The following is a 144,179-nucleotide window of genomic DNA, read 5'->3' on the forward strand; positions in this document are numbered from 1 at the left end:
GCATCTCTGTGTGACTTAATTTACATTTGGTTCCGCTTTGTGCAGTGATTTGTTGCTGTTTGCTCAAGCTTTGTCAATACATGGGGGTTGACATTTGATGAGGTTTTCTAGCTGTATTAAAAGAAGAACTATAATTAGAAATATTGTGGAATGAATGAAAATATATGGCTTTATACATACATTTTCTATTCTTAAATTCTGATTAATCATGGAAATGGGATATAGCTGCTCTAGATTTAGCAGATATGCAGTACTGAACTGATATTTGCAAAGTTATATCAATTTCCTTTCTTTGGTAGCCTTCTAGCTAGAGAGACTACCATGTACATATACATAACTGGAAGGTGTCAAGTGTGATGCTCTGTGACCTAGATGAAAACACTGAACTTCTACCTGCTCCAGGTATCCAAATTAGGGTTTTTTTTTGCACTAGGGAAACACAACATTCTGTTATCAGTAGACTTCTGTGCTGGCCTTGTATAGACCTGCAGACCCAGATAATGACCATTAGATACATACAGTACTGCTCCCCAAGAAAGACATTTTCCAATGCTCCACATTATTGGCCACAATCCATCTTGCTGTACTACATGGTTGTATAAGTCCTGTACAGTGTATAAAGTGAAGCGTGTTCTGAGTTTAAGTTTAGCACTGTCTTATTATTCAAGGCTTCCTGCTTCTTGCCACGGAAGTTGCTTTTCACATCATTGGCAGACTTGCCGCATTGCTACAGACCTGCTAAGTGGAAACATTACTGCGTCTGGGCAAGCGCTGAGTGTGGATGTAGATGCAAGTGTGGTGCTAATGGTGCACAGCATCCACAGATGGAAGGATACAGGGGGAAGAGGCAGAGAAAGAGGAGCTTGACCAACACCGGTTACATAAAGTAATTGGAAGGTTATATAACTGTTCAAGTTTTGATGTTAGATTTTTTTTTATTACCATCCTTTGGCAGAGCGCCAATTATTCTGTCAATTTAGAGCATTTATCGATAATGGGTTCTGGCTCGTCTCTATATGACCCATTAAATACCAGCTTGCCACTGTCAAAAAGCACACACATCTGCATGCATACGTGAGCACACACACACACACACACACACACAGACACACACACACACGCACACACACAGAATCAGAATTTAATGACAAATGAATTAGAGGCTAGAGTGAAATGTTTTTTCAGTTTAGGAAACATAAATTAATGACCAGAAGAGGTGCATTAGCAACTGTAAACTAACTTGAGGACTTGAGGAGGAAGTCTTGCCACGTGAAAGTTGTGTATTGCTGAAACATTAAGCACACGACGGGTCAAGGGAAGTCATTTAGAATCTGAATCTCCTAAATGTCAAGTGCACCTGCTAAGACAGTGTCTCGTGATATTTCAGTTTGCAAGGGAAAGTGTGGAACTGCTGTTAATGACAGAAAGGGAGGCTCAATCAAACCTCTGTCTCGGAGGAAATAATTAAGACGTTGGCATTTCAGGAGTCACACTTCATGTCTCAGGTGTTAAAGAAATCAGAACTATTCATTACCATTACAGAGTACACATTTTGTAGGCAACAGAAACTGCAAATCTTAAGATTCAGTGCTATAGGATACCATACATGTTCACAAGAATACATTAGATTGGATATTCCACGCATGAACACAGAGTCAGGAAAGACAGCTTTCACCTTTTACGCTCCTCATAGATGGAATAGGCTTCAAGACTCACTCAAATTGGACCGACTTGTCTCCCTAGAGGAGTTTAGGTGACTGCTGACTGATGTATCATATAGGGATTGCTCTTGCTTTACTTAGTAGACTTTCTTATTATTTGTTTGCATGTGGAATGTCTTGAATATTTTGTCTTGAATTTGTTTTATGCTCTGTAATTCTTTTTTTTTTTGTACACAGGTCTCTCTTGAAAATGAGATCTTGATCTCAATGAGACTTACCTAATCTGGCTTTACTTTGTGCACTATATTTTGTCATTTCCAAATTTTCTAATTAAAAGAAGTGTGTTTGAACTCTGTACTCGTCCATTTAGAATTGCATGGGAAAGATCACATCTAACAACGTTTGGTTTTCCAAAACATTTTAAATGAGCTACTTTTTACTTTTACTGAAGTAGATTTTTACACCAGTACTTTTGGTAACACTTTATTTTGCAGCCCGCTAATTACGGTTTAGCTAGTTTGTAATTATGGGGTACTAATAAAATAACAATGCTGTAGTTACAGGGTAACAAAACAAGAAGTCCGGGAATTAAGGGGTAACAACTTTGTAGCTATGAGAGATTTCTAAGGTAGTTATGGTGTAACTGTTTTTGTAATTACTGCATACTTAAAAAATAATTACAGGGTACAGTAACGTAATTAGGAGGGACTAAACAAATGTTATCGGTGCTTGTTCCTTGTAGTTATGGAGTAAGTATTTAGACCCTAAATTGTTTTATAAAAGGATTATGAAGGTTTTTATTTTACATTTTATATTATAAAATTGACATATTTGATATTTCATCTCAACATACTGTATATTACATTCAATAACGCTTGCTCAATTAAGTCTCTCACTGTGTGTTGAAGTTCCATATTTTTGTGTATGCTATATTGTTACAGAAATGTCATCACACAGCTGGTCTAGGGTCTGCTCTCCTAACATCGATTACCAGATGGAAGTATGTGACTTTCTGCTAAACTGTATTTAGTGGGTTTTTTTTTTTACAGAAAACAAGTGCTATATTAAAAGCAAAATGGACTCTCAGTGAAAAAACAGACACATTTAGAATAAGTATTGATTATATTGTTAGTAATAGAGGTATAGAAAATGTTAATGGCCAACATATATTTACTAATTCCATTACACTTTCACTGCTTTAGGCTACAGGTTACCCATAACTGCAGGAATAAAGGTGTGTTTTGAAGAAATGTGCAAAGACACTGTAACAGTAGTGTGCAAATAAATGTATTCAAATAAAATTATTCAGTTGTTCAACTGTGTAAAGTCGATAGGAAGATGACAGGAGTTCAGAAGTGGACTGCAGGTGAGAGGGCAGTCAAGCAGGACTTTGGCTCATCTCCTTCTGTTGGAGCGGTGTCTCTGCTGTTGCTGCCATGTTGTCAGTAGATTTCTTGTTCTTCCTCCTGAATATGCGGGATAGCCAAGAAAAGAAGCCACACTTCTTCTTTGGTTTTGTTGACAGGCTGTCTTTGGCACTGGAACTCTGAGGTCCTGCAGGTTTGACCAGTTGGACGGATGAAAGTGTGTTTTCCAGGGTCAGACAGGACAGATCCTTGGTGTCCTTTACAGCTTTGACCTCAACCTGGATGGCTGGAGCCTGGGACTCCTGAAGCAGGTTGGTTGATCCTTCCTTCAGCAGGTGAATCAGGGTGTCTTCAGCAAGAGAGACGGGGAGAGCCTCCTCTGAGGTGGAGATATTGTCAGGTCCAGCAGAGAGGACAGTGACTTTTGTTCCCTCACAACATTCAGGTTGATGCAGGACGGGGACAGAGCTTTCAGCAGCGGCCTCAGTCTGTGCACAAGAGCTGAACGTTTCTGTCTTGATGATAAAAGGACATTGTTCTTCCTCCTTCTCCAAGTCCCGGAGGAACAGCATCAGTTTAGAATCAGCTTTGAAGATTGGCTCCCATTCATCAAGATGATCTTGAGTAGGGGCATGGTGTGCAGCGCAGGCAGCCATAAATGTAGAACTCACTGATGAAGCATTCATGTGCTTTTCACCAAGTTCCTCCTCCTCCAGGAGGACTGAGAGGAACTGCATCAGGTGAGAATCAGTGCTGACTAATGGTTCCCATTTATCAAGCTGATCCAGAGTTGGCCCATGCTGTTGGGAGCAGTCAACTGCAAATCTAGAGAGATGTGATGAAGCGTAGAGGAGCTTCTCACCAAGTCCCTTCTTCTCCAGGTCAAAGTGGGATTTGACCAGTGGCTCCCACTCATCCAGGCAGCCCAGAGTGGATCCACAGGGTGAGCAGCAGTCAGCCACAAATCCAGATGTGTCACCTGGGGGAGCATAGAGGTATCTCTTCCCAACTGCCTCCAGGTAGTAGTCATCATCAAAACCATTGGGGGAGCGCTGAAGCTGCCACAGTCTCTCAATGATTTTGAAGTCATCAGTCATTTGAGTCTCAACAAGGCGGAGCAGGTTGGACTGAGCCTCAACATGCTGAGCTGGGTGGATGGATGCTCCAGCATTACCTAACGCTGTGTCTTCGGTCATGAGAGGAGACTCTTTCTCTGTGGGAGGAAGGTCTCCTTTGTCCATATCCAAGAGAAGTTTGCATGCTGATGAAGCTGTGCTGACTATTGGTTCCCATATATTGAGGCTCTCAAATCCACAAGCAGGTTTGGAGCCGAGACCAACAGCAGACTGAGGTGAAAGGTCACAGTCGAGCTCAGCATAAAGATATTGCTCCTTATTCAGGACTTTCGCAAACATGCAGTTGATGTTTTCATGGCGATCGTCATTAAGGGCATTGAGTCGAGCGACCATTTGCAACATCTTAATAATTTGCAACATCTTAATAATCAAATAAAAATAAGGCCACCTGATGTAGCTTCATTCAAGGTCAACATGCTTCATCATAGCTTCATCTTATGCCTTTCATCATAGTTTTGTTTCAACAACAAATCTAACTGTGAATTTACAATGTAAATCAAACTAAGGAAGAACTGAACACAAATGCAAATCCTTCAACACAAACAACTAGTCTGTCCTGACTGTCTGTCTCTTGTTTGTCTGTTCAGCAAAATCCTCTGTCCTAATCCTGTTAAATAATAAAATTATAAATGCATGTGGCTTACCAAGATGGAAATCACTCTCCATGGTTTCCTTTCTGAAAGGTAGATGTTGTTGATGTTTCTCCAAATTAATGCAATGTGCAGGTGAACAGCGATCAGAGATGAAACTGTGAGTCTGAGTCTGGTTTCAGGTCAGTCTGTCTTTATGACACTGACATTCTAAACTCTATGAACTCTGCTGCATTCTGTCCAGCTGCATTATGATTCATCAGATGAAGCTCAGGCCCCAAACTCTGATGACAGAGATGTCTCACTTCATACATGGTTTATAAACTACACATGATTAAAAAACACATACTGAATATTTGGAATTTGTATTAAGATACCGTTTTTTTTTTTAAAATGGAAAACATCTATTTATTGCAAATTCCTATTGCACTTTAACTGTTTTAAGCCACAAGTTGGCTCACTCTAATCTTACTACTACCTACTGCTATTACTACTATATATTACTATTACCTATTACTACTACCTACTATCATATCTGAGGGGATACTTTAGGAAAATAAAAAGAAAAGTTATTCATCTTCAATTCAGCTTTTCAGGTGTAGAATTTCTTTTTTCCAGAACAACCTGTGCATCAACCCATGTAGTTACTGTAATAGAAACACTATAGCACTTTACAATGGCCTTTTTCCAGTGCATGAACCTTTAAGCACCAATAACATTTTAGTGCCTCCTAATTACGTTATTGTACCCTGTAATTATTTTTTAAGTATGCAGTAATTACGGAAACAGTTACACCATAACTACCTTATAAATCTCTCATAATTACAAAATTGTTACCCATGAATTCCCGGACTTCTTGTTTTGTTACCCTGTAACTACAGCATTGTTATTCTATTAGTACCCCATAATTACAAACTAGTTACACCGTAATTAGCAGGCTGTAAAATAAAGCGTTACCGTACTTTTACTTCTACTCAAGTAAAATATCAGCAAAGTAACAGTACTACTTGAGTAGGACATTCTAGTACTCCTTCCACCACTGTCAGTATGTTTCATATTCAGGAAACAGTTGCTTACAGCTGATTAATGAAGGAAATACAGCACAATTGCAGGATAGATACAGAATGGGGAACTTCTATATTGGCTATCACTGTCCATCCATATATACGCCCACATTCCTCTGTCTGCTCTATCTCTCCACCTCATGGCTCATTTGGTCAGTTCATGGTTAGCTACACATCACAGTCAGGTTCTTGCATGCTGGAGATGATATGATCAGTTAGCAAGAAGATCTCAGGCTGGTTTCCTAGAACTACTGTGTGTAATGAGAGAATAAATGGAGGGAAGGATGACAGCTCAATGGAAGGATGGAGAGAAGGGGACTATTCTCAGAATCCAATTTCCTCTCACGTGAGATTGGTTTATAAGGGGAGTAGGAAGAGCTTTGAACTCATGTCTGGGTTCATCCGGATCTGGTCCAGTATTCACTATCATATCATCTAATCCTACTACTTTAGTAGTCAGGACGCTTTGTGCTTCATTGTGAGATGAACTTTACGTGAGAGAACATTAGATTAATTGCAAACAGATTCAATCAGTCTTCACATTGCCACATACTGTAGATGATCTAAATGTAAAGATGGAAGAATGGCTGGCTAACAGGTAATGCAGCAAACAGTACTATCTGATTAGGAATAATTGGGAGTTGTATAAAAAAAAAACTGAAATCCTGAAAAAAAATACAGTCCTGAAAAATCCCATCCAGGAAACAGGGGTTGACTACACATGTTGTCTTTCCAACCTCAGTCTGACTTTTCCAGTTTTAATGTTTGGACTGTGGTGGTCTAGAACACACAGCAACTGGATCTTGAGGATTTAGGAGGCTATTGATGATAGTTAGTGATAAGTAAACTCTCACCATTGCAATGCACTGCAGTGTGAGTCTGTATTGCTTAATACAAGAAAATACAGTGCCACACATTGGACTTAAAACCTTGGGCAAAAGCCATAAATAAAATTGTTAAAATTAGAAACTTCCCTTTTAAAAAACTGACTTCCACAAGTAAAGGATAAGATTTGGCACACAATGGTTTGTACTGTATGTGCAGAATGCAGGATTGGCGTCATTGTGCCACTCAAGCTCTGCATGGATGCCCACATGTGTGTTTCACATGGCCGAGCTGTCAGACATGCAGACAGTGAAACTAACCTGGGTGAAGTCTACCTCCTGCCAACAGTTCCGTACAGGGGTGTGTGTGTGTGTGTGTGTGTGTGTGCGTGTGTGTGTGTTTAAATATGACAAAGTTTGAATTGTACTGCTGTAGATTGTGTTGCTCTGCTCTCCTTTGAACAAAAATGTGTGAGGCTGATGTGTGAGAGTTTACAGCCAGGTGAGATTTGTCTGTACCACCAGCGTAATGAAATAAAAATTGAAAGGTGAGAAGGAATAGGCTGCTAAAGAAAGTATTGAGGAAGGTATTCGAGTAGCAGAACAAGACATTTTCATAAAAGCAATTTATAGGGAAATTAGGTGAGACGCTTGTCTTTCTGTTGGACTGCTGTGTTTTGATCGGCTCTATACCAGTTCCATGAAGGTCTCTGCATGAAACCACTATTTTTTCACCAGTCACTCAGGGAACCGTCCGTTTGAATTTGGATATGTGACTGAAAATGAAAGCAAATGCAACGGATCAGATTCATAATAGCAGCTGTATCAGTTTGTCCTTTCTGTTCGAGGAGGAATCGGATTGCTCCTCTAAGCAGAATGCTTTTCAAAATCATGCATATCTTATCTGTGGTCTTTTAGAGAGACTCTTTCATTCATCTGCACAAAAAGAAGAAAAACAACAAATTAGAGAAAATCCAATCTATTGTCTTTACACAAGGCATCCGCTTCAGCTCACCATGGCAACAGGCATCCCATACCGCAGTGTTGTGATCTAGAGGGGGCAGAGCATCACCACAGTCCTGTTCTTCTCGCAGACCAAATGGTTGAAGTATATCAAAGCCTGGAAATAACCTGGGAATGCATTCCATATCAAATGGAAATAAGGTAGATGTGGGTCCGCACTTGGCTGCAGTGTCATAATCTTTGGTGTTCATCCAGAGGAACATGACTGTTTGCCTCTAAGTGTCTGAATGTATCTGTAGACTGTGGGCACATTGAGACATAAATGCATCTTTAAGTGTTTCCAAATAGATAGCAAACAATGTTCTGTATGCTATGTACATTGTCAGTGTTTTACTAATAACATTGATGGATATATGATATATATATCTTGCACTGAACTGCATATTTGAATTTTTCTGCCACATAAGAAAAATAAATAAATAAATAAATAAATATATATATATATATATATATATATATATATATATATATATATATATATATATATATATTTCTAACCACTTAATAATTATATAAATGTGGATAAGATAAACATGGATGAATAATTGCTCTTCCTTTGAAAGAGAAAATATTCAATTTAGTGAATGTAAATATTACTTCTCAGTTGATGTGGATATTTATTATTTATTATTATTTGGGGGTGATAATAAATACTGTTTAACATTCCTCTGAACCTTATGCATAAATGATGTGCCTCCCTGCATGTATACTGTAACTTCATAGTGTGGGTGCTACTCACAGATATTACTGTGAGTGAAAGAGATTCTTGACAACATGTGCAGTTGTTCTCCAGCTCCTCAGACAGTGGCTGAAGCTCATTGTGACCGCTTATTGATTAACCCATCGCAGCGACCTGTAACCTTTAACACCAGTGACAGCTTTACAACAAACACATACCCCCTATTCAGTAAATATGCAGACACACACACACATACGCACACACACACACACACACACACACACACACACATGCCCTTACACTGCCCTTACACTCATGTTCACTGATCAGATCCATAGTCTGCTTGCTTGTCTCTATTGATCTCCAATGTGTCTAATTTCCTTGCGGCTCTACTGGAGCAAATGAGTGCAGTCTTTTCTCTCCTCCAAGGTAACTGATCTCTTGTGCCTCTGCTCTCTGCAGACTCTCCTCGGACCGCGTTATCTGGCCTCTTAACTGGCTGTTTTGCTGCAGTAGTTTGGTTTTCCAACCCCAACGCCCCAGGGACGGGCCGCTTTTATCTGCCTAATATTGTGGAAGCAGCAGAAGAGGAGAAACATGAAGTTAGGGAAGCACTATTTGCTCCCACACCTTCAAACCAAACAGGGTGTCATCAGCGACAACATATACCGTAACATCCACACATTTAATTTAAAGTAGGTGAAGAATTGCTCGTATTTCCAATTAAAAATGGTTGTCTTGTGATTCCAGCCAAACGATTCCCTTTAATGGCTTTTCCTCACTGTGTAGCCAACATTAGCATGATGGAAGCCACCTGTGGGAACATAATTATGCAGCACATTTTCTTGCTTGGTTTACCATCTACTGACAAGCATGCCAATTTTCTCTCAGTGGGGACTAATAGGTAAAGCTTTCTTTGTAGAAGGGGCTTACATAACATCTTCTGAAACAGCTTACAATGTATACAGCATTCATAATTCATTTATAAAACATTTATGGAGCATGATTACATAACAGACTTTAAAAGAAAAAACTCCTTAGACAAATGTAATGTTAACTTTATTATGTATCTAGATTGACAAGATTTGCATTATCATCAGACGCATTTCCATTTGTAATGTCCACTTATGACTGTGTCATTCAACATGTCATGAGCCTGATGTGAACGGAAAGTTCACATCAGGCTCATGGCTCATTTTGTTCCAAAATAAGATATCCAAAAATGACACCCACTCTCCCATTTTTGAAAAACATTTGTCTATCATTTTAAGACTAACAAAGGAATCAATTGAAAAAAAAAGAAGATGCTGAGAATAAATGAGTGTATTTAATGGTGTGTGAGTGTTGTGGAGAAGTTTTTCTATGTTTTGTTTCATTGCCCCGCTGGTTACTGGTTGGTCATTTGTTCAAATCATGTCTACACAACACATTCTGCAGATTTGGGATTGAGTGCTGGCTACTGTTGGGGAAATTTCCTCTCCATCAGAGTGTTCGTATTCGCAATTTCTGGAAATAATGCTAATCTATATCGAGGAAAATCTAATAGGCTACATGAACAGCGGCTATGGGGTGAAGAGGGTTAACAGGTGTAGCCCATTCTCTCATGCTCCTTTACAGCATATGGAATTTATAGGAGGTGATAGTAGTGAAAGACTCGCCCCTCTGCTGTAGAGATGAATACTCTAGGATGGGAACACTGCCTCCTTGTGGCTAACAGGAGGAACTGGAGGCACATCTGACTTTGAACAACTCACAAGTTACAGTGTGTATTCAGTCACCAGCGCATGAAAATATGAAAATATGAAATCTAAATATAACAATACTGAATGAACAAAATGGCAATTTCAGTTTTTCTGTTTTTAAAGCATTACATTCCAGAAATGTATATTCAAAGTGATAAATTACAGTATATGTGACAGTATCAGTCTCTCTTTATTCTCATTAGTTCTGGATGATAACGCTGGAATAGTGCAGTGCTTGTCTCTGGAACAGACATGCTGCCTTTCTCCGAGTGAAGCACATAAGCTGTCAGACTGTATCTTTTATTAGATAAGTGCTGTGCTGCCATCAAGTGGGGAAGTTTGATTCCAAAGATGGAACTAGGCCTCTACCAGGGCTCTGAAACCATGTGCCATGAGGGGCTGAGAGTCTGCAGGTTTTCATCCCAACCAAACACTACACCAGATTTCACTGATGAGTTCCTCCTCTCTGGTTGAAGTCGTGCTAATCAGTGAAATCAGCTGCTGCAGTCTCAGCCTTCCATGGGCACACGGTTGCTTATTCTTGTTATAGGGCTTTGCTTCTTTTCAAAAGAATTACAGCGCATCTTTAAAATCAAACTTCCCCACTTGATGGCAGTATTGTACAACAATTACAAGTAGTAGTTGACATTTCAATGGATGGAAACAAAAGTTCCACTACACCGAACCCAAATAATTCTGTGTTTCATTGGTTCATTTTAATTTCTCATATGTCATATTTGAACTTTTCTTCATGCCTGGTGCCTGGGTGGTATGTGCAGTTCCTTTTACATGATGAATTTCGCCATGAGGGTTCCCACCATGATACAGATCCACTGCAGTTTGACGCTGCTTCCTGATGACGTGTTGCGTGCTGCTGGCTTCGTCACATCTAGCTTCTGACTGGAGAGATACTTCATGCTAGCAGGTATCCACAGGGAGCAGTTGTAAGGCTGGCTCATATTTCCAGGCTGGATCTTTAGGGTGCTCTTCACATTGTACAGTCCATGTTGGTCCTGCTCTGTCTGTGTGGTGGATGAGTCTGTTAGGTTGGAGCTTCCCTGCAGCCAGTGGACCGTCCCGTCGGGGTAAACTCCATGGAACTGACACTCAACGTGAGACTGATTGTTGGAGAAGTCAAAACTTCCAAGGCATTCTGTGAAGATCAGGGACTGTTTTAGAAAGATGATACAAGACAATGAAGACTGTCTAGAAAAATGCTATCAGACATTTTCACTGGTTTTATATTCACTGGTGTTTTACATGTTCAGTCTTTCCAGATTCTGTATTTTAGGTGTGAGTTCACTGAAAAAATCATGAAATCATATTTCCTTTTCCCTCCAAAGTATGTGGAAAAAATCTGCCAACTGCCCCAGTGGCATATTTTTTCGTCCCATCTGATATGAAAATAAAACTTGGGTGACTCAACTCACCTTCTAGTGTCACAACAGTTCTGTTGTTCTTTACTCCGAGACTGGAGTACAGTTTGCAGATGTACTCTCCCTGGTTGGCTGGCATCATGTTGGTGAGCGTCAGAGTGAGCCTGTGCCTGAGCCAGTGCTTGTTGAGACGCTCTGCTTTGCTTTCACACAAAACTTCGCGGTCAAATTTGCCATCGTCAAGTTGACACAGGTGTTTTGATTCCGCAGTCATCCAGGCAAATTTCTTGATATCGAATTCGCTTGATGAGCTGACATCACATTCCAGAGTCACGTTCTTACCACACTGTGCCACTACCTGAGGGCTGGTCTGCAGCTCCAGTTCTCTGGTTGACTGACGAATGAATGAATTGTTGGAGAGATGGATGACTGGATTGGGAGAGAGAGAGGCCATAATGAATCAATCCTGCAAATCATTTCTTTAGTTTGTTTCTTAGAGCATCATTCAACACACACCCATCTTCTCATGAATCTGTTTTCATGTCTGCTCTAATGAAGGTCTACTGTTTGCATATTTCTTCTCTTACAGAGGGCAAGACACAACTTGAGTTTTTTTCCCCTCCTGAATAACTTTTTTTAAATCCACATTGTGATGCGCTTCATCCTTTCTTAAAGAATATCAACACACAAAAAGTCATCCTTGCATAAAACGAAGAAGAATTTCTGACAATTTTTTTGAGCACACCAAACATTTCTTTTCATACCACTGAAGAAAAACACTCACCGTCGCTGCTGCCGACTACTGAAGTGAACCAGACGATGGAAACCCAGCCAAGAACGAACTCTGTCCTCGCACGCAATGTGAAGCTCAATTCCTTAAACTTGAAATCAATATTTTTCAGATTAGATGAACCAAATCAAAGCCAACTAGATGAACACAACATGAAGCATAACAAGTTTGTTTATACTTACCATGATGTTCCTCTGAATACACTGCTAATAAATGTGCTTATTTCATCCAGTCAAGGCCTTCTCCAATAGAATAAACACATATCAGTGAAAGGTTAGCTCCGTTTAAGTTTACTTAATTCAACGTGCGTGAGTCAAAGAGAGGCTTTGTGTGTGACAGAGAGTCCGCTGACTCTTCCTCAGCACTTCAGGTCATGTAGCATCAAGTTTACACTTGAACGTGTGTAGACAAGCCATTAGCCCGCTCAGGAATGAGTGGTGAACAATGATAAAGATTGAGAGTCAGAGTGGAGCTTCAGTTACCTGATATCAATCCTGTCTTGCTTACAGAGGTGGAAAGTAACTAAGTACATTTACTCGAATACTGTACTTAAGTACAATTTTGAGGTACTTGTACTTTACTTGAGTATTACCATTGTATGCTACTTCTACTCCACTACATTTCAGAGGGAAATATTGTACTTTTTACTCCACTACCTTTATTTGATAACTTAAGTTACTAGTTACTTTGCAGATTCAGATTATTAATACAAAATATAATCAACTAATAAATTGTGATGTATTATTATAGATTACTGTAAGCTACCCAGCAGTATATAAAGTAGTGGAAATCAGCCCCACCTTTTCCAGCTGCAACATTAAAGTGATGCTTACACATTAATGCATCAATAATTATAATTCAATAATATAATATATACTGTATTATTCTGAAATGGGCCATTCTGCATAATGAGTACTTTTACTTTTGTTGCTTTAAGTACATTTTGATGCTAATACTTTTGTACTTTTACTTAAGTAACATTTTGAATGCAGGACTTTTACTTGTAACAGAGTATTTTTATACTGTGGTATTAATACTTTTATTTAAGTAAAAGATCTGAGTACTTCTTCCACCACTGCTTGTTTATAAAACCCTGAACTTGTTTAGATCGTCTAAGGGAAAATATTTTGATGCTCATAGTCTAATCCTTTCATATTCTTTTTACAGGTTATCTCGGCTAGTAAATATATCATAGAAACTGTTTTCTTTTCTCAAGCTTTTAGCTTATATTTTATTCTGGGTAAGCATACTGTTAGAGTTATTTTTATCTCTAAAATACAGACAATATGTGTGCAATTAATAATTTCTAAATACGTATGTATATTGTTCATAGTTCATCAGTATTCCAGATTGAACCGGTTTTGTTCAAATCTCTACCAAGACAAGAATCTCCATCAGCCCCATGGCCAAGCACACATCCTCATGCCTCTTTTACTGCCAAGAGCAATCTTTCCACTAGTTTTGTTGCAATGTAAACACAGTAAACAATTCTGTCTCTCCCTGCATTTAAAATAAGACAAGTCCCAGAGGTTAGACATAAACATCTTAACAGTTTTGAAGGTCAGTGTTGCTGATTCCATTTGATTTTCTCTGTTTACAATTTCCTCTGAAAGCAATGAGCAATCCTCCTTGCGACACCCACACATTACAGTTGGATTGAGTTTGTGCTGCTCTGGGTAGATTAAACAATTGCCATTGTTGCTGCAGTTATTGTTGAGGCACGCAGAGAGAAAAACACAGAAGGTGGGCGTTCATCTGGCAGCAGGCCGATTGATCAAAATTACTGCACTGTATTTCCTTCAGAATGAGTGAATTTGGTTAAACAAAACAAAAGGAAAGCCTGTCCAACGAGACAGCCATATAGCCGAGTCACAGATTAGCAGCAACACCAAACAAGTTTCCCACTAAACTTGGGGTTGAGAATAATCATTCATATTTTCCCTAGTGTCAGTAGCAGGTCTCAGACTAAATGCACTGACTGCATCAATGTTAGATTTCTCATTGAACTCCCGCACTCCTCTATTGACTTGTTTTTTGAACGTTCAGCTCTGTCCATAATTTGGACTCCTATTGTAAAAGCTTCTTTTTAATCACCCAGCGGTAATAAGAGCTTCTGTGGGTCTTGCCAGAAAATGCATCGAAAAGAGAGATTGGCTTTGAGCAGTAATTACAGTCCACATCTAATCACAGCAGCATTAAAACTGACCAGCTGTATGAAAGACAGCATATCAGCCTCTACTCAGGGGGGGCATTCAAATCTCTATCCTCACTGATAAAACTAATGACAGCATTACCCTTCAAATAGGATGGGCCAGAACCATCATAATGGCTTTTACTAAATGAACTCCAAAGTAATCACTTTCTTCATCCGTTTTTCAGGCTGTGGTTGATAAGAAGTCCTCCGGCATGACGAACAGGCTGATATTTTTCTACTGCTAATTCATCATGTTATTCATTAAAGGTCACATGTTGGGTTTCAAAAGATGTGTGCTGGCACTCTTATGGACCTATGATGTCCTCATGAGGGACAATTAGCACACACACACACACACACACACACGATGATAATTACTCATGTAATGACTACTACGCTACTGTAAAGACTGTTGTTTTCTATAATACACTCATCTTGATGCCACTAAGATTGATTGCAAAATGCCACTCCTGTTTTTTCTCCTTTCTTCTCCTTTATACTCCTGTCCCTGATGGCATCAGGTTCATCTGAATCATAACGGAAACAGCCTGTTGTGCTTTTAACCATGTGTGGTTATGGCATGGAGGAGATTCTGATCTCCCAGTGTTGTGCAATCCTTCTCACCCTGACTCATTCAACATGCTAAACCTCTGGGAGGTGATGACATCATGTTTTTAAGGTGGGACTTGAGTTTGGGGCGTTGGTGTGAAGACTGAGTTACATTTTTACAAGAACTTTACAACAACTTTATACCAGCTTGGCAAAGTAAAGAAGACATGACATTTTGGATTGTATAGTTTTTGTGTTGAACAACACAGCAAAATCCTTTCTATTACCTGGTCATTAGCGGTTGAACATTGTGTTCATCAGGAAGGAGTTTTTTTTGCTGGGTAGTGTCTTTTTGGAGCAAACAATGACAGCAACAAGTGTTTACATAACAGATTTTGTAATGTAGCAATTAGTTGAATTTGGTTGAGCTGTCATAGCTTGCCCAAGAATATTCTGCTGTTATGCCAAATAAACAAACTGTACTGGCTGTAATTAAATTTATGTAAGATAACAGACATGAATGCTGGGCCAATTTCCCAGATCCCGATTCCAAGCTAAAAGCCGCAGGCATATTCCTTGGTTCAAGAAGCACTTCAACTCCTGTTCACCGTAAATCATGTTTTTTCTGTTAATCACCTGTCATTAATATAAATAGATTTATCTGTCATTTTGTGAATCACAGTGTAACATTGGCCCTCAGGATATGTTGGATTTGCAATTTATTATTGCACATTTCAAAACCACAGAAAAGTTCCTTCCATTTCTCCTACAGCATGCAGTTTTAGAGCAAACAGCATATTTTATTTGCCTTTGATTACGGTCTTGTGGAACAGAGTTTTACTGTCAGCGCAGTGAAGCAGGCCCTTAATTCAGAGATATAAAAAGCAAGCAATCTGTTGCCATCAGCTTGATACTGGCGGGAAATGTAACAGAAATTACATTCCTCAAGGTGAGATGACCAGAGGCCAACATCTCCAAACGCCGTTGTGATCGAGTGTGAAAAGCTAGTCAGGCATTCCCCCCTTTCCTTCCTGCCATTACACCACAGAAATGACAAGTCACTCCTCCCAGGGGTAAACGAGGACAAGATGAAATATGGTTGAAATGAGTGAGGAAGTTGTTGAATTGTAACACTCCTCTTACTAGGCTGACAGACAGAGGCGAGAGGGGGCACGAACGTGTAAAACAAAGTTCCTCTCCTCAAGAAACAAAAACAAACGAGAAAATGTATGAGACTATTTTTTCCAGATATGCGTCAAGAGTTCAAAGCAGTCCTGCTCAGGTTTGTCAGTGTTCAGTGTGGGGTTATCGCCTAGCCCGTTCCTCTCAGGTGAAAGACAGACAGGAGGGGGAGAAGCCAAAGATTACAGAAGGAGGAGGAGAGTGAAAGGACTGCTGAGCTCTGCACTTCCAGAAAAGTTTGTCTTTGATCTGTCAGAATCATATTTTCACTTAAGAACCAAACATCCTCTGTTCCTGTCAGCCTTGGTCTACAGCATGACTGATGAAAAATAAGTTGTTAATGTCATTTGTATTTCCATTGCACTGTTAGATGCAGGTTGAAAAAGCACAGGTGCAGTCTTACACATCTTCACAGTGTGTTTTCCACTTTTAGTTTGGTTAAAAAGTTCAGAGTTAGCTACAGTATTTACCTGTCAAGCCTTGCAAACCTGCAAACATTTGTACAGAGCCTACTGCTGTTTTGCACTATCATGAGCTATATTGTATGAATCGTATTACAGTACAGTCAGCAGTGGTATCTATTCCTGTTTTGGCCAGAACAATATTTTCTCATCTCATCGTTGGGATCAAACACTAAATGATGGCAAGTAAACACAGTTCAAAGAGTCCAAGCCATTCCAGTGTGCAGATATTCTCACTGAAGCTTTTCCGCAGGACTTCTCCCTCACCCAGCAGTCTGGGAAAGATGCTGTTTGCCTCGAGGTCGAGCCTTCCATCCTAACTAGTGGAACCGCTTCTCTCATCTCTCTTTGCCTTGGGTGACAATAACCTGCAAACAGCGCGGCACTACAGAGAGAGATGCCCATCGCTTCTCACACACCTGTCAGGAGGCTAGAAGAGGGCTGCTGATGATAGAAGAGGAAATCAGCACCTAAGACTTTCTTTACTGCTCCTCAAAAGCCTGTGAACGGCTCCTTCTTTTGCTCAGAAGGTGAATAAGGCATTTAGGTGTTTTTCCATGCACTGCACAATAGTACCGCAAAGCATGGAGGAGGCCGAGCCCCACCAGAGATGGTGTTTGTCTTGATAAAATATAAAGGAGCCGGTTGTCTTTGAAGAATGTGTGTGTGTGTGTGTCTGAGAGTGTGTATGTATTTTTTGGTCGGTCGATTAGTCAGCCAGTCTGCCCTCATCCATGACTTGCAGTGACGCCAGTGTTTTGTTCATGCCGTCCTATTGACTCCCAAAGCCGCATTCAGTTATAACCACAGACTATACAACAGGCAACCATGAAACGTCTCACCCGGCTTCAGAAGAAAATGAAAGATATTTGAAAAAAAGACTGAAGTCCTTGGAGGATGTGACCCCTAGTCTGCTCTCTACCACCAACATCGCTGACACGGCTAAAGTCCGCAGATTAACTCCCCACTCTGTTGTTTCATGATATATAGAGTTATAGGCCTACATCTTATTCACAACCATTCTCAATATTCCGGTGAAAGTCTTGAAGCGTACAAAAGTACCAATGCATTTTGGTATTTCACTTCAGAGTGGGTGAAAAGTATCTACTTCATCTTCAAGAGAAAAAGTTGTTCCTGATTAGGGTAAGATAAGATTAAGTTTCCAAATTGCTATGTCATATTTCTCTGTATCAGTGGGCAAATAAATTTCACCCCCTCCATCTCAACTTGATTTTTTACAACCGACGGCACATTTGACATTTCAATGGCATTTTAATTGGTTGGCTACTTGGAAAGTAGAGTGTGTTATTTAAAGACCCAATAAAATGACACCTTTACTTCCTTGATTTGATGTATTCCTGTTGAAACAGGATGTTGGGGCGGGACATAACGTAGTGAGAGATCATTCAAAAGTCTAAACCAATGGAAGATGAGATTTTATTTGACGGGAGGGGTGGAGGGGTGGACTGTTCAAAAATCTGTGGTTTTATTGTTTGGAGTTTATATTTACGCCTAATGGTACAGCATGCGGTCACCATTAAAGATATACTGTTTTCCAGTTAGTAAAATAATGGGAATTCATTTCATGGGGATTTTAATAAAATGGTCGGAACTTTCTCTCAAATGTGGGAGTCAATATGGCGGCATCAACAGGGCAGTGATGTGACTGCAAGTCATGAAGCATTCTGATCCATCTGGCCACCACGTAATTCCAGTGCAACTGCCTCTGACTTGTCATTGGCTGTTCCAATAAGGCAAGAAAAAACAAACAAAATCAAGGGAAAATAACAAAAAAATAAAAAACAAAACAAAACAAGACGATAATGGATAGCCTTAATCAATTGCAAAGTAAAGGCAGAATCAGTACAGGGTCTGCACAGATCATTTCATATCGGCAAGACATTTTAACTAGCTATAGCTTTCCAAATATGGGGAACGAAATGTCTGAATGATTGCTAGCATACACAACACCATACTGCTTTTGTTGCTTAGCAATGTCAGGGATTTGTTTACGCAGCTGTTGATTTACTTAGCGTTACCTAGCCTAGCTAGCTAGCTAGCAAGATTGGTAACTAAGTCTGAGGCAAACATGACTATAAAATAACGTTACTTCCCTAAACTTTGACTACAATTGCTATTTTCTGTTGCACTAATCAGATAACACTGTATCATTTTAAAGCGTGTGGAAGGCAAACTGTAATGGGTATCATAAAATAGCTTATATTGACACATACAGTCATATTTTCCATGTGTTCATGTACTGTAGGTTGAAGGATCACCGGCGGGCCTATTTAACGAGGTCTTCTAGCTTGTCAGTGGTCTTCCAACTGGCTGTCGGGAATGGTTGCTATGATATTTAAAAGGCTTCTGCTAAAGGTCTATTCTTCAGGTTCTGAGTGGATGGCAAAGAGGAAGATTCACCCTAACCTGTGCTATCCCCCTTAGAAATGTATAGTTCCTCTCTGCCAGCCCCTGTCGTGCATCGCATGAAGAATGTCGGCTACACACATCTTTTAGTTGCTATGACATGCACAGCCACTTAGGTTTTAATGGAACTGAGACTTGATGGAACCCTATAAATGAACATAATAAGTTTCCTACACCCATATTAGGGCATCGCGAGTGCTGTGCCATTACTCTCAGTTACATTAATGGATGTTATGGACATTCATGGCAGTGCAATACAGGTGATCTATCTGTGAGCTTTCAGCTATCTGCTGAGAGCCCTTCTGTCAGGAATATCTGATCATGTGTACCCGGCTAGTGCTGCAGCACCGGCAGGATGGAGAGGAGGAAATGAAGACTTCAAATAAAATCTTCCCTTCTTTCGAGCCTCCATGATTGGAGTCAGAGTCAATGTCAAAAATCAATGTGGCTCACCATGGGATTGACAGTTAATTACAGATGATAAAAGCATGGCACAAGCTAGTCTCCCCCACTTGAAACATGTTGAATTACTATAATTAGACAGCTGCTAATGGGAATAAAAGCCATAGTCAAAGCAACGCTATGTATAGAAGCAGGCAACAGTCAGGGGTTGTTAGCTATATTGCCAATTTGTGTTTTCATTGTGTAGTAATGAGTTTAACTAGATGTTGATGTAACAAATGATCCCTGTTGAATGTAATAACTTTTGAAATGCAATTGAATCACCTTGTGGCCCCAGGCTCAAGTGTCTCTGTCTGTGAAAATGAAATCAGCAAGCATCCAGTTGAATATAGCTTTGTGATTGAATTTACTATGAGATTACTCACTGTGACTGCACCATTTACTCTCATGTTGCTGAATAAACAGGCACCGGAGCATTTGATATCACCTTCTGCCTCCACTGAAACAGCAGACTGCTTTTGCTTTGCATTTTTGTCTGTTTAGCCATATTAATCACAGTATAAATGATCCATTAGCCTATAGCTAGTAGATCAATAATGTTTGAGTCAGGCACCAAGAAGATACTGTTGGGCTGTCTGTCTGTCTGCAGGCAAATCTCTAGTGGCCTCACCAGATCCTACACCATCCAACCAGATCGGAACACCAAGGGGGGCCAAGCAACATCCAAGCAACATCAGCTAAACATGAGTCATTCAGATAAGAGTTTCTGCAAAGGTGATATTGATATTTTCATCTGTTCTCACTTTTACTATAGCTTTTAGGTTTTAGTCATATCCCAGTTTCATGACGCAGACTTGACTGTGCAGAAACCAACCATTTACGCTGTGCAAAAGTTCGAACAGGCAAAGTTGTAGGTACATCTAGCACTGACATAATGTGAGTGTCAGTAGAATTACTCCTGAAATGCACACGCCGTGTTTCCCCACCGCTGTCAGTTAAATTAGCTCCTTCCGTCCCTTGGAGTCTTGTTTATATCTTATGCAAATGTGGGAAAGGCTGTTCTGTTGTCTTTACCGTGAAAAATCATAATTCCCTGCCATGTTCCACTGCTCTCTGGCTCTCCCACTGAGAACATTTAATTGTCTGAGACATCATGTCAGTGTGTATAATTTGGCTTAAAAAGAATAAAATCACAAAGGAGTCGAGCTCAATCCAGACAAGGACACTGGAGACTGATGATGTTTATGAAATGCTTCAGCGGTTTGTCATTCGACTGGTTCGAGTGAAGGTTGGCGAAGACAGAGAGTTACGGAGCCCTGATGTACTGAGTCTACAGAGCAATAAACCACTTCAGGAGAACTCTGCTCCTCTAACTCCAACTCACACTGAGATTGAATTTGTTTCTCTAAGTATTTAACAGTGGTTCTTCACGGGCCTCGTTCCTACGATGGAGCCGGGGATCCAAAAGTGAATTCTCTGATTTTCTCCCAGATGCCTGGCAGACAAACAGCAGTAAAAACACTGGCTGGAGGCCAAAGGCTCGATATGTAGGATCCTCACTGCTTGACTGTTTTATTTCTACTCTGATCACAGCTACAAAGCCTCGGTGCAATTGAATTCTCATCCATTTTGCAATGAAGCCAGGGTGAAACTGAGCAGTTTTATCACACATAAGCCTGCGTTTTCCACTTCTCCATTTCCCCAGGTGTATCTTTTCTAGTTAAATAAATACATTGTTCAGTGCAATGTAATCACTTGTAAGAGTTCCTTGGCCTTCCCAAAGGGTCTGTTTCGGTTTCAAAGAGAGAGAGAGCGGGAAAGAGGAATTGCATTGGAAGCAAGGACTTAGGAGGCAAGTAGTCAAGTTTAGACAGGGAGAGAGAACAAGAGACAGAGAGAGAGAGAGAGAGAGAGAGAGAGAGAGTCAATATGTCAGTGGAATAGCAGATATGGTAGATGTAGTGGGGACTGGAGGACAAAGTGAAGCAGGAGAAGAAGAACAAGAACAGCAACAAGAAAAACAAGAGAAAAGAGATAAGAAAAGAAAATAAGAAGAAGAGGAAGTGAAGGGCCTCTGTGAGAGGCGGTGTCCTTAGGTAAACTCTCTGTCGGTGGTATCATGATTCTGCCTCTCTTCGTCAAAGGGTGCAAAAAGTGATCTCTGTTTCTATGACTACTCATTTATCTCTAAGAGCAATTTGCTCATTTTGTAGCCGCGGCTAGATATTGCTTTCATAGCAAGGGAGAATTTTTGGCAATCAGTTTTATATTGTACAGACACACGTACACACACAATCTACTTTCTGTTACAGATAACTCTTGCTGAGGTTTTCTGCCAGCCTGCCCAGCGCTGTGATGAAGATGAATACCAGTGATGCTGTTATTGTAAGTGAATGTGATCTGGCCAGTGATGCATTTTAAAGCAGAGCCGTTGCATAATGTCACGCTCTGCACCGCGAGCAGCAGAAGTCTCACTGGGCTATAGGCTAAGAGGCTATAGAGGCAACATGCAGTGAGCCAAGGCCCTGCTTGGTGAGTGTGAAAACAGTCGCCATGGCAACAGAGGATGCTGCTTGCTGTCCATTAGGCCTGCAGTGGATGTGGCCCTGACCGACTTGGAAAAGGACCGATCTCTCTCTTTTTTGTTTTTTTTTAGTCACTCGGTTTTCCTTTGTGTTTTCTCTCTCTTTCCTTGACCACCATGTCGATGATACTCATATCAGTATTTCTTTTTGTTTCTTACATTGATATAACTTTTTAAGACACATGGAAAAACCCAGAGATAAAAAAAAAAAAAAACAACTGAAAGACTATCAGGAACAAAAGTCAAGACGGTCATGTCAGTTTTCTTTCTCCATTTTTAGATTCAGCCCTGCAGCAACTGGCAATAACTTCCAGATAATGTAATAATTCGTCAATAATAGAATAAAATGTCCATCTAAATGAGTCTAAAATGTGATCAAACATTTTAATGTATTAAAGTGGTGGATTATGTAATGACATATTGAAACTGTAATGTTACACCCCTTATTATATGATAATTGCTGGTTTATGTACTAAGGTGTTACATTAACAGAAAAAGATTTATTACAATACTGAACATATTATTAAATTACCTGCCAATTTATTACATTTCTTAACATTTTAGAGAGTGTCACAAGTTATTACATTGTCCAGCGGTTATTACACTATCAGTTGCTACTAGCCCCTTCCCTGCAGCACTGATATCCACCATGCACTACATCGTTATAATATTCATCACAGCACAATGTACTATACATTGCAGTCGTCGCATCCCTCTCAGTGTATTCTGTATTTACTCCGATGGGAGACGCTGTTGCGCTGCTGTCTGCCCTTTTTCCCATGGCGCTATCCGCGGTGCTGAAATATATTCAGACACACCAAGGGAGGCAATTACATCATGCTTTTTTTTTTTTTTTTTTTTTAAATGTGCTAAATGTATTTTTAAATACTTTTTCCCTGTCTGTGATTAGGTCAATACTGATTTTTTTCTTCTTTTTTTTCAAAATTAATCTGTAGTTAGATCAGATTTAGGCTCATGACTCCAGAGTCCCAGACAGTTCATGTCGTGATGAATCATTCACTGCAAAAAAACACATCGCCGTCATTTAGTCTAGTATTGACTTTTTTGAGTTTTTGAGTTTCTCGAAAACAAGTGGAAAAGATGGCGGCGGCAGTTGAACAGTTTCGCTTGTTTCAATTTTTTTCTTGAAAAGCAGAAGGCAGATTACTTGTTTCAAGATACTGTCATTTGACTGAATAACATCGTTGAAACAAGTTGATGTGTATTGGAAACAAGTGAATTTATCTTGCCCCACTAGCAATTTTGTTTGACTTGTTTTCAAGAAAATGTGATTTTAAGACTCAAGACTAGATTAAAAAGCTTGTTAAATTGATTTTTTTCAGTGTTAGCACAGCTTCAGGGATGAGCTCAGTGTATGTTCTCGTCATCTTTAGGGAAAAGCCTTGACCAACTTTGCTTTACAATATGAATCAATAGATGGCGCTATCAGTAAACAGACCACAGCTGAGGAACAGTAAGCACTCGTATAATGAGAAGAGAAAGTCTGTGCGCCATCCAGTCAGTCCACACGCACTCAAGGAACTGAACAGTCCTGTAGGCGGTTGTTGCGCTCGACACGCGTCTGTGTTTCTGGGTCTTTGAACAAAACATTTCAAAATAAATAAATAAGTAAAGAAAAAACACCCCGTTTTTGTTGTAAGTCGCCACTACAGATCAGTCCACAAGCAGGAGGCGGACTAATCAACTCAGACAGCGTTGCTGCAGGACGCGCCGGCAGGATTCCGCTGAAGTTGCTCACAACACGCACAGCACGGATAATGGTCGGGCTGTGAACTTGGCATTTTCAACGCACTCTCCGTCTTTTCTCGGGACTCTGACTCAAAGTTATGGTTTTGACACCGTTTCCCAGAACGCCGTGCACAATGTTAGGGAGACCCGGCGCTTTCTCTGTCTATGGAAAATGACTGCAGCCAACACCGACCTTTCCATTATGGTGAGGAGATGTCTTCTGACTTTCAAACCATTCAGGTAAGCGGATATTCTAATTGACCCATTACGGTTAAAACCGTATTCATTATTGTCACCTCATTAACATTAACATTTTAAATAACCCTACATTCCCATATGTTGGCCATTCCGACGTTTGTTTTCCTTACACAGCATTTCTTATTAGCCTCAACCTGTCGAAAAAGAACTATAGTAGGCCTAATCCTATAATAGGCCTACATTTTATTGAAATAGGAATATTATAATATCATGGGAGATAAAAAAAAAAAATCCATTAAGTACGATAATGTCGCTATAAACGAACCACTGAGTGCCATAGACACGCTCTAAGTCCCTATAAGAAATTCTTGCTCTAAAGAAGTTCACATCATTGACTTTAATTGCAACAGCTGATGCCCATTGTACCACAATTAACGTTTGCTTGCGCAGCAAAAAGTTTTACCGCCAGCAGCAGCTGACGAATAGTGAAAGCAAATCAAGTAGCTCGAGACTTTCATGAAAACTTTAAGGTTGACAGGATGGACTGTATACAAGCTAGCTACTCGTACTCAACACGAGTTTGATAATTGGCACCAATAATGTCCACGCCAATTATCCACTCATGAGGCTCCCTGGTGTTTTGCAGCTTTCTGAATGAATGCAGTAGCAGCACATCGTCCATTGCAGAATTATATGGCTCAGCTCACAAGTGATTTGATGTTATGTTCCAGTGATGCTCATACACATCATTGGCTGGTACAGATGTATGTGTGTGTGTGTGTGTGTGTGTGTGTGTGCATAATAGAGAGAGGGAAAAAAATATCTATAGAAAGAGGGGGAAAAAATCTATCTGAAAGTACTTGCTTGTCTTGTGTGTGTTGTCTCACACAACCTACATGCCTGAGCACCAAAACCCCCCTTCTCACCATTACCCCAGATACTGGACAGTAATATGGTGCGGCAGTGCTCTCAGGCTCTAACTCCTATAAAGTATAAACCTTTCTCTGCAAAAGACAGGCTTTCTGTTTGAAGGACTAGTGCCACAACAGACTCAGAAGAGAGGGAGAAGTTGTATTCTGCCTGAGAAGAAGACAGGGAAGTAAGCTGTGGCGTGCAATGTGGAAATATGGCAATCTGTCCTCTATAAAGAGATTGTTTCAAAACATTTACATTTGCATGAAACGTTTTCTCAGTGGAACACTTGGAGCGCGCAGACGAGCCAGTTGTAAGCTAATCAGTCCAAAGCGTTTGTTTCAAAAGCCTAGCACTCAATAAATGTTTGCTGTGCTCACTGCACTCTCAAAAACTGCAGCCGTTCGTCTGTATTTTAATGCTTTTTTGGATGTTTGCTCACTGAACACAGTGTAATGCAGAAACCCATGCATGTGATGGTTCATTTGAGATGACACACTCAAGCGAGTATGCTGCACGTTTCTGTGGTTTGTTTGATGGGTACAACATGAACTTTGCTGACGAAAAATACAGCACATGCCCATACTCCATAAAGCCGGCCACAAAGGACCTAGGAAACAAAGTCATTTTATCTCAAAGTGAACTCTCTTGCAGCTCTTTGATTGTTAAATTGCAGCACATCCTCTGTCTCAAGATTTTCCCTACTTTTTTTTTCTCTCCCCCTCTTGTCCTTTACACCCCTTGCTCTTTTCTCATCTGTCCCTCCCCATGAGTTCTAACCTTCTCTCTTGCTCTCTGTCTGACTGCCCCCCCCCCCCCCCCCCCCCCGGTCTCCATCCCTCTCCTGCAGGATCTTTGTGGCGGGGATCGGCTTCTTCAGCCTGTGCTTCCTAATGACCTCCCTGGGGGGCCAGTTCTCGGCCAAGCGACCCGGAGACTCCCCCTTCACCGTGCGAGCCGAAGGTAAGCCTGCAGTCGCGTGTCAGTGCAGCTCGGCAGGCTCCGACTACAGTCGCTGTGCCCCGCGCTGGTAATGAACAGGCAGGAAACATGCTGGGAGCTTGGCGGGGCTTCCTTGATTGACTCCGGCGGGCTGACAGACCCCCTGAGTTTGCTCATCAGGAGTGGGTTGGGAGGAACTGCAGACTGGAGAGGCTCGCTCCCCTCTGCCCCCCTCTGCTCCCCTCTCTCCTCCACACCTTTGGTTTTTTTTACACCTACTGGGATTTCACCTCTTCCCAGTGCCTAAGTAACCTTTCTTTGACCCACATGAACTCATAAAATACACTTACAGCCTTTGAGTCTTCACCCCACAATACCTGGGGGGTAAAGACGTGTTTGAAATAATTGATTTCTGCTTTATTGAGCTTGTCAGCATTACGGGTGGAGTCCCATTAGCTGGCTACGTACTCCGCATGTTAAATGAAGCGTACCTGCAGCATTCCAGTAGCACATGGAGGGTCAACATGAAAAACATATTAAAATTAACAAAACAGCAGCATAACATCCCACTTCAGTGAAGGGCTCTAGTGGTTCTCTGCTGGTGTGGTGAGAATTTCCTGTAATGAAATCAATCCAGTCATTCCTAAGAGGACTACTACTATTACTACTAATAATAATAGTAATACATTTTATTCAGTGCTTTTTAAGATACTCAGACACTTTACATCAGCTCAAGGACAGAGAAAAAAGTCCAGTGACAATTGAAAGATTATCCTAATGGAATAAATCATATGTTCAACAGTGACTGCAATTTTAAAATGTGAGTCTTTAGAAGTGGACAAAGTAGGAGCATCCCTGAGCACCCTAGGGAGGCCATTTCAGAGGCTGAAGCCAAACTCTGGATTGGCCTCAGCACACCTGAGACAGCGGGAGGACATGTAGGTCGCGATGAGTGACTGTGATATGTGAGATGTGTGATGGAGCAGTGCAACGGAAAGCTTTGTAGATGATGAGAAGGATTTTGAAGATAACTGTGTTTGATGGGCGACTAGTGGAGTTGCTGGAGGACAGAGGTGATGTGATCATGGGACCCTGATTCGGTGATTTGCAACTTCATTCCTTGATGCATTGGTTTCTTAATGAGAGCTGTATCAGGATGACAACACTCAACAAAGCCGTGAGTGGTCACCTATTGGTTATGAAGAGGAAAGGCCCTTTAATGACCAGCTATAATGCTAATTGAGGTGCTTTCCAGTTCCTTTATAGAAATAAAAGGCCCAGATGATCACTGAAAAACATGTCAGTAGTTATTAGCATTGGCCCCGCCCTCACTGATCAGTGAACCAAAGCCATGCCAGAAAAAGAAACCTAAACTAATGCAGAGCTGCCGTCACTGAGAGAAATCGATTAGCTTTCTCAGCATGCTCTCTGTTTGTGCGATGTGCCTCTGCATATAAACCACAGTGGCACCAGCCGTTTGGGAGAGCCAATGTTAGCTTTTGGACTGTTGTCGCTCACCTTTTTATCGCCGCCTGGCATAATGTTGACACTGTGTCTCATCCTCTGTGACTATTATCAGCTGGCATGGAGCTGCGATCTATCACAAGCCACCCAAATCCCTCAGAACAAAGACCACAGTTTGTTCCTCAACTTTAGTTTGCATTTGTATTATTACACTGATCTCAATTTATAGCTAGATAAATGCGGTAACAGTGAACATGTTGCCCCCCTTGACTTATGCAGTCTCCCTCTGGGCCAATCAGTGACAAATATGTCACCTTGTGCCAGTCAAGTCCACCGTACCTTTCGGTTATTACAATTTTAAATTTTGGCCTGTAATTGCAGTAGTGAGATGCATCAGGTGCCATCATGGGGGAAATTTGAAGGACTTAGAGCGAGAGAGGGAGAGAAAGAGAGAGAGGGAGAAAAAAGGTAGAGAGGCTGGAGACAGGAGAGCTGTCTGATTAATTAACCACTCACAGGCTGCTGTCTAGGGAAGGCATCTGGCCCGCAGCTCATTAAACACCGCCTGCTAGCCAACCAGGGAGAGCCAGGCAATGTAAACTCTCAGCCTCTTTGTGTGTGTGTGTTTGAATGTGTGCGTGTTTGGGAATGGAAAGGAGAGGAGTGGGGGGGATAGGGAGTTAGTGTAATGAATGGGCAGGGATGAGATGTTCAGTGGAGCAGCACCTTGATAGTACCAATACTATACACACCCAGTCAGCCTATTCTACCGGACCCCTAAGAGAGCTGCAGAGAGCTGGTTGACTGTGTAAGCGGCTCTTTTGGGTGCATGCAATGCACTTGCACTCATGTTGCCAGTCACAGCACGCACATTTGCTACATGTACCCGTGCATAAAATGTAAAAATCACATAAATCCAGCGCATGCAAATCACAGCATTTAGAATTTGAAAGGGGAGACAAAAAAACCAGGCTGTGCTGAGAAGAACCTCTACTCTGTTTATTGCTGGTCTTATGAAAGGCAACAAATACCTCGAGCAATCAGTGTGAAAAGAAGTATGTAATAATCATCTCTCTCTCTCTCTCTCTCCCCCCTCCCCTCTCTCTCTCTCTCCCTCTCTTTCTAAATAGGTAGCTTGTTTTTGTATTGTTTACACCTAGACTCACCATTCTAACTTTCAGGTTTTCATAGTCAAAAAGCAGGTTCTGTTGTTGCAATGGTTTAGATCCTAATATCTAATTCTGTACCAATGATATAATATATCTTTTGCAGTTTTTGACAGTACAGAGCCACAGAGCCGGGTTGGAACATTCAGTTGCATTTGGACACCTAGTTATATCCAGCTTTAAAATGCATGCATTTGCTTCATTACTAGTCTTTTGAAGGTACAGGAAACTAATGATGTGGGGTAGGTGGGTGGGGGAGGAGGGGGGGGGGGGCACAGAGGGAGAGAGCATTTCTACCAGAATGGGAAGCATGAAAGGGTGAGGCATTTGATCCTGGATATCTTAAAGGCTCCAGAGGTGTACTGTGGCTTTCTAATCAGGGCTTTGAAGACCACCTTCACAGTGCGTCCCTTTTCCATAGGGGTCTTCATGCAGCTTTGCCACAAGGACAGAAATAGAACCAGGACTCATTCAGGCTTTACTCCGGTCAGTGTGAGACTGTATAAATGGTTCAGACGTGAACATTCTCTTTACCTGAATACTCCATTCCTCACACTTTTCTTTTATCCATCTTCTAAGTGAATGGAAAAAATGGCAATGTTTCGCTACAGGCAAAGAAACTACTGCATCTCTAAATGAAGGTATCATCCTTTTAAAGGCTTATCATGAATGAACTTTGACCCCTGCATGTGTCCTTTTACATTTTGCAAGCTTACTGCAGCAGAAAATACAGTACGTTGGAATTGCTCTGGTATGAATAATAAAGTAAACGCCTACTGTTTGGTGTCTGGGCCACTGAAACTCAGCTGGATTTAATGTGAATCAAGACCTGCCTAGTCCTCATGGTTTTAATCCATCACTGAGTGGAGTAACGGAGCATCAGGTGCATGAGCAGCATCCTGTTCAGCATCCTATTCACGATAATCTTTTGACAGAAAGTGATGGAAGTTTTTTTTTATTTCATGGCTCAGCAGTCTTCACTACCTGATGCATAAAAATGAGAATATGATGGCATTGCTCCTAGTGAAGATGTGGCATTTGCGGGTCTATGAAAACTAGGAACTGTCAGTACTTCGTTTGAATGAAAAATGGGATAAAGTAATATGCTTGAAATAAAGGCGCTCTCTTCCAGAATGCCTAGATGTTATGAATAAAATAAATTGACCTTTGCCACTGATAGAATTTCCCCTGTGGTTAGGAGTCACTGGAAATGATTCTGCAGGTGACTGCCTGCCTGGCGCTGTGCGTGACAAGGGAGAGGTGTGAATAAAGGACGACCGTTCAGCGGTCGCTCCGTCACACGCTCCTGTCACCCGGCAGAGAGAGCGATGATTTTCTCTCGGGTTGCGAGGCGGCGATGACACGGGGGTCGTATTGATTGTTGTTTCGTCAACCGTGATGGGCAGTGACACTTGACCAGGTTCAGTCGCAAACAGGTTTTCCATGTCCTGGAGTGTGTCATTGCGATTTATAGCAGTGAGCATCCTTTATTTGAAAAGCACCTTTTGTTAGGTATGTAAGGGTGATCTACAGTGAGGTAGGAGTGAGGCAGGGCTGGGCGATACTGACAAAATCAAATATCACAATATTTTAGACCAACTGCCTTGGTATCGTTAATGTGACTATATTTGGGGATGAGTATTTGTGCTTTCAGAAGATATTTAGACACAAAAGAAATTGAAAATTAGTAATGATCATTAGTAATCAGTGATGTGCAATCAGTAATAGTAATATGGATATGATGAGCAGGTAAAGCCAATCATTGTTCATTTTACTCAGCCAGAACAGGCTAATAAGTTCAGAAAATTGTATCGCTTTATTCTAACGCCGCTTTTAAGACCAGGAAGAAGTAACATTTAAGTTATTGCGATAACCAAAATCTCAGACGATATCTAGTCTGACAAAATCGGTCAGTGCATAGAGAGCTACATACCATGTCACTGTCATGCTAATCTTCAGCCAAGGTTGTACAATGCTACAACACAGCATCAGAAGTAATATTGCTTCATTATGATGGTTTCGATCAGAAATGTAGCGCTTAATTTCCCTCTGGTTCTCTCAAAGGATAATTTAATCATCTGAAAGGTCTACACTCCCACTCCCCACTAACACCTATTTCTCAATAATCCAAATCACAAAAGACAAATAGTCAACTATGGCAACTCTAATCTGACGCAACAATATAATACAGTATAAATTAATGAGCCGGATTATCACGATGCTCAGCAATAATAATACATTTGAGAAAGTTAAAAAGAATAAAAAGTGTGGAATATCCTGAATGAATGAATTTCACCCTACCAAGGGCTCGGCGATATATCGTATAATATCGATTTTGTGATATAGGTGTTAGTGTAGGAGTGTAGACCTTTCAGATGATTACATTATCCTCTGAGAGAACCAGAGGGAAATTAAGCGCAACATTTTTGATCGAAACCGTTTCTGTAAATTAGCCGTCACAATGAAGCAATATTACCTCTGATGCTGTGTTGTAGCATTGTACAACCTTGGCTGAAGATTAGCATGACAGTGACATGGCATGTAGCTCTCCATGCGCTGATTGATTTCATGGCTGAGTCTATGCAGAGCCAACCTGGGCCCTATGCCAGCCCTTCCCATATTTTGGAGCGTAAACATGATGCATCAAACATTGTCAGTTATGCAGAATGAGCTATAAAGTGGGTCAGGAAGTTCACTCAAGGCCTTGGACTAGGTAGCATTTTTTCTTTTTCTGTTGTTTTTTCCCATACATGCAAGAGTTTCTGATGTGAAAACAGGAAATATGTTTATGCAAATGCTCATCATATTTTCATGGTTCCGCACAAACTTGAGTAGTGAGCACCAAAGAGAGAGAGAGTGAAACTATGAACCTCATATCCTGGCAAATTGTTGTACGCTGTGACACTCTGCAATACCGCATTCATGTGTTTTTGTGTGTATGTGAATGGGATTACAATGGGGTGTGCTTTTAATATGGGTGCTAAATCAGCAGACTGTGTGTTCTGTGCTTGAGTCAGCCATTCCTTGCCTCCTCTGATGCCAGGTGGGCTTTTCTATTTTCACTGGAAATACAACAGCGCCCGTGTATCAAACACTGAATGACAATATGGTTTACATCTGCACTGTACTTAATCGGCAAAAGCAAAAGCTCTGCAGTATTTCAGTGCATGCAGTATAACCAGACATCATCCTCACGCCTCCTACCCGACATGTCTGTTTATGTCTGTGTACTGTGGTGCGGCTGAGGGAAGAAGAATAAGGGAGATGGGAGATAACTGGGGGAAGAGGCAGATTCAGGTTTTAATTGAAGCTGCGGAGAAGCACAGATTGAAAAAAAAAAAACCCAAAAAAAAACAGTTTCCCTTTTTCCAGGCTGTCAGGCACAATGAGGGGCTGGGGCTGCAGAGAGGATAAGTGACAGAGGTTGTCTGCTCTAATAGGTTCTGGATCTGGCAGCTCCCCCATGGGTGCCAAAGAGAAGAGAGCAACTCAATCTCAATCAGCCTTTTCCGTAATGAATATTTGGATTAGGAGTGAGAGCACAGGAAGAGGGTTGAGCTCTGTGTGTGTGTGTGTGTGTGTGTGTGTGTGTGTGTGTGTGTGTGTGTGTGTGTGTGTGTGTGATAGTGAGAGAGTAGAGAGCGGGTGGTAGTGCTAATAGAAGTATGAATCTCTTCTTGCGACAGGTGCGATGGAGAGGTGTGACCCCCAAGCGCCTAGGAAACTAGACCGGCACGTAAATGGACGACAGGTTTTATTATTTGGCTGCCAATGCTGCAGATGGAAAAGGAGAATGCATTTTTAAATATAGCCTACATCACACGCAACACCTGACTTTTATAACATTACTACGATCAGTGGTTTTGCTGAAATATAGATTGCTTGATATTGAGACTGCAGTCACTCTCATTCCATTTTAATGAGCTAAATGTGAAATAAAAGGTAGCATGAGATTTTGAAGGGCTATGCTTGATCGTTTACTCCACAGTAAGTTGCCACCTAAAAATTTTAGATAATACTGCTGTCTATAATAGTTTCCGAAGTTGCTTTTTGTCCTCAATCTTGTCAAAACATTCCACCTTCAGACCCATTACTAGAAAAACACTCCATAAGACTAACTATATTGATACAGATAAATGTTTGAAACTAAATTACCCTACTGGCATTTAAATCAAATTCTTCCGCCTTTGTTTCAGTTTGTCTCATCCACCTGCGTGCAGCTGTAATTGCCATATAATGATACCATGTGTTCCACATACTGTGAAGACGACACGTTCTGCTCAACACCTGCATCACACCTGAGCCAACTACTGAAATGTGATTCTTTTGCATTCATCGCTTTGAGAATGACTGAATAAGCAGTTGTTTCCCACTGTGACAACGGTGGAATTAAATCTCTGCGCCTCCTGCCTCAGAAATGGTCCTTTACTTTCCCACACTGCCTACCTGCAAATGCCACCTGTCACACACACACACACACACACACACACACACAGACACACACACAAGCGCAAATGCGACTAACTCTCTCTCTCTCTCTCTCTCTCTCTCTCTCTCCCTCTCTCTCTCACACACACCGTTGGCAGGTATTGATTTTGTCTCGCATGGAAATAATGAAATCATTTTATCAGTCCACACATGCACCTGCTGTTTAACAAATGAATGATTCTTCATCCAGGTAATAAATACATCATCTGGGATAGAAGCACTGGCGGCGGCAGGATTAGCCCGGCGTAGTGAGACTCCCTGCAGAGAGCTTTTCCCCTGCGATAGAGCTTCCCCCTGCGATAGTGCCACAGAGTGTCAGCCTAAACCCACACACCGCACGGGGGACGAGGTAATGAGATGCAGCGCCGGTGCCACTCTATCAAAGGCAAAGTCGCCGTGTGTAGATTGGCATATCAGCGTGATTCGTCCATCCCGCTTTGTGCTTGAAGTCTGTCTGGATTACCGTCTTCAGGCGGGAACGGAGGATTAGTATTCTCGCCCGCGCACGATGCTTTAAAATCGATTTTAGATGACATTTCCATGAAGCTGGGATATTGCTTTTTTTCAGGGTCATTTACCCATTTTGATCTTTTTTCTTTTTATCCGGCCCCCTGTGAAACAAATGATGAGTATCGCTATTTAAATGTAAACACCTCAAGCCCATAACCTCCAACTGTGCCTCTGAAGGACTTGCTTTGCTGTCTGGGGGTTTGAATAAAATATATCAGTGGATGAGAGGTCATTAAGAGAGGCATCTTGTTTCACAGAGACCTGTTCATTTAGCATTGAGAATCCATAGCTAAATGCATGAATCCATAGCTTTGATCAATAATAAAAAACAGGAATTCAGTTAGCCTCATTACATAAAACTCTCCCCCGCTGGCCTTATTACCCCATCAGTACTCTTATTATTCGACTAGGCCCTCTGACAGTATAGTAGCCATTCACTTACTGGACACATCAGTAGTTTATTGCCTCAGATGAAGGATCCCAAGAAATGTCTAGCAGCCATTCTCTCTGGGCCTATAAAGTGTGTATGCAGCTTTACTAAATACCAATAACCTGTTAGTCATATAAGATGCTAAGGAGCAGTGATCTGAAAGTAGCACAATGCATTTGCATAGTAAAAGTGTTGCTCACTTCTTACATTCAAAATAGTTAGGTTATGTACTGTAGATATACCGGCATTCAATGTGAATTTTGTAGCAGATATTGTATCTATTCGTCATTGTCTTGAGTACTGAGGTTTCAGCAGCATGCTACAGTAAAACAATGTCAATCTTCTGCAAGGCCAAACGAAGCCAGTGAGTCCCTCGCGAGGCGGTTGTTTATGGCCGGCCGCTCGGCGCTCCGGTCCGCAAGCAGCAGGCTACAGTACAAATGGTGATCTAATTGGAATTTGTTCATAAAATCGATTGTGCTGTGGCACTTCCGAAATGGAGTCGTTAAAGGAGATTAGCTGTTGTTAAATGGGCCCTTTATTAACCAGCAGATGAGGAATGACACAGAGGAGGCCCCGCATTAGCACATAGATACTATCAGCTCTCGCTGCACCGCTGTCAGCGTGCCGGACTCTGCCTAGGAAAAACACATTAGCCGGCGTCACCCAAGGGGGCACCGGGAAGCACAGGTAGAAGGAAGCCTGATGAACAGTTGATTGCAAACATATATAAAGCACAGTTCTAAAAATGTACTGTGTAGGAACGGTGTTAAGTCTCCGTAATGGTGATTTATGAGCGCAGTGTGTGTGAGGAATGTTATTGTGAAGAAATGTGTATACTTCATCCCACACCATGTCCCAGAGGCTGTGTTCAGGTCAACTGTAGCAACTGTAGAGGATCCTCAGAATTTAGCAAATGCACTGAATCCTCAGCCTCCATTTGAAGCCTCAGTCTTTCCTGCTAAGTAAAGGCCACAAATGAATTGATTTCCTATAAAGATCCTGACGAATAAATATACATAAGAGTATATAATAATTGTTTTGAGAAGATTTGTATAGACTTTGGTACTCACCAAGATTACTGAATTGATCTTTCAGTGTGATGCAACAGGTATCAGACAGTTGGCAGGCAGGAATGAGCCGAGCGAATGTTTTCTTGGATAAAATGGTAATATGGTTCACTGCAGTGCTGTACCTCTCTCATAATTCTTATCTCCTTACATATCCTGTATCACTCATGCCTTATTGTAAAACTGCCAGTGTAAAGCCAGAGATCTGAATGGGAACTCATTTTGTCACTGTCTTCCTATCTGCGGCCGCAAAAACTGCTGCCTCGCTGTTGATTTATTCATAGGGACATGGGATCCTGAGGCCAGTTTGACTGAAGATGTTCTAGAAATGACAGTGCTGAGACAAAGGAAGTATGTACAGGTGACAATAAAGAGATTTAGGGAGATATCTGCTCTCTTCCTTCCTAATACAATTACCTTTTGTGTGAAGGTATTCCACACTAACTTGCTTTGGTAAGCCTTGTTCTTGATGCCGACTGCTTCTCTGTCCTCTCTTAAACCCACACACACACACACACACACACACACACACACACACATACACATACACATACACATACATCAGTATTCCCCAAATCGTGGATGTTTGCCTTGATTAAGCACTCGGTCCTGCTTTTGTTTTGGTTTTTTCTCTGATGTAATTCAATGTTTTTTTCTGACAAAGGTGACTTTCTCCCGGACAGTGACAAATGAACTGTGACAGTCGGGGAAGTGAGTCTGCACACAATGCAGTTTCTAAAGCCTAATGCAATTGATGAGGGAACACAGAGAGGTGAGGCTTTATTTCACTCACAGTCTCCCAGAACATTTTGCGGCTGTTGATAGCTACCATTTTTCTCAAGGGTTCAGTCCGCATTACTCTCAGGTGTGACGTCATTCTCTCCTTTTTATTTCTTTGTCGAGATCCTAACAACTTAAAACCTACTGCCCGGGGTAACTAAAAATAGAACTAATTGCATTTGTTTAGCAACAAAGGAATTTGCGAACCCTTTCGTAATTTTGATCCCTTTGAGTCTGATGCAGTTGTTTGTTAATAATCACGCTCGGCATTGAGCGCGGAGCTTATTGTGATTACAGAAAACAGTGCGGGGCAGGACCTTGACACAGCAATGCAGTCGGAGACCTGTTCTGACCTTGTTGTCTGTAGCTGCAGGCTTTTTAATTGACTAGGTGTACGCTAACGGCATCATTCTAGCCCACCACCACTCAGGTCATGAATAATTGGAGCCAAGAGAGAAGGCAAAAAGCACCACTGTCAGACTAATTTGCCCCTTCCTGTTTTGCTGGATTGCTGGCTCCCTGTGAGCTGTTGGTTTAGTAATGAAGGACAAGAAAAGAGAAGCTAGACTGATGTGATGTCTAAAAGTAAACTGAAGGTTAAATGGGACATAGAATAAGTGGATTTAAAATGGAACCTTCGGTGGCTCTGTGTTCCTTTGGTGTAGCCTTTTATACATTTCAGAAAAAAAATCATATTTGAAATAAGACCAGTGAGCTGTTTATCTTGTTCCTGTGGCTTGTTTTCTGCATTATATAAAATCAAAAGTGGTTATATAAAAGTTGGCATAGAGACATATCATGCCATAAAAATGCCAAATTTACACTTAATTTGCAGTTGTTGTTTTTTTTAATTAATTACTGAAGTGTACTTTAGTCCTCACCTTTCCCCCTTCTCTCTCCCCTGTTTTCTCCTTAATTGCTTTCTCACTCCTTCACATTCTCTCACACCTTTATCCTCACTCTGTCTTGCCAACTGTATGGCTTATGTTGGTATTAACAAGGCTAGACTTTGCTGCATTTCTCTTACACTGTCTGCCTGTCTGTGTGTGTGTTTTCAGTGCTTGGTGGCCCGGAATCTCGTGGAGTACTGAGGAAAATCAGTGACATGCTGGAGGTCATTATGAAGAGGATGGACACTCTGTCTAAACTGGGTAACACCACCGACTCCCACAGGCTGGATGAGCTCAGCTCAGCCCTGGACAGGTATAGCACTGGACTGCTTGCATGTTGCTGATGCTGTAAATAACCAGGAGTGTACGTGTTACTCTGAACCGTAGCCTGGGGATAAGAGAGTCAGCTCCCTTTGTAGCCTTGTAGGCCAACACCTTTTGAATTAGACACAGCTACTGGAATGCAAAAGACAAGAATGGCATGGGGAATATTTTGGTTCCCATGGAAGTTTCAGGGGCAGGTCGCACAGAGACTACACAGAGAATTGCAATAGACTGTGAAGAAATGACTAGAGCTGTGTTAAACTCCATTATGAAAAATGTCACAACTCTGCAAATGTCAGAGTGCAAATCCATTGTGATCTGGTTGTAATAACCGGCCTACTTTTGGTGGGTCTCCACTTGCCAGGAATAGCAATGTGTTTTAAGTTCACCTGGGTTCTAGGGTGAGCAAATGAAATTTTAATTTGGGTCACATCCCAAAAAAGTTTAAAAACACAATATTATTGGTAGTCTAGGAGGCGGTCACTATGGTGTTGTCAATGGCAGTAGAAAGGTGCGTAAACAGGCAGGATTTGCCAGGGAAGAGCAGCAGCTCAAACTTGTCAAGGCTTGAAGTGGTGGGCAGAAAATCCTGCGATTTGTGCCTCAACTTGGGTGTCAAGCAAAGGAAAAGAAATGTTGCCTATAGTTGAATTTCATAAGCACAGCAATGGTAAGAAAAATCATGGGAGTTCATGAAGAGTTGAGGGATTTAGTGTGAAGAAGGGAAGAAGGGAAGAGGGCCAAGTGCGGAGCCCTGGGGCATCCCAGCTGAGGAGGCAGCGATGCCCCAGCATGCAGTGAAAAGAGACCCTTGCCATGTAACCTTGTGTTGAGGAGGATGATATGTGTTGGAATAAACCCCATCCCCTTCCCTAGATAGCTGGAGAAATGAAGCAGACTGTCAGAAAAGAAGAGGAGGAGGAGAGGGGGTGGTGGAAGGGGAGGGGGGGGGGGTCTTGCTGGACAAGTTGAAGCTGCCATCCCAGAGTAGTGTGCTCTGCGGTCGCCATGGCAACAGACCTTTTCTCACACTCGCTCCCGCTCCGGGTTTGAGAAGAGAGGCTCCCTCCTGCAGCGGTCTGCCTGTTTCTGCCTCCGCTGTCCGCATCCCTCCTGGACATCACTGCCACTCACATCGCCTGCCTGACTCTTCCTCACAACCTGGACACATCTCCTCCCAAGTCCAGTGCAAGAAAGCCTACCTTGTAGCAGCCAGAAATGTAATAACTTCCCATGATACAGTAAAAGTAATTGTGATGATATTTGCCAGTTATAATATTGCCAGCCCCTACATATACAACTGCTTCAGACTGCAGAGAATGAACAATGACAGGAGAACTGCAACCGCTCACCTGACATGATTCCTATTTTCCAGAAGCCTAAGGGATAATATTTGTTGTACTCCAGCCAAAACTGTGCATATTATTATGTTTGCCTGCGTTTTGATATTATGCTCCTAGAATTGAGTTTTCTCTACAAAATGCCCTGTGCAAAAACTCATAGTCATGTTAGTCTAACAATGGTTTAATTGGCCTCTCAGGGGCTGAACCTTAAATGTTACAGTGGGGGAAAAAAAGAGCAAATAGTTTTAAAGCCAACTTAATGGTGCTAATATTTCTCACGGTATTTCCTGGCTTCATTTTACCCCGCTCAGGTGATTAAAATCCAGTATGGCATGGGGGGGCAGGAGTGAGCCTAGAGACTAGTGTGAGAGCATCAGCCAGGGAAATCTTTGCCCACCTGGTATACTGTTGAAAAAGTAATTAGACTGGCCTCTTGCTCTTTAATACTTGATAGCCTCTCCTGGGCCGGAATCCCTGCAATGTAAATATCGGGTGGTTCTGTGTGAGACCAGGAGTGTGTGTGTGTGCTACTGTATTATTGTCAGTGGTATGTATGTGTGTGTAATTGGCATTTGTTCTGACCTGCTGGCCTAAGGGCGCAAAGGGGAGATTATGGCTACCACTCGCCTCCAGGGCAGTACATGGTAAAATGAAATTTGAGTTCAGGATTATGTAAAGTTATGCACATATGCACAGTTGCGTTGTTTTCCCCTGACACACACATTTACACACACACATTCACACATTCACACACACACTGCCTCAATGAAATGACAGAGTTCGACTGTTGGATTTGCATCCAGTTCAGAACACCATTCCATTATTTTTTCTCGGCTCACTGACTGCAGTGATATTTCACATTATCATCAGGGTTCCTGCGAGTGAGAGAAATACCAGAAATAGTACTATATAACAAGACAGTTCATTGAGACTGTTCATTTACATATTTATTTTCATGTAAAGCAGCGTGTGTAGTTATGGTGGCTAATTTAAAGATGATGGATTATGATCTAGGCAGTATACCTACATAAAAGTCATGTGTTCATGTGCGAAAGTTCAAAGATTTGTGTTTCTCTTTAGTTGTTGCATGTCAGATGCTCAAATCCTCTTGCATAGATGTTTTTATGATGTTTTTGTGATCTTTAACTCACTCTAATTGACTTTGGAACTCATTCATTTGCTGAGGTCTTCTTTCCCAAGAATCTTTCATAATTCATTGCATGAATCCATTTGCCATTAATGCAGTCGGCTGCAATGCATTCCAATGGCGTTACGGCTAATGCTAAAGCATCCGCCCTCTTTCCTTTGAAGGTTCTTTGTTGCTTGGAAAGATAACATTTGGAAAGATATGCTTGCTGCTCTGGTGTTTGTACCTTGTAAAATAGTTTCTTACACCATGGCTTGGTTTCCAAAATGGGTCATGGGCTTGTTTCTGGTGAGACCCCCACATTACAAGAGTCGCTATATGTTTTGATAAGCCTGAGTTCCAGGGTGAAATTACATTTGGGTCCTGGACTGAAAAAGTTTTACAGCTTTTGCTGTTGCTCTAATAGGCTCAGACATGTTACAGATTGTCAGCAATAAGCTTCTTCTGAACTGTAACAGCTGCAACATGTTTCTGCAACACTCTCTCTCTCTCTCTCTCTCTCTCTCCCCCCATATGTCTCTCTCCATCATATATCTTGGCTCTTGATTATTTTGCCAACGCAGCTTTCAAGCCACAGAAGTCAAGTGCAGCGAAACACATTTGCTAACAACCTAATTGTCCTCTGTTCTTATTTCTCCCAGGGACCCACTTTAATATGCTGAGTCACTTTTTTATCTCAACAAATAAATTGTCTGTCAGTGTTTAAAAGCTTTTTCTATTTCACGCTTCAAGTTCTACACAATTAGCATTTCTTCTGCTTCTTCAAGCTCATTGTCAAGGGTGGAAAAAAAAAAACAAATACCGTTGGATGGAAGGAAGCAATGAAAAAATATATAGTGCCCCCTTTCTTTTGAAGGGGTTTGACTGCAGTTTGAAATGAATTTAGGTCATTACAAGATGGTTATTGCTGGAATATTTTTAGACATTTTGGTTCTTTTATTTTGTGTGTGTGTGTGCATCTGCCTGATCAGGATCCAGCCTATAGGGCTAGTGGAGCGGATCCAGGCTATAGCCCAGAACATGTCGGATATGGCAGTGAGGGTGGAGCAGATCCTACAGCGCAGCATTGCCAGCAACAGAGGTAGGGCTTAAAACAGACACACACACACACACACACACAGCCTGCCCACTCACACAGCTGGAGAATACCACCTATAGCTGTAGGACTTAAACTGAAGCCCGGTCCATTTCAAGCCCATTTAATCCAAAGACACACACACCTTCCTCCTCTTCCCTGCTCGCATAAACCGGACTGTTTAGCCTGGATCCAGAACTACAGCTGAATGCACCAGTTTATGCCTGACTTGCACTTGCTGGTTGATCATATAGAACATGACAGACATTATTTACGCCACATTACCCGTTCAAATAGCAAGGCTCTATTCGCTGTCAGGCTGCAGGAGTTCCAGCGCACCACAACACAGCAGTCCATTGTTGCTGCCTTATCATAACCACACGACTACAGGATGTTTAAGGCTCGCTGATGAATTACCCTCTAGTTAATGGGATCCGGGGCTGTCAGCTTTCTCTATTAGCCTTCACTCTCAATTGGGCACTTACACAAAATAGAATTCAAAGAGCACAATTCATTTTGGTACTTTTCTGCTTTAGACAGAGCTGAAGTATTCAGTATATTGCTCTTTATAGCAGGATATAATTCATCACGCTGCCACATTAGAATGGGTCTTTGAAAAAGACATTTTGTCCTTTGTCAAAATGTCTGTTGTCATTTAAGTGAGGCTGCCAGAGTGGCTAATCTTAACCTGGGCTCGTTTTGACACTGCCAGGCGATAGCACTTATTACAGTGAGATGTCTGTCTTTATCATGGTAATCAAACAGAATAGCTGGCAATTATTTATCTGTGATTGTGCTTTTCGATGCTTGGCAGCATGCTTGTGGAAGAGCAGCAACTGCTCCTTTAATTAGGCTGACAAGCATTGGGCTTCAAGGAGAAGGAAGGAAGGAAAAGCGAGAGGAGGAGGAGGAGGGGAGAAGCAGAAAGAGCAAAAGGAACGGGAGAGGGAGTGAGCCGAGCAACAGAAAGAAGCAGGAAAGTGCGGAAGAGAGGGAAAGGGGAGCGAGGAAAAGGAAAAATCTAATGATGATTTTATTAATCACACCCATGCAGTGCAGTCTATCCAGTGAGTGGGCCTGAGCAGAGTCTCAGCCACTCAGTAGGGGAGGCCAGGCTTTTAGAGGAGCTTGTTAGCTAACCCTACAGCCTGTCTAATGCATCTGTGTTCATCCCTAAGGCAGGAGGAGTTATGCTCTAATGCCAAATACAAAGGGACTTAATGCCCAGGGAAGAGTTGTCAAGACTAGATCCGTTAGTATTAACCCTGTTTAGTCCTTTGGCCTATTGGGAGGTCTAGTTGCAGTGATTATTCTATCTTTATACCAGTGTTACTGAGCTGAGTTTTGCATAACAAAATAATGTCTTATATCAACTCTGATGCAATGCAATTTCATGACAATGATATAGATACACATGGGCCATATGCAGAGGTTGACATGGATAATATCATGACAGGATAACAAAACTACAAAATAGATAGTGATTCTACAAGAGGGGAACGAGTGCATAATTTTTCCACCTAGCCATGCCTCTTTGTTTTTATCTATAGTGTCTATTTACTGTCAGAAAAAGTCAAAATAATGCATTTGTGCTGTTGTCTGATGTGTGGTGTTTTGATGAGTTTGTGTATAGGCTTTGACAAAATTGCCCTGCATTTTCTCTTTTCTCCAGTTAGGGATGGAACGTTAGGACAATGTGAGATTCCCAAAGATCCCCGTTATCCCGACTGCCCCAGCAAGGTGGATGTAAGTCTTCAAATCTTACTTAAGTCCAAACAATTTCACACAGATTCCAAACATCCCTCTCTGTCCTTTTGCTCTTGGTGACTCGCCTTGCTGCAACATTAGTTTTATATGATAAGATAAGATGAAGCTTTAGTGATTCTCAGGGGCAAATGAGAAGAGAAAATGACAATATGAAGAAAATATCTGTGAAATTACAGCATATATGCAATACAGGATGTGCAAAATGTGCTTGTATTCACATTAACATGTCTGCAGACAGCTATATATGTAAGTGTCTAGCTTTGTAGACATAAAAACAATATGCACGCTGTAGAACACTGTAGAAAACATGTACAGAAAGTGCAGATTTAGATATGTGCATTAATAACTGTCCACCATATCAAAGACTCCAGATGGAGGCACCATAATGTACATGAAAAGTGACATGTGCAAGACGCGTGTGCATTGTTGTCTGTTCTCATTACTACTGTTATAATCAGAACATATTTATGGATGGCATCCAGTGCTATGTCCCGATTCATGAATGTATGGATGAACTGCTATATGTACAGATCAGAAACGGTGTACTGTATATTAGTCCGGAGCGTAGGAATGTGAAAAGTATTCTAGGATAGCTTGTATGGGCAGTGCAGGAGCCCAACAACAGAGCCAGCCTTTGTCAACAGCTGTTTATCCTGTCTGCCTCCCCCGCTTCGGTGCTGCCTCCCCAGCACTCTACCGCAAGGAACAGTACACCGGCCACAACAGATTGACAGAACATGTAGAGTAGTCTGTTGCATACGTTGAAAGACCTGAGCCTCCTCAACAAGAACAGCCTACTCTGCCCTATCTTGCACAGTGCCTCCATGTTGTCGGATCAGTCGATATGCACCCACAGGTGCTTATAGGACTGAGCCACCTCCATCTCCTCACCCTGGATGGTGACAGTGGACTTCCAATGTAGCAAGAAGCCGCTGACAACTACCAGCTCCTTCGTCTTACTGACGCTGAGCTGCAGGTGGTTCTCCTTGCACCGCTCGACAAAGCTCTGCACCTTAACGCCTCCTCCTTGCCCTCACTGGCTATGTTTACATAGTCCTTTGAGACATGCTTGTGAGATATTGATCAGAACAGATTACTGTGGCATGTAAACATCTAACTCCTTTCATTTTTGGTTTTCACTGTCTGGGCAAGCTCAGACTGGAACAGCGTAATGGGCAAACAACAAAAAATCATGGTGTTGCGCAGTACTTAGTATTACTATTGGGATCATCAGTTGTTTCCCCTGTATTAAATGTAACCTAGTATTGCTCAGTCAAAGAGGGGAGGAGAGCTGGCAGCTGCACTTTCTCATATTGTTTTGCTGGCGGACTCTTCTAGCTGTGGGCGGGAAACCACGGGTGGACAGGAATATTCTCTCAGTTGGTTCATTCATGGCAACAGGGATACTTTATACCAGGGTATCAAATGTTCACAGAATCAGATTAACCGGAATAAAACCTAATTAACGTGGCCAATAGCCAGGTTACTCCATGCATGTAATCGAAGCCACTGATGCATCCCATAATAGAGTCATCACAGACCTTCTGGAGGTGGCATGACCCAGAGCTGAATCTGAAGTCAGAGGTGTAGAAAGTGAATAATAATGGTGACAGCACCGTCCCCTCGGGCTGTACTGTCACCTTATGATCAACAGCCAGCTTCAAATTAATGAGACGACATAAGGGATGAACATGTAAACTCCCCCTCCCATAAACCCTTTATACATCTTCAGTCAAATGTGACAGTTTGCTGTTTATCGGTCACATTTATGCGTACCCTAAATATACACTACACATTTTTGAGAGAGAACAGATTGAGTCTTCAAAACTTCGCCTTCCAGTGGATGCGTGCCCGCTGGACCTCGGACCCCTGCTACGCCTTTTACGGTGTGGACGGCTCTGACTGCTCTTTCCTTATCTACCTGAGCGAGGTGGAGTGGTTCTGCCCCCCGCTGGCCTGGAGGAACCAGACCGCTACACCCACCTTCAAGCCTCCGCCCAAGAAACAGGTAAGGCAGCCCTTCCATATCGTTCACTTTAATTTCACAGGCACAGGATGGATGCTGAACAACTACAGTAGTATGTGGTGCCGCATTTTGGAAAGATGCGACTACAGGTGAGCTAGCTTAACCTTGACTCCACAGGACGCTTTGGACCTGCTGTCCAAGTACAAGCACAATATTTGTCATTTCATCCTCCCATTATTTCCCAACAGAATCGCTGGCTGCTTGTTTTTTTTATCTGTCATCCAGTCTCCTGGGAGACTGGATGCGCTGCGCTGTCACTCACAGGGCGCTAGCTGTCATTCTCGCTCTTGAAACATTGCCATTGCTGTTTGCCTTCCTGTATCATTTTATTTATTTGCAGCCTCAACAGCTGAATGTATTCTAGTTACAGTCTCTCCACCAGGTCCTCCCTCCCTCCCTCTTCCCTTTCTCTTTCCCTCCCCACTTCGCCTCTGTCCCTTCCTCCCTACTGCTCCCCAGAGCGCTGTACGGCCGGCACAAGCAGGCCCTGATGTGAATTCACTCTGCAGCTCTGCCTTGTGTTCTAATTGCCCGCCTGTATTCACTGAGGCTAATCCCAAGACTTCCCTTGGGTACTCTGCATTTTGCTGTGGCACACACAAGTTGCTCTTGAGAACAATAATTCACCGGCATTGTGGAGAGTACAGTACAGCTCCGCATATTGATTTTGTCTTTGAGAGAGTCTCGGGTTTCTTGTAGTGTGTGCGTGCTTGTGTGTGTGTGTTTATGAGAGAGAGTAAGAGAGAGCGAGAGAGAGAGAGAAAGTTTGTGTATCGGATTCTCTTCATCTGTATGTGCCGTTTATAAGTCGTCTGTGCTCCCCATGCACTTATACCATTAATTAGCGCTCGCTTGCTCGTATTGTGCTGTAATGCAGCGATTATACTGGGGGGGGAGCAGAAGCAAAATGAGAGCAGACTATTTATGTGGCTGATCCAGGAATCCCTCAGGCAGCCTGTCTGAGAGGCCCAGCCCCGAGGCACTAGCATATAACAGGATGTGACGGGGAGATCTCAGCTCTGTACAATATTAGCCACCTCCACTCAGCTCAAAAAATTGTGCCACTTGTGTAGAATCGTATTAAAATGTCTGCTCCACAGCTGTCTTGTAGTATCCCTACCAGCACAGCTACCTACTATCCGCTTCAGGCCAAGTTCAGTGTAAATCCTGCCTGAATGCCAGTCTGCCCGGGAGTTTCAGTATTCTCCAGTGTAGAATTTCTACGTGATGAAAAGTTCAACAGAGAGGAGTGGAAATGGACTCCTGCGAGGCCAGATCAGAAGTTCTCTATATTTATGATTTTTTTTTTACCGCTCCTGTGCTGCAGGCTGTCTTCCACTCGGACATGGGGACTCTGCTGGAGCAGGTGGGCACCGGGAAGGAATCCCTGAGCTTCATGAAGAGACGCATGCGCAGGCTGGCGGCACAGTGGGCCTCTGCCGCTCGGCGGCTGGACGACAGGCTCCGCGGCCAATGGAGAGAGCAAAAGAGGGTGAGTGCGGAGACTTCCACATATGTGCACACACTGGAGGATGAAAGTGTGAGATGAGAGAGCGAGTCTGTGTTTTGGTTACATCTTCTCAAAGTGTTGTGGTTGGACTAAATTGCAAATGATCAGCCAGTACAAGTGCTCCCCTCAGTGCCAGCAGATTTACTTTCAAGACACTTGAGTATGAGATACTCTCCTGTGGCTCTGGGAAAATATTTCTGAGATCCTAATTTGATTTTAAGGCCATCTGTTTAGGCCGTTAAAAAAAGAAGAAGCTTGGCTAACAGGATGTTTTGGATCAAACATTTATACACAAAAAACTACACATTCTTTTCATGCCCACATGCCAGGCTACTGAGTTAACAGAACAGCTGTGACATTTTATTGAACTAACATATATTTTTTTTTGAGCCACTCAGTGTGAATCGCAGTATTCTGAGTTACAGCCATAAGACAAACGCAGATAATGAGGGAGAGTGACTCTTATCAGCATATCATGGCTGGCATTGATTGGCTTTAGTGCACTTTAACCACTGACATTTACAGGGACATTTCCACAAAGTGCCAGAGAGTGCTGCATGCTGGAATAATCCTCTGATGAAATGGCAACGACATTAGATTCCCCCCTGGCTTACACTTTGGGTTAAGAACCTTTATGTGATACCATAAATTGTCAGGAATTAACCTGGGGGAGAGAGAGAGAGAGAGAGAGTGTGTGTGTGTGTGAGTGTGTGTGTGTACCAGAGTAAGAAATTTGTCAGAGGGTGTTTTTTGCCCCCTTGATCTGATTTTCAGGGGCAGTTTACTTCTTTTCAGAGGCATTTTATCTATGAAATAACACACTTGCATTGCATATTGGCAAGTAAACACTCAATTTCTACCACTAAGATTTTTTGTTATTTGAACTGATACTATACCACACATCCCACACTTCTTTCCCTCTGCTGGAAACTCACAGCAGGCCTTAAAGAGAATGGTGCTGTTTTGTTCCCTATCTGTCCCTAACCAGTCCATCCTCCACCCCTCGATTGCAGAGTTTTTTGTTGTATTGGTTGTTTTATTTTCTGTTGACACAGTGGTTTGTGTGGGGTTGGAATTTTCTTCTACCGCTGGCTGCGGGGTGCCAACATTTTCGACTACTTTGGGCTTCGTACTCGGCTGTTTTCTGATCAAAAACTGCTCCATTTTTCTGGCCCAGAACGCCTTGGTAGAAATCGCCCGGTCATAGGCTCCCACAAATCACATATGGTGGCCCATGGGGGACAGTAGTCGCATTGACGCATGATTACTTGACAACTCAACAAATATAATGTGAACAGGGTGAAATGCAAAAAATGGTAATCCTAATTATTGGGGGCATTTCAAGTTTCAGGGGTATCTTTTCTCCAAGCCCCCGTTCATTTCTGACCCCGTTATAAACATGCTTGTATGTTATATGATGTGTGTGTTTGTACGTATCTTAATATTAAAGTAGCACAGTGCTATTATGAATTCGCTCTCTACAGTGAAGTGGCAGTCCAGAGTGCAGTCTTGGATGGATCAGATTTACTGCAGTGTTTTTTAATACCCACAGTATTCACGGTGTGGACAGCTCTCCACAAATCCTTCTCTAGTTGAAAAGTGGCTTGGCACTTCAAAAGCGTGCAGTATATGAAAATGAGACATGGTGAGTGATAAAAGCTTGTTTGTATTGCTTTGCTTTTTGGAATCGGGCCAACAGAATCCTGGTCTTCTTCCATGTTTTTTAAATGTGCATAAACCAGTTCCTTTCACTGGCCCGTCTTCAGAGAGCCATCCAGTTGCATAAATCAAAGCCCGTTCTGCCAATAACATAACATCCTTTCCCAAATGCATGCTCCTTGTTCATGCTCCCAGCTGGGCAGAAGGCTTTGTTCATTGTAATGGTGTGTTTGACAGTAATGGTTACTGTCCATTAACCGGACCCCGCGGGCTTGGCTTCCACCACCGAGACACGGAGCGCTGTTGAGAAAACAGACGGGGAGGAACGGCTGCGGGCTTCCGTGAAAGCGGCTGATAATCTGCAGACGGAAATAGACAGAAGAGGGGCGATGTTTTACGGAAGACCGGGCAAAACTGGACAGCAGTCTGTCCCACCTGTCTCGCTGTTATACCCGCCTCCACTCTCTTAGTGTGTACTGTGCATTCAGTGTTAGAGTGCAGAACCCATATTCAGCTCCCACTTTACCTTCTAATACTCTTTGCACTGTATCCATGGGATGTTTGCAGTAGCTATGAATGATTAGGTGTTGACGTGACGCTTGTACTCCGTCTCAAGTCGTACTCTCGTTGGCAGCACAGTGACTTGAACACGGTGACTTGCTTGTATCCAGAATGAATTAGGCAGGTTGAGATGATGCATACATTTACTTACTTAAGTCTAATTATGCTATTAGGAGCCTTCTGACATGCTAGTTGTTCATACATGGTTTTCATTGTACCAACACTATGCATTGCAGCTGAACATTAAGAAAGCAGTGTTGTCTGAAAGTCTTGTGTCTTTTCTTTTACTATCCTCTCTCACTCACTCACTCACTCACTCACTCATATACACACACACACACACACACACACACACACACACACACACACACACACACACAACCACACACACCTGACAAGTAAAGAGTAAGTGTGTGAGTATGGTCTAGTCGATGAACAGAATAGTCTGAGAGTTTTTCAAGACAAAAGTAATTGAGGGAAAATTAAAGGCTGCCATCTGTTGAGAAATTGCACAATCTAATTTCATTACACATTTAACAGCCTGGAAATTCCATCCTCTCCCATCGGCAATTAAATCGGTCTTGTACCATTCTGCATATCAATTAGCCCTCAGCAGGTCAATTTTCATTTCAACTCTGTGCACACTTGATTGTATTTCCTGGGAGTTGCTTTGGTGCAACTATGCTGTGATTATGCTTTCTCACATTCATTATATAGTCAATTATATTTAATCTTTGACATCATTGATCCGTGCAGAATATCTGAATTTATTAATTGAAGTATATGTGGACCTTTTGAAGTGTTTGCGAAAATTACTTTCACAAATTATTCACCGTGGGGGACTGGAGATTATTATGAAGAGAAAACAAACAAACAAAGAAATTGATGGAAATAATGGCTTGTTCTGTGCAATAACAATGTGGAAACGGTGGAACACAAAATGTGTAAATTGCAATAACAAAACACCACACTGTGCTGCACTCCGCTCCTTTCTTCTGTTCCACTGTGTTTTCTTGCTTGTGGTTTCTTCCCCGTCCAGATACTGGTCCACGTGGGCTTTCTGACAGAGGAGTCTGGGGATGTGTTCAGTCCCAAGGTGCTGAAGGGGGGTCCTCTGGGTGAGATGGTGCAATGGGCTGACATCCTCACGGCCCTCCATGTGCTGGGACACAACCTCAAGATCTCCGTCTCTCTCAAGGAGCTGCAGGGGTAAGTCAGTCCTGGTTCCACTTATTCCTCTCTGATCCTGTTACTCTCTTATATTATTTTCAAGCGCCATGGAGAGCTATAGGCAGAACTGCATTCAGTGTATGATACTGATATTCCAAGGCTTTTCCTCCCATCCACACCATTATATTCTATTTGAGCTGCTTTGGGGCATGAGTGTAGGAAGCGTATCTGTTGCTCTGCGAATGTGCAAACCATCAACACTACCGCTTCTTCAGCATATCCAGCGGTGTGTGAGTACTTGATTGTTCATCCTAAACGCTCCATTCGCATACAGTCGGATGCTCCGCGAGCGATCAGCGCCTCAGTCTGTGCGCCGTTGCCCACACACTGTTCTCGTTCACATTTGGCCACACACAGATAAGCTATCTCTCCTCCGCGCGGACCGCTGTGTGAGCCTGAGGGCTTGACAGCATCTCTACAGTTTGCGCACCTCCTTCCTGCCGCAGCTCGCCGACTCCAGAACGATAACGGGCTTCTGGCTGGCTGGGCATCACAAACATAAGTGCATATGCCAGTGGACACGGGCGCACGCACACACACACACACACACACACACACACAGCGCCTTCCAGACAGACAGACGGGTTGGTTTCATCTGAAAAGATAAGGCTATTGATTCTCACACCGGCGAGGTGCAACAGGAAAGAGTTCAGAAAGCGGATCGATCAATCTGAGAGTAAATGCCCCTAAATGTCCGTTGTGATCCAATCCTGCTTTCTGCCATTTTCGACACCGTGATCTCTCAAAACTTCTGCTGCTTCACGCCGGCCGGCCGGAAAAATGACACTGTTTAAGACCAGCCTTGTTTTGTCGATTATTTTCCTCCGGCGGCTGACGCGATGCTGGAACGGAAGAGGCCGGCGATGATGTGCTCCCTTGTTATTGAGCACTGTATTCATCGCTGACTGTGGGGGAAGAGGCAAGGGCGTTGATGAGCTAGAGCTGCCCTTTGATCTTAAATTTCAGCGTGTGAAGAAAAGCGGCTTTGGTAAGAGCAGACTATAGGGAGATCAGTGATGTGGGAGAAGGACGCCGCGTGGTGGGACTGCCTCTGCCGCCCCGTGCTATTATTTACCCCACTAATTGGTGTCCCGGCGTATTGTATCGCCGCAGTGCCTCTCCATTGGGAACGCCATCAGAAATGTTTCTAAAATTGCAGGGGAATCCGACAGAGGCTCGCAGACACTGCAAAGAAATGCGGACCAAGGTTAAAATGTGTGTGTGCGTGCATGCATTCGTGTGTGTGTGTGTGTGTGTGTGTGTGTGTGTTTCTGAGTGTAAAGAGAGGCACTGAGAGTTGAGATTTTATAGGTATGTGCGTCTATATAAATGTGCAGTGGCATACCATTAGACCCATATTGGTCGCCATTCATCAGGAAATGGAATGTTCAGCCTTAGAGAAAATATAATGGAGGCCTGAAATTGAAGCCAATTGGATTTATCAGACTCGGCCCCGTATTCCCTCTGTGCTCGCAGCCGCACAGAACGGGGCCCAGTGTACATATTCCACTCTTTTTTTTTTTATGACCTTATCTCCTTAAATTGGCCAGCAAATGACAGATGCCGAACATCCATAAATCCCTCTTCTGTGACTATTAATGAATAGCAAAAGGGAACATTTCTCTCCATCCCTCGCTCAGTCTCCCACACGCTATTAAATTGACAGATCGTTATGTGGGTTGCGCTCCCACAGATTCCCCCCAGGCTTGTATCTATTTACATTTCCTACTCCTCTCTTCCACACCCAGGCCCTAGAAACACAGCTTCATTGGATGGCCTCATGTGGCTTTTTCCGTGGACAGGATTGTTGATATTGTTGTTTAGTGTTTTGTCCGATGGAAAGATTAGCCGCACCCGGTGCTTAGTTACAGTGGAAGCCAAGCAGTTGGGTCGCATCACATAATTGCCTCTAATTGGCAACATCCATTCTCTCTGGTGGCTCCATTGAGTAGTCACTCAGACTTCTGGCTGGCTCTTGCTCTCGCTCTCCTTTTCAGACAAATCAGTTATGCTCACGCATCCCTTCTTCAGCCAGAGTCTTTTCTCTCCAGTAAGCTCCTGGCTTACTTACCCTGCAGATGCTCCACTAAGCTGCCCTGCCATATCTCTGTTGATATATTTGAACAAAGGGGAAGAAACTCATTAGATGTCCTTCTTTTCTCTCCCCACACACTGCAAAAAAATATTCATCTTAACTAGGGAGGCTCTGCTCAGGTTTTCCGGGGCTGAGTCCAGATTTAACAGGGTGATCGGCCAGCCTCCGCTCGCCAATCGAGATCTTTTTTTCCTGGTCTTCTCATGTTTTTTTTTTGGTTTTGGTTTTTTGATCGGACAGTTGAAGCAGTGAATCACAATGACCTATTTAGAACGTTTATCTGCCGATTATGATCTGTGGCTGAGATCGGTGCACCCTAATCTTAACATGTCAGTTTTAAAATCTTATTTCTTTCAAAACAATGCCAACAGGGTGAGTTAATTTCACTTGATGCCAATCCATTGTTACTATCCTCGGAACAAATGACCATACAGTACGTTGAAATCGCAGTCCTCCCATGTAATCACTTGTTTCCAGTTTAAATTGGTACAACAATTTCATGGAAAGAAGTGAAATGATCTCACTTCACTTGGGTATAATAAAATGAGGATAGGACTGAATACAAGTTTACATGATTTCCTAAGATGTATGTTGTTGTTTTTTTACCCTGTATGCACTGTGTTTTAAATTGAAAGCATTCTTCATATATAGTTGCTTCCAGTATTCTGTAGCAGTAACATAAAGAGTCATGGTTACATTGTGAGATTGGGATATCACCCTGTATCCCTCCTGGGGTATCTGCCTTGACAGGAAGATGAGTCATGAAGGGAAGAGAGAGAGAGAGAGAGAGAGAGAGAGAGAGAGAGAGAGAGATAGGGAGAGTGGTAGTAGGAGAGGAACGGGAGAAGAAGAATTGCATAGGTGGAGCGAAGTGAAAGCGGTACGACTCTCTCTAGCGCTCTCTCTCTCTCTCTCTCGATCTCTCGTCTGGGCTGAGATTAATTGAGGGGGTCGACTCGAGCGGCTGTGACATCACTCTTGTGGGGAGCACCGCGGCTCGTGGCGCACCGAGGGGGAGGGCCCTCGGGCGCCTCGCCGAGCGGCACAGACAGCTGTCACTTCCGCTCGGGGATCTCCCCTCGTCCCCTCCCGGTGCGACACGGGTAATTAGCCGGCGACGGAGCGCGGCGCGCCAAACACCTGAGGAAGACGGCAACGGAGGAACGCGAGAGCATGAGGAGGGCGGAGAGGGTGGATGGAGGGAGAGAGCGGCAAGTAAACGAGGAGAGAGAGGAGAGGAGAGGAGAGGCAGTGGCAGCCTGTCAGGTTCAGCAGGCTCTGTCAACAGACGGGGGAAGTAATGCACGCACACGCTGCCATCTAGTACTACTGTCATCCACAGCTAAGCTAAAGGAGCCAGTCTTACAATGCTTTTTTGGAAGAGACACCCTGTCCTCCACCCACAGAATACGCCACACTCTCATACATGATGCTTCTGCACAAAACCCACTCTCTCTCTCTCTCTCTCTCTCCCTCTCCGCCTGCCTTTCTCTCTCTTTCTCTTTCTCACGCACTCGCTCTGGTATAATTTCATTGTTGTACAGTACACACTATTATATCCCCGGCTGTCCCCTACTGTTCTGTTCTCTGCTTTGACACGCAGGATGTGAATGCCATTTTGAGATTTTTCCATATCAATTATGTCAAGTGGGCCACTGTGGAGCAGCCCCGGGCGTTTCTTGGGGCCCACATTAACACAGCCACCAGGTGATTCCTCTCTCTCTCTCTCTCTCTCTCTCTCTCTCTCTCTCTCTCTCTCTCTCTCTCTCTCTCTCTCTCCATACATGCACAAAGGTATAAAAGCACCTGCATGTAATTCACTGTGTGATCAGCAGCCCCGAGAAGTGATTCGGCAAATGTCAGGTGGGATCAAACACGTCTGTAATCCGCCAACCATAGCCCGAACAGTAGAAGTAATGATAAGCGTGCAGACACTCTGGAGTGCAGAATAAGAAACTTGAAAGCGGGGCTGTTTTTCCTCAGAACTCTACAAATCACCCTCAGAGGCTTATTATGCTGCCAGTCTCAGCTTGTGTCTGCCCGCAAGTGCTGATGCACTCTCACCCTCCAGCCCTTCCACTGATGTGCCTTTGTTTCTCCGCTTTTGAAATGAAAAGCGAAAACAGCGGCATTGTTAAAAATAGCCGCTGTGTGTGTGTGTGTGTGTGTGTGTGTGTGTGTGTGTGCATGTGGTATACAATATGTTGCAACGCACAGCACTTGTAGAAGCACTTGTCAATTTATAGTCAAGAGCAGATTTTGATCAAAGCGTTTAGGTCAGCGGTGAGATAACTTTGTAAATTCATCTGATGGGATTTTATAGATAGGGATTCCTCTTCAGCGCTGCAGTGGAGTCGTATAGTGTGGTGGCTAAATGAGGTTAAAAGTACAGTGCTTTTCCCCTGTGCTGCAGTCAGCTTTCGTTCAGGTGATGTTCCTTAATTTGGATCGCTTCAGAGCATATGGTTGCTTAAAAATGCAGCAGTGGCCAGTTTTCCTAAGCATACAGTATGCCACCCTATATAACTTTACACAGCTGTCCAATGCAGAATATGAGAGAATGTTCTTCATGTGCTCTGCATAGTGTGGTCTTGATTTTGACGAGCTGTTAGGGAAAGAAACTGGGGGAAACGCTTAAGCGAAGAAAAGGAATACCTTTTTTCTGCTATAATCACATTCATTTTCACTGTTATTCTCCATCTCCACTCCCATCGATCTTTTTCTGATCCAGCCGGAGAAGAAAGAGGATGAGCCTGAGCACAAACGAAAAGAAGCCCAGACAACAAAAAAATGGAAATGATATTCCACATCAAAATGGCACATCGGCTGTTCGCGTTGGGAGAAAGTTGGGGGTTTTGATCCTAACAGAGACGACATCTCAGTTTGTGCGTCCTCCTGCTATCACGCCGTCTCAAGCGGTCGATTAGCATGCCGGGCCGCTCTCCCTCTGCCAGGCAGGTTTTACACACGCTGACACATCGACGCTCCTCTCTGCCCATGTCATTTTCCTCGCACTGTGAGCCTTCTCGCCCGTCTCCCTCCAGCCCTTAGTAAACTCCTCGCCCCCCCCCCCCCCCCCCCCCCAGCCTCAGTCCATCATACGTGCCTGGGCATGTGCCTCGGCCAATTCCCCTCACTGTTGGACACACACCCCTTTCCTTTCAGAAGTAATGCCGAGTCTCTCACTCTCCGCGTCTGATTCTCCGGCTCTTTATTTTTGTCTCTCCCTCAACTGGGGAGCTGCCATGGCGCCAGTGGCCAGCTGTGGAATAGAGAAATGTGCCCGACATTGTTTGTCAAGTGGTTTCAGCTAATTTATCCGAGCCTTAAACCTTTCGTACCAATCTTCCTTCCATTCTTACTCTCGCCTCTCTCACAGCTTCTCTCTCCCCTCCCAAGTCTCAGCAGGACGGTCAACCACAGGTCTCTTTCCTCCAGAGTCCTCTTTAATGCTGTTTTTCAGCGTGTGTGTCTTTGTCTTTTTGTTTAGAGCGAGAGAGAGAGAGAGAGATGTGTGTGTGCGTCTGCATGTGTATGCAAATGTACGTGTGTGCTTGTGCATGCTCATACAGTATGTGTGCTCCAATTAGCACACCTCTGCTCATGTTTTGGCTCCATTAATGCAATTTAATCCCTTTACTCTCCTCTTAAAGTTTTCATGGATTTGCATATATCCAATTAAATCTCTGAACACAGCAGCTTCACTGGATCTGCGAGGAGTGCCTCATGTAGTCACGCACACTCCTGCACTCCGTCACTATAATACATCTGCGCTCACATTAGTGCAGATCAGCATTAAGCCATGCCTGTAATCTTTTTACAGTACACCGGGGGTCCTAGGAAATAATATTCATGGTGACTTTCCCTCAGGAGCTGCTTGATTCTGAGCCATATTGTGTACACTGATTGTGCAGATGAAGCCACTGACATTTAACAGAAGATATTGTGTTTTCAGGTTTGCAGTATTCATTGATATAAAGCTTTCATTCAAGCTGCCGTTGCCCAAAGAGAGACCTTTTGCTCTGGTGAGGTTCAGTTACTGCTTTTGCTTCTCATGGTGAGAGAATAGCTTGTTGCTCCTTTGCTCACACACACACACACACACACACACACACACACACACAGCCTTGTACTCTGAATGCCTGTCATTGTCATTTTCAGACAACTTTGTCACGCCGTCCGTTGCAACGGGGGAAATTGGTCTATTTTGCAGCAGTCAGTCTGGGAATTAATCCTGACTCATATTTTGTAAAGTAAAACACGACACTACTCACCAAAAAATGTTCTACGTGAAAGTGAATAGTGAACTCAGAGGGCAGTTAGATCACTGCATCAGAGCGTTCCTGTTGTAAGATTCATTTCAGTCAGGTCGACTGTATTGTATCGTTCCGGAGTTTGGCTGCGTACAAGTTCCTTGACAGGGGCCATCTATTTATTCATGAGAGCAAGATGCGGATGAGGAGAATTGAAATACTGCTTAGGTGAAGAGCTCTTTTGTTTGTGTAAGCATTGAAGTGGCGGCCTGTGTACGTTTGACTGATGAAACCGCAGCCTAAAGCACCGCTGGCTGACACACTCTGTTTGCTCATTATCCCATCTACTGTAGGGGAACCGGCTGCCATGCCTGTTTCCACAAGGTTGCAGTGCTGACTAAATCCGTTCCACGGCCAAAGCAAGATCGATCGGCTCTTGTTTTGTAGGTATTTGTGTGTGTGTTTGTGTACGAGAGAGAGAGAGAGAGAGAAAAGAGAGGGAGAGCGGGGTCACGGATGTGTGACTGCAAGTGCAAAAACTTTCCTTTTTCATGATGCGTGTGCAGTTTTTCATATTTGCCGACCTACCGTGATTGTGAAGTGTTCATCACTGAGCGAACGCAGCCTTTTCTTTTCTCTGCTACTTTCTGTGCCATGTTGGTCATATCTGCAATGTAATTTACATAGCCGCTCTCATTGCTATTGGTCACATTTGTTTGATGTAAGAGGAGGCTGTCAGTCACATTAAAGCAAAAGCCTTGACAATGTTCACAATGTTCCCTTTTGATATGATCCCCTTTGATCACAAAAATCTGTTGCAAGCAATTTGGTTGCAAGCTCTGTTTTGTTGCTCCGTCAGCCTTCGAAATCTCTGCTCCAGCAAAGGCAGGCAGGTACCGTGTGCATTTTTATCCCTACTGACAGCCACTTCTACTTATTGAATGTTGCCACTTTGTAAGTGAGTCAGTGTAAGGTCTATCTTAAGATGTTTTGTATTAAGTTGTATTAGAGCTTGGCACGCATGCACAACCTTGATGGGACAGAAATGCATCCAGCTGGACCCAATGGGATAGGCTCATGCTCACTTTCTCACTTAGATACTGGGGTTTGTATTGTTAAAATTAGAAATGTACAAATTATTGTATCTGTAGAGATTATCATTAGAAAACCGTCTGGGCTCACAAAGTCTATAACCTTTGGCAGAATACAGTTTGGGTTTAGACAGATATTCCTTGGGTTTGGGCCTGCTCAAGTTTTGCTGAAGTTTTCAGGCCCAAATCAAGCTCTAGTTTTTCTTCAGAACTGATATCAGTGTTTGACATTTACAGTAGTTCCAGATCCCAGATTGCCTCGCTAAATGACAACACGAAATTTGACTGTACGAAGTTATAACCCGCCGTACGGTGCCCTGTCATTGGTTCTTTCATCTCCCACTCCTCGATTTTCAGTGATGACTGTGATGAGTGGGCAATTTGACTGGGTTCTTGTCGTTCATGTCTTTAGCATAAGTGGTAGCTGCAGAGCCGGGTCCATTATCTGTTTAGCAGGGACATAAAAGCTTGGATGGGAGGCAGTTAGCTGTCATTTCCACACAAATACCTCGCTACCTCTCACGCAGCATTTTTCATATATGCCTGGATGCCGTGCATTAAGTATAGGTGTGATGTGGTGTATCATATGTTTAGACAGCTGCTGTATATATGTACATATTACCTACCATACTGCATGTAATCTCTGAGGCCATAATGGGTCATTGATGGGTTCAGTTAACAAGAACCACTGATAGATGGCTACAACAAAATCTTTAGTACTTTTATAAATCACATGGAATCAGGTAGTACACACCATAATGCACTCACATAGGTGTGTGTATGTATGTGTCTGTACTGGTTCAATAGACGTGTACTGTTGTATTTGTGAAAATGTTCCATACTAGAGCTTTTTGCAAACCTCCTCAAAATGTTTCTTGTCACATTATCTACCCATAAATTGCATTTAGTACACAGTCTTTACACAGATCAGTTTTGGAAAGGATTTGCCATGCCTGCACAGCCACTTTTACACCTTCCACTGTGTTGTTTTTGTACTGTGGCAGGGCACTAGGGAACCGCTGAAGTTTGACAAGGCAATACTTTCTCTTGTAATGAAAACGGACATGCTTGATTGCATTTTTCTCAAACAAAGTGCTGCCTTGATTCCAACTCTGAAAAGCAAAGCACTCTGAAGCCGAGCTGTTTCTCATACCAAACTACAAATTTGCGTCTCCTGTCTTTCCTGACATCGTCACATAAAGCTGTTTTAACTGGCTCTCATATACTGTCATTTCTTATTTCTTTGGTTCAGGTGATTCCTGATGACAAGACAGATACACTGTTCCGAATTTTACAGCAAACCAAATGGGACACACTAGCTGAATGACAGCACTTACATTTAACCTTCATTTATTATAACATACTAAGAACATAACTTTCATTCACAGATGTTCCCTGTGTGCAAGGGCAATAAAAAAATTGATAAAAACTGGGATAAAATACATGGTGACCTTGTTCACCACTTAACCCATTCACCTCATTGTCTGTATACTCCACAAATGCCTGCTAAGAGAGCTTATAGAGGAAAAGAGAAAACATTTTGGGGGAAGAGGCAGATGCAAAAGGCTGGGGCGCTCTTGAGGGGAAACCGCAACGTTGTAAGTGCCTGGATGGCATCATGACGAAGGCAGATACAACACAAATAATCGAAAGTAGCCATCCCTCTGTATCTGTCCAAAACATCCGCAACAAATACACTGGGGTTCTCGGGGTTGAATAAATATTGTGTTGCATTTTTCAGAGGGTGTGTGTGTTTTTGTGTGTGGGAAAGAAAGAGTTGGCCGGACAAATTGGGAGACTCCCCGCTGTGAGACGTCCCTGGCTGGTAGTGTTGAATTCTGTGCTGTACGGTTGAATGGTTCTGCCATCAGCGTGCCGAGAGCACCAGCATAATTTCTTTCTCTCTCTCTCTCTCTCTCTCTCTCTCTCTCTCTCTCTCTCTCTCTCTCTCTCTCTCTCTCTCTCTCTCTCTCTCTCTCTCTCTCTCTCTCTCTCTCTCTCTCTCTCTCATACACACGCACACATAGAAATGGGCGAAATGGCACACAACATTTGTGAAAATGTTGTTTCTACCAATATGTTAGATGTACCTCACTTGAGATGCCATTCAAGCAGTTGACACAGCAGCTGCACCTCGGTGTCCCCGCAGTGTTTCGCATTTTCCCCAAATGTTTTCTCTTCTCCTTTATGAGATGGCTGTTCAGCCGTTCCGCGGGAATGACATTTACTTGATTTCACCTTTTTCTGTGCTTCATCTCTTACTGGGGACTAGCAATTGTATCTCACTGTGCACATTGTTCAGCTTTGCACGTCACTAAATTGTGTACTGAAGCACATCTTACCTGTGTGCAGGTTTCTGGGGGTTCCTCCAGGAAGAGGAAGCTGTCCTCTGACAGGACCTCTGCCCTTTGACCTCATCTACACCGACTACCACGGCCTGCAGCAAATGAAGCAGCACATGGGTCTTTCACTGAAAAAGCACAAGTCAGTCTTTTGTTCTCTCTCTCTCATTGTCTCTTTTCTGAAACTGTCATTTTCTGTTTGCTTACCAAGTTCTAAGTGCAGTATTTGTCAGTCGCATCCATTTTTGTTTCCAGTAATTGCATTTGCCGGTGAAATAGTTGATTATTGGTTTATTGACTGGCTAATCTTATAGGTTGGTAGACACTGGGCCGGTAACTCCACTGTGCATCAGCAAAATGCTTTCAGTGGGGGAATCCATGTAGCCTCTTCACACAGTGATCAATGGACCAAGTGCATGAAGATGGCAGGCTCCTGGTTTGTTACTTCCTCTGCCACAGAGCTAAATGTCCAAACTCCAACATCTGCTCTTGTTGTCACACAAGAAAGTTTGAAGTCTGGTGAAAAGGAATGAGTTGGCATGAGTACATAGTTAAGAGTTAATAGTGCTATTTTATGAAATACAGCTCACTTGATTGTAAATGCTCAACCAAACTAATCTGTCCACAAAGCCGTTCCCCCTCTCTTTATCAACGGAGCAGCTGCAAGCTCTGCATCTTGATGATATACAGTGAAAGTTTTGGTTCTTTATTTCTTGCTAGGCAGCGCATTTTACAAGTAAATCATCTTTTTATGCAAACAGGAAAAACAATGCAAACAGCTTTTTATGCAAACTGCAATACCATAAGAAAAATATGTTACTAAAAAAAGAAAGAAATAGAAAACCAAAGGTTTCAAGTGATAGCACTGTGAAAATGCTGTTTCAGATGTTGATTATCTGGGGTGCAACGCAGTTGTTACATTATAATGTGGAGCTGCATTGCAGTCTGTTTTCACTCCAGCTATTCATCCTTCTTGCCTCTGAATGTATAAGAGCAGAAGGGGCTACACCCCTTAAATAGCTAGGAAGCAGGTGTATACATTTCACAATGAATGGGGCTTTCCTCCAGCTTTTTGATTTACTCTAAATCTCTAAACACATTTTACAATCAATCATCCTGCTTTTTTGAATTCCTCTTAAACTGAGCCTTTGCACAGCCGCTGCACAGCAGTGAAAGCCTCCGTCGATTCCCATCAGCATCTGTCCAAGGTCAGTTGATCGACCAATACTTATCAACTGTCACAGAGTGACACGCCGATACCTTCATTTCCTCTCCAGCCCCTGAGACTGATCGGAGGTGCAGGGTATTGATAAATCTTCACTGATCAGATTACAGTCATTGATTTCCTCCTCAGTCTGAGTATTCAGTGCTGATAAAGTTTGGTGATATAACCACCGTCTTGCCTCCTCTCAAGCCACTCACTGTAGAACGCTTCAAACGCTTCATTTCTCTTTTGTTCCACTCTACTTTATCTGTTTGAGTCTGATCAGGTGAGACATCAACACAAAACAAGTTATGATGTTGTTATGTTGATGCAGATGAAGCAATCTATTCCCTGTTGATATGATACCTCAACAATATCAGAGAGAATTTTAAGCATTTCCCATCCAATGGAGACAGGGAGCATTTTGTATCTTCTTACAGTGTGTTTGGGAGAGAGCACTGGTCCACATGGTTGACTCGGTTTCGGCTCAGCCCGTTCTTCTAGCTTGTGTCATATGCTGTGCTCCAGCAGGGGGCCCTGTGGTGGCTCTAAACAAGGCTGTGATTTAAGCCCCGCTCCTCTCACCTTGAGGCCTGTCTAAGCTCTGCTGGCTCAGGGACGACTGGCAGGAGACATGAGCATCCATCACCACTGACGGCTTTACAAGCCAGAACTCTGAGAACAAGGGACTGCTCTGCTGCTGAGATGAGCACCCATAACTCATGACGATATTGTTTGTTTGACGTGACTTTTCATAGAAAGTGATAATTGTTTGATGTGGATTTACCTCTTGTCATTTATGTTGCCATTATGGTCTAATTCTGGGAGCATGTTAACTTGCAGACTGATGATTATTGTGCACCTGTTAGGTGATGTGCAACAAGGTAATGGAATGATTTTTTTCATTTTTTTTTTCACTTTCTCTCTCTCATCCAGATGCGACTATATTATTTGAAAGCGACAGCAACAGATGTCTTTGTTCTAATGTTAGCCCATGTTCTTATCTTGTCCCAGGTGCCACATTAGAGTGATTGACACCTTTGGCACTGAGCCTGCCTACAACCATGAGGAGTACGCCACTCTGCATGGCTACAGAACCAACTGGGGCTACTGGAACCTCCACTGCAAGCAGTACATGACCATGTTCCGTATGTGGACTTTGATTTGATACTGCAGTACAACTTCACATTTTAGACTTGCTGAGGTTGAGGATGCACATCTGTATAGAGGAAATGTTTGAACTGAATTGAAAGGTTTGGACACACCTGATTGAATGAACTATGTTTTTCATTATCTTAAAGCCATTTTGATCTAAAGCTTAAAAACAATGTTTTTTAGACAAACATAAATAGTGAAGTTGATGCCTATGTATGTATTTCTTTCCAAAGCCTTTGCCTTTCCATCAAGGCAAAGGGCGGCTACTTTAAAGAATCTGAAATATAAGATTGTTTAACACTTTTGTGGTCACTGCATAATTCCATTTGATGTCTTCACTATTATTCTAAAATGTGGAAAATAGTAAAGATAAAGAAAAATGTAGTGTGTCCAAGCTTTTGACTAGTAGTGTATATTTCTAAAAATAATTCTATTTCAAAACCATGAAGTGTTTTGATGTGTGTATTTGGAGGTGTGTGTGTATGTGAGCGTGCACGCACACAAATGGCGTGAGCTTGTCTAGGCCTTAGGCTCCACACAGGCGAGGCTTTGGGGCAGAAAGAGATCAGGAGAACCCAGAGACGTTCATAACAGCTGTGCCTGCACAGATGCCTAGAGCTACACACTGGGGGCCGGGCACCACGGGCCAAACACACACCACACACATCAGCACATATGCATGCACACAGGCACAAAAACACACGCACACACACACACTCACAGTACATTTGATGAAATTGCTGGCAGAAGAAATTTCAGCTGTTTGTGTACTCTTCCAATTAACTCAGTGAGCATGGGCAGCCCCGCTGTTATGAAAATACTTGCTGTTATCACAAGCCCGACACTCGGCAAGATGTCAGCTTTCATCTCGGGTTTGAAAATGGACTGGAAATAATGTTTGTGTTTCTCCTCACCACTTGACATCTCCTGGCTATAGTAGATTTCCCTTTCATGTGCCACCACTCATGGTGTTGTCTTGTGTCTTGAGTAAGCTGTGGCATATTAAAGAACTCAAACACTGCTCCTTTTTATTCTCCACAATTACAGCAGTCTGAGTTGCGGAGCTCTCACCACAAGTCCCCCCCTCCCCCTTTAGCTTAATCACTTTTATTGAGACATGAAACTTGATTTGTAATGCTATATTGCCGACTGCTTTGTTTGTCCTTGGCAGCCCACACTCCAGACAACTCATTTATGGGCTTTGTGGCAGAGGAGCTGAACGATACGGAGAGGCTGAACATTCAGAGGAACAAGGTGGACAATATGGCTGTTGTGTATGGCAAAGAAGCCAGTATGTGGAAGGTCAGTCTCATAAACATTAATCCCTGACACACTGTCAATAATATTTGGTCATATTCAGTTAAAATCTTGATGTGTATGTCTAATCTAGGATAGGGGTCATTCTACAGCTCTGAGTGGATTCATAATATGTTGACATTATGCGTTCTTAAAGATGTTAAAGATTTCCACTGTGCATTGTAGCAGGGATAAATTGATTGTGACTGATTCACAGTCTTAAACCTGCTGTTACTTAATTCAGCAGAACCCAGTCTCTCTGAATTGTATTTTTTTCAGTGTATTTTCGTTGTTATTTCCAAAGTCATTTATGCGAGCCATTAATTCTCTATTTAATTATCTGGATTGTTTTTTTTTTGTCTTGCATGTCTCTTTTGCTTGCTTTAGTAATTTTTTTTTTGTGTATCCCTTACCCTTCGAGAGGTCCTTTTTTCCTCTCGCCAGGCCGTCATTGTAAATAAGAATTTGTTCTTAATTGACCTGCCTGGTTAAAAATTAAAAAAAATCCCTAAAATAAATAAAAATTTTGAGGACTACTGAATATCCCTTTCCTTAGAAACCCTACTCATGCACGCTGAAACACCAACTACTTATCTTACATTTTTTGCAAACAAGTTAATCCACCAGGAATATCCCCTGAAGTGTGATGGTGGAGGAGCAATTGTTTTTGTTTAGAGTAAATTTTCCCTCCGAGCTACTGGCAAGGCTTCCCACTCTTAACTTTGATGTGTGCAGCAGCTTCCCCCAAGGTTTGGTTCACTTGAATCTCACTGAGCCTTTGTTCCTGCGCTGCCACTGAACCCCCTCTCTCTCTCTCTCAGGACGACTTGAGGTGCAATGTAACATTTGTGAATTTGAAAGATTGCCATGTAAATTCCAGTTGTGTTTGGGTCTCCCCAGACAGTGAATACCACCTCATTGTTGGCAGCCTCTTCCTCTTCCTCCTCCTCCTCTTCCTCCACCTCAGTTTAAGGTGCATGTGTCAGATTTTGGGCTGCCCCATACCTGCAAGTGTGCTATGAGGGAAAAATGACTAATACTGCATGTCATATTCTCTCTCTTGCTCTACACCTCCCTCTCTCTCCTTCCTTGCTTCCCTCCTCTTCGTACTCCTGTTCTTACCCCATGCTATTCTGTATTCATCATCCCATGATGCATCATTGATGGATCCACACAGCTTCAAGTAAGTACACCTGAATTTCATGGGCATTATTGAATTCTTCAACGTTGCGTCAGTGAAACTCACACTATGACGGTTTCTGGACTTTTACTTGCACTTTTCGTTCCACTTCAGGCGTGTAGGCTTGATATATACTTGAAATCATGTGTAACAGCCCAGTAACTTTTGAATTTCAACTCGGGAAACTTATATATTCCACTTGAAATAATCATAGTTAGTATTCTAAGGTTTATTCAAACCACGGATCCCATCAGAAACCTCAGGACTTCTCTTCTTCCTGGTTCTCTGCAGACTTCAGCCATTTCTATATTGGACTGATACACTGCTAACCTAAAGTAATGTATGTTCTCTCAGCTTCAGGAACTTTGAGCTTCTTTACAATGACTTCTATTCAATTATGTGAAATATCTCATAAGATCTTTCTCTGTTAAGTAAAAATATTAACTTCCTCTCTAACATACTGTAGATGAACATCCTTTACAATATTTTACAACATTTATACAAGTTTCAAATGAATGAAAGAGTTTTCATGTGAGGAATGGTTTTCAACACATAGAGACAAAACAGCTTATACTAAGGCTATTGTACAGCAATTCAAGTATATTATCCCATGTGATAATACTCCAGTCTGTATTCTGGTGTACTAAAAAGTACAATGAACACAATGCAAAAATGATATCCTAAAATTATGTCAAAAATAAAGATTCAGTAAAAGAAAGTACCAAAACATTAAAATGGCCCTAGATGAAAAACGAGGAGTAACACTCGGCCGTCATCTATGAAAGATTTATGCCTTGAAGACTTAACGTTAGTAAATAATTCATAGCATTCTACCGGAAACTCATTTTTACATAAACTAATACAGTTTTGCCATGATGAAAAGACTTGAGCAGACAAACGATGTCCTACGGAGCAGTACAGAAAATATACGATGATGATTTGAGCCTTTCATGAATCATTAATGCTCTACAGGTACGGGATAGTTACCAATTACGATAATGTTGATTGGTTGTATTTGTTAGTGCTAACGAGGGCAGACTCAGCTCATTAGATCAGGTTCTGCTTGCCTCATTACCACTGACCAATAATGCTGCTCAGCCTTGGGTAAAGCCTTTGCCTTCCCCAACACTTCCTGGCTTTTCTCATTTGCCCTTTATTCTGCAGTGGTGCTGTCTAATATAGATGAATCGGATTGCCTCTTTTAACTAGTCATAGCAGTCTGTCAGTCTGTGTGCTGCAGGGGATACCTATCCACTCTGCAGTACAAAGTGACAGCTACAAATGACCATCCCCAACAGGCCTTCTCTCCTGGGTGAGAGGGCTTTCTCTAAGTGGAATTTGGTCTTGCTGTCGACGACGTCTGTACTAACCAGTAGTCAGTGTGAGCAGCAGATCCTGACTTTCTCGCTCCAATGTCAGTAAGTGCGTTGCTAGCGTTCTCAGGTATACTGTAGCGTCCGTACAGTCAAGTGAGAGACTCAGCTTGAGTTTAGACAGGATAGATTGAACACAATCGAGTCAGTGATGCCTGCATGCTGTGGGGTAAATTTGCTCATTTCTATTAGTCCATTAATTGCTTTTAGTCTTATGAGGAGCAGTGTATCGACCGTGTTATCAATCTATGTCTCCAAAGGGTAAAGAAAAATTCCTAGCCATTCTGCATCGCTACATGGAGATCCATGGGACGGTGTACTATGAGACACAGCGCCCCCCGGAGGTGCCTGCCTTTGTCAAGAACCACGGTCTGCTGCCTCAGCAGGAGCTGCAGCAGCTCCTTAGGAAGGCCAAGGTGGGAATACGACCGAGGCTTTCACTGGGTGTGAAGATGCTCAGCTTATCGCATGCGCAATTTCTGGTTCATATTCAAATGTTGATATTTTTATGCTTTTGCAGAGTTGACCTTGTAGTGTTCACCTTCACCTTTTCTTCCTTTTCATTTCCCTAAGCTGTTCATCGGATTTGGTTTCCCGTACGAAGGCCCCGCCCCTTTAGAGGCCATAGCCAATGGCTGCATCTTCCTGCAACCCAAGTTTAATCCGTCCCATAGTTCCCTCAATCATGAGTTCTTCAGAGGGAAGCCCACCTCCAGAAAGGTAGATATCCTCGTCTTTATCCTAGTCATGGACAAGCTATTTCCAGCACTTTCAATATCATACAATAATGGTTAACATTTTGGGGATTCTGATCACATGCATATTAAAAAATGCATTGAATACATGCCACGTACACCATTATCTAAATTTGAACTTTTATTGTGATAGTGAATATATCTCATTCATTCTTCCCTCAGGTGTCCTCTCAGCATCCCTATGCAGAGCAGTATATTGGCAGGCCGCATGTCATCACAGTCGACTTCAACAACTCCGAAGAGTTTGACACCGCCATCCGTGAGATCATGAGGACAAATGTATGTTCATTTTCACTCATTGAGCAAAATAATTATGGAGCTGAAATTCCTGTATTGTAGCCTACTACAATATACTTCACGTTATTGTACAGTAGTGTAGGAGAGAGGCACAATTTGCTCTCACAGACTTCCTAGTCTGGTTTGACCCACTTATGAGGCCCACAGCCCTTAATAGAGCTCTTAATCATGGGATCCGACATTACAGCAAAATGCTTAGCTGGCTCCCTCTCCGCTCTCTGCACTACTAATTGCTTGAGATATTGAGCGGCTCAGTAGGTAAACTGTGCCCACACCTGGGTTTGCGTGGCAGCTTTCCAGAGGGCTGCCCCACAGGCGCTAAGCATTGTCTGCTGCAGATCATATTAATCAATCATGCTGTGCTCAATCTGTCACTAGATCAACACGCCAAGCCATAGCCAATCGGCCCTGTTGCAGTGCCGAGATGCATGTGTGCCTCTACCTGCCAGGTGTGTTAAATAGAGCTCATGTTTACTGCTGAGACAGGCGAAATGCAGCATAGGCGGTGATGGTATTGGTGAATGCATAAACAGTGGATCATCAGGGAAAGGGGAAGAGAGGCCAGGCCTGCAGAGTGACTGGGCAATAGTGCCTCACATTAAAAGGATTTAAAAGAACTAACAGCAGCTTTCCATAACATTGACACATCTGCAAATGTAAACATCCCATCTCATTCTTATAAATATCTATCTCTTTTGAATCCTCTCCCTTTATAAATACTTTTTGCCCAAACCATGTTTTAATGTTTTAATAGTTTAACCTTTTCAAACATCCCTGTATAAATGAGTGAATGAATACAGACAGCTGACTGAGAAGCACTGAAATTTTTGTGACACCTTAATTAAATGTTGGAGTAGATTCATGCATGGGATTGAGAATCAGCTGCCCAGTCTCACTTGCTAACTGGGCTATAGTGGTCTGTTTTCTGGACTCACCCACTTTCAGAGCTTAATTCCATGCCCTGTGATTGTGCATGTTGCTCAGGTATTTTTGCAGACAAGCAACGCAGTCAGTTTAGATATGTAAATTGTACAGTAATTTTTTAAATGTGTTCCACTGCTGAATTCCAATCACCCTCTATGGATTGTTTTTTTCCCCCCTGTTTCGCTCTCACATTCTATTATATGAAGATGCCCAAAAGGCAAATTGCATTGTGGAATTGCTGATGAGGTGCCAGATACATTTCATTAAACTCAGATGAAATAAACTAATAAGAGAGCGCTAAAAGGAACAGAGCACTAAAAGGAGCCATTTATCAATTTGAAAGCCTGAGTGCTTTAGTGGCCTGATGGAACAATGAGATCTCACTTTAGCTACTATTGGGGGCATCTTAGGAGGTGTTCTGGGCTGGGTATTCACCATATGCGCCAACTGAATGTATCCTACCCTGACATGTTGTAATTATTGATGTAATCTAACCACAACAGGTTTAATAATGCAGGAATTATTATAAACCTTTCCCCGTGGACATCAACCCACACTCTATTTCTCTTTACACTGTCAGTGAACGTGTATGTCTTCCTCTCACCATTGTATTCTGCTGGCATTCATGCCATCACAGCATGTACAGATATCTATGACACAGTTAGTATGAAATACGAAAATGTACTGATCAGTGTAAGTCAGTGAATTTTAATCCATCTTCTTCTTCAGAAGTCAAACAGTGAATGAATGACCCTTAACAGTGAGACAGATTAATGAACCCATAGGACCCTAGAACACACTTAAACATTAGCATTGTCAGTAGTGGACGACCTGTAATTCATTGTCAGTTTAATCCATTGTTTGACATATTGATATGGTCACTGCTAAAAATAATGAAATCAATTTTCAAGGCTGTCACCTGTGATGTATTAGGTCATTGATTTCAATGTGAGGCTCGTGGCGAGATATGAGCCGTTCACAATTACACTAATGAATATGTCAGCTTTGATTAACAATCAGATGCTCAGTTCCTGTAATTATAGTGGCTTGGTCATGTGGGCATTGGTGTGTGACACTCTCTCTCGCTCTCGCTCTCTCTCTCTCACATGTATTTGCAGGTGGAGCCATTCTTGCCCTATGAGTACACCTGTGAGGGTATGCTTGAAAGAGTTCATGCCTACATTCAGAACCAGGTGGGTTTCACAGTTGGACAGCAGTAGCTTCGTAGATGCATTTGTGCCTTAGTATAATACTGTAATAGACAGTGGCGTAATTGTGTCTAAAACATTGGGGTGTCAATTCTACAGACTTTGGCATCACTGTTGAGCTTTCTTGAATACAGTAAAGCCTAAGCTTTTTAATACCATCCTTTTCTCTATTAGTTATATATTTTTTCTTTTACATTGTAATGTGTCTACTTGGAAAAAAGGGTAACTACATAAATCTTAACAATGGAGTAAAGATCAACACAACCAACTATCCTACATGAAACATGCATGACTGCACACATATTACATTCTCTTGTTTAAAGACCACTCGCATTGTATTGTGGATCTTTAATGCTCCATTAACTCACATTTTCACATCTACCAAGTCACATGAGAGCAAGCTAATGTAAAGCACATTACAATATAATCCAGAAGATAATTAATGAGAACTTGAGACTGATACAATTAAAATTATTCAACAGAGTTTATTAACCCCACCCCACCCCACAGGTACCATAACATTGTGTGCGTGTGTGTGTGTGTGTGTGTGTGTTAAATGTTATTGAAGTGATGCATCTATTCAAACAGCAGTCACCATTAGTGTGTGGCTACAGGTGTTTATGGTCCAGCTATTAGACAGCAGAGTTTTTAAGTAATTTGGTGCAAGTCCAAGCCAACTCTGAAGTCACAAGTCTTTCAGGGTTTACTATAAATCTTCATAATTGCAAGTCAAGATGCAAGTTAGGGCTGCACGATATATCGTTTCAGCATCGTCATCGCGATGTGCGCATGCGCAATAGTCACATCGCAGGACGTGCCATGTCAAGTAAGGCAAATTAACTCAAACACGTCATGCTACAACTTTTTTGCTGCTTGATACAAAAGGAAAACTCGCACGGTTCTCATTTTCCATGACTAATCTACAAGAGAAGTCTGTCTGATATAACATAATTTACTCCGATTTCAGGGTTTGTTATAGGGCTGCACGATTATGGCAAAAATCATAATCACGATTATTTTGATTGATATTGAGATCACGATTATTTAACACGATTACTCATTGACTTTGGGAACATCATGCATTTATTGAACTTTTAAAAAAAACCCATTGGATTTCTTTGAACTTTAAATATAATTGAACTGAAAAACAAAGAAATAAATGCAAATAAATAAATAAATAAAAGTTAAAAAAAATGAGATAAATAAATAACTAAAATAAATAATATATAAAAAATAAATAACACCGACTATGTTGTAGTGCACTGTCACAACCTACTGCAAAATATTCAACATATTGGTAAACTATATCTCTATATTCTTTCAGTCAGTCACTTAGTCAGGTAACAGAGGCACCTGACTGACTGATGTCGCATCACATCACGTCTGTAATTTGGGGTCTCGCGGTGTGAAAACAAAAGTGAAACTTAACATACCACAGTCAGTAATGGGGATTTGTAGACAGTAACTTGTCTTCGCTGCCCTACAGACTTAAACGGTAGGTGACTTTAACGTTACCTCGTGGTATTTAAGTAACGTTAGTGGAATTAGGTAATTTAACCATGTCGCAGTGCTTCAGTGCAATTGAACACGCACCGTGGGTCTGTACAGTGTTTCCACACCAATGATTTTTTTTTTTTTTACCTTTCCTGTCGACCAACGGCTCTCTTTCTGTCATCTTCTACCAAGGAAGGTTTAAAAATAAACGGAGAAACGCGCCGGCCGGCTCTCTGTTACCGACTCCAGCTGAAACTATACCACAGCATGTTTGGGCTTTGGAGGAGGGGCGGAGCGGAGCGCACCGTTGCGGAGGAAAGGGGTGCGCTGGATTTACAACACAAGACAAAACGAGAGCAACATTGCTAAACGGAATGAGGCATAAAAATCGTTTTATCTCGATTTTCTTGTTTTCATAATCGTGGGAAGCCAAAATCGTAATCGAAAATAAAATTCGATTAATCGCCCAGCCCTAGTTTGTTATAAGAGTAGCGTATGTTACCTTTCCAGCTTTCGCGGCCCTGAACCGTAGTTGGGAAGCCTCTGGTGTTGTGCTAGCCTATTTTACCTTAGCCTGGCTCGTAGCTGGTAACAAGCTTTTTACTAAGAGTCCGGACCAACTCTGCAGTGGAGAACTGGCACTTTATTTCGGTACAGCAGCGGACATAATGCACGGCCTCTCGGTGACGCTCTAAGCTCTTTTCCCGCTAACTATGCTAACTTTACTCACTTAGCATCCTGCAACTCACTCTGGCTGCGGCTAAAAACACACTCACTTCCTACTACGTCACCCGTGCAGGTTACCCACAAGGCCACCTTCTTAAAGGGGCAAGGCTTGATAGAGCTATTCAAGTCATTTGGTGAAAATTCCTGTATTTTTTCATATCTGCGATATTTATATATCGCAGAAAAAAAAAATATTGCAATGTCAGTTTTTTCCAATATCGTGCAGCCCTAATGCAAGTCTTTCAGGTCTGTGAATGCTGACCATGCCCATTACAATGGCATGGGACCAGTAAAGTTCTACGTAATAGGCTAAATATCATTTCAAATAACCCAAACACATTTTTGGCATTCAGTCGGCAGCTTGGCCCACTGTTTCACCTCCACCAATCAGAACACGGCTTCGCTTCACCGTTCTAATTGATTATGACATCATTGGATGGAGCTGGACTCTGCTCTACCAATCAGAGCCTGTCTCAGCTGCACTGATGACATCACAATCAGAATTCTGACGTGTTTGGTCGCAGCAGCTCAGGGCATAAAAGGCCTTGTTTGAGGTCTTGAGCTTCATACCTTACCACGGTAAGGTATGCTCCCCTGGGCGCTGGTAAAGCTGATGCTTGGACTGCGGCAAGAGGCTCTCTTTGGCGGTTAGCGAAGGCAAGCTTCCCTGAATTTCCCTAATAATCAAGTGCTGTCGTGTCGTGTCGTGTCGTGTCGTAGGCCCTTGTCAAAGCCCACAGTAAGAGCTTTAGCAGGGGCTCCAGGGAATGCGGTGGGTGCTGCTACTCCTGTTGCTGCAGCAGTCCCGTTAAGCCAGGTGGTATTAGTCAGTAGTGGCAAGCAACAACACTGCTGCTGCTGCTGCTGCTGCTGCTACTACTACAGCTGCTGCAGCAGTATAGGCCTAGTAGTGGTAGTTCCAGTAGTTCTCATTACAGATATGTGAAATATTTTAAAGTAGCATTTTGGCTAGTCATAATGTAATGTAATGTGTAATTTAAGATATCTTTTATTACATTATGACTAGTCTTAATGCTAATTTAAGATATTTCTCATTTCATTATGACCAGTCGAAATGCTAATTTAAGATATATTTTATTACATTATGGCTAATCAAAATGCTAATTTAAGATATCTCATTACATTATGACTAGTCAAAATGATAATTTAAGGTATCTCTAATTACATTATGACTAGTCAAAATGCAAATTGAAGATATCTTGTATTACATTATTACTAGTCAAAATGCTAGAGGTATCAAACACAAGGCAGCGTCTAGTTTGGGATGAGGTTGGGATATGATTGGCATGCTTGGTGATTGATGACATGGGTTAGGGTTAGGGTTAGGGTTAGTTTCGATAGTGAATGTCCCGTATCACAAACAAACTGGATGAATGATGACGTGGCATATGAATTTGGCCGAGCGCCAGGATACTGTGCGTCGGCCGTATAGGATTCAGTAAAAATACAGTACAGAGAATATCACCGGTAGATCCTGGACCTTCATTTGACCTTCATTTCAGGCTTTCAGGCTATGTGACGTGGTGCGCTTGCAGCGTTCCAAAAAGTCATGATCGGGCCAGAAAAAAAGACGCGTGCGCACCGCGACCGCAGCGCTCTCACTTTTCAGTGCATCTGCAGTGCGCCTACATTGAAAATAATGGATTTGCGCGCCCAAAAGACGGCGCATGTGAACCGTCACTTTTATTGACAATTTTGCCTACTTTGAACATTGGAGGGGACGCATCCCCCCCGCTGATTTTTTTGTCAAGCAATTCAGAGTCTGGTGTTGCTTCAACGGAAACAATCAAGCCAATCAGCGCCTTTGTGAGCGGACTAAAGTTTGAACTGTTCATGCAGCGGTTTTTCATTGCTGTTTAGGCAGAATAATATTTCTTGAAAATCACCCTCTTAACGAGGATGATGACGAGCATTTAGCGGTACATTTAACAGTCTCTGAATGAATGTTCCCTTCGTGGGGTTGAGTCCATCTGACCGCAGCCTTTTCAGGCCACATGTATGGGCTTGCTTCCCTCGTTCAGTGCTTGGGCTGGTCTCTGTGTGGATGAGCCATTGTCTCTTCCTACAACTACTGAGGGTGACGCATACGTAGGGAGGTTAATTTGGTGCACCTGGGCCACACCTGGCTGTCTCTGCCTCTCAACGGGCGCTTAATCCTCACCCCGGTTGCTAGAAGCTAGCTTTCCAACCCTTTACACTCTCCCCCATTTTAAAGTTTGTCTCCTACCAGTAGCAATTGTAACAGTAAGGCTGAGTGTGAATAAGGGAAGGGAATAAGCACTGACATATGGGCAGACCAGGCGTAAGCAAGCTTACTTCTGCACCAGGTGATTTCACTGATTAGCACACCTTCAAACAGAGAGGAGGAACTAATCAGTGAAATCACCTGCTGTAGTCTTTGGTTGGAACGGAAACCTGCATACTTTTGGCTCACCCTGGCAGACAGGTGAATACCCCTGGCCAGATCAGATTAGTCTTTATCTTGCTCTGCCTCTCTCTGTAGGGATCTTCTCACATCGTTGTGTCTGCCTGCCACCTCTTGTGGTTCTAGTAACTACGGCCCATCCTGAACTTCCTCCTAGTCCCGAGTTGTCTCAGCTCCATGGACTGATTTTGAGAAGCTTGCTGTGGCACGTTGGATCCTTGTTTCTGAGGCCTCACAAAACTATAGCAGGTGATTCTGCTCCAGAGATCATGCTGGTAGGCATACTCTTTCTCATCAGAGCTACCCGTTGTTGCTTGTCTCTGTCTTCTCTCTTTCTTTCCTCATCTCTCCCTCCATGGGGAATTCTTCCAGGGCCAAGTTTTTTGCTTGTAACAGGAGATTCCTGTGAAGCTCACACAGAGCCTTATTACCTCTCGCTGGCTGTACTTTATATACTGGCCCCCAGTCTTTCCACAAAACAGTGCACTACCTTCTCCTAGTAGCCGCGCATTTTACCTGAACCTTGTCCTTCTGAGAGATTCTTCACTACTCTCTGCCTGACTGGAGAGTAGCACCTCTCATGGATCTGTCATACTGTTTCTTGCCCTTTTCTGACGATTCTGACTGTTGTCAGTGGCAATTTGGTATGCAGCTCTCATGTTGTCTGGCCACTTATCTGCAAAAGTCTGATGGTTACATGTCTCAGATTTTTTCTTGGGTTTGCAAAGCAAATCGGAAGGTAGCGTAGGAGCTCTTCCATACAAGAAAACTTGCTTGATGCAGGCACATGTCTTTTTCACATAGTACTCTATGTCTTGCTGCTTGCTGGGTGAATAAAACCTTTCGCGGGCAAGCTGGATCACCTTGCCCCAACATTCCCCATGTCGTCATGAAAACTCATGACGACATGGGCAGTTTTCAGTTTGTCAGAGTGTGACATCAATTAGGATTGTCCTCATCCTCGCTATTAAGTTGTAATGCAGGTGCCCAAGGAATCTTATTTCCTTGTGCCACTGTGCTTCCTGTACTCACTTCAGGCACAACCTCTGGTGACATTGTTTTGGAATGCTCACCCATTTAATCTTGAAGGATTACTTGGATATGTTGACAATGTGTCGGCATCTGCATTCATCTTTCGTGGCCTACACTTGATGTTTAATTGAAAGTCTGCTAACTCGCCAATCCACCTGTGGCGAGAAACATTCAGTGTCACGTACTCAGGTCATAGGTTAAATGGGTTATCATATGTGTAAATAGTCTTGGACTTTATCACAAATGGCCCATTTGAGTGCCAAGAACTCATGTTTTCGAGAATGCCAGCAGTAATTTCTCTCAGCAGGTGTCAGTGTCTGTGATCCGTATCCAATGATTCACAGTTTGTTGTCCTGGTGTTGGTATAGCACCACTCACTGTGATCCATCAACTTTACCACACAAGTCACATGATCAGCAACCACTTGTGATGGCCCTGTTTGAACACTCTGATGATGACACTGCCACCTCAGTGTCTGTCACAAATTCATAGTCCTCTCCAACAGCTGTTGGTGGTGCTTGCAGTTCATCGATGAGGTCACATAAGGCAATCATGCGGACTGTCCTGTAGTAATCTGTGCTCCTCAGTTCACTCCTCAGGTCAACAATGAGATCAAAGAGTACCCACACCTGGCATGTCCTCTCCCACTTTCTCAACGCATGAGGATTCAAGCTTGTTCAACACGTCGGTTTTGGCAAAGCTGGTCAGTAGATGAAGCTGCTGCTGACTGTTTCACCGTAGTTCTCACAGAGCGACCACATCTGGCGCACTGGCCCAGGAAGCTGAAAATAAGGACCCTGTAGTTATTAGCACCTTTCCATAAGGGGGGGGGCTAATACCGGATGAGCCCCCAGATTTTTTGGGGGGGAGGTCACAACCGGTGGTTAAAATAGAGGAGGGATTAAACATGAGCTGGTGCTGCTTGGCCACAGTATTTATTCCTCAGTTACGCTGCCTGGGTCGGTTGTGACATCCCTTGTAGATGGAAGCACCCTCTAGCAACCTGTCTGCATAATAGACTGGCACAATGACTAATTTGTGACTCAATGAAACCCCTCTAGGTTAGTGATGAAAGAAAAAACAAACACCACACAGACTACACATACACACACACACACACACACACACACACACACACACACACACACACACACACACACACAAACATGAATCAGCCAAGGTAGCCTGTCCGTCATCAAACTTTCTTGAATATTTTGCCCCACAATTACACATGTTATCATTCTCTGGTATATCCATCATGCCATGATGATTGGTATAGTGTCTGGCAGGCGATACGGTCATGGCCATGGCAGTGGCAAGTTGAGGAAATGCATTAGCCTCTGCTCTGCCCGGGCCCAGCCCTGACACTGTCTTTCCCCCTTCGCCATCTCTCCCTGTCTGTCACAAATGCACACAAACACACACGCTCATGCGCACGGCATACTCAACGTGCCGTGACTGACTGAGACTGTGACTGCCTGCCTGGCCTGTACGAGCTCAGACTCCCAATCAGCACGTCTCTCCTCCTTTCTCTCTCCTCGCTTTCTTACCTCCCCTCTCCCCACTTCTCTCTTCCAATTTCCCCTATCTTTCTTTTTCAACTTCCGAAGTCACTCACCTGTCTTACCCTCCCTTAACCCCTTTTTCTACCTCCTTCCTGAATCTCTCATCCTTGTGATATCTCCGACTGTAACCTCCTCTCACCTCCCTCCACAGGCAGTGCTCCAAGCCCGCTGTGGCCGCCCTTATGACAGCTTTGTCTCTCCCTCTGAGAGCTTCTTCTCTGTGTTTGTGTGTTTGTATCTCTCTCTCTCTCTCTCTCTCTCTCTCTCTCTCGCTCTCTCTGTATCGCTCTCGCACTCTCTATTCTATTTCTTTCTCCTTATTTTCTCCTCCCTTATTTCTTTCTCTCGCTCAACCAATTATAGGGATGCTCCCAATATGAATACCATATTTGGCAAAGCACAAATAATAGTGAATATTTGTTCCTTCGTTGTGTTTTCATATTCAGAAGTTTATGCTTATATCGTGGAGAAAATGTTCCACTGAAAAGAACTTGACTGGCTTTTCTCATTGAACTCAGAGGAGAAGGAGGCGGGGTTTGTTTGTTTCTCAGTCAAAAGTGAATTATCTCTTTTTATACTTTATTGATACATCATTGTAAAACCATGAATTGAATGCTTAATATCTCAGCAATAGCAATGACTACAAGGAAAAAAAAACTTTTGACATTGCATTTGAAACAGATTCATCCAAATACAGATACAAATCCAAATAATTTTGGTTTGTTGAGCAAATACAGATACAAATACAAATCTACCTCTCTACTGTACCTCTCCGTCTCTTGCCCTTGCCCGTCCTCGCTCATCGTCCTGATGAGCAGCCCTGGTGTGTGTGTGTGTGTGTGTGTGTGTGTGTGTGTGTGTGGGGAAAGTGTGTGTGTGTGTGGGGAAAGTGTATCTGTTTGGAGGAAGAGTGGAAGTGCAGGAGAGATGGAGAGATTGGAGGCCTAGTTATTGCTTTCGGTCGCGGGGAGCCTCTTTAATATACGGGTCTGGAGGCCAGAGGGAGATGTCAGAGAAATGTTATTACCTGGGTCTTATGAATAGCCCCAGCTGGGGGAGGAATCTAATCAGACCTCTCACCAGGCTTAATTCTACCCCTAAACCTCATTTGATACTTGGTGGCATAACTGCATTCATATCATTTCCTGGAAGATTGACGATGACTTGTCGGTTCCAATAAGCACATTTGTATAGTAATGGTTCTTTAATTATTTCCTATATCAGCTATCACAAAGTTGAAGGTGTAGCTAAGCTGAATGTAGGATCTGTATCGAACTAAGTCCACTGCTCTGCAGTGAATTATATAGTGGGTTTTTTTAGCTGATTGGTAAAAGTGTACTCAGTGCAATACTGAATATATTGCTGATTAGCGATATCGTATCTTTTTACCTGCAGGACTTTTGTTCTCCTGAAGCTCCGTTTCCCCCAGTAAATGCCTCTAGGATTTGGCTGGGCAGCCCTCCCAGCCCTTTCATCCTCCTTCCCAACTCTAGCATCCTGGCCTGGGCCTCCAATGCCAGCTCCTTCACCTCCTGGCCGCCCCTCAGTGCACTGCGGCTGCTGACCTCGCTGGAAGGCCAGTCGTGTGTGGAGGCATGCCAGAGTGCAGGCCTGATCTGCGAACCAGCCTTGCATCGCTTCATCAACATTAAGGAGGCCTTTAGCGCGTAAGATGCCTCTTCAGTTGGATACTTTGCAATAACAGTTGTGGTGTTTCATCAGAGTGATGGGTGCTCAAAATGTACTTCTAAACATGGTATTCTGGTGCTGAGCCCAATTTCTGGCTAATACATGAAAGTGCACATTGTAAAATCTAAAACACTGAAAAATCTGTGTCTGTATACTGTACTGCAATTTATATTGCAATTAAAATTTTCAGCAAAATAGTCACAATATGATTGTCATATTGTGCAGCCCTAATGTAGATTAATATGGCCCATGTTTATTTTTTCATTTGTTTCTACTGTACAGCAAGTCCGTGGAAACACACTGTGTAGTAAATCACAGTGACTTATATGTATTTCTTGGTTTAAAAAAACATTCGTAATGCAACATAATTGTAAGGTACCATGCAAGGCACTATGCACTAGCCACTAGACCATGCAGCCATTCCTTGAAGATGGTAAAGAGCCCCCATTAACTAAGACCAGGTTCCCCTAACAGGTGACTGTTAGGGGACAAACCACAATTCATTTAAATTTTTAATGTTAAAAATACATGCCAATGTATTGACACAAGGTTCCTCCTAAGTAAAGGTGATATATAGAGCTGAAGGGAGTAACCGCTATCAGGGCTTTGTGGCAATAAAGGGGCTGGAGTTGAAGGGACCTGGGCCCCGGGCAGACGAGGCCTGTAAGGCACAGATAACTGGCTTAACAGTGGTGGAGCGGCCTAGAAGGGAGGCCAGGAAATGCTGGAGGCATGTGAAACACTACAAACAAATATCTAGTGGAGATGGCCAAAGGCCTGACACAGCAGAATATCACTACATATGTTCAGATAGCAGGCTAGCACGAACCACACCGTATCATTATGAATATCTCTACACACCTCTGCGCATCTCTAAAATAAATGAATAGCAATAACACAGCAAACCAGGGTCCCAAAATGGGGAACGGGTCCCAACGCTTGCAATGAGCCCTTGCAACCACAGCAAATCATCAAATATTGCATATTGCCCACATGAATATTTAGATATTGCACATTGTCAAGACGGCATGAAGACAAAAACAAATAACGCTAACAGGCCCTTTAACCTTAAAAAAAAAAAAAGACATTTAAAACCACATAACATTCACGCATTGCACAAAACCAAAAGCTAATATTGAAAGTATTTCTACCTGCTACAAACGAAAGAAGTGGGTGACTGGAGACTACAGCAAAATGGGAACAGCATGAATAAAACTGTCTAGGATATAGAAGTATTTGTGCTACAAGTGAAGCTACTGCTTGGCGATAAAGGTATAATACTAAGAAAGCTGGCGTACCACACAACGTACTACAATGGCGTGCCTGTACGGCATCCACCAGCTCTCCCTCAATACTGCACTCCTCACTTAAAACAAGGCTGTAGGAAATGCATTGCCTTTCATTAGCTCTCTGTGGTCTCCCCAAAAACTCTATTGCCAAATTGCTAAGTGTGACATGATTGTAAGTTAAAGCATACACGCAATCACCAAATACTCGTACGCATAGAGTATGTACAAGGCATAGAGAACAACGCTAGCTCCCTCTGTCCCTACATCATTTCCCTTCACTCCCCAAGGCCCTAGAGGCATTCCTGCTACATTTAACATTAGACATATTACGTGAATAATAGTTGATACCCTTTAAACTTTAAATAATGAATGAATGGGAATAATTAATTAGTATAATTATTCCAGGAGCTTTAGAGCTACAGTGTAAGTGCACCATAAAGTCTGCCCTCCTCCTCTCTCTTTGTTTCCCAGGCTGGACCTGCAGTGTGAGGGAGTGGAGTTGGAGATGAACCACCTCTTCCCTGCCTTCTCAGCAGAACATGCTGAATGTGGCCTGCAGAAGGATCCGCTGCTGTTCAGCTGTGCCGGCGCCAGTGCCAAGTACCAGCGCCTTTGCCCCTGCAGGGACTATCGCAACGGCCAGGTGGCACTGTGCAGGGAATGCCTATGACCAGCGGACGACCTGGCGGATGGAGACTCTCCCTCTCATGTCTGGCTGGACTGAAGTACGCCAGGCTGTCCCAGGAGCCCCTCCTTGAAGTGGGACAAGGGGATTCCATGGTGAAATGATGCATAAATGACACGGAAATAAGTCTAGTCCTTAGTCTAGACCTGAGGCTCAGTGCCATTGTGCAGAATCCAACACAAAATGGCTGCCAAAGTAGGCAACGTGGCAACCAAGGAGGTTTTATAGAAGATCAACGCTTCTCAGGGAATTGCATGATTGTACTCTTGTTCTGGTGGGTTTGAAGCTGCTTCAGTTTAAAGGTTTACATGGGTGCATTAGGACCAGAGTCTTTACAAAAGTAATGACCACATGTGTCATTTGACGGATCATTTAGACTAGTAAAGAAATCACGAGCAATCAAAAAGGAAAGCCTTGTTAAAAACGTTGCAATGCTTGACTGAAACTCTTAAGTTCTCACAAGTGTGTTTACTCAGTGTTGTGTATATACTTATCATTGTGGAGTTTGGATATTTGTACTAGATGCACCCAAAGCCATTTACAGTATGTTGAGATGTACTATTTTCCATGTCCTGTAATGAATATATTTGTACATAAGTGTTGTTTAATAAAACACAGGAAAATTGATGAATTTGATCATTCTTTGTTATAGGACGTGTGTTGAAATGATTATAATTCATTGCTTTTCAGCAAGTAGAAAGAGTCAATTAAATTGTAAGATGTCATCAATCAATTTTTGGTCAATTTCACAAAGCCAAGTGTAGGGAAATATCCTAATTACTTCTTTCAGCGTTGGTGATTTATATGCAAGCGCTGCTGGCTCAGACTCATTTAGTTTATGAAGCAGTACTTGGATACAGGATGACTATTGTGTTCGTGTTGCCAGAGGTGCGTATATTCCTGCATCAACATTTTGGATGTCTTGGCTCCTGCACCGCTCTGACTGCAGTAGAGATTTATCTTTCTCCTGAAGAAAAGATGTCGTATTCTTGCCATTCTCTATAGACCCAAAATAGGACTCTATAGAGTCCTATTTTGTGTAGTAGTCATTGCTAATTAAACATATTGTCTTTGATAACAAAACCATTTGTCTCAAGTACAGAGGCACAAGTGGACCCAGAGGCAATAAGAGATGAGCAGCAGTATTATAGCCACTAATGTGAGGTAGTGACAGATAAAATCACAGCTTTTCCAACTTACCAGATCTAAATGTTATTTTGGCATTTCCCTCATAAATCAGGTGCCATATGATTGTGGCCAGACAGATAAGGCCACAGGGTTTGCTTTTATGGACTAGGCTGGTGCTGGCAAAAGGATAAATGCCATCCAAAGCCTCAGGGAGGCTGAGGAGGGTTTAAGACTGAGGAGTGCTGGATTGAACATAGCCCCCTAGTTCTAGCTCCATAGAGTACCACAGGGCTTATTACAAACCACACAGCTGGGTTTCCATCCAATTATGCTGTATCTGCTTAGGAAAGGCACAGTGGAATTGGCAAATTACAATAAAATTTCTTCAAAATTTACTCTCAAAGGTTTTTGTGCTCGCTTGAGGCAATAGACTTTTTGTCAATAAAGAAATTATGTACTGTAGATAAATAGCAATGGAAACGCATTTATCAAAATGGTGTAAAATATCCACCATCACCTCCCGACGATGTCATACACACTGTTGCTGCCATGTTGTGCTTGTACAGTATGGCCATTAGTTTGTGCATTAGAATATTGCCATGTGTATTTCTGTTTTTGCGTCTGCAGACAGCATAATATGGTCAATATTAGCTGACAGTACAATAACAACTTGCCCAATATTGAGCAATTCTTGATAGACTTTCTATTTTGCCATGGATGTGTTTTTACATGGTCATCAACAGGAAAGTTCAAGTCCATCAGGGTGAGACACTCCTCTCCTCTATACCTGCTGGGCGCGATCAAACTTCATCATGGCGTACAGCATTTTCTATTTTATTCGGGGTTCTTTGTCATTTGTTTGCATGGACTGATGTGATACAGTTATGCACAGTAGGGCAATACATATAGCTTAATATTTTTATGAGACAACACATAAGCTGACATTTTATAACAAAGCACATTGTTGTGCACAGTGTGCTGTCTGTACTTGTTTCTGGTTGTGCTGCATTGTATGATCTGCATTCAGGAAGCCTATTCATTTGTTTCAACCCAGCTGATGGTCATGCACCAAATTCACATTTTATTTTTTGCAGCATTTCAAAAGTTCACTTAATATTCACTTCACAGTTAAAAGGAAATAGTGTGCCGGTGATAAACCTCTCTTCAACTTGGTGACCGCAGTCAGACAATCATACATTCATGCACCCAATCAAGAAACGCTCTGTCAGGTAAAGTTGCCATCCAAACGTTCCTCTGATTCATTCCTCCCTGCTATTTCTTTTCCCTCTGGTTCTCTTGTATTGCAAATTAAGATTTCGGTGCCATTTGTGTTGCATCTCTCCTCCCAGCAGGTAAGAGAGAGTTCCACCATCACAGCAGGGGGGAATACAGAAATGAAAAGCTGAACCCCCAGGGCCCAGAAACACTGCGGATGTCTACCAGCAAACTTGCAAAGCCCTCAAGCCTCAACTTAAAAAGTAAAGCTCCTTCAACAGACAGCGCTGCACTTGTACCCACTCTGCACACTTCTGACAGATTTCTCTTTTTTTTTTTTTATCTCAGATGGAGTGTGCTATCACCAGTGTGTGCTGGGCTCTCCACAAAAGGTTTGGTGGCAGAGAGTCTTCCGAGACGAGCATAGATATTTCTCATGACTAACATCCTGCGTGGCACCGTAGCAACATTGCACATGTCCATTGTTATTTGTAATCCGTTTCTCTCTGATGTTTGATTTTGCCATTGTTGATCTGTGTGGACTGCATGGAATTCAAAGTATTGATGGGAGTTGCATATTCACCGCTTTTTCAAGCCGCCTTTACAGATGGAGTTGTCTATAATATACACAGAATGGCTGCAATGTCACCAAAGTCATTATCATCTGAGCTGCTGCTCCACTGAAGCTGAAACCCTCCACTAAGATAAGAGGATTTTAATGAGACATCCTCAAAAGACAGAATTGGAATTTGCCAGTTTTCATTTAATGATGGTGCTATTGTCACTTAAGACTGATAGAAAGAGCATTCAAGATGTGCCCATTTCCCCTCTCTTTTATTATCTCTGAACTAATATTAAACTTCCTCTTGATCTGCAAAAACCAAAGGAATAGGAATATGGAGTGTGAGGTAGCAGGGGGGTGGAAAAGTAGTCAGGAAGGCTTTGAACCTTTTTGGGCCGTGGCTGTTTGCCTCCTTTTGTGGCGGGAACTCAGGTGTCGAAACCAAAACCTCTGAGATTTAAAGTTGTACAGCATAGAAAAAAAGAATATCAATGCTGGAGTTTTCTGAAATAGTATATTTATTTTAGTTCGTTTTGGTTCCTTGGGGGCAAGAGCTACAGTGCTGCACCTACAGTGAAGTAGTTTTCTATTGAGCTACACAGAACTGAAGAACTACGAGGCTCCTCTCTATTTCAACGATTCACCACTTAAAATGTTACATCAAGTTCCTGTTAAGAAAGGATTAACACAAGTAGGGACTGGCACAGACTGAGAAGTCAATTTCTCGCATCTAAAGTAGATATAGCCGAAACCAACCGATGGCTCTCTTACAGCCTGCAGATAAAAACTATCTCTCAATGTTCTCTTTGCAGGTGTTCGTCCTAACAGCCTGTTCAACCCCAGCCGGATGCCCCCCCCACCCTGTTATGGATCAGTCTGAGTGTCTGAGGGTCTGCTTGAACTCTCAAAGGCCACAGGTCTGGCTCAGCCAGCCTGCCGGTATAAAGATCAATTTTACCATGCAGCATTCAGTTGACGATGACTCTCTTCATCCATATTTGATTGTGTATCTATGGCTGGTTTATGCCTATGCTGCTGTAACATGTAATTCTATAATTATTATTACAGATCTGTGTGATGCTACCACTACACTTATTTCATCTGCAAAATCTAAAATCTAATGCTTTTTGTTGTTACATATGGTTATGCGTATGTAATGGGTTGTCCTTATACTGTATGGGACAAAAATCAGTATGAGATATTGCAATGCAGAGATTCATTCATTCAATACACCTGATTCCCCAGTGCTTTTTGACTATAGGAGGAATGGATTTCTGGGAGTGTGTGTGTGTGTGCTAGCTTGTATATGCATGTATGCATGTTATTTGCATGTAATATAGCCTACAGTCACGAGTCACGCAGCGCTGTGAATGTGTGTGTTTTCTTCAGCAGTGAATTAGCAGAGACCGCGGCCATGACACAGCATGATTCATAGTGAGGCGGGCCACCTTTTCTACAGAGAGAGGTCACACAGACGAGGATTAATCACTCTTCTCTACACGCCGCAGGCCTCTCCATTCCCCCCCCCTCACCTCCCCCTCGCCAATACCCTCTCAGATGCAAGACTTTCTCTTATCTATTCTCTTACACTCCTTGTCTTCCCATGTCTCCTTTCCACTACTCTGTGCTTTCTTTTCTAGTGCTTCTCAATCCCTCCAGCTTGTTCTGTTCCCCCTGCCTCCTCCGTCTGCCTCTGCATCAATCCTCACCTCGTTTCCTCTCCAGGAAGGTAGTAGAGGTTAAACTCACCTAAACTGTTTACTCACTTTTTCAATTGGGATTTTTTTTTTTATATCTTGGTGGACCTTCAAAATATTTTCATGGGCAATTATCTGTCTTTTATTTTACTGCAACATCACTGATACTCTCTCTTTTGCTCTCTCATGTCTCTTTGGCACTTTCCACTTTCCAGTGCTGCTCCACATTGATTAATGCATCACACAACCTAACGACTCTTCCTCCTTTTTCAAATGAGCCTGTTGTAAGTGTGTGTATGCACATGCGCAATAATAGGTGTCCGTAGAGAAGCTGACACTCTCATAGACTTAACTTAATGGAGTGTGGCTATTATGACTAAAGCACTGTGGAGCGGGAGAGAAATATTAGCCCATTTGAGTAAATCTTTTTATATCAACCATGGTGCACCGGATAAGTGATGTGTGTCCAGGGAAATAGATTGTACAAATGTAAGTGTGCAGGCTGAAGTTGTAATGATAGAGTGGGTAGTAATCGTACATAGACCTTTGATAGCTGAGAAATACAAAAGATGATCATCTCTCTCTAAAACTGCTACTTGATTTCTCTCTTTTCACTCCCTCACCTCCATCTCTGCCTCCCACTGTTTTCAGCTTCCTGATTAGAAATTAATAAAGGCAAAAATGTATAGTTCAATGATTACTATTAAAGATAAGTGATTACCATTGTTGATCCTGTTACGAAAGAGCTTGTTTGTAATTGCATTGATTATGCTGCACTGATTTGCTGATTATGGAAATTAGTTGGATTGTTTGAGTGTCACTGTTTTTGCGCTCCCCACTCTGCAGTCAACTGGAGCTACTGGATAGGAAATTAATGCAGAAATTGTTAAGTGCAGGCAATACTTCTACTACAACAACTACTAATAATAATAACTATATTTCTATCGCACACACAAAGTTACGAAGTGCTATGTTAAACATGCTCTAGGACTCTGTGCCCATCTTGGTTCAGCAGCCCCAGATGTGTAGCAGAGTAGCACCTGCACCTGAGGTAATGGACCGCTCACCGCTGATTTACAGAGAACTCTGCTGGTGTATGATAAGACTCTCCTGTCTTCCACAGTGAAGTCAGCCTCATTTAAATTGAACCAGAGGCATGCAGGTAGGCATGAGGGGGCAGCTCAAACACAGCAAGTCTCAAATCACAAAGGTTGGCTGTTTCTCAGCTACCTGCCCTCAGGGTGTGACCGAGGGTCTCCAGTTGAGCTGCCTCACACACTCATTAGTATTCAGTTAGCACCCTTCACTGCCAGGTCAGTCAGTCCATAGACGGTGATAGGAGCTTGTTCATATGTATGTTGCTAGAAATCACCAATGCAGTCACTGTTATGATAGTCAGTGTTGCAGTTGAGTCACCAAACCTTCAGTCTAAGTCGACTCTCAGTACTCGATGTTCGAATCCGAGTCCAAGTCCGAATCACCAAGGGCACGTACCAGTCGAGTCTCAAGCCAGTGGAAATCTGAGTCTAAGTCTTTTCCTTGATTGTCCTTTTATATATATATATATATATATATATTATATATATTATTATATATATATATTATATATTATTATTATATATATATATAATATATATATTATTATTATTATTATTATTATTATATATATATATATTATATATATATTTTACATTCGGCACTGCTTTTCGTGCCAGTTAATGTAAAATCCATGTAAGCGAAGCTCACACTACACAGTGGAGCCATCTTCATCTTGACCAGTGATGTTCTCACTCCGAGGCACTGCACGCTCACCAATATGTTACATCATCCAACAGATGATGGTACAAATTTAGCTGAAAAGATGTGTAGCCTATGTCTAAGGTGATTGAGTCCCAAGTTCAAGTCCTCAGCGCGCAAGTCTGAGTCCAAGTCTGAATCTACAACACTGGTGATGGGTACAAGTGATTAAACTCTAGGGGTCATATCCACCTGTTTGACTGTAATTGAACTAGGGCTGGGCGATATGGATGAAAATTTTATGATAATCCTAAGATTTGTATTCAGTATCAATATATCACAATATTACGTATTAGAGCCATTGTAGGTGATGTTTTTTTACCACAGCCAGGGGAGGGGGGTAATATTAAGAGAAAAGCGTGTTATGTTATGTTATGTTATGTTATGTTATGTTATGTTATGTTATGTTATGTTATGAGCTCTACCTTGGCAGTGGAGTGGTGGTTTGGGGGTCCTTCTCCGTGGGAAGGTGGTTGTTGGCCGCCGGGTCAGAAGGCCAGAGATGAGCTGAAGGTGGTGAAGGAGCTGTAGTGAGGCAGGACACTCATCATCAGCAGAATTCATATTCATCTGAGCCACTCTGAGGAAGTTCTTCCCTAAGGAACAAAAACAATCAACCACTGACAGACAGAAATGGCCGAATTCACATATTGACATGTTTCACAGCACAGCAGAAACACAAACACAAGTGAAATCTCTCAGTCCAACAGGATATTCTTCTCTAAATCTCTCTTTCACAAAGATACATTGCTGACGTCTCGTTTCGGCTGCTGTGTCGATGAAGTTAATCTGTAAAGTCCAGACCAGGGGAAATGGATTTATTGGTGGTCTTTCTTAGACATTCACATGTTTATAGGCCTACTGTCAGAGTTTCTACATATTTTCCATTTCAAAATTCTGAATACAAATTTTTGATACTGCCCCCTTTTTGACTGAACCACTGGTGATTACGTCAGGTGCGTTGGCTCAAAAGCGGAGTTGAAAAACACCATCAAAAGGGAAAAGGAGCCGCACACCAGCCAGTTAGGGCATCAAGCATCAAAAAAAGAAGAAGCATTAAGAAGCTGACATATATATATTTTTTTTAAAGGTTCTTTTAATTCTACCCTGCTGTCACACTACAGAAATCCTGTTGGGGACAAAAAACGCTTACCGCTCTTTGTCTATTTTAAATATCAAACTTTTAATAAGTGATAGTTCCCCAGATCATAAGTTAGCAGCTCATCTTATCCAGCCGTTCTGTAGGTGAATTGTTAACACTATCATATTGCTAACAAATCTGTATAGATAATAAATAATACTTCCATTCATCTGTACAAGAAGTGTAATGTGATTTAAGATAATACCAGTGAGTGTTTGGAAAGAGTATTTTGGTTCTTCTGAATTCATGGTATGTGTTCTTGGTAAAATACATTTGCTCCATTTCTAATTAGGCTCCTGCTAACACTGTCATGGCCTCCGGGCAGTTTCTAATGAAATCCAGTGCCACACTCCTACAGGATATTTTGCCCACTTACAGTAAATGGGCAAATTTCACATTAGACCTTTCTGTATGTATTTCACCAGTAATACATGCACTGAGTGGCAGCGTGGAGCACACTGAAAAGTCGAGAGGCCATTCAGCAGCTATTCCACTGAGCAAGTGAGTCAGCCTGGTCCTCAGCTCCCGCTGCCAGCTGGCAGGTGCAGCGGCAGTCATCCAGGCTGCACCTGTCACGGCTCTGTCACACTCCCAGCCTCTGTGCTGCTGCAAAGGCCACTCAATTACAGAATCTATAAACTAGAATCTGTAGCACGCCGGCGATAGGAACCAATCCTCCACCATCTTCCCTGGGAATGAATGGGCCGCTTCTGCCTGAAGAGAAGGACTGTCTGTCTGTGGCATGGCTTTTAGGTAGAGCTGAGTGGCTAGGTGACAGCTTACTGTCTGTCCTGACAACTGAGGTAGATTAGGAGAGTGAGGGGAAGTGGGGGAGAGAGATAGAGAGAGAGAGCAACAGAGAAAGATGGAGATTCTCATCCCTTTTAGACAGTCCATCCACCTTGGTGACCCTGTTGTCTGAGTGGGCTGTCAAGCTGTCTGTGACTAATAAAAGCAATTGGGAAGGAGTGAGAGGAGTGAATGGATGGGGCGAGAAGTGGAAAGAGACTGACCACGCTGCTGAGAAAATGAATCAGAGGGAAAGATATAGATAAGATGACGAATGATTGAAAAGCGGGAATCAGAATCAAGGGAGAGGGATTAGAGGCCCAAGAAGTGGGGATGGGGTGGAGGAGGTCTGGAAAGAGAGTGAAATGGGAGAGAGAAGACAAAATGAAAAGCAGTATATATATATATGCTGTATACTATATGACAGTCTATATTAGGGCTTTGTAGGACAACTTCGAAGTGATCTATGATCCCAGCGCTAAGAACATAAAGGAACAGAGATATCTAATGGGAATCACAGAAAAAACATGTTTTCTGGAATCAGTGCTGTCAGGTCCTTGATGTAAAAGTTTTTGGAGAGATCAAAGGCCTCGTGCCGTTTTACAGCCAGCATGCTTCCAGCCTGCATGTTCTTATGAGTTATTTAGTGAGCCATGGATTGATGCAGAGGGTGAGAGGGCTGGAGAAGGGAGGAAGCTGACTGTGGTTATGTAGGTGCTGTACAGTATGCTATCAGTATTCAACATCAGAACAGGTACAGGATGCAGAGAGAGAGAGAGAGAGAGAGAGAGAGAGAGAAGAAAATGCCACAACAGCATTAAAAATGGCAGTTGGTCTCTCTGCTGCCCTGGAGCTGGTAAACAGAAAGGAATACTCTATGAACGCTTGTACATAAAGGGTCACATTGGTCAAAAATGCCCAAGTGCGAGCTAAATATACTGTATGTCATGTGGCTGCTGGAATTAATCATTTAGACTCATAGAGTATGGCATGTTTTCTTATAATTTTTCCATATTCAGCACTTTACTGAGAGGAGGCGGTGGGAGGGATAGTGGTTCATAGACCTATTTTATAGTGAAAAGGAACAGAGGACTCTCATCTCTTGAAGGCTGGACCAAGATATTTGGCAGTTGTGTTATTTAAAAATCGCAATAGATGGTGGATTGCTTCAAAATCCACCCTCTGGAGGAATCCACTCTCTGGAGGCTCTTTATCTCAGCCCTTTAAATTCCCCAAAACCTCAGTTCATCCCAGGACACCAACCTATCTGCAATTTTCAAATAGACTAGTTGTGAAGAATACCTATCAGTCTGTCTCTATGCTTGATAGAAATACAAAATCATTCATTCTTACCACTGACAGTCTGCTGACAGCAGAGATGACCATGTCATCAATATAGCTGACATCATGACTAATGTTTCAGTTCACTGATAACCTAAAAATGCATAGGTCCAATGGGAATCTATCGGCAGAGTGCATTACAGACAAATATTTTAGATTTGATTCAATGATAATTTAAAAATATGCACACTGCCAGTCAAAAGTTTGGACACACCTGATTGAATGTACTGTGTTTTTCATTATCTTAAAGCCATTTTGATCTGAAGGCTTATGCTTAAATGCTTGAAATTTGTCTCTTAGACAAATATAAATAGTGAAGTTGATGCCTATGTATGAATTTCTTTCCAAAGCCTTTGCCTTTCCATCAAGGCAAAGGGCGGCTGCTTTAAAGAAGCTAAAATATAAGATAGTTTGGATTTTTTGGTCACTGCATAATTCCAATTGATGTCTTTACTATTATTCTAAAATATGAAAAATAATAAAAAAATAAAGAAAAATGTGTGTGTCCAAACTTTTGACTGGTGTAGTTTGTATGGGAATCTATAAGTGGAGCGTGTGTGTTTACCCCACTAGCAGGTGATGCTGGTGATGCTGTAAAGGATCTTTGCCCAGCTTATTTTACGCAGACCCTGCCACAGCTGATGTCCCTGAAGCGGCAGAGGGCCTTGTGCCAAAACGCACATCCTGTGTGGTAAATCATTAAGATGTTTACCCATGACTGAAGATGTTGTTTCTCCCTCGAATGCTTCAGATCAGTATCTCAGCTGAGTGTTAAGAGGCAAAAGACGCTGTTTGATAAATGATTCAACACTCGGCTAATCATTTCCCCTGACTTCCTGGTTGTTGCTGCGGATTGATCCATGACTCAATTGAGGCTTGTGTAATGGAAAGTGTGTGTGCAAAAATGTGCGTGTCTGTCTGTGTATGTGTGTGGGTGTATGTAGGCATGCATTCCTTGGTACACGTGTTTGTGTATGTGTGTGTGTGCATGTGTGTGTCTGTTTGTTTGTGTCCTTGTGCCTGTGTGTGGAGACACTGCCGACCTCTGATGGTGTCCGCTCTCCTTTGATCTCTCAAAATGAGATGGCCAAGCGTTAGAAGTGACAGCTGCAATCTCATGCTGCAGATTGTGCGGAAAATGATAGTGAAGCATGCAATCATGGATGGAGTCTCCCTCACAGTTGCTCCAGACACCAGCCCATATTCCCTCTATTACTGTACCTATTGTTTTCTTTATGAGGGAATTAATTGCCTTGCCTGCTATCTCAGAGTTGCATGGTATATCTGCTGGTGTGAGCAATTCAATAAAATTAGCCACAGGAGTAACTCATTCCACTCTCTTCAGCCACACAAGCAAGTCATTTCATACAGGTTGACAATGTAATTACATGGAATTGTTTCCTGAGCCTGTAGATCTTCATAATGGCTCAGTAATTATTCCTCAGGGACCACAGAGTGATAAGTTAGACTAAAATGAAGCAGGGCAGCTGATACTACACACACTGTATACACATGCACAGTGCCAGCTACCCACATGCATTGTGTGCATAAATGTGTGTTTGTATGTATGTACTGAATGTGTGTTAGTCCAGTACATGTGTGAATGTGAGTGTGTGTGTGTGCGTGTGTGTGTGTGATCAGGCGGTACTGCCAGTGCCTGGTGCCTGGGCGCCTTTGGGGTGAATGAATAAATCAGAGTAGCATGACTCTGTCACATCTCCCCACTATAATCTCCCACTTTGATCTGCCCTAATTGATCTCATTTGAGCTGCTTAAGGTTTTCCTCGGCAGTGACGGACACAGCTGTTGCCTAGCTTGTCAGAGCTCGCTAATTAGATGCCACCGCTAATGCATGACACAAAGTTAACTCTGTCAACATGGCGCGGTCTCACGGCAAGACGTAAAACTATGCAACGTAGGATTGGTATTTGGTTTCTCTGTCTGATGCCACCTGCGACCGGGCGGGCTGTGAAGCTGCCTGTGCAAATCGGTTGCTGACAGCAGAATATTGCATTGAATCCTCCCCAACACACACTGCTGCCCATTCATGTTGAATAAAGAGCACATGTTGATAAATGTGGATATCTTATGCAATATTCTGCAGTGTGGTATGTTTACATGAAACGGCAGGTCTATGAAAAGAGAATAAGAGGAGAATGAGACTCAATCATTGGCTGAGTAGATGAACAAGGCACGGTGCCACATGGCTAAGTGAGGAGTGTTTGGCCGCATGTTGGCAGCCTTGGAGGAGGCGACTGCCTTCGAGTCAAGACTGCCAAAAGGTGAGTCTTGGGAAGCTGAATCTGAATTAAGAAAACTGATTTTGAATTGGGAAACCAAATTTGAAATGATAGATAATAGCTAAATTCAATATTGCATTCAGTGTCAAGCCATGGCATTAAATTTCAAATTGTACCTTACAAATTAAATTCTTTATAGTCATTTATTCAACAAATTCACTTCTCAAATTGAACGGTGCAACATGAGCATGACAAATTAAAGTTTCTGCAATTCAAAGACAATCTCTGCTGGCACGGATCTCTTTAGATCACTTCAGCAGTCACTTCGAAAGTGTGTCTACGTTCCTCTCTCCACTGGTCTGGGTGCAGTGGAGAGAGGAACTTTCAGTCTGTAACCCTCACCTATGTTCTCAGCTCTGGGTTTCTCTGTTGACCAGTAGGCTACATGACAGCAGCTACTGAAGGAGATATATAATCTAGAGATGACTGATCTGGAATGGTGACGGCTTCCTCAAATCCTCAGGATGGCCTCTCCTTTCCACAGCTGCCCTGACTGTGAAGCCTCCATCTCTGTCTCATGTGAATATGAAAGGGCATTGGAAGCATACATCATGATGATTGATTCAGAGCAGACTGTAGGAAGAGTCATTTGTCATGTTGTGCCTCGTCGGAGTCCAGAGCATTGCAATCTGTCTTGATATCAGAAGCCTAGCACATTATGGATTTACTAATAAGCAATTTTGAGATAATAAGTAGCAACTGAGAAAAAAGTGGCCACAGCTGCCAATTCTATAGATACCAGATATTTTTTTGGCAGCCTAGCTGTCCATATCTTCAGGACACTGCAAATGAGATTGTACACTTGCATACTATCTCTCAGCATTGCTTAGCTGTTTTGCTGAGGAAGTACATACTGTAGCTGCCAGGTTTCCTCTGTGTATCTGTGTATATGAACAATAGGCTACACCTTCATGCCCAGTATGCCTGTATAATTAGCCAACAGGCTACGCAAGGCAAGTTCTTCCAGCGCTGACACTGTAGAGCATGCATCTATCTTAATTTGAGTGTAGTTGTGCCAATAACCTAATTACAACAGCCAAGCAATAAAGATATACTTTACTTTGTGTTGTTTTGTTCTTGTTTTCTTGCTCTGCAGAAATGACTTCCCTCACCAATGTGCTTTAAGATTAGACTCATATAAGTATACTGAGCAAAAGCATGCTGCTAATACACTGGGTTAGTGTGTGGGGGTGGAAGAGACCAGGGGAAGAAATCGTTTCACTGTAAAAACCAGGCAGAATATCACAGCCAGCCTTGCATTCATATTGCACCAGTTGAATTAGACAGTTACATGATTTTTGCCATTTTCTTCCCACTCCAATAAAATAGGCAATAATAAAAAATCCCCCAGGTTCATACAGCTCCAACACGAACAGAAATACTTCCTCTGAAATGCATATATTTTGTAATAATTCTAACAGATCAGATTCTATGCACATACAGAGCAACGTACAGGATGTTATCAGGGTGCTGTCACTCATTGTCACCTCCGCCAAGGAGGTAATGTTTTCGGTGCCGTTTGTCTGTTTGTTTGTCTGTTAGCAGGATTACGGAAAAACTACTGGCCCGATTTTCATGAAACTTCGTGTAAGGGTGTAGCATGGGCCAAGGAAGAACCCATTATATTTTGGAGCGGATCTGGATCCGACTCACGAACAAGCAATAATAGCACGAACCTTGGCAGAGGTCTGCGCTCTCTGAGTGCCCTTCTAGTTGTGTTATTGAAGTATGGCTTGTAATATTGGTGATCTAGAAAGTTAAGCTTATTCTTCACTGATTCTAAGTCAGTCTGGAAAAGAGTGTCTGCTAAATGCATAAAATGTGAATGTAAACAGGTTCCAAACTTTCCCAGCTGAACCCAGCATGGAAGGCTGTGTTTTGCTCAGGATCTGCAAACATGCAAACAACGTGCACACACACACACACACACACACACACACACACACACACACACACACACGCACACACAAACACACACACACTCCATCCAATTTAGACAGGTAATGAGAAGGGAGAAGGGAGGTGATGGTAGAGGAACAATGAGGTAACAGGGAGTGACTTAGCTAATGCAACCTTCAACACTTTTATGGGGCGTTTATTTATTATTATTTTTTTACCTTCATTCTATGACTCACCTTGCCCCTGTTGGGACCCAGAATTGGGACTCGACCACAGTCCATGGTCTTGACCCATCGTTTAAAAAACACTGCTTCAGTCTACCTCATCTGTCTCTCTTGTATTATGTATTATGCCATTTCAAAACTATTCTGGATCTTCTGCTGAATCAGACATAATTTTGCCCTTTATCAACCAATCAAAACCCTGCGGTTACAAATAACATTGGACAGTATGGTGGAGCTGTGCGATGTTTAAGACAAGCCTGTCAGTTTGATCCTGCTCCTACAGCACTGATTCCCACCTATACAAGAGAGATGTGCTCTGCATGCCTGGATACATGGTCTTGGCATAGAGACACCTGTTGCACATGGAATATGCTGGCATGACAGTCATGTGTGCATTCTTACCAACATGTAGTATGTCATCACTTTATTTTGTGAAAGAAAGTGGGAAATCACATTTAATTTGCCTAGATGTTGACTGTAACTTCCAAGACTACACACAAAAAAACGTACTTGCTCAGTGTATTGGGTCCCTTTCTTCAGCTGTACAGTCTAATCTTAGAATTCCTAGTGTTATATTTGATCAGTCTATGTACTTTGATCAGCATATCAAATCACTGACCCGTACATGCCTCTTCCATTTAAGAAATATTGCCAAACTCAGGTCAGTTGTATCACAACCCGAGCTAGAGATGATCATTCACGCTTTTACATCATCCCAGCTAGACTACTGCAATTCCCTTTTCACCTGCCTCAGCAAGTCATCTCTGGACCATCTACAAATGGTCCAGAATGCTGCTGCAAGGCTGTTGACCAGGTCCAGCAGGATGACTCACATCACACCCATCTTAGTTTCATTACATTGGCTTCCCATCAAGTTCAGGATTCATTTTAAAGTTCTTGTTTTCACATATAGAGCCCTGCATGGTCAGGCACCTGTGTACATTTCTGACCTGCTCCATCCTTATATCACCAGTAGGTCACTTAGGTCCTCTGACCAGGGCTTACTGGCTGTCCCTCGCACCCGACTGAAAACAAATGATGGTGATCGTGCCTTTGAAGTGGTGGCTCCGACACTGTGGAACGCTCTTCCTATAGACATACGATCTGAGGTCTCTGTTGATGCCTTTAAAAAGCAGCTGAAGACTCATTTATTCAAACTGGCCTTTGTCTCGCCTCGTGCTGTCTAGTGTTTGTATTTTGAGTGTTATGTTTTATTGTTCGTTTCTTTTTACTGTATTTATGGTCTTATTTTTATTTTTAACAATTTTACCCTTGTGAAGCACTTTGTGACCTTGCTCTGTGAAAGGTGCTACACTAAATAAACGTTTACTAACTTTTACTTACTTACTTACTTACTTAATACTATTTTTACTTATTACTACAATTTTCCCTTTAATGTGGTGTTGATTTTTTCTGCTTGCAGTTATTGGTAATGGACTGAGGACCTCAAGTGGACAGCAGATGAACAACACCCTCCTCCCCATAACCTGTGAGATAATTCTGAAACCCAGAAAAAGTAGCCAATTGATCTGACAGATCAATTACTCCACATCATGTTAATGGTGTTTACCCATGGCCAACATTACTGCCATCGTCATCCAACTAACCTACAACCTTCTCATTCAAAGAGAAAAATCCCTCAGTGGAGCTGACAGGGGTTGGACCACTGATAAATTGCCCACGCTCATTCCTTGTATAGCTTGGCCTTTAAGCCCACACACTGAGTGTGTTGTGTCTCACCTGATCCGACTGGCAAACCTTCAGATCAGCTGCTCATTACTGTGGACGAAATGGCCTTCATTGGGGAATGTAGATTTCTCTCCTCAAGGATTACATTTACCTCTAATAATGGATAAAATTGTTGTTCAAAATGGGTCATCTATTTAGATGAGGTAAGTGCACTAGACGTTCCTGTACAATTACGAGCACTGTCTCTCATATTGGATAGCCATCTGATACAGTACGATCGATCAATGATAGTGGAACTGTGACACATCGTGAGTGTTTTCCTTCATTAACTACCATATGGGTCCTAGAAAATACAGAGTGGAAAGTGTCTGTATTAGACAAGCCCAATACCCTGATAGAGGGACCAACCCATTGAACTTCAGTTAAAAGCTAATCAAGTAATCAGTGCTGAAGTCCCAGAGTCACCTCATTGTAATTAGCTGAATCGTGCCTTCAGCCCTCACCTGTCACTCATTCCTCTTGATCTCAGTCATCACAACTACAGCTAGTTGTGGAGCTTGTTTCTTTTTGAAATGTGGTGGACCGCTTACTTCCCGGTTCATTAGGAAAACAGATTGCCATAAATATTATTTATGTGAGTTGTCATGTAATGTTGACACCGCTGCTTAATTCCCAGGCCTCAGCAGGAGCAAAATGATCCCAAATGAAGTCCTCTCTTTGAGGCAGGGCTAGGGTGAATGAGTGATGCTAGTAAATTTTAATGACTAAGCATTCAAATTCATGAGCCTGAATAATCTCTCTCTCTCTCTCTCTCTCTCTCTCTCTCTCTCTCTTGCTTATATTATAGAGGCAGCTCAAAAGTTGTATATTGAAATAACTTAACCACCAAGCTAATGTGTTTGCATACTCTCCTCTGAGAATCTCTCTCTCTGCATGAGTATGTGTGTGTGTGTGTGTGTGTGTGTGTGTGTGTGTGTGTGTGTGTGTCTGTGTGTGTATGTGTGTGTGCGTGTGCGTGTGTGTGTCTCTATCGGGAACCTTTGTTTTAATGAGCGATTGATACAGATCAGCACGCTAGCATCCTGAGTCAGATTAGCCTCAGGGCTACTCTCTCCCAGAATGCTTTCAGTATTCTTTTCAGGATGAATGGACACACACACACACACACACACACACACACACACACACACAGACACACACAGACACACACACACACACACACACACTTCATAGAGGATTTTTTCAGGTTGTAGAAAGTTGAATATGAATGAGAATGTGGAAGGGGGGTATATTAATTGAATTTTGAATGATCCAATTCATAGTGCCTAACTCCAAGGCTTTTGGGCAAATTCTGTGTTAGTTTAAAAATCTGTTCAAATTCCTCAAAGCATGGTCTATTATTCTTTTTCCGAGAGGGCTTCCATTTTAATTTAAATTGACTTCTTCCCTAAGGTACCTTCCCTGGAGGAACAGAGGAGGAAAACAGAAAAGTTTCAGGAGCCAAATGAAACTATAATCAGTTGAGCTGAATCGCCAAAGGCAACTTTATCTGCAATGTTACCCACAGTTAATTGAAAAAAAAAAGAAAAAAAAGAATCTAAAACAGTAGAATAGCAGAGACGTAACAATACTGCATTATCATGCAGGACTCAGAACCACATTACCCATTCTGCCTGGCTCTTATTATTACTATTACTAAATACCTCTAAATAACTCTTCTCTATTATACATAAACAACACAGGGACACATGAATATTTGTTCCATAAATTGTCTGGGTGATTAGCATTCCTCACTATTGGTTACCTGTAATCAAAGCTGTAGCGAGGGTAAACCCACCTAAACTCAGTTTTCTCACTTTTTAGGCTGACATGAATCTTTGAGGTAAATTCATAGTATGCAACTATGCATCATAGCAAGTAGTAACAAAGTGATGAAAGTTACATGAAAATAGGGTCTTTTAAATAAAATAAAAAAGTGCATAACTAAAGTTTTTGGTTTATAGTTGTGGTTATTTTCCTTATGCAGATCACTCACTGGAGGTTTCCCTACCTTTTAATGTACTTTTACGCCATTACTTGTAATGTTGATAATGTTGGTGATTTAAAGTTATTTTGCGCTCACAGTAAGGATAACTGCTCCTGATAACAGCATCAGCTGAATGCCCAAAATGTAACATTTTATTTAATGGTACCTATTGTCTGTGTTTATTATTCTTTTATTACTGTCGCAATGCAGCTGATGGAAAGAGGATTACCAATCCATAAATAAAGTTTATTCGACTGCATAAACTCAAATGAGATTTATCCCTGAAGGGTTCAGCTTGAGAGAGTCTCTCAGGTGTGTGAAGTCATTTGAAGTCCAGGCAGCATTCATCGCAGGAAAACCTTCAATAAGCCTCAGTCATCATTAGACCTAATTAGACAGGAGAGCTAAGAGGATTCTAATAAGGATGTTGAAGTCAGAGTGGAGATGAGCAGAGCTGAAAGCAGGAGAATAAACTTCAGTGTCCAAATTCTCCTGTTCCCTAGTATCACTACTGACCCACTATTACCACAAAACAACGTATTACTATTTTAACTGCAGAGACTATGCTAGTCACTCTGTTTGGTATATCCTTCCACTGTGTGACAGGATGAGTCAAGATATGAATTTCAAAGTAATCTTGTGCCATGGATGTGGTGCAGACAACACCCCCCTTAAATACCTGGACAGATCACATCAATTGTTCGCTTTGGCTCAATTTCTCCAGTCATTTCTCTTTACAGGGTGTTCCTCGATTTTCTTTTGTCACAATACACAAGTTAACTGACAAAGCAAAGCCTGGCTGAGGAGCTGGACCTACATCTTTGCATACTTTGTCATATTTGGTGACTTGATAATTGCGTCAAAGGTGGCACCAATGTATCCAAAATCATGTGGAGACTTGAGACTTTTTTCAAATACAAGAGCCTTGCTGAGATCAGCATAGAATACATCATCGTAACATTATTCTTTATGCCTGAGGCAGATTGGGAAAAAAGGAACTTCTGAACTCCATTTCTCCCTCTCAGGCTGTCCCTTGCTGGGCTCCAGTACCTTTTGTAGGCTGCCAGATCCAGTAGCTTTGAATTCCCCTCCAGATGCTGCTTCAGGAGTCTCAGTGTGGGGCCGGCTGCATTACCTTGGACCGGCTATACTACAGGCTGTATGTGAATACCTGTACCATACAATACTCTGGGATAAAATGCCAGTGTGACACTCTACAGCTACTATAGCAATGTTCTATCTATATGATCTATCAGCACTAAGTAGAAAAGTGTAACAGAAAGAATGCACTGCAATGTGACAAGTGATAAGTTTGTAGGATGAATCCTGTGAAACTACAAAGTGGCTTTTATCCACCTCTTGTGAATAAATGCTTCTGCTGCAGATAAAGAGGAATGCTGATACAGGCCAAGAACTGAAAAGGTGGGAAATGTTAATTGCTGCATACTTTTGTGTATATACTATATATAAAAAACGTTTAAGCATCTGTTAGTACGGACATTAGTTTTTTTCATTAATGCTTTTAGTAGTTCAACTAATTTAGCATGATGTACTGTATATGTGACAAGAGTAATGTCTGAAGTCATATATGGCATCCCAGCATTAAAATTTCAGTTTGGAAATACTGCTACCAGTCAGGCATCAAGAACAACAAAGGTTTGTGCAGGTTTTTCCACATTACAGCAGTAAATTAAATAAAGACAAAAAGAGTAACAGTGACATTTCCAGGGTGTGCTTTTATTATGGAAACCCATCAAATGGTCCACAATACCAAAGCCAAAAGGTCAGAAGGGAGCACTCGCTTTGTGGCAAATCACACTGATTTCATTTCATCTTTAAAGCATACCAAAATACCATTATGGGCATGCAGTACAAGATGCATGAATAAACGGAAATGTCATATTACACTGGTGATCACTCCACCTTTCAGAAGTTGCATAATTCACAACCACACTCTATTCATTTCCATGATAATCATTTGGCTGCCCTTCAGTCCTCCTGGGACCCATCAGACCACATCCATCTTCCCTCCTGGGGGAATATCATGCAGGCAGGTCCAGGTGTATCCTGGGGTCAGAATTCCTCAACCTATTTTGAATGAAGTTAAACTCATCTGATCTGTGGGGCTAGTTTAGCCCCTTGTGACACACAGCTCAGCTCTGCATCAGCCAGGCTTCTACAGACACAAATAAACCAATTAAACAAATTAATCTAGACTGTGAACAGAGGCTAGGTTTCCCTGCTGTAACACATCACTTTGTACCATAAAATTAATGCCTTGAACTTGAAGGATGGAGAACGTTTAGCTTTAAAGCATTTCAAGTGCAGATGGTTTGTAGCCCAGCTGTATAGAAAACATTGATATTTTGAATTGATCTAACAGGTTTCTTCATTTTGCAAGAGTATGTTTCAAGAAGTATCCTATGCTAATGTACTCTTACCTGTCCGCTTGAACAACATGGCTAAATATTAGTTTACAGGGACAAAGGGACATTAGACATTTAAACTCATGATATTGAATTGTACAAGCTGCATTTGGGCTTTGCTAAGCATTGTCACTAGCTTGTATTCTGTTGCTGTGGCTATGCTCATTCATGTAGAATTTATGCTTTTGTTTGTTTCTGTTACCCTGACTTCTGGCTATATAATAATGCACAAAGTGATACATCACAGTGAATAAAATGTATTGTTATACTATTTTGTAATTGTTATACTGTTATATATGCACCTCTGTGTGTGCAGGACCTCTGAGACATCAATGAGTCAGTGTTATGACAATTTTATAACAGTCTTTTATTTAGAAAAAATAACACATCTTTGTGTTGAACGTCTTTATGACTGTAACTGCACACTCAAGACACAGGACAATGGACTTGATGTGAAAACATACTTTTTATTTAAAGATCATAATGAGCTACACATGTTGCTTATAGCTTCATCAGGCTCATCATGTCTTAGTTTGCATTCACGCAGCAGGAATCATACCCACTCTACAATGCAGGTTTTTTCTCAGAAACACGTGACTTGCAGACAAAAGGCAGCATCGCAGGACAGTTGTAATCATTCCATCCAGACTGATGTGCATGGTTTGCAAACACACAGTGTTCACTCTGCTGATAATTGTCTGGCTGTCCTGCGTACCACCGAGTGAACACCACCTTGGACCCGTCAGACCACATCCATCCATTCTCCTTGTGGATGTCACTCAGGCCGATCCAAGTGAATCCCATCGCCGGGTCAAAGTTCTGGATCAGGTTTTGAACAAAGTTAAACTCACCTGCACTGTGAACAGAGACCAGGTTGGCCCCCTGTGACACACAGTGCAGCTCTGCATCAGCCCAGTTCATGTCGGTGGCAACGTACTTGTAGCAGCGGCCGCTGAAGCTGTACCAGAACATGGGACAGGAGCCCCGCTGCAGCTTCACTCCCTCAGATCCTGCTGCCACACCCAGGAGGCACAGCAGGTGGAGGAGAAGAGACATGGCTGCCCAAGGTTTGTGTCAAGGTTTCTCTTTCAGTCACTGGGGTGAGATGTTTTTGAGGAAAGTCTTGAGGCCGGTCTGGAGCTGAGGCTGGGACTGAAGCCTGGCAAGCTGCTGGACACACAGGGCAATGAGGCTGTTGGCCTTTTATTTGCTTGAGAAAGGAAGTTCGGCCAGTTGGCATCATATGATTGGCTATAAATAATTTATGAACATACAGCGTTATGAACAGTATTAATCACATCTCGGGTGAACACTCGATAAATTACCTATTGACCTTTCACCTTAGTAGACATGATACGAGTTTGAAGTATTTTGGTGCTCTTTAATAATAATTAAGTGTTTGTTTGTGAATGCACCACTATCAGTCCACATGAAAAGCGCTGCCACAAGGCCAACATAAATTCAGCAGCTGTGCTCTTCACATTTTTATCTGACAAACTAGATAGCTAAGTAGAGACCCACAACACATTTAGTGCTCAAAATGTGTCCTCAATTGACCGGTCAAAGATGAGAAAGTTTGTGTTTATTGTCTAATGCAACTAATTTAGCACTTGTGGAGCAACGTCTATTGATTCACTACCTTCATTTACTCATCCAAGGCAATGTATACGGTACATTATTTTAACTGGTCAACATTGTTACTCTTATTGAAAAAATGCATCAGTCAAAATTTTGTGAAAACACTAGACACTGAACAGCAGCACTGGGATAAGCATCATCTTGCATGCTGTATCTCTCCACTATCTTGACTCTATTCACATAGTATTTATTTAGAAAAAGTACAGTGGGAAGATGGGAAAAGATATTTAAATTTTCCTAACCTCACTATGACCACTATGAACTAACTGTTAAGAGACAAGAAGTGCTATTCCAAGTAACTGCAGATTTGAAAAAAAAAAACAAAAAAAAAAACAAATCTGTACAATACCCTCTTGACCTTCACAGAGAAGGTATTCAAAACTTTCTCGCTGTAGAACTTCACAAACATCTGTTTGTCTTTGAATTAAATTTTTTTTTATAAACTACATCAACCAGAAATGCCAGCTTAGTGCATCACAGCAAATACATCTAAAACAGAAATTTACTTGGGTGGCTGTTTACCGAGGTGGGCCAACTAAAATTGCAATCAATATTTGAGAGAGATGGAACAAAAAAAGACAAAACAACGATTGAACAATGCCAATGTCACACTTTATTACTTTTCATTGTTTTTATTCCATCTTTATTATCTCATAGCCTCTTGGCTTGACCTTGTGCTTGGGAGGGTGAGCTTTCTTTCTCTCTGACGTCACACCAAGGATGTTATGTGACTTGGTGGGTTCACTGCTATCAGTGACAGAAATGCTGATTTTCACTTTTGAGTCCAAGAAAACCATAATGTCCCATTTTATATGGCTTCCCAGGTTTGTTGACCTCAACCTGCTTGAACCTCATGGCACCTCGGACCAAAATGTATCTCTCATGCAATGTTTGCAGGGCAAACATTAATGCAGTCTTGGTTAAAATGTCAAATGTAATGTTATAATTCACAGTCATTTTTCGTCTACATGACAAATAGGCCCCTCTAACTGCTAAGAGGTGTGTGAATTGCCACAGCTATTAAGTCTTTATAAAGTCGTATAATTCATGAATATAAAAAGCTTCCTACTGCCATTATGGTCTATGGCTGAGACGGACTGTAAAAACAAGATGTCATGTCGTTTCCTCTACTGTGTGAATGTCTTTCTTTCTGCCAGTTGTGTCAAACAGCGCCCCCAGTCCTCCGTCCTGCCACTTCAACTCATACTCCTGTAACTTAATATAGGTTAACGTATGGGTAACAATGTGATAATGCAATGAACTAGCCGAAATGGTAAAAATAACTTTCCATACACAGAGTCCTACTAAGTTTTACAAAGTGTTGCGTTCGCTTCCCGTTGGGTGTTTCTAGAAGATTTTACATGTGAAAGTAGAGAGGGGCGGAGTTAACAGTCTCCTCTCTGCGCGAGAGACTGAAGGACAGTGAAAGCCACTGTTTGTCATTTTTGAACAACACAGAAAACTATTTCCCTCTTTCAAGAGACAATGCGACCATGAGAGATGCACAGACACATCGACGGAGAGAGTGACGCGTAGTAAATCTGCTAACCGGGATTCAAAACTGCAGTGGTACGTCAAGTTTCTCTTTTTCTCGCTGTTGAGGCCCTAACGTTAGTCACCGAAGAGTTACACGTATTGTTTCAACGCTGTAAAAAACACAGGTGTTGTTTCCTATGGCTTGTTTCGACTCTCATAATACTTCAGAATGGAAACTTATATCAGCTTCAAATTGATCCAAGTACCTTCTCTGATGCTACAATACTGTACAAGATCGTTGAGTAGCTAATTTCTGTGTCAGCTCTGTTATGAATATTTAGTCATTCCTCAAAAACTTTTACATAAAAAGGGGTCAACAATTAGGCTATATCCTTCTGCTTCTCCTTCTTCGCCCCCTTCCTCTTCGTCTTCGTCTCCTTATTCATAACTTATACTACAACGAAGCCAGTTTAACCCAACATAGATTAAATTAGCCCCATGTGTTTGTAGCGGATGATGTAACATACCTCTTTACTCTACATCTGACCTTTACTCAGCTGATGTCAGGTGAACTTGATTTTGACAGGCTCACAGTGTTACAGTTGGTCTGATGTGTCATTTTGGTATGTCTGTGTTTATCTCACAGGTTGCCGGTGAAAGAGCTTCAGCCATGGTGCAGGAATACCAGTCGCCCGTACGGGTCTACAAGCACCCATTTGAGTTAATAATGGCGGTGAGTTGTGTGTTTTTCTGTGGTGGCTGTTGTTGTTGTTTCAGTTGCTGTCAAAGACAACGCTGTTTGTTGTGCTGCTGCTGCTGCTGACACAAAGGATTTGCCAAACCCATACTCTCATGCCATTCATTTGTACAGTTTGTCAGGGCCACGGTCTGGCTTATGCAAGTTTTTCTCTACAGTAAATGCAGTCTGACTAAAGCTCCAAACATGGTCTTTTTACAGAGTAATTATATAGAATAGAATAGAATAAGTTAATGTTGTTCTTATAGGTGGATAGCCACAGACTAATTAAAAATCACCTCATTATCACCATATTATTATTACGACTGAGAGATAGGTGAATATAACACAACAATGGGTCATGAGCGTCATTACTTGGCAGGAGGTCTTCTAATCCCAGATTTGTGAAGAGATCTTACATAAATATGCTTGGGACAAAGGAGTATTTGTTATATCTATTGTCTGGGCACTGTGGCTGTGACCCTCACACTCCTTAAGCTTGTTCTACTTTTGCACTCATTGCACATTTTTCTGGATGAGAGCGTCAGCTACTTGTCTAAAATGTAAAACGTAGAGCGCCACAGGACTCCACTTTGTTTAACCAAGAGGACGCCTTTATCCCTGTCTGCAGCTCAGGGTCATCTACCTCGTTCTTGATGTACAAATGCTGTGCTTTTTTGTCTAGTGATTGATAGGATAGGACACACTCTCCTCTCCTCTCCTCTCCTCTCCTCTCCTCTCACAGCCTGGTGCAGTAGTTAAATACAACAATCTACAGAGGACATACTGTGAGAAAGCTGCTTATGAAACTTGGCATCTGTTAAACACTTACCCCGTACTCATGATATGCTTCAGCAGTGTATTCCAGGCCAGGCATGAAGATATATTATTGTACCATCTGCACCTCCATTTGTAATGCTGCTCTGGTTTTTTATGTCTTGTTTTTTTCTGTTGTCGTTTGTTTTCTTGTCCCTCAATGATGCTTAATGGAAGCTGCATTATTATTCTGAGAGTGTGTATCACCCAAGACACGACTTGTGTGCTTCCTTGATGTAATAGGTCCTCGAGTGATATATGTATGATTGTTTAAGAAACCTTGAAGGAAAATCCACGCTAATACAATTAAACACTGTTTAAAAAAACAGCTATTGGCGTACCTTGCATTTATGGGTCCATTTTGTAGTTTGGTGGTGTATTTTTCGTATTCCCATGGATAACTGGCCAAATGTAAATGATAAGACGTCATATTGAGATATTTCCAGCGCAGCTACAGCGGAGTTTAATAGCAGAAACAATTTCAGCTATCTAAAACATCAATGGTAATCATCAGGTTTTGGTGTCAGACCCTCCGAATCAAACAGCTTCTTTCTAGACCATTTTGCACCGACATTCAGCAATCATACAGGGAGAAATCCATCTTAGAAGAGGCAGAGAGACCATTTTCTCCACCCACAGTAGCCTCAATAGACCAGAATGCAACACAGCCACAAGACATGTTGCATTTTGTGTACCGACTGTGACTCTCGCTTTGTCTCAACAGGAAAAATTCTCATTTCACTATCGCTCTCGCTATCGCCCTCTCCACCTACACATACAACCACAGCTGAATGCAGCAAGTTCACCGGGGGTTTTCTCAAGTCACGCTGTAGAATGTAGAAAAGAAAGTAGAAAATCACTGACTGAAATAGAAGTAGACGAGGCAGGTTGAGGGAAAGTGGGCACACCAAAAAGTAAATTACAACACTTCAGCAGTCACAAAATGACTCCTGGAATGCACTGAACATCACAGATCGATGATTTTTCCTTTAATAAACTATAAACTATAAAGTATTTGATATGGCTTCAGTTGGCTGGCTACTTTTATGCCAAATGGAGATCCCTGATTGTATAGTCATGTTTTATATAGTTTTTATATAGATTATATAGTCATGGATTTTGTGATTCTGTCATCATGATGGCAGAAATCTGCCACTGAATCCACTTTGGGAGTCCCTCGTAGGCAGATGCTACCTGGCCTAACAGCTTCTGAGGAAACGCTGCGCAATAAGGATAAAAGTAATTTCATTGTGTACACCTTGTTTTTCCGTCACAGTCAGTCTCAGTTATATTTTTACCCAGTTTTACAGACTGCTCTATAGTTGTTTCTTGTTCTTTGTTGTTATCTATTAAGCCAGAGGGTTTTACAATATCCTCAAAGCAAGTTAAAGACCGTAATGCCGCTGTGACCGTTTGCTCTGCAGACTGTGTCGCTAACTATATCTGTGACTCTGTCACCACACAGCCCAAGTTGACACCCACACAAGCCTCATTTGATACCTTTTCATTAAACATCTGTCACAGTAAATTACCGGTCTAAAACTGCAATACAGTCACTACAAGTTATTGAAAATAGCCTCAGAAGCAGCCTTTTGTGAAGAGAAAATAACAGCTGCTATGAAAATGCTTCAAGATTCAACAGTATAATGGAGAGAATCCAGTGAATAGTCTACCACCTCCAACGCTCCCGTTCTTTCCCTAGGTTTTCTCATTAGTCTCCTGAGTGATCCTGCCTCTGACAGCTATTACTCCAGCTAACAATCCTGACCCCAAATCCTCCTGACCGCTGCCCTGGATATTGGTGAATGCTTTACCAGTGACGGCAATGTTCGCCCCTTGATGACACATCCTAATGACTTTCCTGGGTGTTTATGTAATAGCAGTGCGCTAGATTTGTTTTTTTTATATATAGGGAGGCTGCATGGTTCGACTAACTTTAAAATTGTGCATCGACTTTGGAAATGAAGTCACATTCACATTGTTTATACTCCACACCCACAGTTAGAACATTATTGGCTTGCTAATGTTAAGACTGATAACAATAAAGACATAGTGGAAAAAATGTTGGACTTAGACAATACTTTTTAGTTTAGTAATTGGGCGTTTGAATGTCAGACGTTGTTTTCATTTAGTGTTGTGAAGGGAGCCATTGACGGTTTAGTCAGTGGAAAATGTGCTTAGTCAGCTATCTAACTGTAGCCTGCTTGTTGTTTATGCTCTATGCTTCCTTTATGTATGGCTGTGATGGGGATAGTTAGGAAAATGGTTACAGTCCGTCTGCGATCAGTGAAATGTGTCTGTTCATGTAGAGAGTATCTGTTACACAACACCAGCTAATACTGCGTATTTAACAAGCAAGTCTTTTCCATCAATTTGCTTAGTGAATGACGTCAGTGTTGTAGCATCTCATTGATTAGATTACTCACATGCAGTGCTTTATCGATAAGGGGCAGCGTGTGTGTGTGTGTGTGTGTGTGTGTACAGTGTGTGTGTGTGTGTGTGTGTGTGTGTGTACAGCGTGTGTATATGTGTCTATGTGTTGCTGACAGACCAGACAGCACTTAAGTGTTAATTTAGAGACGAAAAATAGGGGTAAGTTGAGAAAGTCTTGCTCTCCTTCACTTGTTACTCTATACTACATTAGAATTCCTTTGGTCAGTTTCCCACAGTTTTAATTCAAATCTTCAAACTCTAGTCTTTTGAGCTAGACTGGATTATTGTATAAATTTACTTATTCAGTACTTCAGTAGTCTCATCTAGGATTTAAACCACCTGAGAACATTAGCATTTGTTTTCTAGCCCTTGAGAGAAATGTGCCTTTTTGCAGTAATTGATACTGACATTGATATGAATAATGCTGAAATCTGATGCCAATGAGTGGTGGATTGTTCTGCAACACAAAATGGACAGCTGTCCAAGTCCTGGTGGTCACATGGCCTGGATCCTGCCAGCGCCCTCTGTGACCTGACGGGAGCCTGCGAAAGCTGCACAGCTACTAAACACACAGACTGAAGACTAATGGGCTGCTGCTGTGAGACACATAGACAAAGGTCCAATAGTTCACAAATCCTGGACTGGCCTATAGGCTACTCCAACTACAGACTAAGCACCAATATTGACAGATGAGGCCCAGTGCAATTGGCTTGGGCTGATGGTCATATGTTATGGGCCATAAAACAGAAAAGCAACAGCAGCCTGTTGAAGGCACCACAGCCGCAGGCTGTTGTTTTGCACATAACCCTAAACATTAACTTTTAATGTGTATTTCATATAATCCTCTAAAGCCAATAACCATTAAATATGACCTAACCTGAGAAATCACATGCTGTAAATTCTGTATCGTAAATTACTGCTATCACATTACCTTTATCTGTTTTGCTCTCTCTCTGTCCCTCTCAGGCTTACGTGAGGAGGTTCCCTAAGTGCCCCTTGATCCCAGTGTTTGTGGACAGTGAGGTCATCAGTGAGAGCCACAGTGAGGATGGATCCACCCTAGTAACTGAGAGGCGCTGTATGGTGGACGTTGATGCCCCACGACTCCTCAAAAGGGTACCTCTCCTCTGACCTTTTACCAAGCAAGTTGTCAACTAGCACATCATGGGTAATAGGTGGCCTGACCCACTCGTGATGACCAAGCATGTGAAGAGACTTTTACCCCCTCTGCAGCAGTTTTCAACTTTTCACAAAGGCGTGAAAGCAATAAGAGGAGCTATAACCATCATCATGTTGTTTCCGCTTGCAGATAGCCGGTGTGGATTACCTGTACTTCATCCAGAAGAACACTCTGAACCGCAGAGAGAGGACGCTGCGCATCGAGGTCCACAACGAGACCTTCTCCAACAGAGTCATTGTCCGTGAGCTCTGCAACTACTCGGTCAGCCTCAGAATTAAACTGGATTATTGTATATACGTACTTTCTCTTTCATATATTTTTGTGGTAACTCCATTTAATTTTTCCCTTTTTAGCTTAACTGAACATTACCCCCACCAGCCTGATGCACCAGTCACTTTAAATTTAACTATATACAGTCACTTTAAACCTGCAATAAGCGATTTCAGACCCTGTAACCAATCCTGAAACTAACGTGTGCTACGTGGAGATTTCCGTGAGACGTAATGATATAAACAAATAGCCACACACGCGGACCAGCTGTGTTGTTGTTTTCACCTCTTTCCTAAAGCTTGTTGTCAAAGTCGGCCCGAGTAACGGCGAATCGATGAAGCGAGCGAGTAAACGTTTTCAACCAGTAAACTTGCTACCTGCCTCTTCACTTGTCATTGTGGGACATGTAACCTTCAGCGGGAGAAAAATCTGGCAAAGCGAGACTGGTAACGGGCAATATTTCTCTGTAGGTACGTTTAGTAGCTTTGCTGTGTGTGTTTACAAAATGTGTTGCGGTTTCTGTCACCCTCTAGTGGTCTGAAAAAATCGCTTAGTGTAGCTTTAAATCCGCGACTCAGTCAATACTGGAGTATTTGAATTCTGTCACTTGAAACCCACATCCTGTACTCCCATAAACCATGTAATCCCTGCTTGATTCATAACCGAATATAACTAATGCTGAAGTACCTGAATTACTTTGCATAAGTCACTTAACAACTACTGTTAATATTGCCGTACGTGAATCTACTTGAATACATAATACTTGAATTGTACTATGTTGTCTTGATGCATTGCTGTGTTTGGTATTGTCCCTGCTGCTCTTGTATTTATTTTTGCTTGGATTGTGTCATGACATCAAGAACATTTTTGATTCAGTGCGCACTTGTGTAAGATGGACCGGCAATAAAGTGAAAGATGAAGTTGAGTTCAGCATCTATACTGCCTGGATTATCACACTTTTGTCCTCTTCCATAGGTTCATCCTGAGAACGAGGACTGGACGTGCTTCGAACAGACGGCTAGTCTGGATATTAAGTCCTTTTTTGGCTTTGAGAGCTCGGCAGAGAAGATAGCTATGAAACAGTATGCTAGTAGCATTAAAAAGGTGTGCATCTTTGAGCTGAGTCTCATATTTCGGAATTACCCATATATATAAACTGCTTACATTTGTATTTGTAGAAAATTACATAGTTTGCCTTTGCATATGCCTACATTATTTGTATTTTTTGATGTGGAGTTGTATAGAATAAGGATATGAGATGTGTCATCCATGCTGACCCCGATCACCTAGCCCAGTTTGTTTCAGTTGTGTGTGTGTGTGTGTGTATGTGTGATAATCCTCCTCACATTTGCTGACTCTGCCATGTATCCTGCACATTCGTGGCCCTGCACGTGATTTTGTCTGTGTGCTTGTGCAAGTAAACCTACTGTATTTGTCCACAGTGTCCACACTAGTCACATTAACGCACAGTTTCATGGCCCCCTCCTCTTGTAGGGTAAAGAGATTATTGAGCACCACCTCAGAGAGCTGGAGGAGGAAGGAATAACTTACATACCCCGTTGGACCCCACCTGTTGTCCCTCCAACTGCCACCGCCAGGCGCCAGCTGCCACCCGTCTCTACTGCCAGAGCCATCCCAGTGCACAATGCCAGGGATGGGCTGTCCAGTAAGGACCCTGCCAGCCCCACAGAGCTGCTGGCTGGCTCCCCTGATGGTCAGTGTACTCGCTAGTCACAATAAACCACAGAATGGCAGCCAATGCATGACACAGAAGCACAGTCTAAAGGACGTGTGCCATGCATACAGTCCCAGTCTGTTGACCGGTACACAGTGCATTCTGCTCATGCAGCGATCTGCTACACTGAAAGGACAGAAATATTTTTCAGAGGGGGAGAGTAAATAGCTACAAGCTACAGCCACTCTAGTTACTCTACTTGAGTTGATTTGAGTAAAAGGTTCTCAAGTATAATTACGAGATGATTGGTAGCCTCTATCTCACACCAGTGGTTATGTTACTGCTAGTGTTTCTCAAAATTAAGACCACATTTCCCATAAACCCTCTTGCTACTTGTCCCCCTTCCCCTCGCTGGCGTCACTCCACATGTGTTTGTTCTCTCTTTCTCTTTACTGAAGAGGATAAACATGCTAGAAGTGATTCTTCATGTGTGTGCTGTATGGCACACACATGGTGGCACACAATGTAAAATGCAGTGTAGAGGCGGGTAGAGGTTGCCAGTCTTCTCAGTGATGCTCTTTTTTGTTTATGCTAATTATACCAGTTTCTCAAAATTAATGTGGTAATAATTTAATGATGTTAGAATGCTGTGCGCCTTTAAACTCTCACAGTTTTCACTATATATTTGTTGATCTGAGCCAAAAAGGAACCATCCCCAAACCCGGGGCTGATAATGACCCATTAAATCATTTGATTTGACTTAAGTAAAATTTAACTGCCAGTACTTCTATTTGAGTAAAATATTGCAGCACTTGTTTTGTTCCTGCTGAAAATGCACTGTAGACTGAAGTGTAGAATGCCTGATATCTCCATTTGATGCATGCAGTATGTGCTAACTTTATACTGTAAATGTTTTGCTTGCAGACAAGTTGGATGCAGATTACATCAGACGTTACCTTGGTGATTTAACGCCCCTGCAGGAGAGCTGTCTTATTCGACTGCGCCAGTGGCTACAGGAGACCCACAAGGGCAAGGTCGCATATCCACAAACTTCTATACTTATATACACAAACTTTGTTTGCATACAGAGCAGTTTGTGCACCTATGTAAAAAACACACATTTGTTACATTTATATTACAACCTATGCTAACTTCCAGTTCAGTTCAGTTTAACAGCTGTTTCTTCCAAAGGGAAGTTTGTGTTGCAGCTAACACTCACAGAAATCTACAGAGATTGCAAATAGAAAATAAGAAGCATCCAATCAATACTCTAATTATATAGGCTGCATGGCTCCTGAGAAACAACAATTAATTCAGTTCAGTTGATTATAAATTTGTGCAAAGGTCACATTTGTGGCTTGTTTGGACACATTTAGAAAATGTATTGCACAGGGATTATTAATCACTTTCTACCAGCCTGAAGGTTTGTGCTAAGGGCTTAGCTTGAAACTCTGCATTGGAGTGGTGACCTATGCGCTCCAGGGAAGATCAAATGTTACAGAGGATCTACTTCATTCTCTCTGCCCGTTATGTTACAGATTCCAAAGGACCAGCATGTGCTGCGTTTCCTGAGGGCCAGGGACTTCAACCTGGACAGGGCCAGGGAGATCTTGTGCCAGTCGCTCACCTGGAGGAAGCAGCATCAGGTGGACTTCCTGTTAGACTCCTGGGAGCGCCCACAACTGCTGCAGGACTATTACACTGGAGGCTGGCACCACCATGACAGAGGTACAGTCTGAGTGATGCTTTCTGCCTTCCTATTCCATGCTTAATTTATCTCATTTTCCATTTAGTTTCACCAGGATAAACCACTCAATACAGATACCGGTGTCTAGGAAGTTTTTATATCACTATATGGTTGTTCAGACAGACTGCAGCACTGAAGCTCTCGCTGTGAATGACACAAGCTGAAAATTTACTTGTGGGCTGCAGCTGTTCTGTAGTCAGTGTTGATGTGTTATGGTTTCTCTATAGTGAAAGTGCACACTCACGTCAGTCAGCATAAGGAGATAAAATGACACATGTTAATGATTGACTGGGAAGTCCGCATGCCATCTGTCATGCCTCCCATGTTTGAGCATGAGACAGTGCTTTTAATAGTCGCTAGCTGATGCACCAATCAGGTTAGGGTTAGGACTTCTATACAGGAAGTGCCTTTTGAAAGTTCCCACGCTAAATCAATATCTGTTAATAAATACCAACCTTTACATAGACGACTGGAGGCATAGAGTAACAGTCTCTACTATGAATAGAATCTGACTCATTCTACCTATTGATTTTACTTTATTATACAATCTGTCTGTGTTTCTCTGTGTGTGCGCGTGTGTGTGTGTGTGTGGTCCATGTCTGTGTGGAATGTGTTCAGATGGGCGTCCTCTGTATATTTTGCGTCTGGGGCAAATGGACACTAAGGGCTTAGTTCGAGCCTTGGGAGAGGAGGCGATGCTGAGACAGGTGATTTGAACACATTCATAAGATTGATACCCTAAATACAGGTATACATAGACACAGACACACAATCATTTCCTTTTACAGTAACTTAAGTTGTATTAACCCTACAACTTCATGACTGTGACCCAGGTCCTGTCCATCAACGAGGAGGGACTAAGGCGTTGCGAAGAGAACACCAGAGTCTTCGGTCGACCCATTAGGTGCCCACAGTACCAACATTAATTCATCTGTATTGAAGCTAACCTTCTGTCAACGTCCCGGGTTGATTGGTTAGGTACATGCGTGTATGTATGGTAATGTAATGTCTGTGTGACTCTGTCTGTTAGCTGTTGGACCTGCCTGGTGGACCTGGAGGGTCTGAACATGCGTCACCTGTGGAGGCCCGGGGTTAAGGCTCTGCTGAGGATCATCGAGGTGGTGGAGGCCAACTACCCCGAGACCCTGGGCCGCCTGCTCATACTGAGGGCGCCTCGAGTCTTTCCAGTGCTCTGGACACTGGTGAGAACAACTGGCTGCACTTACACTTCATGTACATAATCATCCGACCATGCAAGAGTGCATCAAGTTGCAGGTCTGAACGCACAAAGATTGGATTTTGCTGATATTGCCATGGTTGGCTTGCATCGTGATAGGAATTCTAAATAGTCTGGGTGCAATATAGCCACAATATGCATATGAGCAGTACAAAGAAACGGAGAGGAAGAGCAGGAAAAAGTACTGCCAACACAAATTTAAGTAATTACAGCCATGCGATATGCAGATATTTTCAGGCCAAGAGATAAGATGAAACTTTAATGATCCCTGTGGGGAAATTAGGTCGTAGCAGCAGCAAATGTAATAGGATTCAGCAGGGAAATAAAGATAAGTATAGCACAGAAATAGAATATAAAAATAAGCAATAAAAAAATAATGAAAACAATAAAACAGAATGTAAACAGTTATGGCTTTATATAAGCGTACGTGGGTGGCAATTTAAACATGTTAAGTAGACTGTATTGGTTGGACATATGGGCAGTTACTTTCAGTTGCTTCATACAGTACAGATGTTACTAGCAGACACGATCGCTTACACAAATATGGATACAAAATTGGAAATGTGTGTGTATATATACAGTATATATGTAAATAAGTATGTATAAGTAATGGAATATTACATGATCACTGTATACAGTATGAAATGGTAGAACTATTATGAAAATATCATGAATATATAATAAGTTTATAAGTGTGGATGCGTAGTGATGTCATTGCATCAAATCATATTGTTATGACCGTAGCTCATAAACTACATTGAAGCGACGCACAGTGAGACCCACCTATCGTTATTTAAGTCGACTCAGACCAGTGAAAGATGTTGAAATACTAGCCTTGCTCAAAATATGAAGCATTCATATGCATGGTTTAACAATTTAACAGCTGAACAGTTTGTGTTGTCTAATATGCAGTTGAAATGCTTTCAACTTTAGTATCAATTATTTAATAAATGTGTCATTGTTGTTTGATAAATGAGGCTTGCTCTCTCTCTTTCTCAAACATGAATAATTAAGGTTTGGATTAATTTATACAGTTCATAATGACTGGACCTGCTGCATGCTTTAATGATCTTTGTTGACTGTTTTTCTTGACGCCTCGTTTCCAGGTCAGTCCCTTTATTGATGAGAACACCCGTAAGAAGTTCCTTATTTACGCTGGTAACGATTACCAGGGTCCAGGAGGCCTGGTGGACTACATCGACAGGGAGGTCATCCCTGACTTCTTGGGAGGGGACTGCATGGTGAGATGTGGACTTCAACGTCATTTTCCTGTGTGCTAGTTTTATACGCAACATAGGCACAGTGAAATAATGTTGATATATTGTAGACCTCTGGCCATTCTCTTGTGCTCCTTTACTGTGAGTTTCATGAAGGTTTTGAAACTTTGCTCGGTACTTGAGGACACAAAGCAGCATTTATTGGTACATTTTCCCTCACCGTACTATGCCTTTTGCCCCTGAATCAAATTCAGAGATTAAAAATCACTTGTTCCTCATTATCCCTGTACTAATTTCACTGTTGGGCTCACTCTCCAGTGGGACTTCCCTGAGGGCGGTATGGTCCCCAAGTCTCTGTACAGGACAGCAGAGGAGCTGGAGAGTGAGGAGAACCGCCTGTGGACCGACTCGATCTACAAGAGTGCCAGTGTCTTCAAGGGAGCCCCATATGAGGTAAAACCTCAGCTTTTACAGCTGCCTCCCAGATCTGAATGTGGATGAATTAGGCAAAAGACATTGCTTTCTTAAGTGTGTTAAGAGTGCCTAAAGGTAAGAGCAAGGGGGCATTTTGGAATAGTTCCATTTTCTGTGAAAGGTGGATTTCATTAAACTGTGGATTAGGGTGCCGCCTGCTGGAACAAAACTACACTGCAGGCCTGCAGCAAAGGAGAGACCATATGATTAATGGCCAGCTGTCTGCTGTTCTGTGTTTCCAAACCCTTTGCATCCTCCTCCAGCTGCTGGTGGAGATCGCAGAGGCCTCCTCCGTCATCACCTGGGACTTCGACGTGTGTAAAGGAGATGTGATCTTCAACATCTACCACTCCAAGAGGGCACCCCAGCCCCCGAAGAAAGACGCTCTCGGGGCCCACGGTATCACGTCCCCAGGGGCCATTAATGTCCAGCTGATAGACAGGAACTGGGTGCTGGGCCAGGACTACAGCATGGTGGAGAAGGCCCTCACCTGCAGGGAGGGAGAGAGTGTTCAGGTCAGAGGCTGGAGAAGAGTTCGCCGTATGAGCACAGAACTGTAACACCTGTTTTCAGTTATTTTCAGGAGTACAGAGAGCTTTGGTTTCTGTCTTTTTTTAGCATTTTCAACTCTGCTTTTGTTTCAGTGCCACTATACAGTCCTGTATGCTGTCCATTGCACCACCATCACAGCTGGTAGTCCTCAGCCTGACCCTGCTGCTCTCCTGTGTTTTGCAGGGCTCCCATGTAACGCGCTGGCCCGGCTTCTACATCCTCCAGTGGCGCTTCCACAGCTCCCCAGCCTGCTCGGCCTCCAGCCTGCCTCGTGTGGACGATGTGCTGGCCTCTCTGCAGGTCTCCTCCCACAAGTGTAAGGTCATGTACTACACCGAGGTACTGGGCTCCCATGACTTCAGGTCAGTTTATTCTTTACATTGAGCTTTTTCTCTGGTCCCAAACTGTGTTGTCTAGCATACTGGAGCTGTCTCCCATGAACACTGTGCTGCTATAGTGTGGGTTTTGATTTCTCTGGGTTGATGTTTTCTATTAAAGTTTGCTAGATTTGTACTTTCTGGACTTGCTAAATTTATGACATTGATGTATTTAAAGATTAAAGGACAATTCCAGCGTGATTTGAGTTTTTTCTCATTTTTTATATTTTCCATCCCTTAAATAGTGTTTATGACATGAATTGCGCCACAATTATTTTTATAATTTATAATATGTTTTCTCGGGCTCATTCACTCCCATTCAATTCCAAACAGCATAGAAATAAAACTTTCAACTTTCTCTGCGGTTACGTTAGGACCCACCTTCTGTCAATCACAACCCAATCAAGCAAACAGACAAACCAAAGCAAGATGCTTCGCCAGCTATAGTCTGTAAAATAAACTAAATAAATTAAAGCTTGGTTTTACACAATTACAGCTTAAAATTGGAGTACATTGCATTATTTAGACAGCGTTTATGGCAAAATGTTTACTTCAAAAACTAACATGAGGGAAAAATAGCAAATATCTCATAATGTGATAAAAGCACTGGAATCAACAGTGATGTAAAACAGTAAGGGAATGCAGGAAATGAGTAAAAACTAAACATTTCTTTCTGTCTCTGTTTCTATATTTCTAGGGGTTCCATGACCAGTCTGGAGTCGAGCCATAGCGGCTTCTCCCAACTCAGTGCCGTTACCACTTCCTCTAGCCAATCACAAGCCAGCTCCACCATCTCAAGGTAGCATCTGGCCAACAGGCGTCCAAAGTTGGCAGCACCGTGAAGCTTAAGAGTTCAGTTTTGAACTCCTTGTCGTCTGGCTCCGACTGTGCCTTTTGCCTTAAAAGAGCGGAAGCTTCACGCTGATACTCGCTTGTTAGTATTTGACCTGACAGTGGAGGGTGAGAGGGCTGTTGTGGAAATGGTAGACATAGTTTTCTCCTTTTTGCCATTTGAGTGGAACAGTTCCTCTCTGATCTCGTCTTATTACATGGCAAAGAAGCACTTGAAGATCCTTTCTGTGCCTTAGATGACTGATTTCTTATTTTGTGTTTTTGTAGTGATAGTATAGCAGTATCTGATTTGTAACTAGATGTGTATCCATGAGGGTGGCATTACAGGAGAACATCCACCAGGTGGGCATTTGTTGAATAAATAAATACAAAAGGAGATGCCTCACAAACAACAGTGTTGTCTACCAAATACCTCGGTTATTAATACAACTGCTCTCTCTTTGAGGGGGACCACCATGAATTTAACATTTATTTGAGAATATAGTAACAAAGCTATATTTTGTGCAATACAAGGAGCCCATAGGGTTCTGTCACTGAAGTTGTTCTCATTCTCCACAAGATGTCAGTGTACTCTATGACTGGAACTGCTCGAAAGTCTCCTGCAGTGAACACATTGGTGTTTCACTCACAGACTTCATCAGGCCTTCTGTTGTACCCAAAGGATTCTAACTGTTTAAATAAAGATTTCAACACAAGAATTTGGATTGATGTGACCTGTAGACTGTTGTCATGGTGCTGAATTTTGAGAAAGTGGTTTTGTAAGCTATCCAATATACAGTACATTCTACTATTTTAACAGGGTGGCGCTCCAATAATGGCCACTGCATTTTGGCTTTGTTGTTTGTAAAATTGTTCTATAACAATTTTGATTAACAGGAGTGATGGGCTATCAATCATTATTACATCAATAGATGAGCTGTTAATATGAAATCCTTTGTAAAACATGCAGTACACCCTCTAGATTTCATGGAATGTCATTTTTGGGCTTGTTAGGCATAGTTGCATATTTGCAGAGCTTTCCAAGGCAGCTAATTTGAATGCAGTATAGTGCAACCTCTGTGTTCTGGCACAGAGGCAGGCAGACAACTGTGATTTCCATAAAACTTTAATTTCCATAAACTTATCAGATGCTTCTAGCTAAAGTCGAATTGAATTCCCCATGTGCTTGACTCCAATGCCCCTGCAGGTTTGTGTCACAGTGTTGCTGCTTATCCCAACACAACACAACACAAAGACAGGTGGACAGACTTGCCTGGGAGGCTGACCCAACAACAGCTTAACTTCCTGCTGCCTTGTCAGGGTTGGTAGAAAGAGGAAGTGCACTGACTTTGCCAGGAGCTTGTTTACTGAATTACTCAGCCTGGTGTAATGACCTCCCAAGACACACATTGTCCACATAAATAGCAGCGCCACATTCTCCCGATAAGCCTAATTTGTCAGCTAATATTAAACTTCCTGCTTCTTGAGCAGTTATGCGATTGAATGCAGAATTATTTTACTGGCCTTCACTGGCTTGAAAAATAAGGTCAATTACGCTGGCAACAATTGTTTGTAAATTGAATATTTCTTATATAGTGTATCAAAACCTGCAGGCAGCTCATACTAGATAGTGCTATTCGATATTCCTTCTGTAGCGGCCCATTCTTGAGTATACACAACCTTGTGAAGGACTGCTGGTGGCCGGCCAAGAGCCACTAAGCCTTGGATATTGAATTATGGATACATTATGAGTGTAGTACCCCCCCCACACACACACACACACACACACACTAAAATAAGATTTATTGAAAGAATGATTAGATGTATTTTTGTCACATTCGTAAGCCACGATGTGTAAAAACATTTGACTAACTTTGTAAAATGAATACTTATTGAAACGTGGCACATCTAAGAGTGAGTCCCAGAGAGCCTGTCTTCTTTGATGTTTCTATCCTTGCGAACAGGGGGACTTTAATTTGTTGGTTTTGAATCAACAGGACGATGCATGATTGACAGTGGTGGCGAGTAGTTGAAGTAGCAGTATGCGTTTTCAAAGCAACATGAAGCAACTAACAGAGTTCCAAAGAGACAAATAGTTGGTGCCTTAATTGCTGGTGCGTCAGTCACAAAATGAATACTTGAAAATCATGATAAAATGTCAAACATGGACAAACTGCATCAGCAAAGAGAAGCAGTGGTCACAAGTTGAAGCTCGCCAACAGGGACAGATGGACACTCATCTGGATAGTTGCTAAACACCACAAAACTACAGCCTCAAAGATGACCACAAAATTAGTTCAACACCTCTATGAATAGTCTCAACAAAAACTGTATGTGGTGAAAGTAAACTTCACAAAGCTGGTATGTATGGCAGAGCTGCAATTTGAAAACGGCTTGGATCCAAGCGGCCAACGTACAAACATACATAACCTGGTGTAAGGAGCACAAAACCTGCACCTGAGCAATGGAAAAAAGTAATATGGCCTGTGGAATCGTTTTTCACCCTTTTTCCTGAATCCAGATGGATTTACGTTTGGAGAAAGACGCAGGATGGCTTCAGCCCACAAGGTCTGCTGCTAACTGTTAAACATGGTGGTGGATGTGTGATCTGTAACGGTCTGGCCAGCCAGCTCACAGGAGGAGACCTTTGCATACTCTGCAAGGTCATATAACAGCCAAAAAATATGAGGTTGTCTTTGTAGTGTTTTTTGCTATTTGGCCACTTTGGAACTCTTCCTTCTCTTCCTTCTTTGGAACTATTTTGCCTCATGCTGCTTTGGAAACTGACATAAAATTTGTGATTGTCAGACCTTTTAAAGCTAACATATTCATTCAGCTTTATGATTTGCCTGTGTAGGTGTCTTTGTAATTTCAATGTAGTTACTTGAAAGTTAAAGTCATTTTTTATGTGGTATTACCATTACTTTGTCCACCCCCTGTAGCTACGCTAGCTAGATGTGAGCTGCAGGGTGTTTAAAAGAAAAAGCCCTAAAACGCTTTAAAACTGCTATTGGTGCTGTACCTTGTATTTCTGGGTCCATTTTTTTGTTTGGTGGTGTATTTTCTTCATCCCTGTGAACAACTGCTTTAATAGCGGAAAGGCAGAAAGATTTTTAAATATTTAAAACATCAACAGTAAACGTCAGGTTTTGCTGTCAGTCCCTCAGAATCAAAGAGCATCAGCTTCTTTCTCGACTCACCATTTTGCACCGATGTCAAAACAATCATACAGGGAGAAATCCAGCATCTCGCTCTCTTGCTCTTGCTATTCCCTCCACCTACACGTAAAACCCACAGCTGAGATGCAACAAGTTCAGGCACGTTTTCTGAAGGCTGTCAAAAGGCATTCTGGGAAAATGTAGGAAATCGAACTGAAGTCGAGGTAGACGAGGCAGGTTGAGGGAAAGTGGGTACACCGAAAAAGTTTATTGCAACACTTCACCACAAAATTACTCCTGGAATGCATTGACCATCACAGATAGATGATATATAAAAGTATAAGAATATCTGAGGATGGATTTGGGCCTGTGACCAGAAGGTTATAGATTCAATCCCAGCAATAAGTGGCAAATAACTGGCTGACCAAGCACTCTCACCCCATTGATGATATACACAAGCTGCATGTGTGTCAGGGGAACATTCGCATTAAAATCATATGTAACATTGCAACCGGGGTCTCTACAGTTCTTTATTCTTGGGTGAGCGCAAGAATAATAACTGCAGAGAATAGAACTGCAGAGATAATATGCTGCGGAAATAGTCTCAGTCAGACTTCTTGATAAAGATATAAACATCCCAGCCATCACTGGGAATATGTACATAATAATGAATCATCTACTCTCAGCACTCCGGTGTTGGTGCTAGAACAAAAGGAGCGCAGGTGGGGTGGGGTTTGGGGGGCATGTGGGTAATCAATGGGGCTGGGTGGGTGTTTTTTGTATTAACTTCTCTCAAATGGCAAAAGGTAGAGAGGCTAAATAATGTTCCCTGCTCCACTGTGCCCACTTCTCCCTCCTCTTCTGGATCTAATTGAAAGAACGGATGAAAGGGAGCTGATCCATTTTCAGACGTCCATTGTAGCAGCACTTAAAAAGTGTAATCGGTCAAAATCAAACGTAAGCCGAAATTCACTTGCCATCCATACTCTCCATCCTTTTTAGGGCAACCTTTTTTTCTCCGAAGCTCACGCAGTTGATTTGATCACATTAAGAAAGTTTAATCAGACATAGGGTTATAAAGCCTGACTCCTGAGTGTGGATCCTCATTAAAACCCAAGCCTGTGTTTCATTTGCTTCCCTCTGACAATCCTGACCTTCCCACTAATTGAAAAGGAGAGCACTGGATTAGTGGGCGCTAAATTATTTTTAGGGGCCTTGACGAACTGGAATAGAAACTTTTCAAGCCGTCCATGTTTGTTTGGGAATGTTTGTGTGTCAATATGCGCAGCTTGAGGTGAGGTTGTGCTGTTTTACCATGATTTGTGCAACATGAAAAATATAGTGGATGTTTAATGCCTCCTCCATACGAGTTGTGGGCCTGTCTATTTAACTAATCTCATATAGGCTGGGTTGGAATTCATTTTCTGACTTGATGTACTACAAGGCCTGATTAATATGTCCGCAAACAGATAGATACAGTCACGTCTATTTATCTCTGATGCCATCTTCACGCCATCTCTCATATCTTCCAACATTGATTTTCGCCACAGCACGAGAGGCCATCAATCTACCCTTAATTTAGACCGATTTCTGAGCGCTGCCCTCATTTGCAGTGAACTGTCACGGCTCTGCTTAAGTCATAGGTTGTTTTCATTGGTTTCCGAACATCAGCCCTGGTTTTATTTCTCTGGGGTTTTCTTGGCTCGCTGCTTTTTTGACTTGACATTTCCATTTCTCTCCCCTCTGAACCGACAATGGACTGTGCAGGTCAGGTAGGCTCGCCCTCCTTAAATGTTACGAGGGGAACAGACATTTATCCATTCGAGAAGACATACAGTATTGCTCTTTAGCGCAGAATGCCAAACTTTGCTCATGAATACCCTTTCAATAGTTTCCCGGACTTGATGGCTTGTGAAGAGACGATGCAATTTAGAGATGCATTAGGGAATTTACAGCAATGTTTAACCAGTCTCTCCTCTGGAAAGCAGCCCGATTTGTACTGTCTAATGACAATCCAAAGCCAATACTGATATAAAAAGAAATAAAAAGCATATTATGATCAACATTAATTGAAAGGACTTGAGCTCCAACAGACAAATTCCATATACTTAGATGAAGCCTATGATGATGAAACTTAGATGAAAAATAGGGCTGAAAGATATTGACAAAAAATCTAATTGCAATTATTTGACAGAATATTGCAATTGCGATTGAAACTGCAATTCATATCACATTTTTCTTCAAATGTTTTAGAACTTTATTATTTTTAAAGAAAAGTAAAAAAAAAAAATAGATGTCAGTGTGCAGGATTTACTGAGTTTTGAGTATGATGAAAGGTTTTCACCAATATTATACTTGATTCATGGACCAAAGTTTACCTGCAGCTCTAAAACACCTTGTTGAGAAATCCATTTTGGACGCTCCTTTAATTGCAGCCTCTGTGATTTGGAAATTGCAGAAGTTCATATTGCGATTTCTATTGTTTTTTCTTTTTTTGATTAATTGTTCAGCTCTAATGAAAAAGTACAAACACTTGAATAGCCGGTCTTAGCAGGGGTCACCCCCAGATGATGACAGGCAGGATGAGTAGCACACGGACTGATTTAACCAGCCTTACGTCTCAGCCACAAAATAAACATTTCCCCTGCTGGTTGGTCCACGTCCCTCAGAATTAGTTCAGGTTAGGTGTAATCATGGGTAGTACATAGGAGGAAGTCTGTAGTGATTACCTGGACTGTTCTGTCTCTGCCAGCAGTGGCAATCAGAGAGTCTAGAGGGTGGCGTTTGAGACATCCATCTTCCCTCCGCTTACCTGCCAAGCCTCACCACCCCTCAGTGAACACAGGTCCGCCTTATTGGCAGGCAGAGGCGCAGACAGCAATCCCCAATACACTTCAATGATGTGGGTGTCTACTGAATACAAGAATAGAGTGAGTGTGAGAGAGCAAAGACAGAGACAGACAGATAGACCGAGAGAGTGAGACACGGGGCATGAAGGCGGGATTAGGGACTGCGGGGAGAAGGATGATCAAGGCAAACGCAGATTTAGAAGAGCTCCTGGGCATCTCTTGGGACGGGCTGCCATCCCGCCTGCCGGTCCCTTTTCATCCGTCCACGCTCTGTGGAGGAATGGCTATGCTGAAGTGTTTTTAGGGGGGGGGGGGGGCAGCGGAGCAAAGAGCAACACAGTGAGGGGTGTTTTGTTTGGAGCCTGCGGCTACAAGTGCATTGATAACTGGGTGTCAGTACTCCATGCCATCATCCCTCCACACACACACACACACACACACACACACACACACACACTCATTCACTTTTTGACTCACTCTTTCACCTTACTCTTTTTTAGTTACTCTCATGGATCCAGAAAGTAACTCACTCACATACATATTCATTCATTCATTAATTCATTCATTCATTCACTCACAGTTAGGAGTGACCATCAGGAGGCATGGCAGTGTCTACAGACGACACACTGAACCAGGACCATTCACTCGCCTCCTCTCTGCAGTACTGCTGAACTGTGTACGGTGCTTTGTGTCTATGACACTGTGTGTCACAGACTGTCTGCCACACTCTGTTTCTGTCTCTCTCTGTATTTCTCTTCTCCTCCCATTAGGCCTATTATATTACTGAACTTTTGGCCTGATCTGCAAATCTCTTTGGCTCCCTCTCGTCAGGTACGTCGTGGACATCTTGGTCTGACACATGGCAAGCTGACGTATTTGAGTATCTTGGGACATCTTATGTCATGATCATTTTGTGCACTTTTTTTTTTATGTCCTTAAAGGGCCACACCGCTCACTAGTAGTGAATGTTCACTAATATAAATTGAACTGTACAAGGGCATAGGAATAACACATGTGAATGCTGGAATTCAGCAGTATCTCCCTTTAAATGACAGTTACAGCGTGACATCTGTGCAAATTACCCTGAAACAATTCTGTGCCTCTCCTTGTTTTCGATGGTCCGTCCCCGTGCAGACGCAGTGAAGCAGAGACCAAGAGGAGATTCAACGGAGCCAAAAGTGGCGCTGTTATGTGAGGGAAATGTTTTCTGGCTGCTCTCTCTCCCTCTCTGTGTCATTATGAGGTAGTTACTGTAAGCCAGGCCATAAGCGTTCCCAAGATGCACGCTGGCAGCACCCCACTCAATCTGTTTGTGGCTGCTGCGTCTTCCCTGCTTGTTTGAACTACCTGTTTCATTGTGCCGTGTAAATTAAAATCAATCATTCGCACCGTAAAGGGACACGTCTTTCCTCTCGTGTTTATACACAGCGTGGCGAGAGTGCGTTCACCATCATTTTGAGTCTTATTATGCATCATTAAGGCTGGTGGAGGAGACAGATAGGCTGATTGGTCCAAAGTGCCACCCGCTGTGGCTCTAACTGTCCATTTGGCATAGGTCATGTTATAGGTTATAAACTGCTGTAGCATGGGTGCTATGTGTTGGTGGTGTGGAAGAAAACTCAGAATTCAGTCTGCAGGTTGGGAGCCAAGGAACTCAAAATCTGGATGATTACACAGAGTTTTAGAGTGTTGAATATTCATGATTATGTTAATACAGATAAAATATAATAAAGCTGTTGGTCAAAAAGTATAAGGTCATATGAACAAGACTGAACAACCAATGATAATTATAGTTCTAGCCCTTTAAGGAGATGCGTTATAAGAGGTGACCACCCTCTAGAAGACAAGTTATTATTTTGTTAAGGCCATTTGGTTAATGTTATCTATGAGATTTGAGCATTTGCACATTCCAAGCTCACAGTTCAGTGAGAAACACACAAGATCTTACTTTAGAGTTTAATCGTGAGCATATAGGAATGTTGCTTAGCATAGGTACTTTTCCATTTCTTCCTCAACAGTGGATTAGCTGAAAGACAAATGTAAGACGCCATTCTGGCTCAAAAAGCAGCTGTTCTCATAAAGTCAAATTAGCATGCTTGGTCGAGCTCAATTACACTCATCAAATAACCAACTAGCATATTTGAGTACTTTGTGGATCCATGGATTGAGATCTTGTTTGAATTTGGCTCATGAACTATGTGGCAGCTTCCAGTCGCTTTGTATACTATATATATTGTTCTATAACTCAACAACGAGAGGAAAAGTAATCTGAGTTTTCCCTTCCTAAACTGTAGGGACATGTTTGTGAGAGATGCAGATGCAGAAAACGTTATTGACGGTCCTCCCCGGCGGCTGGGGAAAGTGGCTTCGACAGGCAGCAGAGAGGAGATGGATCCTGACAGGTCTGCCTATTGTACGTGCCTGAGGGAAGCTCATCACCTGTCAGAGGCAGAATGACATTATGTTGGTGTGTTAGCCATGTTCATTGCCCCTCAATTCCTTGTTTGGATATTGAAATGAACAATCTCCACTCCCCACAGTCACCCGTGGCTGACAATAATAGAGAACCGCAGGGAATGTGTGACAGTGATGAAGGCTTTTACCATCACCACCCCCCCCTCCTGTTTTCTCTCTGTCCACTCGGACTCCCCTGCTGTGTGTGTGAATGGACTGTGGTTGTAATTGCCTTCAAGACTGGCTTCAGGTTCTGGACCAAGGATCTTACAGCAGTGATCTGTTAAGCCTATTACATACTTGTTGCGTGAAGACAGACAATCCTATCTGGGTGTGACAGCCAATTTGTGCCACTTGCTTTGACATCACCACACCACGTCTGTGCTGAAACATGGTAAAAGTCTTTGTTCTGAGGATCATTAGCGCTTCAAAACAGAGAAGGCAATCTAATCAATTCAGAACTCTTTGATTGTGAAAGCTAGCAGGCTGTGGCAATGGTTTGACCAGGCGGGATAAGACAAACTACTTAAGCCAGTTTGGGGGGAAAGCTGGTTGTCACTGAGAGCTTACCGTCCTGCATCTTGACCTTGGTGGCAGCCTCCCTTTGATCTCAGGTCTGCATAAAACAGGATACTTCGGATTGCCTTGGACCTCTTCACTTGAAATCTAACACCACCAAACTGATGATTTAGTATGCAGGCTTACTCCACTGATTTAAAATCTGTTCTCTGTAGTGTCTGTGTGTACTGGAGCGTACGGGCCTTTCTGCCTGCTCATGTTTACATAGCATATGGGCAGTGCGCACACAATATTCCCCACAGTCACTCTCAAGCCAACAGATATGATTGATAGTGTGTACCAGAGCTCAATGGCAATAAGTACATCTTGTGATTAATGGGGCAGATCTGGTAGGAGACGCAAAGCGCATGCCTGATGACTGGTCCTGTGTGAGTAAATCTAGTGATAGATATGTTTTGCTTTGACATTGACAACGAAAGGCCTGGTGGAGGTTCTACTGTATGTCCTCATGTGACCCTGGCCCAGTTCCCACCCCAGACAGTATCGCTGACAGCTGTTTTCTATAGATGTTTGCTTAGAGGCTATTCAGTGACCGACCAATGTCTTTCTCAAGTTAGAATGACATTGACAGTGTTCATAATATCCTATACTCATGCGGCTCATGCAGTCAGGTGAACCAAGGCTTCAATAATAGCATCAGGCATTTACCTTTCTTGACTTTTATTGATCACAGACACAGAGTTGCTATGTTTGATGCTCATTTTGTAACTTTTTTGCAAATGCTGGGACGATCGACAGTAGTTGATTGTTCTGTCCTCTGCTAGGTCCTCAGACTCAGCTCGTGCCGAAACACACCACAGGGGTACAGCGAACTTTCTGCTCTCTCCAGACCATCAGTCTCTCTTCGAATTACAAAATGATCAATTCTTACCATTTTACAGTCGGTTGACAGCAGAGACAGTCCAATAAGTCAAAGTTGGCGTGACCAACATCAAGACACTGAGAAAAAGAAATTAAATAGATACTCTAGATTTGTCTCACCTGTGGTCTTGCACATTTTTCCTGCTTAGATGTCTGTTTACATCTATAGCCATTGCATACTGGTCCAGTAGTGCTCAGTCTGAGTTCATCCTAATAAACTCCTAATAATCTCTGTTAGACACAAAAACACACGGAAAAATCCTAAACCTGAGGTTCATTGAGAGGAACCCATTATTTCCTTGTACATCCTAACTCTTCCTATGATTCATGGGCTCGTTGTGTAAAACAGTTCACAGTTAAATGTACAGGCCACGTCCAGGGCTTGGTGAACAAGCTGAGGGTGAATCGGTTTAACATCTTTTCTCCATGATGTCAGATAGGAGAGATAGTGGGGATACAAGTGCAATGAAGTCAGTTAACTGGCTTGTAAACATTCAGTGTTTCGAGGGGCTGTGAGCAGTGACCTTGTAAAAAGAACACAAGTTTGACATGGTGCGTCTCGTGACTTTGAGTGTTATTTGACAATGAACAGTGGTCACCACTTCTTAGAGTTTAATTGTTCAATATGGAAGTGAAATTGCGGGAAGGCACAGGACAGACTAGACCATGCTTAGTGAGTCATGTTCTTACTATCGGCTGCAGTTTCACTTTTCCCCTGCTGGTGTTTCTTTTTTTGTCTTATCAGTTTTACATTTTGCTTTGAAGCATTCAGTGGAATCTGCTTTGGGAGGTGAACATCAGGTGGAGAATAGTTGTTGGCTAAAATTGTTGGAATTAGGCCGCATGTGTATTATATGGCATTAAAGTGCGTTCAGATGAAAGCTGATGCGCATTGTTGCTGTCTAAGCCCGAGAGTGGTTTTCCAGTTATTATAATGCACTTAACTTCTTAAGTGAATCTGATTATTGCATTGTGTTTGTCTGGCATTGTGAGTGTGTGTTGTATGCTTCCTATGTCTTACAGAGACGAGACGTGTTTCACAACTTGGGGGCTAGCAATTGCTTTCATGTACAGTAGTATGCCACTGATAGTTAATGTGGCAACAGCAGGCATTTAGTTATTGTTTTTCTGGGAAATATTAGTGAAGGTAGGGGGGCTATGTTGGCTATGAGAGACGAACTGAAAACACTGCCTCCTGTGGGTTTAAATAGCTGTCCTACAATTTGGGTCTGTGTGCAACTGATTTATACACACAATCCCATCTATCTTTCTTCTTCTTTTCTCCATTTAAGGAATTTTCTGTATCCACTGGTTAATTTCAAAGTAATTGAAACTGGCTGTGCGTTTGAACGAGATGGTGACTTAGTTATTTAATTGCTTGCAGTAACCTCAAACTTGAACTCTTGTTAAATCATGCTATCTGAAGCACATGCAAGAGAGAGAAAGAGACAGAGAGTGGGAGAGAGTGACAGTGTGGGGGAGAGAGAGAGAACATGATGGGAGGGATGACCTTAAGCCCGGTCCATTCACTTTGTGAAGCTGATTGACTAGTTCACAACCCCTGCAAACTCTTATGACATGCCATTAAAATCTTAATTGTATTTCAGATCAACCTTTCATGTTGCACTCTTCGGAAGGCCATAACTTGCACAATGTCTTGTAAAGCGACTATTATTAAACAATGTCACAAGTTGATGCTCCTTTGTTCCAACCCTTGCTTCTGCATGATCAGATAGATCTTTGTGTCAGCTACAATCAAGGAGCCACCATGTCCGGATCAAACTCTTTCTCACATCTGAATTTTAGATTGCCTTTCTGTCTGTGGATCAAAGGTTCCTGAGATGTGATTATTCAGCAGGGGAAGGTGTAGCTAGAGAATCTGAGGCCTTAAACCCAAGCCAAGACTGGGGGAATTCCTTTCTTAGCCTGATTAGAATCACGGAGGACGTCCCGCTACTGTAAAAACTCAATCACTGACCAAACGAGTAGCTTCTAAATCTGCTGAGTGAATGTTTTTGTCTATCTGAGAACATCTGAGCACATTTGTCTATCTGAGTACATATCTGACTACCACAGATCATTTTATTGTTTACAAAGTCGCATAGCCCAGCGGGACCCGCTAAATGCAGCAGTGCATCTGTGGGTGGATAAGTGATTCACCCATCGCAATGAGTGTGATCATTTAAGCTGGACTCCCCCTTTCTCCCACCTCTCCTCCCTCCATGACACAATAGGAAATTATCCATTAGGTTTTTAACTGCTCAGAGTCTTCTCTCAATCCAGCGCTCATTGCCTGTGCAGAACAATAAAAATTCATTACAGTCTTTCGCCTCAGGTGAGTGCTGGATACGTGCAGAATTTCATTGTAATGTTCCCGGGGGCTGCACCGCTAAAATGTAATTTCAGTTTGAATAGTTTTCCAGAGACCTGTGAGGCCTTGCCTTCTGCTGAGAAATGTGACTGCACCGTTACTTGTGTTATTATCCAGTCTTTTCCATTGTCTCCGGGTTGTATCCTGTTGGGCTCCACCTCAGCTTTTTGTTTACCAGCCAGGTTTGATAACGACGAGCAACTTATTGCTGCGACATCGAACCCTTTCAGATTGCTGCAGTCAGATATAAAAATATCACCGTTTGAAGTTAACTGGAAACAGTGATTTTCTACAATACGAGTGTCTGCGCCTTACTGAATCAATTAAACAACATGCCTGCACTGTCATCTGTTTCGCTGCGAGGGAGACATCAACAAGAGATGCTCAGGCTCTGTGATTCAAACACATCATGGGTACACTGCAGGAAAACAACAATTCAAGCATTTGTTATATGAGACTGTGCTTCTTTAAGCAATTACACATTACATTTACTACACATCCCAGTCCACAAAATGTTGCAGCAGCGTTTGATTTGGACCTTGTTGAGTAATTTGGCCTCCAGCTCTGCTCATCTCTCCATGAAACTGAAGGATAATTTTGGTGTATTTTTAAAATTGTTTGTGCAAAAAGTTGAGTTTATCTCTGTTCACATCTGCTCTCCCATCCCAAGTGTGACGTAAATCCAATATGCCGCCTTGAGTATAAGGCAAATGATGAAATGTGTTCTGGTTTCTTATACAGGTATACCGCAATGAGTTGACGTTAATGAAACCGTCAATGGGACCCCAGTGCTTTGCTCCACACTCTGAAGGCTGCCAGTCGATTAAACAGAGAATAACGAGTTTTACCACCTTTAACACCCAAATCACTCAATAATACAACTGTACAACCATTAAACAAGCTTCCATAAACGATTTCACAAAATCCACAGATGTTTTTTTTTCTTCCTCGCAACCTTTTACTCTGGCCTGAAGACCAAGTTGTGCCTGTGAGCCGATGGGCTGAATTTTTCAAGACTAAGAACAGGGGAAAGGTGATTTATGCGTTTTCACTCCTGCGGCACAAATTAGCAGGACCAGGGTTCAATTATGCACAGCGGTGGTAGGGGGCACTGCTATAATGAGGGTCAGTAGGGCGAGGCTGGGACAGGAGACAGAGGGAAGCGGAGCTTTTTGAATGACTGCCAAGCTCCATCTGCCTGCACAGTACTGCTGTTGCTGGACTGAACTCGGCGGCACGGCGCTGCGGTGCAGCTGAACACAGGACCTGTCACAGAAATATCTGGTTGACAAGGTTGGTGCAGTGAGGTGAGGTAACATCCACCCAATGTCCAGACTTCCATCCTCACCTGTTCATTATACTGTGAATCTGAATTGCCATACTACAACTATCAGTCAGATATGTTACACATTTTCCCCTCAGTACATACAGTAATGGGGACTGTAAAAAAAAAAATATATATATATATATATATTTCAACGAATGCTACTTATTTCTATTAAAAGTCTTAGCTGATGAAGACTGTGATGCACAGTTGGTTTCACTACTGTTGACAAAATGTACTACTGTAAGTCGCTTTGGACAAAAGCGTCTGCTAAATGACGTAATGTAATTGCAGTGATGGGCTTTCTTTAACCTTTGGCTTGATTAACTGTGCATGTGTGCCTGTTCATCTCAGTGTGATTATCTGATTCCCGTTTGCCTAAGCTGTGTCTGATTTGGTTTATTATTTGTTTGATTAGTTGATTGCTCTGCCCAAGACCAACCCAGTGCTTTCATTACTCTACCGATTTTCCTATAAACCTCTGCATCACAATGTGGGCTGTTATTAGCTCTATTCACTTAGCCTGAAGTCTGTCAAACAATCAGCCAATCTCTAGTGACCCCATCTAGAGAGCGCCTTATACCCTTTAGCACCATTGCACAGTAAACAGTCACTGAGTGAGGACTTGGATGTGTTTTTCTTGACTTGCTGGCCCTCTCATGTTTTCCCACACACTGTGCTGTACCATTCTACCAGTGAGCTTTCCCACTAATCAATATGGCATGGCTAACCATGCAGGGAAAATGGCTCTGGTCAGACCCTCTAATAGGAAGACTCATTCTCATCCACCCACAAACTCAAATAATTGGCTCGAATACAATACACTGGCATTTTTCTATACATGTCAGGTATGCGTAAATTAGAAGTGAGCTATGTGCAATATAAGGAGGCAGTGGGGAGAAAGACAGATAAAGATGGTGGTTATAAAAGAAGTTGGGGTGGTGGAATGCAGTAGAGGATGAGAACAGGCTTTGAGAAATAGATAAAGATTGGAAGCCAAGGGAAGGAGGGAAGATAATGGAGAGAAAGTGTTGAATCTTAGATTGTGACTGAGCCAGTGATCCTGCTCTCTTGTGTCATCAGCTTTGTCTGCTTGATCTCAAATGCGCTAATGGCATTAAGGCAGGATGTGTTGCTTGCAGTGTAATTATTGATGTTGATGTTAAGTAGCAGGCAGTGTTATGAGCTAGATAGATGGCAGATGAAAACAGGAACAGTTATGGACATGAACAGGGGCCAAGTAAGGAAAAGTTGTCTCATCTATAAAAAATTTGAACCTACAGCCAAGTAGTGTTGTCACAATACTAGAATAATAATACCAATACTACGTTTAAAATCTAAAATGTCAATACTACAATATCACAGCAAACAAAAATATATATATATTCTATGTCAAAATCTGTAATTGACTCCTGGCACCAGTTTTGTCAACCAATTAAGGTGAACTGGTTCAGTTCAAGATGTGGGAGGCTGTTGCCATGTTTTCAGCTGTTTGATTCCAGTGAATGTTGCATTAACTGCTGCAATCTAGTCAAAAGCCAGAATGGAGCTCTGTCTATTCCAGTCCTCCTTCTTCTTATTCCAATCCACATGCCATCCACACGTATATGCCCTCTGGGGGTGATGTTGAAATGGAGTATGGCAAAAGTACTGAATGTTTCTAATATTCAATATTAAATCTTTTGCAATGATATTGAAGTGGTATTGAAATTTTGGTTATTGTGACAACACTACATCCAAGTCCAAGTCCAAGTTTTAGATTTTTGTCAAATCTACCTTGATGCCAAAATTAGTTTAATTGATTTTCTCAAATGTATTATTATTTACCTAAATAAATATTCATTGTTGTCTCAACTATGAATGCCAGAGATATATATTTTTTTATTATTATATTTATTTACCCTAATCTTGTTCAACATATATGCATATTCTTTGAAATAATCAGATAATGGAATCTAGGATAAAGTAAAAAAAACAAAAAACAAATAAACAAATAAAAAACAACAACAACAACATTGCTTCTGAAGACCAAAGGAAAAGGATAGGTCTGACATAAGCATCCCACATTTGAGAAAAAACTGCCTATTCTTCATAGTTCATCACAAATTCATCCCTTCATATTGATTGATGAATGAATGATTTTGTCCATGGCAGTGGTGTATTTATCCTGTGTACCTAAAATTTCCTTTTGATTGTACATTTTTATCCCTGTGTCTGGTTTTTCACATAATCTGCTATGGAGTTTTCCAGAAGTGAGGCTCTGTTTGCTACTGATCAAAGAGTAAATGAGATGGGGCGCTGTCAGTCAAACAAAGTAATTTTTTTGTATTTTCTTTTTCATTTGTGCATATTTGATGATTCCCGCCACAAACCAGAGACTGAAGCGCTGATGTCTTCAGCTCTTGTATGTGAGAAGGACTAAGCCTCCAAGTGGTTTACAGATGAAAGCTGTCATCACCATCCTCTCCCTTCCCTCAGCGTTGAGAATAATATTTCATCAGAGCCTTTGGTGACAAAAAAGAACAATGTTTCAGTTCTGAAGGAACATGAGATGAAGTGACAACTGGAAAAAAGAAAAGAAGGTGGCGATTTTTAGCTGTGCCTAGAGAACAAATATGAAAAATCAGGTCTATGTAAGACAATGAATTATAAGGAGTGCAACTTCACCATAATAGCAGAGGATCAGTGTGGTGAGGCATGTTTATACACTCTAGTGATGAATCTGAAGTACGCTATCTGTCATGTTTTATTTTCCATCTACATGTATGACTGTCTCTATTATGATTACTGCTATCATTGTCATAGAGACGCTGATTCATGACACGTTGCAGGTGTGTGTTTGCGTCAGTGTGTGTGTGTGTGTGTGTGTGTGTGTGTGCGTGTGTGTTTGTAAGCCTGAGTACATTGTATGTAAGGCAATCTGTCTTGCTTTGTTTACAGGAGAACCTTCTGGTGGAGATTAGGCTGTGCTCTGCTCTGTAGCTCTGGGATCTCTGTCAAACCTCTCCAGGTACTGAGGAGCAGATGTTCAGAGTGTGTGTGTGTGTGTGTGTGTGTGTGTGTGTGTGTGTGTGTTTGTGTGTGTGTGTACACACACAGACACAGACACACACTGACATTTGGCATATCCTCTTTCTACTTCCAGACACTCAAACCTGTTTATGCAGCGTTCTGCAGGCAACTGCACACAACACTATGCATATGATATACGCCTGGGTGTGCTCACCATATGGGATTTACTGTACATGGGGCGGACAAAGTACATGTGAGATTTTACTCCACAGAACAGCACTTGTATGCATGAAGAATTTTATAATATCCGTTCTGATCTGAGCCCTACGGGAGAGGATTAGGGCCAAGTGAAAAATTTGAGTTCTGAGACAGAATTCTCAGTTTAAAGACAGAATTCTGAGAATAAAGTCAGAATTCTGCCTTAATCTCAGAACTCAAATACATTTTTCACATGTTTGAGACTTGACAGTTTGCCTCTTACATTTAAATGACTGTGTCTTGCCTAATTCAAGATTAATACTTCTATGGAAACTTTATGGATAATAACCAGATGAATATTCTCAGTTTAACAGATCAAGATGACTGGTGGGTAGTTTTGACAGAATGCCACTATTGACACACACATTCCCTCTTCCCCAACACACACACACACACACACACCCAAACACACACACTCACTCACTCACTCACTTACCTCCTCTGGACAAGCCATGGGTCATCAGTTCTTTAAATATCCTCAACTTTGGGATGAATCATCACCTCTGCCTTCTTCCAGTCACTGCTGCTGGCTACAAACTCTGACAAGTCATGGCCTGACAGCCTTTGTCACCAGGTCCATTACTCAGAGGGCTACAAGGCCCTGTGTGAGCGCCAGAAGTGGACTCAGAGAGGGGGATCAGGAAGGTGCACTGTCACCGATATCGATGAACACAAACACACGAGTGAGTGTGCTAACATGCACAAACACACACACACACACACACACACACACCTGAGTTCTCCTCAAGAGATAACCTGAAATCCTGAGATACAGCTTTATTTATCTGAAACCTCAACAAAACCTTGGCTGTCACTGCTCTCCATGGACAGGCCTCCTACACATGCATTGCAACTCCCCATCATGCATTGCTACTCCTACATCTCCAGTGCTATACACATTGGCACAACAGTGTCCAGCTCTGTTATTCAAGGGAAAAATAACACGATCCATTCACTTGTCAAGGAACAAACTAATGTATGTGCCCATGTTTTTCATGAGGTGTGAGTCATCCATTGAATGAGAGCCACTACAGTCATGTTGGCCCTCTCCCCAAGGACACCCCATTGCTCTTTTTGTGTGTGTGTGTGTGTGTGCTTCTAAAATTGTTTGCGTCTGTGTGCATGCATTTGTGCAAGCCTGCTTTGTGGGTGGCAGCGTGATTCATTATGTACCAACTCACCCTCATCTGCAGACTAGATTAATTTGTTAAAGCTTGGGGTCCATTTGTTTTGTGGAGAGAGAGCAACATAAATGAACACAACACTGGATGGTTTGAATTGATGAAGAGACCAATGAAGTGTTTATTAGCAGAGTTGTCTGATATGTACGATACCTAGAACTGTACTACTGTTTGTCCAAATGTGAAGTGTTTGGCCCTCTTATGTTGTATGGAATTGGGAGACTCACATTAGCAAAGAGGGTTTCTATTATTTCTGAGGGTTTCGCTGAAAATAATCAATGTCTTTTAGCTTGGATCCCAACAGAAAGCTGTCCATCATCAAATGCTATACTTATTTGCTCATGCAATCTACATTTGTTAAGTCCTGTTATTTGGTTTGTTGTGGTTGACTGGGAAAGGCAGCTATTACTAAGGATCGGAATGACCTTTCAGTTTAATTAAAAATAGTAAGACCAGGATTCATCTTAATTATCTTAACTAGCTCGTTTCAGTTGTCTGCTCAGAGATATGTGTTTATTCCCTTCATTTTGCCTATGAAGTTTACCTTAAACAGCCTTCTCAACCTGACAGCAGGCATTTCTTCGGCCACAGCCAGAGGTCTCACCACCAACACAGTCCTCGGAGCTCCAAACTAAGTGGGTAGCAGCTCATTTCATTACCAGGCCCCCTGAAGCATTTCCTTTAAAGGTCAAACACTGTACTGCAAACAAGTCTCCTGAAGACTCACCTGGGGAGACCAATATTGGCCGGCTTTTCTGTAAAATGAGATTCCACCAGCATTGAAGGGTGTTATTAATATTAGAGTAGAGTCCTCCATGTAGTAGTTATAGCTATCTGCTATAAGGCCACAGAAAATAAAATGAATACGTGTTCAGTGTTGATGGTGAAATGTCTCCCCACTCTTCAAATTTGGACCGAATTGATAGCAATGTTTCTTTCTTATTCTTCTTGTTTTGTATGGCTATATCTGCTGACTTTCTTCTTGTTTTGTATGGCTGTATCTGCTGACTTAAGCATTTAAGTCTGTGTTCACTGTTTTGTGTTTGTGTGTGCCATTCACATTCAGTTGAAAGTGATTCACAGTTAATGCAATTTTGTTATTTTTGCTTATTTCTCATCTCCCAATGCATATTTATGGAGAAGGGTTCAAATGTGCTGCAACCATTCTGTCTGGAAATTATTGCATTTTTAGTGAAATGGAAATGCGCGCCCCTCCTCTACTCAGTCTTGTTTTATTACCGTGACAGTGAGCTCTTTTATGAGTTGCCCTTCATAGCTGGGGCCAGAGGGTATGTCAGAACTTGTGCACAGGAAATAAAGTAATGAAAGACGCAAATAGACACAGATAAAAAAACATAAACAAACAAATCACTGTGCTGAAGTGTTAATCCGGGTCCTATGAGGCTCCACAGGAGCCTCAGCAATTTTAACAGCATTGTTGAGCCAGTCACGGCAACAAGGATTACTGTAGGCCGTACACTCAACCCAGCTCATATGGCCTGCCTGTACTGGGCACACTATAACTGATCTTGTGGAAGCCTACAATAGCACCATCAGAAAAATCTGTGCCATTGCATAAGCCCACTATGAGCTAAAAGATTTACAAGATAGCGTTTATCCAAGAGTCCTGGAAAGCTCTTAAGAATGGATCATTCCAGGACTCTAGAGGTTGCATAACTTCTACATTGCCTTCAGAAAATATTCAACCTCCTTGACTTTTTCCACATTTTGTGGTGCTGCAGCCTGCATTCAAAATAGATTAAACTGAGAACTACCCCATAACTAACCCCCCATTGCAAATTCATTGAAAATGAAATCCAAAAATCTTATTTAAACAATTCAACCCCAGTCAATACCTTGTAGAAGCACCTTTGGCAGCGATTACAACTTTGAGACTTCTTGGATACGTCTGGATTTGGGGCTTTTCTCCCATTCTTCCTTGTAGACGGGCTCACGTTTGGTCAAGAAGGATGGGGAGTGCTGGTGAACAGTTAACTTCAAGTCATTCCACAGATTTTTAATGATCTGGTATAGACTTTGGCTGGGACACTCAAGGACTTTCACATTATTGTTCTGAAGTTAGTTTATGGTCATTGTTCTGTTGGAACATACATCATCCAATCTAAGGTATTTTTCATTCAGAAGAAGGTTCTCCTCAAGAAATATTTTCTGCTAGACAGAGCACATTATAGCTGAAGAGTTCATTTTCTGTGTCATCAGACCATAGAATCTATTGCCTCATGCTCTTACATAAGTATAAGTCTTTCAAGTACCTTTGCGCAAACTCCAGGCATGCTGTCATGTGCTTTTTTTTCAGCAGAGGCTTCCTTCTGGCCGCTCTGTCATACAGCCAATATTTGTGAAGTGCTGCACTGATTGTTGTCCTTCCAGCAAGATCCCCCATCACAGCCAAGGAACTCTGTGGTTCTGTCAGACTGGTCCTTGGGTCATTGGCGACCTCCTTGACCAAAGTCCTCCCCCCCCCTCCCCAGCTTTGGAGGACATATAGCACTTTGTTTTTACATTATTTTGATTTTACAGCAATTCTTTTTACACAATTTTGAGATGAGGTACATTTTGACATGATCTATAGATACACACATACATCTGCACATGCACAATTACACATAATCCCATATACATATACATATATATCTATATGCACATATACATACACATATTGCATGGCAATGCAAAAAAATGCATCACCATTCACACATATCCAACTATCTACATACATACATAGCATAATGGTCCTCTTAATCACCAGCCCAACTCCCAGTCAAATGTAGTTAGGAACATAGCTCATATCCACCCTTCCCCAATTCTCAAACTATCCCACCTTTCATGAATAATTAATCGTTCTAGGCTTACTTGGGTCATACATTCTTCCATCCTGCTGTAATGTTTTACATAGTTTCTGAATCTCTCCAAACACATTTCTTCTACGCCTCTACATTTACCAAAGTCCTTCTTGTCCTTCTTGTCTGGTTGCTTAGTTTGGTTGGATGACCAGCTCAAGGAAGAGTCTTGGTGGCTCCATATTTTTTCCTTTCCTAATGATGGAACCTTCTGTGCTCTTGTGCAACACAACAGAAATTGTTTTATACCTTTCCCCAAATTTGTGCCTCTTCACAATTCTGTCTCTGAATTCTACGGACAGTTCCTTGGACTTGATGGTAGTTTCTACTCTGACATGCTCTGTCATCTGTGGGACCTTATGTGTGTACCTTACATGTATTTAGTGCTAAATCATGTCCACTCAGGTGAATTGGCCACAGGTGGACTCCAGTCAAGATGTAGAGGCATCTCAAGGACATTGGAGGCTTGGGTTGGACCGATGGTCACCACGGATTATCTGGTAGTGTGAGGAGTTTACAGATTTAATCTTAACCACCCCTACCGACTCAGGCTGATCTGAGCCGCCCTGATCATATCAACATTTGATATATTCGGCCTGACATCTAGATGGGCCCTGTGTGGCAAACATAGATTTTGAGTGGAGACTGCCAACAGCCAATGAGAGCCCAAGTTTGAGGGAGGTGAGGTGGAAAGTTTACATTAATGATAATAATGTGTATCTATTTAAAATGCTTGAAATTAAAAACTTTGGGAACTCCTGCCCTACAATAACTGTCAGTTACTAGCCTAGCAAACATTTCCTTTTTTCTGCCTACTCACTTCCATCTCTCGCTGCAAAGTGGTCAAAGCCCACGCTGACCGTCTCCCTCCAGCCACAGCTTTACCCAAATACTGTTTTTTCTTAATTCACATTGCAATAATGTACATATTAATACACATTAATTAATTTGGATCGCATAAAGTCCTGCGAGATTAGAGGTCTTGACGTCAGTGACGTATGAGCAGGATAATCAGCAGGATAATTTCAGTTATGTTGTTAAGTGTGTGATGCCCTGTCTGTGTCTTTGAGCATATTTACGATTGAGAGACAACAAAATCTAACTATCATTATGTGTGTGTGATGCAATGCATTTTTAAGTCTTTTAAAACTCAATTTAGAGTGTCACTGCCAAGGGGTTGAATATACTGACCCAAAACATTTCAGCTTTTCAATTTCAACTAATTTGTAAAAAAATAAAAAAATAACGGATTACGGTTACGGATTACTGCAGAGATGGGTAACCATATGCCATGGAGGGCAGAGAGTTTGAGAGAGCAGGTTTTCATTCCAACCAAACACTACACTGGATGATTTCACTGATAAGCACAACTTCAACCAGAGAGAGAGAGGAACTAATCAGTGAAAACCTGCATACTCTTGGCGCGCCATGGCACATGGTTGCCCACCACTGGGCTGTTGTGTGTGGATCAGTGACAAAATATCCAAGTTTAATCCATTTTTAATTCAGGCTGTACCACAACATGCAGAAAAAGTCAAAGGGGTTGAATACTTTCTTAAGGCTCTCTAGATGGACGCACAATGGCAAGGTGAGTAGGAGGACCATTTTTCAACTGGAGGACCTGGGTTCAAATTCCCATGTTGGCGAGCGTCCACCCTGCTGAACTGTCCTTGAACACCACATTGAATCCCTACAAGCTCCAGGGGCACTGGAGCCAGAATCACATTATCATTTGTCGTGATAAATGGAATGTCATTACTTTGCTTATCCTGGTAACTCTTAAGTGGAGGGATTTGTATCTATGACACAGATGATAATTTAATTTCTTGCATTGCAATACAGGAAACAGGCAAATGCGTAAGTGCGTTATTGAGTAAGATGTAATGAGACTTAGAGTCCTCATGAAAAATGAGATAGAAATGAAACACATTATGTGCTGTTTATTGCATGTTTGCATGTTGCAGGTCGCAGTGGGGTTTGCTCTGGGCTCGTAGTGCTCACAACACCTGCGTGTTTAAGAAGACGGTTGGGTTTTAATAATGATGATCACCTGTTCAGTTATGCATAAAAAGATATGCAAAACAAATTACACTGTCTTAAAATTGATAAAATTGATAAAAGAGGATAAAAAGTGGAGTATTTGAAAGAAGAGGCGGCAGTGTAAGTTAATAGTGAATGTTCTAATGTTCTTAGCTGCTGGTCTTGATTAGCAATTGCCTTACCATTGACATAAAGCTAGTCTATTGTCTTTTGTGGCAAACCCCATCCATCTGGCACATAAGTAGGCTAATGAAACTATTTGCAGACACTATTTTTACCCAGGTCTGATATCAGCTAAGTATGCAACTTAAGAAACTTAAGGATTTTTGGCACAAACTCAGCTGCTGACTCCCATCTCCATACCATCTACATTAGACCCTTCTGAAATTCTGCATACTGAGGACATTTTTGCTCTAGCGGGGACTGTATAATACAAGCCACTGGTTAGGAGGATAATAAATTTGCATCCCAAATACTTATACCAGTCTTCGGAGGATGCAAGCAAAATCCAGTACCTGCTCTGCTGCTGCTGCTCCTGTCTAATGGAGTAAATGCTAATCACAGTGGCAGGCACTGTCCATTTACATCATATGCTTGTTGCTGATATGTTCGTTCATGAATATGCAATTTGTAGAGCTTTGAAAGATTGGATCAGCCACAAAACAATTTAGTACTTGAATAAGCTGGGAGGAAACAGGGGTTAGCAGGGCACAATCTTGTTAGCATCTTGTATTATACACATCAAAGCCAAAGCAAAAGCAATTGCATGTCCTCATTTATAGAAGGCTGTTGGTTGAAAAGTTCCTGCTCTTTGAGGCAGGAAAGGGTAATGTTGGTTAACTACAAAGGGAAGGAAGATTTTCATATCACGCTTCCTTTTGATCTCTTTCAGATTGAACAAACACTCTAGGATGAAAATTTAAATTTCTACACAGTGAAAATGAAAAATAAACACAGTAAGTACGCACTCATGACTGTGTGTGTGTGAGTGAGAGAAAGAGAGACTATTCATGTTTTATTTTTATTGTGTTGAATGTCAAAAAGTGCTGTTGTTTATGTTACATATTTGTAATTTGTAAAAACCAATATATACTAATAGCAGAGTTGTGGTAGTCAATAGATAATTAAGCATGCAAATTATTCAGTTATATTCAGACTAGGTTGTAGAATATAGGAATGTATAACAATATGTATAAAAACAATAAAGGAATGTATAAAAACAATAATGTAATATAACAAATGGAAATGCAGTTGCTCCCTGACCTAATATCAAAAACTGCAAAGGCATTGTTATGAACAACCAAAAAGCATGTAATGTAGGAAAGGTTTTTTTTATTTACTTCCAATTTGGTGCTACAAATTATAACATAATCCACTGTACAGCCTCCCTTCACTGTGTTTATTCTTCTTAGGAAAAACCATGACAATGTTGATTTTTTTATTTGGTCCCACATAGAATAAGACACTCCTTGTTTGTTTTGCCTCTAAGACACAATTACCTTGGATTTGCATTTTTATGACATTGTCTCTTGATTTTTTGCTCTAGCTCTCTTTTGTGGTTTGACTCGTACAGAAAATCTCTCGGAAGATTTGTTTCTATTCTTTATTCATCAGCTTTGCAATAAATGGGTTTAGTTTTCTTTTGCGTGTTTTTTTTTTTTTTGTCCCATTTTCCCTTTACCCTTCGAGAGGTCCTTTTGTCCTCTTGCTAGGCCGTCATTGTAAATAAGAATTTGTTCTTAATTGACCTGCCTGGTTAAATAAAGGTTAAATAAAAAAAATAATAAAAGCTGCCCTATCCACCATCTCTGTTGATCTGGTGTGATGTAATATTTAAGAACACTTCCAGACAAAGAGGCATAAAAAGTGACCAATGAGTCCTGAATCTTAACAACCATATTCCAGTGGGTTTTAACCACTATTACAATATAAATGCAAACACCATTATGTAACATCATGACAAGCTCAAACTGAGTTTGGATAGACATGGTGATAAAGTGACCTTGGATTAGAACCTGGCCCCTCCACACTGACCTGGGGGTAGAGCCAATGTCCTGGGATTATGGTAAACCACCGCTCTGCCAATATCATACACAGGATTATTCACTACCACATTTCCTCTGGCTGACACGCAAACCCCTGCAGCGCTCAGCACACATTCGGGGTTCAAGAGATGTTAGGGAGTGAAGGGCTGTATTACTGGTTTGTAATACTCTGTTTCAATTTATGTAATCTTGATTTTCTTTTGTCCCACAAACACTCTATATTAAAGTTACTCGAAGAGAGTCATTTGGGGTTTCTCAGAATATCTTAAAAAACACTATTCTGAGTCATACCCAATCAAAGAGGATTTGACAACTGCATGCTTTCAGCACCAATATTGGAGTCGCTCCATCCTTTTTCCCACAGCAACCATGCAAGCAACTCTAAGCCCCTTATTGTTTACTATTTAAAACATCTGATACCCTCAGCAGCTGTCACATCAGATGCTCCAAAATACATTTGACTTCCCATCAGTGACTCAGCTCAGCATGCAGCCGCCCACACCCACGCTGTCATTGGTGCTGGCGTGTGTGTTATATGAGTCATAGTAAAGTCCCATTCATGATGAAGGGCTGTCTGATGTTCAAGGGCGTGTGTAGGGTGGCCCACTGGGTGAGAGGATAACGCAGCTCATCATTCACATGGCTCATCCATGTACGGTTAACTCACCAGCAGTGCTACCATTCTCTCTTCATGCCTGGTAATATTGGAAAGTTATTATGTCTTACCAGTTTACAATCTGTTGACAGCAGATACTGCCAGATTTAGAAAGGTAAATATGACTAACATGCTCAGCCAACAAAACTTAAACAACAAAAAAAAAAAGTGTAGATTTGGTTCTCTGATCTAAAAATATGTGGCTTGGATAGAAATCTATGAGCTAGAGACAAATGTATACCCTGCTATTTGTTTCTGCCTGGCCTCCCCGCTGTGTATCTGTACTGTGATTACATGGGTTCTAATCTTGGCCGATGCTGTGGTTGTTCCTTCTGTGTTTGTACAATCTGAACCAGGTCGAATTGCCTTCTTTTTTTCCCAGACACTCTATTGATCCCCTGTAGGAGGAATTTGTCTTTTCGCTTGCCCCCCTCCACAGGGAGAGTGCAGGGTCAGCTATAGAGCAGTGCCCATGGAGCCGGTAGGGATTCAGTGTCTTGCTCAAGGACCTGGGGACTTGAACCCGGGTTCTCTGGTTGCAGAACAGTCTCCCTGCTCACTATGCCACCTTGCTGCCCCTACCATCACTTTGTACATTCTGAAAAACTTCTCTTCTGTATTGGATTAGTCTGTATTGCCCACACAGTACACTCTTTCAGTCCCGTTGGATTCTGAAAGCTCTGCCTTGGAATGACTTACTCGACATGTTAATGGACGGTTGTTGCCAGTGCAGAATAGTGGAAATTTGTGAATTAGTGAAAATAGTGGAGTTTTTTTACTTGGCTGCTTCTTCTGTACTATCCAGTGAACAGCAATATAACCTGTTAAAGCATGTATTGTGCTCAGTGAAGTATCATTTTGACTTAAAGGCATACCGAGCAGGATTTTCCCCCTTGAAATAGCATAAACTCATCCAAAAATTCTCCTAATCAATCATTACTTATGGCCCACTGGTAGTGTGTGACAGTGTCTGTGTCTGCAGAGACCCTGCCTTGTGCCTGTATTTTCTTATTTCTTAATGTTTGGGACGTTTCTGGATGTCAACCTTTTGGCAGTGGGTGCATACACCTGCAACCAAAACCACTGCTGAATCGTTTTATATCTAAAAGCCACGCTGGCTATGGTAGCGGCCCCAAACTCTAAGAGTAACTTAGTTCTGGTCAGAGCTAGTGTGTGTCGTGAGCTGGTAAGTATCCAAGTAAAACGACAGTCAAAGCCAAAAACATAGTAAAAGACATGGCTAGTGCAGTAAGGTAATGTTGGCACTTTAAGCTACTAATGTTACTGCACTGTAGTTGGTGTCAGCTAGCAAATGCTAATGTAAAGAGTTGTAAAACTTGCTAAATGTAACGTTATAGTATTTTTGCAAAGATGAAGGTAAAACAATAAGATGTAAGCCTCATTAACATAAATGAATGCACTTACATTATACATCCGCTGGGAAAACAAATGATGGCAAGTCACATAATAACAAAGTGAAGTGTAGTTTCAGTGTATCATAGGCAGAGCAACTGAACAAGCACATTTTCTGCCCCAGGATTGTGTCCGCTGCTGTGTTGTTGTTGTTGTTGTTGTTAACATGCTATACCAGGCTAAATCCAACAGATAAACTCTTCCATCCAGGTGCCAGCAGTCCAGGCCAAAACAATAAATGTGCTGACTCTTTGATGTGACAGGTTGGATTACCTTTTGTCCTAAACTTGGTGCCAGAGGAGAGATTTGGACAATTCCAGATAACACTAACTCTCAACTCTGAAGTGAAGGTCTCCAGGTGATTTTACTGTATCCACTCCTAAAACACAGAACACCAAAGAGTCCACCACTGAAAAGCAAAAAGTGATTATCCAGCTCAACTACTGTATTTCTTTTACAAAGGTTTGGCCTCTGTATTTAACAGAGCCTTTTCTTTGTGAGAGTGTTCCGTGACACCCTATAGAATGATGTACAGTCACTGTGCCAATAATAACTTTATCATGGTATCTGTGCAGACAGATTTCTCTGCAGCGTCATAGCCATACACACGGACACCTGGGGTGGGAGCAACGTGATCTCACAAAAATACGTGAAATGAACACGAACTCTAAAACGGTGATTTACGTGTTGTGGACACGTATTATGGGAAAAAACGTGTCTCCACCACGACCTGAATTACGTTCCTCCACCACAAATTTAAATATGTTCCTCCGCCATGAATTGAATTACGTCCCAAAGGTTAGTTAACGGTTAAATTTAGGCAAGTTTGGTTAA

The 144,179-nt window shown here is 42.2% G+C and overlaps 3 protein-coding genes across 3 annotated transcripts; 2 read left to right on the top strand and 1 right to left on the bottom strand.

Moving 5' to 3' along the window:
• Positions 1 to 9,385: 9,385 nt before the first annotated feature.
• LOC139921901 (uncharacterized) lies at positions 9,386 to 12,609 on the bottom strand. Its single transcript, XM_071912288.2, has 4 exons — positions 12,435 to 12,609; positions 12,247 to 12,343; positions 11,517 to 11,891; positions 9,386 to 11,239 (listed from the first exon to the last, which is right to left on the bottom strand). The coding sequence occupies exons 1-4, from the start codon at positions 12,435 to 12,437 to the stop codon at positions 10,872 to 10,874; spliced, it is 843 nt and encodes a 280-aa protein (XP_071768389.2). The 5' UTR covers positions 12,438 to 12,609; the 3' UTR covers positions 9,386 to 10,871.
• An 11,363-nt stretch (positions 12,610 to 23,972) lies between these two features.
• mgat5b (alpha-1,6-mannosylglycoprotein 6-beta-N-acetylglucosaminyltransferase B) lies at positions 23,973 to 79,936 on the top strand. Its single transcript, XM_078284509.1, has 17 exons — positions 23,973 to 24,040; positions 25,761 to 25,873; positions 36,819 to 36,963; positions 40,436 to 40,527; positions 42,212 to 42,285; positions 44,147 to 44,314; positions 45,660 to 45,824; positions 49,102 to 49,271; positions 59,084 to 59,215; positions 61,292 to 61,425; positions 62,604 to 62,734; positions 65,542 to 65,697; positions 65,855 to 66,001; positions 66,199 to 66,315; positions 68,376 to 68,450; positions 77,124 to 77,395; positions 79,178 to 79,936. The coding sequence occupies exons 1-17, from the start codon at positions 23,973 to 23,975 to the stop codon at positions 79,374 to 79,376; spliced, it is 2,358 nt and encodes a 785-aa protein (XP_078140635.1). The 3' UTR covers positions 79,377 to 79,936.
• A 22,713-nt stretch (positions 79,937 to 102,649) lies between these two features.
• sec14l1 (SEC14-like lipid binding 1) lies at positions 102,650 to 117,003 on the top strand. Its single transcript, XM_078284839.1, has 16 exons — positions 102,650 to 102,832; positions 103,386 to 103,472; positions 107,691 to 107,840; positions 108,034 to 108,165; positions 109,150 to 109,278; positions 109,669 to 109,888; positions 110,774 to 110,883; positions 111,388 to 111,577; positions 112,215 to 112,303; positions 112,430 to 112,500; positions 112,627 to 112,798; positions 113,940 to 114,074; positions 114,369 to 114,503; positions 114,788 to 115,039; positions 115,260 to 115,438; positions 116,151 to 117,003. Exons 2-16 carry the CDS (start codon positions 103,410 to 103,412, stop codon positions 116,254 to 116,256), a joined length of 2,133 nt encoding a protein of 710 aa, XP_078140965.1. The 5' UTR covers positions 102,650 to 102,832; positions 103,386 to 103,409; the 3' UTR covers positions 116,257 to 117,003.
• The last annotated feature ends 27,176 nt before the right edge of the window (positions 117,004 to 144,179 follow it).

Source organism: Centroberyx gerrardi, chromosome 7 (genome assembly GCF_048128805.1).
Source record: "Centroberyx gerrardi isolate f3 chromosome 7, fCenGer3.hap1.cur.20231027, whole genome shotgun sequence".
NCBI classification, from domain to species: Eukaryota; Metazoa; Chordata; class Actinopteri; order Beryciformes; family Berycidae; genus Centroberyx; species Centroberyx gerrardi.

Bases quoted from the DNA above. Each gene is read 5' to 3' on its own strand.
- mgat5b (XM_078284509.1), top strand. From the start codon at position 23,973: ATGACTGCAGCCAACACCGACCTTTCCATTATGGTGAGGAGATGTCTT. The intron at 25,874-36,818 runs GTAAGCCTGCAG...GTGTGTTTTCAG, and splicing joins CTTCACCGTGCGAGCCGAAG to TGCTTGGTGGCCCGGAATCT. The intron at 61,426-62,603 runs GTATGTGGACTT...TGTCCTTGGCAG, and splicing joins GCAGTACATGACCATGTTCC to CCCACACTCCAGACAACTCA.
- LOC139921901 (XM_071912288.2), bottom strand. The intron at 11,892-12,246 runs GTGAGTGTTTTT...CTCCCAATCCAG, and splicing joins AGTAGTCGGCAGCAGCGACG to TCATCCATCTCTCCAACAAT. The intron at 11,240-11,516 runs GTGAGTTGAGTC...TGATCTTCACAG, and splicing joins AACTGTTGTGACACTAGAAG to AATGCCTTGGAAGTTTTGAC.
- sec14l1 (XM_078284839.1), top strand. From the start codon at position 103,410: ATGGTGCAGGAATACCAGTCGCCCGTACGGGTCTACAAGCACCCATTT. The intron at 107,841-108,033 runs GTACCTCTCCTC...TTCCGCTTGCAG, and splicing joins CCCCACGACTCCTCAAAAGG to ATAGCCGGTGTGGATTACCT. The intron at 109,889-110,773 runs GTCAGTGTACTC...TTTTGCTTGCAG, and splicing joins GCTGGCTGGCTCCCCTGATG to ACAAGTTGGATGCAGATTAC.